The 137,052-nt window shown below is 35.8% G+C and overlaps 1 protein-coding gene across 2 annotated transcripts; it reads left to right on the top strand.

Annotated features, from left to right (window-relative positions):
* Window positions 1-33,045: 33,045 nt before the first annotated feature.
* IntS10 (integrator complex subunit 10) lies at window positions 33,046-92,394 on the top strand. Of its 2 annotated transcripts, none has more exons than XM_081729936.1 (13): window positions 33,046-33,329; window positions 37,149-37,216; window positions 40,883-41,010; window positions 47,250-47,365; window positions 49,093-49,174; window positions 59,693-59,820; window positions 60,283-60,398; window positions 65,447-65,610; window positions 66,398-66,631; window positions 76,922-77,109; window positions 79,581-79,748; window positions 87,740-87,999; window positions 92,002-92,394. In XM_081729936.1, exons 1-13 carry the CDS (start codon window positions 33,183-33,185, stop codon window positions 92,159-92,161), a joined length of 1,959 nt encoding a protein of 652 aa, XP_081586062.1. In that variant the 5' UTR covers window positions 33,046-33,182; the 3' UTR covers window positions 92,162-92,394. The 2 variants fall into 2 exon arrangements, with proteins under 2 accessions (XP_081586062.1, XP_081586061.1); XM_081729935.1 differs by having other exon boundaries at window positions 33,050-33,329; window positions 87,737-87,999.
* Window positions 92,395-137,052: the final 44,658 nt, after the last annotated feature.

The raw sequence follows: 137,052 nt of genomic DNA, 5'->3' as shown, positions 1-137,052 counted from the left end.
AGTATCAGTACACAATTTTAACTTGCGGCTTGAATCAAGTGACGTTATGTGCAGCTAAACTTTTAGTAGCGGGGCCCCCAACCCATCCACACTGTCCATGAAGCAAGGCAAAAATTAAGCTTTCTATCCGTCTGTTTTATCTAGTTATATCAGTGCAGTTATTTACTATGGAAGGACCAGAAGCGTATAGTAAACTCACCAGTGACAACATAACTTTCTGTGAATGGAGTCCAGAAAGCAGCCACCGCAGCAAGCTAGGTGAACAGCACGCATGGCTGCAGGACTACCGTATTTTCATAATAATCTTGTATGAATTGCTCAGACACGCAACCTTATGTAACCCTTTAGTCAATGTGAGCAATCATCGTTGTTGGCTACTCAAGAGGTTGAAAATGCAGCATCAAGTCAAGCAGTTAAAGTGGAATTTTGTATATATTAGTATGTAGAGTTTTAGCCAATGAGAGTTACTTTCATATACTTTTATTAATCATCTCTTTGAAAAGTCAACAAGGCGTCCAGTCTCCAGTTCATCGTTATAACCCTATGTTCGTGCTATTTAACAGTTGGATTCAGGTTTATAATCTTAAATAGATGTATCATCATCATCATCTAGACTGCCTAGTGATCTCCAGGAAGTGGATGCACACCAGCTCCTCCCTGCCTGGGCTGGATCGTGTAAAATAAAGATGTCTCTTTTTACGCTTAATCTCCTATGCCAAATAATTTAGAGGACCAACCCAACAGCAGTGATTGTTTAATTTATCCAAGCCTCAGTGTCTTGTGTGGGATTAAAGCAGTAGTTTGCGTGCATATCGTGTAATTTGTTTCCTGTTGGAAATGTGTTTCGTTTGTGTCGAAAGTGCATTTGTGAAAATTATAGTAATTTCAGTTTAGCCTATACCTGCCATAAGGGTAAGTACCTTGTGTTATAAGAGCCCGCCTTCGTAGCCGGCTAATAATTCTGCCTCGTACAGAATTTTTGTCCTCACTATTGGTGATTTGTTGAATTACGTGTACATATTGCACCCTCATGTGGATTTGCTGGTGCACGTTTAAAGAATGTTGGTTTGCAGGTATTTATTTGCACTTATCAAAGTTTCAGCTATGTTGGAAGCAATCTACAAGTAATATAAAGTGCATAGTTCATTACTATCCTTCGAGATTATCTCCGTTTAAGCCACGAGCACGTCTCTCCCGTTTAAAAGTTGCTTGGCTATCTAGCACGAGTTGGTCAAGAATGTTGTCCCTTTAGTTATTATGTTCATGTTACCATTGAGTTAACTTTAACAAGTTCATGTTGGTCTCTCTCTAGTTCTTTCCTCTTAATCTCTGCCGAAGTGTGTCTAAGCCACAGCAGTGTTCTACTGTGAATTGATTACATGGGTTTTATTAAGCATGTCTCTATGTCTATATTACTATGGCAATCCACTATGTCTAGCATCAGGATCGGAGTGTTGTTTTTAGCAACCTATTGTCGGAACTGGTTATAAAGTCTTATGGCTATATCTGTCCAATTTGTCTACATCTTGTCCACTTTAACAGCCTTATTCAATTAGGGTAGTTCATTCGTTTTATGACGACGTATAATTAAAGATCGATCTAGCATGATGTTTCCTTGGGGTTTATTAGTATTCTAATAATTACTTACTGTTATATAATGGTTAAATTTAAGCATCACTTAGTTTTGTGTACACCCGACTAGTCGTGGTCAGTAAAGATTACCTCGCTCGAGCTATTTGTCCTAATACTTGTCAAGACCATGGTGAACTCCTTAGCATAACTGTTTTCTTATAAACTATATTGTTTGTGTGTATGTTTAATCGCTTATCGTATGTTTATTTTACCACCAGCATATGGTTGTATCTAGTATGATTCTATTTAGTCATGTATCTGTATAGGTTATAAAGGAAAATATTGCAGAAAATTCTCAGAACTGGTTTCAGTCTTGTGAGCGTGTGGCCCCCCTCACTCCCATTCCATTTTAAATTCTCCCAGTTTTCCTTGGCTGAATTGGAATGAGGCTGCATGGATTATACGTCGACGCAAACTTTGTGTTAGTTTTATCCTTTTTTATGAGTTGGCAGTGCTGTGAGCAGTAACTTGTATTTCCGGTTGACCGAACAAAAAGGATGTGATATGGTGATGTTCCAAAAAATAGTGCCGCAGTTTCAAAAGCCATCCTAAGTTGTTTTTATTGATTTCAGAATTTTAAGTATAATATGTTAATGGCAAGATTATTTAACATCCGTGATCCATATTTTTGTTAACAATACTGCTTATGGATATTTTTTTTTAAAATAATCCTTTGGTGTGATTGGAGTAAGCTAACCGACGCTAGAGGAAGAAGGCGGGAACCGTGTGCGCGAAAATGGATGCAGTAATGAATAGAAGAGGTACATGGCACGGCATCAAAATCCTAAGTCAATTTACTAATCCTTAGTGAAATAGCACCAATATAAGTCGGAGTGAACTGCAGAAATTGTGTTATTTTATAATTCACGTAAGTGACAGTGAAGTTCGACGAAAATAATACAAAATGCCTCAAATCAGCTCAAACTAAGTACGAGCACGCCTTTTCGATTTTGTGACAGCGTTGTTGTTCAGACCTACATAACAAGTCTAACGTTGAGTTTCACTCGTGTTATGATAAAGGAACATGGGTAAAACGAGAGATCAATATATTTTGTAAATTGTCGATCAGTGGAAACATAAGCAAGTACATTGCCAACTACGAAGCTGAATAATGAAAATAGAAACTAACTTGGAAAACAGGACATCCCTTCGAATAAAAATGGGAAGAAGATTCTAGAAAACAGCCTCTCAATACATCTATTGGCCTCCCCCTCCTTTTTTTCAAAATCTCCAAAACCCCAGTGCGTGTGTGAATTGGTGATTTGTTAAGTAATTTGCCGGCTTCGTCGATATAGTTTAAAATTCAAATTCAAGTGTTCTAAATACCCTTTTTATTTTTTTTTAATTTGCCAATAAAATTCATGGGCTTGCATTCAATATGGTAAATGACAAATGAAAATCCTAAAATATAAAAATTATAGAGGTATCAAACTAAAACGTTGAAGTAAGTATGTATGTTGTATGTATAATACTTGTGTTTAAGTAAATCAATATCATACATGCATTATGTTTCAGTTGCTCCATACCAGTTTCTCACACAAATCACTACTGGAACGGTAAGAATATTTGGTTGGTGTAGAAATTGTACGGATGTGTATTGGGCGTGTCACTGAGCGTGGGTACGCGCATAAACTGATTTGGATCGAACCCATCTTAGTTAATAACTACATGCAATATATCCCACAATCTCTAACCACTACTGCACAAAAGAGAATCTTATACTCCGTTCCATCATTCACATTCATTACAAATGGAAATTCTCAGTGTCTAAATAAAATAATTATACTTAGTGAAATCATAATTCAGGCACACCGATCAAGACACGAGCCCCACAGGTCGTAAGTATACCTGCCCCGAACTGGAACCGAACCCAACACAATCCAATTGTGTTACAGTCTTAATTTCAGAATAACTACGTTGTTCTACTTACTAGTGTATAATGAATAATCCTAATTGTGAGAATACTCTTAGCCAAATAAATATCACAATACTTTAATTACAAGTGTTATATTCCATGAAACCAAACATTACAGGTTTATCTTTTAGCGGCTGAGTTTTCTTGGAGTACTTATAGGTAAGGAAATCACTACGCGAGGAAAGGGCTGTTTTCTGTGCACTCGTAGAGCGTACAGGGTGCAGTCTCGCACATGTTGGATTCGTTTACCGTTGTATAGTTGTTTTTTTTCTTTTTTCTTTCTTTTAGATAATTAAAAATGCAGGTTTATTCTGTTTTTGGAGTTTGTCTACTCCTTTCCTGTGTTCCGAGCAGATCACAGGTGGCGACCCCTTTTCTTATATCTATCAACTCAGTGCTCCGGCACTGAACATCAAACTTAGCCGTAGCCTGCCAGGGATTAGGGCCCTCTGGGGCGCTACAGCGGGTTTGTTTATTTTTGGCGACCTGATCGCCAGGATATCAGCTGGTACCTTTTGATTTTTCTTGTGTTTTAGTGATTCCTATTTTATCTCTCTATGTAGGATCTTGTCGGTATCGTATTACAATTCTTGTTTATCAGTATCTTGTATATCTAGCATGTTTCTTAACTTCCGAAGACGGATACCGTCATCTTTGAATGCTTCCTAAAAAAAAAAAACTGTATTCTTAAGTCAACTTTCATTCTAGGTGAGGTGCATTGCTCTTTGTTGACAATGTCGGATTGGGTTGGGGACCCGCATCATATGTCAGTGAAGTAAAAGTTAATTGAGTGTTTAACGTCAGATAAACTATTTTTTCAGTGTATTCTTTTAATCTTAGTGCATGTGTTAAACTGTTAGTGCCAGAATGAACAAGTCTAAGAGGAAAGCTCGTCATTGTGGCCATTCAGGCACTTTATTAGAGTGTACATCCTGTAATACTTGGTACTGTAAACAGTGTTCAGGATTAAGTGAGGAAGCTTTTGCCGAGAAAGGCAAGCCCAATGTTTCGTGGGATTGTAATTCATGTTTGGTACAATCTCCTGATTTGGCAGATAATACTATTGAATTAGAAGACGTAAACACTGGACCTCTGGTAGAGAAGAGTCAAAGTGGAAGTAGTAGTAGTGAAGTTGGTGTTGCTTCTAATTTTTCTGAACTCTTAGCGCAGCTTACCACCCAAATAAACTCTATAAAAGTGGTTGTGACAGAGGAAGCCGTGCAGCTGAAGTCAAAGGTGATTGAAGAAACCACGCAGTTAAGATCAGACGTAGTTAATGAAACTTCCCAGTTGAAAGGAGAGGTTTCGCAAGTCCAGTCCACTGTAATTAGTGTGGGAAAAGAAATGTCGGAGCTGAAGGACACTGTAGACCGTCACATCAAAGAGCAGGATGCTCGTATTGCAGCCTTGAGCAACCAATTGGAGAATAATACGGCGGAATTGAATCATCAGTTGGAAGTGGTGAACGAGAATTTAGCCTCTCAGGAAGAAACCCTGCTTAATTGTTTAGGAGACAATAGTATGTGTAAGCGTCAATTGGAAGCGTTGTCTACCCAAGTGAAAGAAATCCATCAGACCAGTAACTCTTGTCTAGGACTACGGGACGAACTTGAAGTCTTGAAGGAGAAGGTTGGTAGCCTTTTTGATCAAGATTACGACGAAGAAGTGGAAGAACAAAGTAACCAGTTCAATTCCGATGTTGTTAATGTGGAGCGTAGACACTTCACAGACTTTGAAAGATTTTTAGGTCTTGTTAATCCTAGTACTTGTGAGGGCAGTAGTCAGTCTGAAATCCCAGTGGTTGTTTCTAGTCCCTTGCTTGGAACTACTTCAGTAACCACTACCTCTTGTCTTCGCCCTGCCAAAGTCAATCTGTCCCAGGTACAGCATTTCTTTAACAATGCTAGTTGTGTTTCCACTGCTTCTGCTCATGGTATGCCGCATAGTCATTGTACTCATTCTCAGCCTGCCCATGACAAAGGTTTGGATGGTCGGAAAGCTGATGGTTTTCCTAGTTATGAACGAAATAATTTATTCAACCCTTTTCTTTCTCAGTATGTTAAAGATAGGAATGACTTGCCATGTGTTTCGTCTGTCAATGTTGGTCGAGGCGACTCTGCCTACCCAAGAACTTCCACCTTGGAGCCAGATGTCCCCTCTTTCCTGTCCAATGGTTGTCCACTGTCCAACATTAACGGTAATAATAATAATGTTCACGGTTTAAAGTCGTTACGTTTGTCAGACTTGAGTCATTTCCCTGAGTTTACAGGTAATGTGTTGGAGATTTCCCCACTTGATTTCTTGCAACAATTACAACAGAATTTTAAGTTGTTGAATCTTGATCCCGAATACCAAGTATTAGTTGCTATGAGAGCTATGAAAGATTCTGCTGCTTGTTGGATCTCGCAGGTCTCAGATTAAATTCATTCATATCATGACTTTAAACGTCTTTTCTTGTCGCAGTATCTCAATCCAAAGGTTTGTAGGGCTCAGTGGAGATATTTGCTGTCTACTAAGTATAACCCCAGCATTCACGGAAAAGCTTCTGAGTTTGTATGGAAACTTTCTAAAGGTTTAAGAATGCTTAAGAATAATATGTCACAAATAGAGTTAGTGGATTATCTAATTGATACATTACCTCCAGAATATCAATTTACTTTAAGTCAAGTAGAAATCACTTCTGTTTCTGAGCTCGCTGAGCGCTTAATGAGACTAGAAGTACCTGACAAAACTAAGTTACTAAACAGTCCTCTAGTGTCTTTAGAGTCATTTAGTTTTAAACGTAAAGCAGGTAATGATAATGACACTCCCAGTAAGAGTAAGAAACGCAATGTGCATTTTGATGTTAACCTTGCCACTACCATGATCAATGAAAACAATAATGAACAAGGTAGCTCTAGCGTTAATTCTAATTCTCAAAATAAGGTAACTACTAAAGAAAAATTGGCTCAAGTAGGATATGCCAATGTAAAGGATTATTTAGGCAATAATCCACCTGGTAATAACAATAGCAATAGTAATAACAATAATGTCAATTTTAGGCGCAACAACCGAAGAAGGTTTGGTTTTGGTAATCGTAATAATAACAATAGTAGTAATAATTTCAGTAATAGACAAGGTAATAATGGTTTTCAAGCTAGGCAAAATAATCGCAATGTCAGAAGGGTTAACGTTAGAAATCGTAACATTAATAATGGCTTTACTAGAAACACTAATAATCAGTCAGGAAATTCTTGTGAACAGGCTGAACCTATTTCATCTTGTTGTAATTGTAACCATTGTCCCAACTTTAGAAACAACCATGAGAGCATGGGTGTAAATTCACAAACTGTTTCTGAGCCTTATGCTCAATGTAATACAGCTTTAAATGAACAGGGCAGACTCCTGATCGGTCGCCTGGAGCCCGCCAAGATTGTAGTCAGCGACCAGAAGTGATATTATCTAACAGAACTAATGGTACCTGGTTTACTCAATCTCCTCTCCAAGTTTTCTTTATCTTAAATGAAAATTCACATGACAGTGTTAGTGAAAATAGTGCTTTCATAAAGTCACCTTATTTGTCAGGCCAGATAGCCGGTTTATCACTATCTTGCATAATCGATAGTGGGTGTGAAGCTAACCTTTTGAGTTATGATAAGTGGAAAAGAATTGTGGAAGTGTTGCCTACCGCTAAGCTAGTTCCAGCTAAGCATGTAACTTTGCAAGCTTTTGTGGGTGATAATAAGCACCGAGTTAAAGGCCAAAAAACTTTATATCTGGAATTCTCCGGTCATGTTCTTGAAGTTTCTTTCTTTATTGTGGAAGGCATGAAGTCAGATGTCCTTCTAGGAACTCCTTTCTTGAATAAATACAGTTGTGTTGTAGATTTTTTTAACCGCATCCTTACATTCAAAGATCTCGATGGTAAGCCAGCGAAATTGAATCTGAATTCCTTATGGATAAGTTCAGTGGAACCAGAACCTTTAATACAAGAAGTGAACCAAGAAGACGATTATCTGGTACCAGTGAGCGAAATTCGAGATACCATTTTGTCCAGAACTGATTTAGCAGAGGATGTTAAGTCCAGATTAGTAGATTTACTAATTCGTTACAGGGAGTTATTCTTCGAGCGGCCTAGACCAGTGAAGATAAAGCCTCTGAAGATTGAGCTCACTGATAACCAGCCAGTGGTGTGCAAGCCGTACCCGATAGCCTACTCAATGCGACAGCCATTTCGAAAACTCTTGCAGAAATGGCTGGAGTGGGGAGTAATTGAAGAAAGATTGTCACCGTACTTAAACCCTGTGCACTGCGTCTACAAGGCAGATAAGCAGTCTATTAGGCCCACATTGGATTTAAGACATCTAAATAGGAAGGTGATATCTGCTAATGTGCGTGTGGAGCCTATACAAGATATTTTAGCTCGCCTCAAAGGTTCTATGGTGTTTTCCTCATTTGATTGTAAAGATGGATATTATTGTCTACCCTTAGAAGAGGAGTCCTACGAGAAGACAGCTTTCTTGTTTGAAGGAAGGCAATATTGTTTTCGTTATCTAGTGATGGGACTGAAATCCGCTACAAGTTTGTTTCAGTTCGTTATGAACAGTATCTTTGACCTGTCCACAAAACATTTCGTCTCCTGTTATTTGGACGACCTTCTTTGTTTTTCCCCCTCTATAGATCAGCACTTCGAGCACCTGGAGTTTATTCTGTACACGTTAAACAAATTGAACTTTTCGCTGAACTTTCGCAAATGTAAATTTTTGTTCCCGGAGCTGTTATTCTTAGGACATATTATATCTGGTCGAGAAGTTAAAGTTAACTCCAAGCTGAATGAAACTATCAGAAATTTTCCGGTGCCGAGAACTCGTAAACAGCTACGTCAATTTCTGGGCATAGCCAATTGGCGCCGCAAATTCATCAACAATTACGCCGAGTTAACCGAAGATTTGGTGCATCTTCTGCGCAAGGAAGTGAAATTTCAATTTGGTCCAAAGCAACTCGAAGCTTTTGAATCATTAAAGCGAGATTTAATTTCTCCTCCCGCCTTAGCACTGCCTGACATGGGTAAAACTTTTCATATTTTCTCAGATTCCTCTGCCATAGCCATTGGCGGATATATTGGTCAGTACGAAGGTGACGAGTTTAGAGTAATTTCTTATGCTAGTAGGCGTATCAAGCCCACTGAAATGTCATTGTCTATTTTTCAGGCACAGTTATTAGCGGTAGTATTTCTCTGTGAGAGGTTTGCAGATTATATTCTTGGTAGAGAAACTGTTGTCCATACGGATAACAAGGCTATAACCCATCTTAAGACTATTCGCAATCTAGACTCCAGAACCACTAGATTATTGTTAAAACTTCAGGATTTTAATCTACAATTCGAACATCTGTCCTCTGGTGAAAATTATATTGCTGATGTCATTTCACGTAATCCTCCTGATGAGGATGAGTCTGTTAATACTATGTACATGATAAATGTTGTGTTTAGAAATTTAACTCAATCTTCTTTCTTACAGCTTATATTTAAGGAACAGCAGAATGATGCTTTTGTCAGTAAATGTTTAACTAAATTGGAAGAAGGTAATCCAAATTATTGTAAACATTTAAATCTAATATATGTGAAGCAATCTAATGTCTGGAAATTAATTATTCCCAAAAGTCTAGTGCATGTAGTAATTGACGAAATTCATAAAGAAGCACATTTTGGTTCCAGGAAATGTTACTTGCATTGTAAAAAACTTTTTTATTGGCCGAATATGAAGCGTGACATTGCTAAATTTATAAATGATTGTGAGATTTGTGCAACAACTAAACCATGTTCTCAGGCCAAGGTACATCAAATTTGTCATGTAGAGGCAGATCGCCCACATTGTAAATTGAGTGTAGATCTTATAGGGCGTTTACCAAAAAGTAACTCTTATTCGTACATATTGTCTATCTTAGATGTTTACAGTAAATTTCTTGTATCATATCCAGTAAGGAATGCTAATGCTAAAGAGATTATCTCTATCTTTACTAAAAGATACTTCTATCATTATCCTATTCCCCAGGAACTCATTACTGATAGGGGAGCACAGTTTGTTTGTAGTTTGTGGCGTCGTTTTTGTCGCAGGAATGGCATCCAGCATTTGTTATTGAGTCCGTATAATCCTAAATCTAACCCTGTGGAAAGATATCATTCAGAAGTCTCTCGTTTGTTAAGAGTATTTATTAATAAGGATCATACTCAATGGAGTCAAAATTGTCAGAGGTGCAGTCATTGTTAAATAACTCAGTGTCTCTTACTACTGGTTATGCTCCTTCAGAGCTTTTTCTCAATTTTTCAGCGCTAGATAATTTCAAGAAAGAATTAGATTGGCCTTCAGAGTTTGGTGAAGTAGACCATAAGTTTAAACATCAGTCAGTATTGTTAAATACAAGGAAAAGTCTTAGGAAAAATAATTCCAAAGTTAAAACCAAAGGTATCGAAATTAAAATTGGTGATCTTGTTTTTGTAAAAAATCAGAAACATAGCTCTATGATAGATAAGACTATTAGCAAATTTTTCTTGAAATATTTAGGTCCATTTTTAGTCATAGGTGTGGAAAATAATGCAGTGAGTCTGATAAATTTAAATAATGAATGGATTGGTACTCATAATTTGGACAACGTCAAACTGTTCAACTGTTCCCTGGAAAAGCGCCAGGAACTTTTAACGAATACTTAATTATTAAAAAAAAACATTTAGGCAAAGTTTTTTTTCTTCAACCTGGGCGAGGTTGTAACGCCCCTATACAACTTGTCTACAATTGTATTACTAGTACAATTTACAATGTACTTCTTGTAAATATATGCATTTGGCAACCCTGTTGAAACATCATGTTCGCGGGTTGGCGCAAAGGCTTCTGGGCACTCAATCAGGGACATGAAGACGCAATGGTGATAGTAATCTTTGCCTACTAACATAATTTTGTTAAATCTCACTCGTTAGTGATCATCGTAGTATTCAAGAATGGTTTTAGTTTACCCTGCAACCTGGTGAACAATTTCTCACATATTTCTCGTGTGCAATTAGTTTGGATAGCATCAAATTTCAAATGGTGTTGGGAAACGGCCATCCGCCTTAGCTCACCACGTGAGCCGTTCTTGTGTGTGTGCATATTTCAAGCTTGCTTTCATAGTGTTGTACTATCATATTCGCATATCCAGTGTGCATTCTTTTGGAGTGGTTTAGTCATCATGTTAGTATCAGTACACAATTTTAACTTGCGGCTTGAATCAAGTGACGTTATGTGCAGCTAAACTTTTAGTAGCAGGGCCCCCAACCCATCCACACTGTCCATGAAGCAAGGCAAAAATTAAGCTTTCTATCCGTCTGTTTTATCTAGTTATATCAGTGCAGTTATTTACTATGGAAGGACCAGAAGCGTATAGTAAACTCACCAGTGACAACATAACTTTCTGTGAATGGAGTCCAGAAAGCAGCCACCGCAGCAAGCTAGGTGAACAGCACGCATGGCTGCAGGACTACCGTATTTTCATAATAATCTTGTATGAACTGCTCAGCCACGCAACCTTATGTAACCCTTTAGTCAATGTGAGCAATCATCGTTGTTGGCTACTCAAGAGGTTGAAAATGCAGCATCAAGTCAAGCAGTTAAAGTGGAATTTTGTATATATTAGTATGTAGAGTTTTAGCCAATGAGAGTTACTTTCATATACTTTTATTAATCATCTCTTTGAAAAGTCAACAAGGCGTCCAGTCTCCAGTTCATCGTTATAACCCTATGTTCGTGCTATTTAACAGTTGGATTCAGGTTTATAATCTTAAATAGATGTATCATCATCATCATCTAGACTGCCTAGTGATCTCCAGGAAGTGGATGCACACCAGCTCCTCCCTGCCTGGGCTGGATCGTGTAAAATAAAGATGTCTCTTTTTACGCTTAATCTCCTATGCCAAATAATTTAGAGGACCAACCCAACAGCAGTGATTGTTTAATTTATCCAAGCCTCAGTGTCTTGTGTGGGATTAAAGCAGTAGTTTGCGTGCATATCGTGTAATTTGTTTCCTGTTGGAAATGTGTTTCGTTTGTGTCGAAAGTGCATTTGTGAAAATTATAGTAATTTCAGTTTAGCCTATACCTGCCATAAGGGTAAGTACCTTGTGTTATAAGAGCCCGCCTTCGTAGCCGGCTAATAATTCTGCCTCGTACAGAATTTTTGTCCTCACTATTGGTGATTTGTTGAATTACGTGTACATATTGCACCCTCATGTGGATTTGCTGGTGCACGTTTAAAGAATGTTGGTTTGCAGGTATTTATTTGCACTTATCAAAGTTTCAGCTATGTTGGAAGCAATCTACAAGTAATATAAAGTGCATAGTTCATTACTATCCTTCGAGATTATCTCCGTTTAAGCCACGAGCACGTCTCTCCCGTTTAAAAGTTGCTTGGCTATCTAGCACAAGTTGGTCAAGAATGTTGTCCCTTTAGTTATTATGTTCATGTTACCATTGAGTTAACTTTAACAAGTTCATGTTGGTCTCTCTCTAGTTCTTTCCTCTTAATCTCTGCCGAAGTGTGTCTAAGCCACAGCAGTGTTCTACTGTGAATTGATTACATGGGTTTTATTAAGCATGTCTCTATGTCTATATTACTATGGAAATCCACTATGTCTAGCATCAGGATCGGAGTGTTGTTTTTAGCAACCTATTGTCGGAACTGGTTATAAAGTCTTATGGCTATATCTGTCCAATTTGTCTACATCTTGTCCACTTTAACAGCCTTATTCAATTAGGGTAGTTCATTCGTTTTATGACGACGTATAATTAAAGATCGATCTAGCATGATGTTTCCTTGGGGTTTATTAGTATTCTAATAATTACTTACTGTTATATAATGGTTAAATTTAAGCATCACTTAGTTTTGTGTACACCCGACTAGTCGTGGTCAGTAAAGATTACCTCGCTCGAGCTATTTGTCCTAATACTTGTCAAGACCATGGTGAACTCCTTAGCATAACTGTTTTCTTATAAACTATATTGTTTGTGTGTATGTTTAATCGCTTATCGTATGTTTATTTTACCACCAGCATATGGTTGTATCTAGTATGATTCTATTTAGTCATGTATCTGTATAGGTTATAAAGGGAAATATTGCAGAAAATTCTCAAAACTGGTTTAAGTCTTAATTTCAGAATAACTACGTTGTTCTACTTACTAGTGTATAATGAATAATCCTAATTGTGAGAATACTCTTAGCCAAATAAATATCACAATACTTTAATTACAAGTGTTATATTCCATGAAACCAAACATTACAGGTTTATCTTTTAGCGGCTGAGTTTTCTTGGAGTACTTATAGGTAAGGAAATCGCTACACGAGGAAAGGGCTGTTTTCTGTGCACTCGTAGAGCGTACAGGGTGCAGTCTCGCACATGTTGGATTCGTTTACCGTTGTATAGTTGTTTTTTTTTCTTTTTTTCTTTCTTTTAGATAATTAAAAATGCAGGTTTATTCTGTTTTTGGAGTTTGTCTACTCCTTTCCTGTGTTCCGAGCAGATCACAGGTGGCGACCCCTTTTCTTATATCTATCAACTCAGTGCTCCGGCACTGAACATCAAACTTAGCCGTAGCCTGCCAGGGATTAGGGCCCTCTGGAGCGCTACATCCTCATGCGTTTAACATTACGTCATGTAAACGTTAGTCAGTATTAAGAGCGGACGAAGGCAAAATTTTCACCCGGCGAAAGTGTCTTTTTGGTGACCTCCCTCCAAATAGCGTAGCCTATATTTTGCATTTTATTAAAGTGATATTAGAAAATACGTTCGAAAATTTAATATGGGGTGCTAGTTTGAGCGCCCCCAGACGTTGGCAATCTAGACAGTTACACTGTTTCGGTTTGCCCGATCCTTGGTGCTTGTACTTGGTTCTGTGTAGCCGCGGTACATAGCAATTGTGCTGAGCCTCATAATCATGGCAGTAGGAATAATGTACTTGGGTCGGGCGTGGGAAAATTTTCAAAAATTTTCCCATGGGAACGTTCCCTGGACGCGGTTGCTAAGCTGGAATACGTATGGTCATAGTCTTGGATGCCTACCAGATGTAGAAACAAGATGAAACATGCCTTTTCGTGTTCTTGTCGTGTATTGGCTAATAATTTGAATCCCCAAACCCCCACCCCTCCTACAAAGAGCGTAAGCGGTACGTATGTGCTTGTGTAGGTCATTCTGTTAGCAGCTGTTGCAAAGGAAGAAACGTCAAAATTTAAAGATGTCATCGTCAATGAGTTTATTAGATAAGCTTAATAAGCCATCAATGGTACCCTTTACAAAAATGCGAGATTTGGGGATTGGAGTACCATTTCGTATTGTAAACTGTGAGATAGTTACAACGGTATATGGTAGGAAGGCATGTGTGACATTTGAAGGAGGCGAAAAACTGATTTTACTAGGACGTTGTACTGAAAAATTGGAAGCAGATAATAGTGCATTATTAACGTATTTACAAAGTGGGAATGTCTGTTTAATATATAAAGGAATGAAGATTAATGTATCTGGACGTAACATGCACGATCTTGAATTTACTGAACTGGTTTACTCATCGTAAGTGTATGGTAGCATGTACAAACAAGATAAAACATGAATTTTCCTCTTCGTCCCCTTCCTCTTCATGCATGCGCAGTCATCTGTATGCATAGTGTCGTTATTCTGTGCTGGGCAGCGACTGGAGTAACATGTCTTTGAGTGCTTGTGCATCAACTATGGACACCAAGAAAGAGTACTTGTTAAATGTTGAATATGGACTTAATTCAATGAAAACGAAATTAATTTGTATTGGACTGGATAGTGATACATTTGAACCAGTGATTCGTGTTGGCAAAGGACTTGTGTTTGGAGTGGAGTTAAATTTGTCAGAGTGGGAGAAACTTGTACATTTGACTCCATTTGTTACGGACTATTTAAATTCTCAAGTGGAAATTACATTTATAAAATCTCTTGGTCGAAAAAACGAACTGGTGGTGCGAAAACTAATAGGTGAAAAATTAGTGATGTTAGAGAAGAAAGGAACACGTCATGCTCCTCGAAACACTGTGTACTTAACTTCAAGTGATTGGCTTTATTTCTTGGAAATATTACCATGTATTGAACATGCTGTGGAAAACAGTAAAGTTTGTAGTGTTGTGCTACGTGAATATTTTGACTTGTGTACAGATACTATTCGTAATCATGTACAATTGCAGTGTCTTACATGCAGAGGACTTGCCGGAATCCATACCTGTGTAGACGAACAGAGTATTATTAATGGTATGAACATCAGTTTTCCAAGTGTCTCTCTTGATAAGAACAGTGATGTGAACATTGATGGTGAACGATTAAAATTGGAAATGAAAGTATTTTGCAAACAAAAACTCATAGATTCAATTATGGCTGATTTATTTGATAGTGTATCGACACAGCCATGGTGGGGGGAAACCGATACTCAACCTTCGGAGGGTATCAATGAAGTGAACGTCTCTTCATAAAGAAGAAGAAGAAAATTGATATGTTTTTACATGTATACTAAACAACGTAATATCAAATGTAATAAAAATATATATAGTGAAAAGTGAAATGTTTTATTTGTGTGTGTGTTTTGTGTTCGTTTCATACACCTCAATATGACAGATTTTTAATTTTTTTATAAGAAAAAAATCCTAACATATTTTTTCCTCGTATATTATAAGTGATACGTATAATAATAATAATAATAATAATAATCATAATGAATTCAAATTCTTGAAATGAATGTTAAAATAAAAATTAGTATATGAAATTATTATTATTATTATTATTATACAACTTTGTCTTAAGTATGACAGGACTTTTTTATTTTTTTAAAAAAGGAACTAAAATAATTAATAATAAAATTTTAAAAACAAAAGTCCTATCATCATAATATTGAATTCACATACTTGATTTAATTTACGAAAGAATAACTGATTAAGTATTTGAATTCATTATTATTATGTAGTTATGTGATTACATCATTGAATTAAAAATCAGCTTTAGAATCTTTTTTTTTAAAAAAAACTATGAAATTCTTGAATTCAATGACTTAAAAATATTTTTTATGATATGTGTATTTAATTACATAATTGATCATAAAACATATTTATTTATAAGGAAACTAAGAAAATAAGAAGTAAAACATTTGTTTTCAAAGAGAAAAAAATACAAAGTGTTTATTGCTGATGAAACTATTTACACAATTAAAACGACGGTAAGTATAGTACATTTTTGAAAGAACGTTAGATTTTTTTCATTGTTCATGTGATGATAACTTCACAACTGCCATATACTGTTCACTGACGATGACTATACACAGTTCAATTAATGATACTACTGCTGTTGATGATGGTGATGAAACGTAGATAGAAGTCAATCTGTACAATGATGATGTCCATACACACGATAACGATCTTTTACTCTCTGAAATGAAAAAAAATGAAAAACAAACTTAAAATTTATTTTATCTATAATCATGAACAAATAAAACAACAAATAATAATACATACAAACCCATTATAGTAAAGAAGAAGAAGAAGAAGAAATGACTACCTGCAATAATATGAAAAAAGTAATCAAAACAAACGAAGAAGAAGAAGAATGAAGACATGATTACCTGTAAAAGTAAATACAGCAAGCGACGATCATTTTTTCTGGAGTTGATGAGAAAGTGTAATGAAATTCATTTAGGGACTTTCCTTTAGCTTCGAAGCATAGGAAAAGATATGAATAATGTCCACATAAGGACGATTTCACACTTTGAATTTGTTTATTATTAAATGTATAAGAAGTGGAATTTCTACGTAGAAATTGAATATGTTGCATTACATATGGAGGAAATCCAAATGTATCGAAGTAGTGGGCACGTCCGTCAGTATGAATATATAAGGAAATCCAGTGTGTGCCAAGTTTGTTCGAGGGACCTGTATTTATGATGATAGCTGCAGGTAGTGGAACATGTGTTGGTAATTCATTAGCTGCATATACGCCAAAGAAATGATTGTGAAATAAAGAATTTGTTAGCAAAGCATTCAATAAATCTAGTGTAGAGGACATCATGTATAAAAATGCAGACATGTACATATATGATATTATATTTAAATAAGGTACCTTGAAAAATCCATGATGATGTTTCTCTGATGATCCACTTCTAAGAGAGATTGGAATTCTCCATACACAATGCAGGAGATAGGTGCTGGTAGAGGCTTCGTAAAATGAACTTCCAGACGAACACAGCCGTGACGTATAAGGTTCCAATGCTGCACAGCGCTGGCTTCTCCATCTTGAGTAATGTTGAAAACAAAGAGAGTGTATCCTTGAGGAAAGTCAAGGCGAGGAATATTGTTGCCATGATTGGAAAAGTGAATACCTGATCCACAGAATAAGGTATGATATGAGGAAACATAGAGGTTGTTTTCGAAATTTGGTTGTAATGGTCTTGAAGGTACAGGTTCTCCATCAATGTATAGAGAGAAGAAATTGATGTCAAAATGTTTGAAATGAGATGGATTTGAAGTTATTGTTCCTGTATAGGCAACATTTTGTGTAAACGCCACAATCACTCGAGTTGGTAATACTCCCATAAATAAATTATCAATTGTTATTGATTGAACATCCTTTGGAATGACGAATGACTTCATTTGCACTCTTGTAAGAGGATATTTGGCTGTTGTTGATTGTAGAAGCTTGTTATGTGCTAGTTTTATTGTAGGACTAACATTAATCTTTTTAATATGTAAAGCAGCGTCTAAAATATTCACTTTAGCCTCAACAGACGAATCACTAGCGATGAGACAAAAGTTTGGCTTTGCAGGAATTAACTTGAGACGTAATTCTACTCCTTGGATTAAAAATTTATCTTGATTAAAAATATCACAATGAAGATGTCCAAGCATGTCAAATTTTGCACTTTGTTTTGTTAATTCATAACGTTGTTGAAATCCTCTATTACCACTAGATGTTGCGTCCATATGTCCAGCAGTATCTTGAAACCAGAATGCACATTGAAGCTGAGTATTTTTAGCAGAATCATCATAATTTAACAGTTTTTCAATATATGATCGATATGGATGATTATGAGATGGAAATGAAATCAGTTTGTTATTTAAATACACTTCCACTTCACTGAACATAGAATTTAAAAAGTCATTAATAGGAGCCACAGCTTTATCACTTTCACCAAATGCTGATCCATCAGGCTTAACGATTTGAGCTTCCATGTAAAGAAGAGTATGTGGTAGATCTATGTATTCATCACTTGTTCCTGGGATGACAAATTCTATAGGAGCATTATCAGCTAGTGAACTGATTGGTTTGTATGTAACAACATGATTATCCAATATACTGGTTTGCGTTGGTTTGTAGGAAAAAATATCTAGTTCACTTTTTACACACTCGCAGGATTGATGATGTAAGAAAGCCATAATGGTGATGATTTAATCAAAGATATCGTGTGATAACTTCCTCTTCTTATAAGACTGATTTTTCTTTGTTTTCTGTGTACGTTTCCTCTTGCCCTTCTTCTTCTGGCGCTTGATGAGGTATAATGATGAAGGGTTAAAGATGGAATGATGTGTAAATCTTCTTTTCCTTCGTTGATATCCAGATTCTAGCATAGGTTTCAGTTTATTTTTTGCTTTGTCTTGCAAGACGAATCTCGCTTCACCCATTCGTTGATGAAAGGATTCGTTAATAGGTTGATTATCGATGATGACATCAGTAATAACGTTTGCTCCAGATTTTAATAATTCCTTTCCTACTGTTTTAGCTCCTTGTTTTACTAGTGGCATGACAGAACGAAATAATCCTCCAAGGAAACTTCCAATACCATGTCCAACTTGATAAGGGGATCCAACATAAACTTTTCCAGTTCCAGAAAGAGCTGGTTTTTGATAATATTGTAAATATGGATTATTCATATTTGTCGATGTTGACGCACTGGTCGAAAATGTAGTTTAACGCACACAGTTCCGAAAGTGAATGCCAGTGGAGAGTCTGTACTATCTCTTATATCTATTTTGATGTGTTCAAAATGCATCTTCTCTATAGGCACATAATGTGGAGGATTAAAAATTTCTATAACACTACTTCCAAATGTATGATTCACAGGATTCATATTTATGATACGTAATAATGGTGCTACTGTATCTACAACAAATACAGATTGAATTATATCACAATACACATACATTGTAGATGGAACTCCTAAACGTAAATTTGGAATGCTTTGGCCTTGTTGCATATCCTTTAAATCAACGTTTGGATCAAACCCCAACATCGCACTAACACTTAGTGATAATGCAACGTCTACATCTATGTCTTTATGAAGACGTCGTATAAAACAGGTATTACTCTCACGAGTATAAGGAATATATAAATTTGTGAATCTGTTGTATGTGTTTATTATCTTTATCAATTCTGATATGTCAGTGTAATAACGTACAGGAATAGTTATAAATTTCCATTCATCACTTTTTGCAGGTTTGTAAAAAAATTTATTATTTTCTTCATTAATATTTAATATTGAATGAGGATAATGAATTTCAACAATAGCCACTTCCCACTTTTCATGGAATTCCATTCTTTGATGAAGTTTCGTAGTGTATGATGTTAAGGTGTTGTCAGGAAAATATTCCATAGAACTATTACTGGGAAGCGTAACGTAAAAATCTCCATCAGGTTCCATTGTACTTCTCGATCTTCTTTACGGATGAGGCAGGTATCCAGGAATCGAAAGAAGAAGGATATCCTTTCCAATGAGCAAGATATTCTTTTCTGCTGCCTTTTCTTCTTGTACGTATGATTTTATCTATGTAAAATGTCTTTGATAACGTCACAGGTTTTAATTCCTCTTTGTAAAATAATCCATCCAGTGGTTCCTTGTTTAAATCTTCAATTTCATAAACAGGTGGATCTCTTGGTATTATCTTCTTCACTTTAAATATTTCCCAAGTCCAATTTTGCATATATCCTTTATCAAATGTACGTTTAGTTTTACTAATTCGTACTGTATCACCAATCTTAAGATGATTTGAGAAATTTGGATTCTTCTTCTTCTTTATTTTATTATCATATTGATTATGCCATACTTGTAATAGGTTATTTTGAGAAACATTTGCAGGTGACATCTTTATGCTTGAATGATAACCTTCATTGTATGATTTCACAAGAAGAGGTAATACATTTAAATAATTATACGTTTGATACTTTGTAAAATACTTCCACATTTTTTCTTTTAGAGTTCTGTTAAAACGTTCTACAATACTAGCTTTTATATCAGGATTTTTAGTTGTAATATGTTTTATTTTGTTGTCCTCTAAATATTTCTGTATAGTTTTATTAGTAAACTCACTTCCTTTATCTGTTCGGAATGTAATTGGTTTTCTGTCTTTGAACACAAGTTTCAATGCTTTTAAGACATCATTTGTACTTTTAGATTTTAATGGAACAGCCCATGCATATCGACTGAACACATCTATCACTGTAAGAATATAACGATATCCATCATTAAATTTATGAAGAGATTGAAGATCATTAATATCACTTTCCCACTTATCATCAATGTTATTCACGACATAGAAATCTCTTTTAAAACGACGACGCACAGGTTTGTGTAACGTATATGTTGTTTGTTGCAGTAACCATCTTCTTATACAATGTATAGGAATTTTCTTCTTTGTAGCTATCCACAATTTTTTAACAGTTGAAAACGATGCAGGATGTGAAGGGTTGTAGTATATCTTGCATAACTGTTTGTTTACGGTTTCCACCTTGACCATACTGGACGTTTACAGGCACGTTTCCTTTTCCTTATAGGAGATACTACTTTTTCCTTTTCTTCTGCTTCTTCTTCGTCGTCTTCTGGAAACGATTTCAGAGGTATTTTTTCCCTTGACGATGATGCTGTTGGTGATGCTTTAGTTCGTCGTAAAATATATGACAAACGTTTTGGATTTCCAATAAGTTCTTGAGGTGTTATTAGAACATAAATAATTACAAAATTTCTCCCATCCCGGTGGATTTGTGTGTTTCCGGGTTCGCGACACATCAGAAATTAAATCTACAATGTGAGATCCTTCTAGTTTATCACCTCTGATGTAAACAGTTCCTTTATTATCCCACGTGATATTATCATCATGTTTCATTTTATGTAGTAGTAATTCAGCTCTTTTACGAAACATTTTGGGTATAGATAATAATATTTCTTCTTCTACTTCAGGCTTCTCTGATTTAGTTGACGTAATTGAAAGTGTCACAGGTTCTTCTTGTTTTCGTATTAAATGTAAATATTTTTGAAGAATATTGTTATACTGATTCCACTTTTCTTCATCACTAAGCGATGATAACTGTAAAATCTCTTGCATTTCTTAATCCAAATTAGATTCACGTTTCTCCAGGGATGATGATGATGATGATGGTGTTTGTATACGATTCAGAACTTCACGTGGAACTAAAATCATCTTCTTTGCGTGTTCCATTGTACTAACGGAATAGTAAACTTGATTATGCACCAGTTAAAATAGGAGCTAATAATGCCGGTAGGAATCCACCCTGCTGCTGCACTAATAAATGCTTCTTCTTCTTTTGGATGGAGTTTCCTTTCTTCACAAGATATCGAAGCGTCCTCTTGTATCGCTTTAATCTTGCTTTCTGTGTCTTTGTAAGAGGTACATTCCCTTTTAATACATTATAACAACATTCGCAAATACTTCGAATCACTGAAGAGTCTGCATTGGCCAGTATAGCTTTACGTAATTTAGGATTTGCTTTGCTCAGCGTACGAAGAAGATCTCCGTGTTTTACTCTTGGAGACATATTGTCAGAATGAAGAAACACAGTTTAAAACAAACATTATAAGCACATCTTCTATTTCGTTGGAACATAAACGTAATGATAAATATCATCAGGAAAGATATTTGTTTGAAAACGAAGTTCATCTGACGTATCCTGTTTTAAATCAATAAACAAATAGCCATATGGTAACTTTGTTGCGTCGTTAAAACTTTCTTGAAGAAATTTTGGATTCTCAGGAGTTAGTTGATAACTCAAATGTTTAATTTGTGACTTATCTCTTGGATTTTTAAATAATACGAGATAAGAACAATGCAAGCTCATATCTCTGCTTCCTTTTCCCTGATGAAATATGTTTTGTGTAATAAATAGTACACTAAGATTTCTATGATGAGAACCCTTTGTAAAGAAATCAACTATATTGCGGTTCACTTCACACATTTGATCACCAATAATAATAAGATGTGGTCCAGTTTCAGGTAAAAAGTCTTTTGTTCGAGGTAATCCTTCAATAAATTGTACTTTTGTCTAAATTTCTCTGTATGCATTTTGCCATTCTGCATAGTACCAATAAATATGACGAAACGATGTATTAACCATGCGTGATAAATTGGCCAGGAATCGTATTAAAAAGGAAGTTTTTCCACATCCACTTGGTCCGGCAACAATACATGAAAAAGGGATGTTTCCACGTCGTGTTCATGTTAAAGAGTATGATCATTCTTTCTTCATACGTATATTTATAAAGGGCCTTATTACACATCTCTTCTTCTTTTGTTGGAAGTAGTGTAGCCATATGGAAGAGTATCATATGAATTTGGTATTCTACGTCGTTTTATATAATTTATCTTATAAATTTTTCTTTCGGGCATGCTGACGATAGTATGGTCTTTCTTGCGGCAAATTTTTTTCTCATTGGTAATTTTGACTTCAGTGGGACGAGATTCTTGTCTTCTTCGGCGTCCTCTTCACTATCTACTATCCTTTTCTTCATTACATCAAAATGTAGGTGTTTTGAAGAATCACAGTTTAATGAAAAGCCCCGTATCTTGCATACTTGAAACTCCTTCTTCGTACTGGGATCGAAAAAACGTAACCCATAGTTCTTGGGTCCAGCCGAAACGTATTCTGAAATATAGGCCTCTTTACCATACTCGAGTACTTCATTTGTTAAATCGCCTAAAAAGTCACCAGTTGGGATTGTAGTTTCACCAGGTTTTTGCGTATAAATGACTGAATCTGTATCGAAATACAATACTCTTTCTTGCAGTTGATCTAAATACTTGTACAATTCTAATCTTGCTTGTGCTGTTGTGTACGCGGCTATGACGACATTTACTGTTGGTAGTGAAACAGGAACTTCATCTGTGTATTGCCAATATACATATATCATGTCATCATTTACTGGAAATATTTGATGAAGGTCTATATCATGAGATGTTAATTTCTCATATAATTCCTTTGGATCATTAATAATGCTTACATGACCCATGTTCTCACGTTGTCCAAATTTTCCCCAAAATGAATTTAACATTAATTTAGCTAAACTTCTAAGTGCTGGATTATGTTGAATTTTATTTTCATCGAGACGTATTCCTTCCTTTTCATAAACTTGCTGAATGTACTTCTGCTTTAGCTCATCTGTTTCACACCATGCTGGCCATCCACTAGCTTCCGTTTTTGCTTTCAGGAAGGTGTTTATGTACTCTGCAAATAAGCCGCCACTTTTTGTTTCTTCATCATATTGAACAACATCATATGCCCAAATTTCATGAATATCTATTATTTTGTATCCTTTTTCTAATGCTTTTCTTACTTCATCTGCTACCCATGTACCATGTAGAACTCGGTCATTATCGCTGTGATTACAAGATGACTGGTTTAATTCATCACAACATGTACGACAAAGTGGAAACATCAATCTATCATTTGACTTGTAAGGAAGAACTGGGTGTAAGAGATTTTTTTGAGGCAGAATACTTAGTTTAACTAATCCTTCAACTTCTTCAATGGTGGGAGTATTTGAATCTCCAGGCAGATAGATAGTAGGATGACGAATTGGAAACTTCTTAGTCTTACAAATATGGGGATAAAGCGAAATAACATCTTTGTATTAGATGGTTTCTCCTTCAGATTCTTGTGCTTTATGATACAAACGTATGGCAATCACACGTCCTCCATAAAAAGCATTACGAGGATTTAATGGTGTTTTCTTTATATACGGATGCTTTATAACATACTTCTTCATCTCTTCATTTCCTGCCAATTGTTTTTTAAATTCACAGCCCCATATTTCATTCACTTCACAGCCAAAATCTTTTAATTTTTGAATTTTCTTCTTTGTTGCTTCATATCGATATTCCATGGTATCTGTAGCATTGTTGGGTTTATGGGTTTATCTCTGTCGTTAGGGAAAAAGTAGATACATCCATGTGTAAAGTAGCCTTCATACTCCCACACGTGTATTCTTCCTGTATTGGGATCTGTTCATACACCATCTACTTTCATTGATGCAATTCGTTTTTCCTTACTACGTGCAACATTGGTAATTTGAATGTTTCTTGTTTTTTTCTTCCCAAGCTATCCATTGTACTGCTTCAATTGACTGGACATCTCTCCATCGATACCCGTTCTTTGGTATGATACCAATCGTATTTTCCTTTAAGAAATTTCGACGATACACCAAATTACATGCACTGGCGATTGTAATGCATTCAAGTAAGGGATTTACATTTGTTTCAGATTCAAATGTATTCATAAAGGAAATACATGCTTGACGTAATACTTCAACATCCTGTACACAATATTTAATGAGTTCTTCTTTCATTTTAAAGGTATCATTTCGATGTTCAGTATACCATTGGAGAAACTTACGTCTTTCGTCTACTTTCATGGTATCTGCTCCATAATATTTAATGTCTGGAAGTGTACATTCATATGTTTGGTTCTCACGTCTATTGAAAAAGTGTGGGAAATATCCTTTGCACGATTGAAGACCAAATGCACCACTTAATTTACTTAAGCGCATAAGAAGAAAGCTTAGTGAATCAATGAATGTTACGTTCCCTATTTTAAGAGATAGAATTTTTGCCCCATTCATGATTACTTCTGGAGTCCAATTCATCTTCTCAACCATGGTCTTAATGATGAAATGTGCATCATAGCCCTTAGAATTATGGGCTACACATGTTATTGATTTAATGTTTGGACGTCGCTGTTGAAGATGTTTTAGAAAGTCTTCTATTACATTTTCTCCGTCAAATATATTTTCTCGTTTTTCACAAACGATACAATTATTTTTGATGTCATTGTCTTCATAACATCTGTAACATGTATGCTGACTAACCAAGACATTAGGTATATGTTCATATATGGTTGCGTCCTCATCTTCTATTTTCGTGTCTTGTGTGCACTCAATATCATAAAACACAATCATAGATTTCTTCTCCATGATAATTTTTTCATTGGCTTTTTTTTATTTTCTTCTTTCATTCACTTTCATGTAACATTCATGATTGGGTGGTACTATAGCATAACAAATGTTGCAATAAGTTTCTCCACATACGTGAGAACCTTTTTCTTTTACTACATAAATTTTCAAACACTGGACACAACATTTCACAGTTGAACATAAAGTCTTTCCATTTTGATACGGCGCTGACTTGTGATAGTCATAGCATGACTGGCCATAAAATTCTCGATTGCATTCATTGCAAGTAATATGGGTTTCTTTAAAGTCACATGGTGGCTTCTGATGACAACGATAACATACAGCTGTACAATGTTTCAAATGTTCATGTTTGTTTTCATATTTCTTATGACAGCTTTCGCAATAATATCCACAGCTAAAACATGCTGTCAAGCTTTCTATGACGTAGTGATTATCTATGAACAGTAAATTTAAAGCAGTTCTCTCGTTATCACCTGGTGGTGCTTCAAACATAACATCACTTCCTGAAAATCCCCTATACACTGTAATTTTATAATCCTTTAAATATTCCTGAAATTTACGAATTTCAGGAATTCCACCACCATGACTAAGATCTACACCGGCAGCTTCACACAGGTCTTCTGCTTCTTGCTGAATTAAATATTTATTTTGATGTTTAACATATCTATTATATTGAGTTTGATTTCTTCCCTTGTATTTTTTCAGTCCTATGGCAACGACGATCGCATGTGCTAAACATTTTGTATCTGTATTCTTAACTGTGATAATATTACGTTTTGCCTTTACGTATTCCTCGGTATTCATAATATGTTGTTTCAAACGACCTTGTCCTCTCGGCATACGTACATGATGAAAATTCACGATGCAATCTTCATTTATAAAAAAAGCCGCATTACTTTGCAGTACTTTTTCATAACTTGTCCATAGAACTTCTGCTGAGAGATTTCTTGCTTCTCTGAACGATAACCAAAAAGGGCGATGTCCTTCTCTTTCATTTGCGATTGTTATTCCTACGTAATCATGCTGGTCCACATTACGTAGCAAATAATCTATTAAATCTCGTAGACTTGTTTCAATTGCAGTAAAAGGATTTTCACCGGCACGCACGGGGGCTAGGCGGAATCTTAACATTGTACCCTCCATATTGTATCTTCTGTATTGTCTTCTGCGTTCTTCTATTATATGAAATCTATTGTTTTCATCATTACGTCTGTTATTTCCAAATCTTACTTGCACATTTGAGTTTCGTTCTGCTGCAAATACGGATAGCAACTCGTCCATTCTTTTTTCTATTTCGTCTAATTCAATTTCTATTTCTGTATGTTCTGTATTAGCCTCAGCTAATATTTCCATAATTGATGGATATATTACTTCTTGCTAATCATCATCTTCTTTTCCAGTATTGGGAAATAAATTGGTAATCCATTTTTCTAGCTCAGTTTCGTTGAACTCATCTTCTTCTGTCTTCTCTTCCTCATTGTAAGTCTCTCCTATTATTTGGGAGAACGTTAAATTTAGCAATTCTTCTTCTTCTTCTTCTTTTGTTCTTTCTTCGACGTTTTCTTCTTCTTCTTCTTCTTTTGATCCTTCTTGTAACCATTTTTTAATTTGGGCAATACGTTCGGATACTTCCTTTTCTTCTTCTTCTGTTATCATTCTATTACCTGCACTTTCCAATATTTCTAATAGTTCTTCTTCTTCTTCTGTTTCTTCTGCAAATTGAATTTCACTAGCTGCATCTATTTCTTCTTCGTTTTCTTCGGTATTGATGATCTTCTCTTCTTCTTTTTCTTCTTATTCTTTTTATTCTTCTTCTTCTTCTATGAGTTCTTCCTCCTTTTGTGTACCTTTCTTCATTGCATCATCTTCTTCCTTCCTTCCCTGATGATCTACATCTTCTTCTTCTATTCTAATTACGGCATCTATTTCTCTTAGAAGAACTTGCGTCTCTAAATTTACTTCGATTACCTCTTCTTCTTCTTCTTCTATGTCATTAATAAATGCGGTAATCTCTTTTAATAACTCTTGCGTACACTTCTTTTCCATTTTTACTCCCCCGGATGTATATACGTAATGCAAAACAAAAATTTACCGATATGTATATGTAAATAGTGGATATAAGTATTATTTCAAATAGAATATTAAAAAAGCGCTTTAAAAGAATATATGAATAAATAAAAAAGGCTATATATATAAGTTATTAACAATGGGATAATAATGTCGATAAGGATAAGGAAAGTCTGATACACTTATCTTTATTTGTATTCAACCTAAAATAAAAAGAAATGAACTGGTTACTGATAAGCATATTCCAAATAAATATAAACAGTATATATACACATAAATTTCAAATCGTTATACGGAAAAAGCAGAAGTTTCAAGGGAAAAAATAGCATACCTTTTAAGTAGTTAAAATGAATTGTAACTTTTTTCATATTCTCTGGGAGTGAAACAAATGTATGTTCACAGTTTGCTTCAAGTGTATTATCTAATGTATAAACAATCTGTACGTGAATTTTATACTTATTCCCCTGGAGACCCACCAACTTTAACCCCCTTAGATGATGTGTTATTAAGTTCAGAGTATCATCATTGAACACAGCGACTCCGAAAACTATGTATTTGACACTAATATCGTTCATTTTAAATTAGTTTTACGTGTCTCGATATCATCCCTGGAGACCCCTCCCCTCCACAACTTTAACCCCTTAGATGATGTGTTATTGAGTTCAGAGTATCATCATCATTGAACTCAGCGACCCCGAGAACTATGTATTTGACACTACTATTGTTCATTTTAAATTATTTTTACGTGTCTCGATATCAACCCTGAAGACCCCCAACATCAACCCCCTTAGATGATGTGTTATTAAGTTCAGAGTATCATCATTGAACACTGCGACCCCGAAAACTATGGGGACAAACATCGTGTACGTGAATTTAATTCAACTATCTCCTTTCCAACATTTCATTCATTTCTCATTATCACCGTCTCCATTAGCATAGCCGACATAACTGTGGGACGTAAAACTTAAAGATTTTCCATTAGCCTAATCGTCATAAGAGTGGGACGTAAAACTCAGATTTCATTTCATTGTTTCTCTCGTTAGATCTTAGCTCGGGGGATTTGGGGGTGACGGTGGTTCACTGGTAGAGCGTTCACCGCTGGTGTATGGGGTCACAGGTTCAATATCCTGTTCCCATCAAGTGAACTTTGTGGTGGACAAATACCGTATACATGAAAGGTCGTAGGTTCATAATCCTGTTCCAATCAAAATGAACTTTGTGGTGGACAAACACCATGTACGTGAATTTAATCCAATTATCTCCTTTCCAACATTTCATTCATTTCTCATCACCACCGTCCCGGCGGAAGCTCATGTGGTTCGGATTCCACGTTAATCAGTAGGTCCACGTCTCATATAGCCTCGCTGCTGAAAGGGACGCTACACTAAAATCAACTCAACTCATCACCACCGTCTCCATTAGCATAGCCGACATATCTGTGAGACGTAAAACTTAAATATTTCCCATTAGCCTAATCGTCATAAGAGTGGGACGGAAAACTCAGATTTCATTTCATTTTTTCTCTCGTTAGATCTTAGCTCGGGGGGGGGGGTTGGAGGTGACGGTGGTTCACTGGTAGAGCGTTCACCTCTGGTGTATGGGGTCACAGGTTCAATATCCTGTTCCCATCAAGTGAACTTTGTGGTGGACAAACACCGTATACATGAAAGGTCGTAGGTTCAAAATCCTATTCCAATCAGAATGAACTTTGTGGTGGACAAACACCGTGTGCGTGAATTTAATCCAACTATCTCCTTTCGAACATTTCATTCATTTCTCATCACAACCGTCCCGGCGGAAGCTCATGTGGTTCGGATTGCATGTTAATCAGTAGGTCCATGTCTCATATAGCCTCGCTGCTGAAAGGGACGCTAAACCAAAATCAACTCAACTCAACAATTCATCACCATCGTCTCCATTAGCATAGCCGACATAATTGTGGGACGTAAACTTAAAGATTTCCAACCGTGGAACGTAAAACTCAAAGATTTCCCATTAACCTTGTTGGCATAATAGTAGGACGTAAAACTCAAAGATTTCATTTCAATGTTCAAAGATTTCATTTACAGACAGAAAGGCAGACAGACCTTTTTGGCTTTATTGTGGGACGTAAAACTCTTCATTGTTCAAAGATTTCATTTACAGACAGAAAGACAGACAGGTATGCATCATATTATCAAAATTAAAACACCAAGTCTACAGACACTTCTTGCGTCAGCTGATATGTAATTGCAATGCGAGCCAGAAAACATTCAAGAATTCCATCTTATCATTTTCTTAGAAATCAACGTGCAGCGAACAGAAGCATCATACATTATACAAATTCGCTTATATGTATGTGTTTTTAACGTTAGAATTACATCTCTATCGAACACGGAAACGCGAAGTAAATACATTGTCTGAAGTACATTTATAGTTAAATGAAAACCTAACATATTGTTTTATTCTTTCAGAAATAATCATAGACCGTAATATATTTTTAATAATATATTTTTTTACTTACCTATTTTAATAAAATCGTCTGATGATAACACTTATTCTCAGCTTTAGGCATCCAACGGATCAACCATGCACAAAGACACACACACACACACTCACTATTACAAATATGAAGTGAAAGTTTTTACGCGGAAGAGGATCGACACACACTTTAGTCTTCTAACTCTGAATCACAAATGTTCTCTGTATACACACACACACACACATACACACACACACACACGTGTTTGCCTTAGAGAAACATGTTTCAACAAGTTCGTTCATGTCGACCATAATCGAAAACATATCTCGTTACGATTTCAATACATAAGATAATATCTTTCACATCAAGACTTGGGAAAAGTCATGTTTCATTTTGTTTACACAGGTATCTATATGGGACTGTATTTCAATTCTTAATTTCATTGACGTAGTTTTTTGTGTTATGGGAATATGTTATATTGCAATATCTCACCACGGCTTAGCAGCAAATTCATTTGGCATAATCTGATCTTTAATTTCTCTACATAAGTGATTTTAATTACTTGTCATAACAGACATCATCATGTGAATATCCATATAACACATTTCACATCCTACGTTTTTAAACAATATGATATGCTATGAGAAGCTTCCGCTATTAGAATATGCTCAATCATTGGAATCCATTCGCAGGAGGTCTGGGGGGAGGAGTGTATAGGTATGTGTTTCGTTATGAGACTCATATATTGTTTCTTGTCCCACGTCTTAAAAAAATCGTGAAATACAATATTTACCTTAGCAACTACAGGCGTGTGCAAATTATTAGACTAAATGTCGATTCTTTAGGATTTTCGATAAATTTTTGTTTTTTCTCCGTTTGTATTGTGTACAGTTGATATCTTTTAAACCTAAAGTATGTTCTGGACTTTATATATACCTTGTCAATAGAAAATAATAACCCTTTTTATTCCTTACTGTCAACAGTGGTAAGAAACTAGTAACAATGGTAAACAACTGCATCATTGTATACTTATATTAGCACATGTTGGCTCTTTCTTTATACGTCGTATTAAATTTGCTTTCAATGTTATTATGCTTTTAATATTCCAAATAATATTTTAATGTCTATTAGGTGTAAAACACATGCATTTTTGCTTTCTCAAGTGTTATTTTTAGCTGAAGACCTGTGAGGGAAAAAGTATTGAAATTTCTTTCGTTCTGTATTTTGAGCTTTAGAGAAAGTGACAATTATGGGCAAAACCAAAGACGTATCACCACGTAAAATTGCATTAAATGAATGTCTTGTGCAAGAAAAACGTTAAATAAACACGAAATAGCTAGGAAACTGTCTATTTCTCTTAACACAGTCAGTCGAATAAGTCGGGCATTGAAGCTCGGTGCACCATATACACAAAACCGTTCAGGTAAATGTTGACATAAACCGAAAATCAGTCCTCGTGTTCAAAGGGAACTACTACAGATGGCCAAATCGAATAGAAGAGCTACTAGCAAGAATTTGTCAAATCAGTAAAAGGCGTAGGGATGTGACATATCTTCATCTACAGCGAGAAGACAATTATGTGCAGCGGGCTTACCAGCGCGAAGGCCCTGCACAAAGGTGAAGTTAACCCCAGCAATGGCAAGAAGAGGTTGGAATGGGCAAAGGAAATGAAAAATAGATTCAAGGATGACTGGAGCAAGGTAAAGTACCAAACTTTACATATTTATCCTGTATATTTTGTCAATTGGAGCATCTTCGAGAGGTTGTAGTACACTTGAATATTTTTAAACTTTATTGTGCAAGGATTTATGAGAGGAGTTGCTCCTCCGAAAATGATGTTTGGTTTATAATATTGTAATAAAATTTAAAATCAATATACTGATATACATTACTATTTCCAGGCATGTTTCTCTGATGAATAAATATTTTCCATAAGTGAGGAAAGTACCCAATATGTACGCAGGACGTCAAATGAAACATTTTCACCAAACTCTGTTTCCCAAATAGTAAAGCACCCAACGTCAATCATAGTCTGGAGCTGTATGTCAGTGTATGCTGCTGGTAGACTGTATCTCGTGAAAGTAATGATGAATCAAAATCAATATCTAAAGGTGCTAGAACCACAAATAATGGAATGGTTTCCGGATGGGAACCTTATTTATATGCATGATGGAGCCCCATACCATAAAGGAATGACTGTAAATAATTTTATGAGGGAAAATAGTGTTGAGGTTCTCCCATGGCCAGGAAATTGTCCCGACTTAAACCCTATCGAAAACTTGTGGGCCATTGTTAAGAAAAAAGTGAAGAGAGAAAGTGTAACTACCAAGATTGGTCTCATCGCAGCACTTATCAGTATATGGCATCGCGATGAGGAAGTGAAATATACTTGTGTAAAGTTAATGAAAAGTATGCCAAAGTTTATAGAAATGGTAATAAAATCGAAAGGAATGCGTACAAAATACTAACAGGTTGTAACAAAGTGAAAGAACGCAGCAATTCAGGATTTATTTAAAATTATGTTTAAGATTCTTCATATTTTCAACTTTAGTCTAATAACTTGCACACGTCTGTAAGTCAATTTCGTGAGAAGCTTTGATCATTTGAATATCACGTCTTCTACAGACACTTTGTGGGAATAGGGCCAAGGGGCTAAGCAACACGATTTTGCATGGGTATGTTTCGTTATGAGCAGTGGCGTATTTAGGGGGGTGGCTTCCGGGCTTAAGCCCCCCCGAAATCTTACTTAGTATAGTAAAGTAAATGAAATATCTTGCAGAATTTTCACATTTCCAGGCAAAGCCCCCCCCCCCGAAAGTTAGCAAAGCCCCTCACGAAACAAAATCGTAAATACGCCACTGGTTATGAGACTCATATATTGTGTCTAATCCCACATTTAAAAAAAAATCATGAAATATAATATTTACTTTAGCAACTAAGACCAATTTCATACAATCTGCTAAGAAGCTTCGATCAATTGAATATCATGCTTTCAGTTCATAATCTACAGACATTTTCGTGGGAATAGGACCAAGGGGCTAAATCGCTTATGCTCTTTGGCTTTCCTGGAGGAGTAGGGGGTGACGGGGGTTCAAATAACTAGACAATATAAGATGAGGAGACGAAAAAAGTCATGTTTCATCTTGTTTCTACATCTGGTAGGCATCCAAGACTATGCCCATACGTATATCAGCTTAGCAACAGCGTCCAGGGACCGTTCCCATGGTAAAATTTTGAAAATTTTCCCACGCCCGATCCAAGTACATTATTCCTACTATGGCAACACTTCTTAACTCGTTTTTATCGAGATCTTATAGGCCATACAATTTGTCATTATTGTTGAAAGGCTGTTACGCCCGGGAATTTTATTTAAAGTTTGTAAGCTCAGTAGGCCTACACGTAATATGGGACTGATATCATATTTATACAGGAGGATTAATTTCTTAATCATACAGTGTTATAACCTCGATGAGTTTACAGTAATGCCAATAATTTGATACGCAAATGTAATAAACTGCGAGCGAAGTGAATAGGAATTTTTATTCTTACTGTGTTTCGTAATGAAGACCGCGAAAACTTGGGACTCCATTTATATAATTTACCTCTTTTTTTTAATTAAAAACCTGGGGCGCTCTCTAATATACCGAAACGCCCTGCGCCCGTAGGCAATGTCTACCCTATTGCTACGTCACTGCCAAATTCATTTCAGTTACCTATAAATATAAAATTCAGTAATGATGTAAAACTGAGGCCAATCATAGAAATCTCTCTGTATATTAGAGAATTTCGCCTGTCTTTTATTGGCTGTATAACAAGTGATAACAAAAGACATAAGGATTCCGTAATGTAAACAAACATGGCAATTGTTAAGGTGGAGCACAACTTGTCTGATGAAGAGTATTTAGTTATTCGTGCTAAAGAAGCCCTGAAAACTGATGCATATGCAGCCAAAGCGTGGATGATAACAGCGAAAACGTTGTTCCCAAATAATTTTGGAATACAGGTATTTTAAAATATGTTTACACGGTCTATCACTGGATAAGGACGCATGTCTTGTTTATCATTCTATTTTGATAATGTTTTAGTTTCAAACTTAGTGGAGATTAGTGCCGGCACTACTTCGGAAACTTTACACTTAATTTACTATTCGAACATAAGATAATTATAATTTTATAGTTTAAACATTTTCAACTGCTTATGGCATGTTCAAGGAAGTCTTTCAGAAAACAAGTTACGATTTCGCGTATTTCTCTTAATATTAGCTTACATTAGCGCTAACTACTTGTATCAATGTATTCATAGTGCAGATTTTTGGGTTTAGAGTTGACCCTCCGTTTTTTAAAATAGAAATTAAGAAAATTTACAGGAGAAATGAGGTAGGAAATGATGTTCTTGGGTTTCTTATGTGATGTTTAGGTGTGGAAGTTTGTCAATCGAGTTATGTCTAATACAAGAAACGATATGTAGAAGTGGGTACTATTTGCAAGACGCGAAACGTTTCGATGATTCAGCAGCATGGTAGTCGCATAGGATGGCGAATTAGTGCATTGAATGTGATATTTCTGCATTGAGTTTTACAGAATTATATAAAAAGAATGAAGAGAATGTCTTAAACTTTTATTCGAACCACGGATTACTGGACTAAAGTGATAATTGGAGCTTTTGTGAGAACCGATTCCAGTCACTATTTTAGTCTAACTAAAGATTTCCGGGTAACCTAATTTAGCCTAACGTAACAATTTTAATGTTTTAACAGTTTTTTTTTTGGGGGGGATAAGTTTAGAGTTACCCCTCCGCTTTTTATAAAAATCAGGAAAATTTACAGGAGAAATGAGGTAAGAAATGATAATTTGAAGTTTTTATTTGATATTTAGTAATGTAAGTTTGGCAGGAGAGTTATGTTTAATACGAGAAAAGATATGTAGAAGTTAGTACTATTTGCCGGATGCGGAAGGTTTCCGCAGCATAGTAGTTGTAAAATATGGCGAACAGGTGTAACGGATGCGCAAAAATAATGAAGAAAACCTTTTAAATTTTTGTGAAGCACACGGAGTACTGAAGTTAAGTGAAATGTAACAATTTTTATATATTAAGCACTGTTTTTGTATGTTGCAAAGTCCAAGGGCGCCTTCAGACTGGAGGGGCAACTCTAAACTTAAGCCAGATTTTTTTCTAGGCATCCATACATAAATTCATTACATATAATCGTCTTTTTCGGTTAATCAACTCTGTATCGTGCATATACGTGTAAGATAACAACTACTATGCAAAAGACGCTAAGCAACTTGTTGTAGATGCCCCTAAAAAGCACGAACTCTACCTAACCAAGTCAGAGCAGGAGCGCAACAGAGGGGCTGAGTAATAGTGAAAGGGTGCGTCCGTAGGGAATAGGGGCGTCAGCGACGGTGGGTACATACATAAACGAGGCTTGAGCAAAATTGTAGTCCTATATGGCATAAAAGCATGCACATTAAGTGTTGAATTATGTATTTATACGTTACTAAGGACTTTATAGGTAATATTCTGGTATGTTTTTACTGCCTGCACATTTGTGTTCCAAAATAACAGAACACATCACTATCGTAAATTTCACAAATATATGACTCTCCTAACTCTCGGACGCTTCTATGGTTGTGCGTTATAATTTGCATACTGACTTCAGGTAATTCACTTCACTGCGTAGTGTGATTAATGGCTTCCTTTCGGGTGAATTAATTGTTAATAGGTTAACTTCCATCAGGCACGTAGCCAAGGGGGGTCCGGACCCACTTCAAAACTAGAAATTTAAAAAAAAAAAAAAATCAGGAAGGATGATACAAAATGAAACAAGGGAAAAAAAGAATGAGCGTTAAAAATAAAAAGCTACAGCAAGCTTATCATTAATCTTTCTTGCGAGGGTTTGTATTACTTGCAATACATGGTGGCGAATGAGCGGCATATACCTATCCTGGAAAAGTCAGGGAATTTGAAATTTCTAGAAAAGTTACGGAATTCTCAGAATTTCTGCTACTATTCAGGGAAATTTTAAGCTTTCGAAAGCATACTGTTCCTTTGTCACAGTGTAGGCATTTTTTATCATAATGTTTCCTCATTGCTTCTTTGCAGTATCGAACATGCAATTTCAGAAACAGTTTTCTATTTCTCCTTTAACCTGTCATTTGGAACAGACAGTAGTTTTCGGAATAATAAAAACAAAACGAAAAATAAAATAAAAATTATAATAAAAAATAAATAATAAAGCTATGTGGAAGGAAGGCTCTCTTGACATTTGATTCATCAAAGAAAGGAACGGAGATATTTTAAAATATTTTACAAGACATTATTGGATAAGTACTTTTTATAACGGTGAATATGTGTTTTTTATAATAGTTGAGGTCATAATGAAAGGAAAATTGTTGTATTTGAATGAACAGAGGAAGGGACGTAAATATTGTAAAATCTTTTCCAATACTTTTTATATTCTTTTACTCGAGATTTCTTCATAGCTTGTTATAAAAATACTTGCTAACATATACTCATTTTATTGTTCCAACAAACCAATATCTATTGCCAGTAAAGTAGTTTAGATTGATCCAGCATCTGGGCCTTCATTATTTTATGTCACCCCCTTTCCCTTCCATTACGAAACGCTGGCTAAACGAACTAATATATGTTGCCAGTAAAATAGTTTAGAATGATCGAGCCCCTGGTGTGATGACCACAGTGTTTTATGTCACGGAACCTCCCTTCCCCTCATTACGAAATCGTAGCTACGTGCCTGCTTCCATTATTGCATTTTTATGTAGAAACGGACGTACAGGTTTACTTTTGGAGCATCACTAGAAAAAATTGTTTAAAAAATGTTAATTAATTGTTTCTCTAATTTCCTTCTTATTGTCCCCTAAAAGATTTTCTCAAGGCGACATAAAAATATCTCATGTGTATAGATAAAATTCAAGATGGGCCACCAGATGTAATTGTTGAAAAATTAAAATTCTTTTAAGATTTGCGTATAACTATGGCTTCCGGATGTGTAGCATAATAACTACAGTACAGAAAAAACCTGTGCTAGGTGGCGACTAAACAGCACGGATGCTATATAACCAAGTCCGGGCAGGCGCGTTAGTGACGGTGGGTGTATGTAAAAACGAGGATAGTGGAAAAACACTTTATATGGGACAAAAACAAATGCTTTGCGATACTTCTGTGATTCGTAATCTTGGCTTGTGGCAACAGACGGGAGCACAACACTAGTTTCCAAAATAGCGTCAATACAACACAGAACATTCTTTGTTTTGGAATATATATATATATAAAAAATCTGTTGTTACCGTACAGCGTGGATTCCGTAGACAGTTGACAACTGCGTGTGGGGGAATCTGGAAGATAGTTTATGTGCCTCCACTAGCAACAACTCCAGGATCGTATTATGACCTTTAGTAGGGGTAAATAGGCTAGAGCGCGTGTAGGCGAACTAACTATAGCATAGATGTGTCAAATGATGAAAGGAAGCTACACAGAACACTTGTAACAGTCTGCCTGAAACTTCTGTGTCATTCGTTATTTTATAAACAACCCTTTTAAACCCGATGAATCATTTATAGTTTGTGATATTAAAGAGTCACACTTAATTATTCCTCTATGTTGAAAGACTTCACCTCTCAACATAATGAACACACCTCTGAGAATATGTTTGTAATTCATAAGATAAGAATTCTTTGTGTAAGTTCCAAACTAAAGGACTTTCCTTTGAGACATAGATTTCCGAAATTTCAGTCTTCCTACTCACACAGACTGAGTTATTTTCGAGACATTCAAATTAATCTTTTCTTTTCTTTTGCAGTTTGAAGCGTACAACATAGAGAAGGCTGCTAGACATGTTAAGGAATCGGCGAAATGTTTTAGTGCCATGTAAGTATCATCGTAGAATAAAAACTAGTCTTATTCATTTAAATAAAGTTAAAATAAACTGCGTTTCTAATTTGAAACTGCTATTCAGAAACATAAAATTAATTTAAGTGAAAAGAGAAACACAAAAGGTTCTATTGCAGTATTTCACATATTTACATTGTGACTACCTGTGTAACGCAACACACTTGGAGGGTCAGTGATCGTAAAGGTGGCTGGTGAGCTCTGCAGACAAAACATCCCAATATGATCTATTAGTCCTCCTGTCTTAACAGCGTCAGCTACAGTACTGTTTACCTGTGATAAACCAACATTTATTGCTTGACACAGAAAATTGTAATGCGCCGCTATTATATAGCTGACCGATGCATTACAAAATATTCCTGAGGATGTTTTAAAGGGACATCGGTCCGTATCGGATGATTTAGAAATTGCCAGATTTAAAAGCAGTTGCAATTTTTTTCGAATCGAAATTGAAAATCAAATTGGTATATTTATAGTGAAAAAACCATTTTGTGAATTAATTGGGAATATGTATTTTAGAAATATGTGTCTTTAGAAATAGTGAGCCTCAGATCGATACCAACTGTAGTTTGTATTTTATATTTTGAGTTAAAGTAATCGGTCTGTGCATTTTCATGAAACAGACTAACCGATAAATTTTTGGATGATGCCTCCATGTATATGTATTAAAGAGATGATTCTGGTGTCTCTTTTTAAAACAGCCCTTTACGGAAATATAATGGAATAAATATTATTTTAATAATATAGAAAGTGAATACAGGTATAAGTAATATAAGGATATGTTAATTATAATGAAGAGGCTGTTAAGAGAATTGATCTTCAATTAAACTATATATATTAATACGTTGTTTTATTGAGAATGCATCATCAAGCTGACATTACAAGGAATCGCAGGCTGCCATGGTTAGAAGAGGGGATAGTATTCTTTACTGTGGGAGTCTCCATCCACACAACGAACCTAATATACGAAAATTCCACTCTTACTATACTATGGTGAAAGTGGGATTTTACAAAATATGGATGCCAATTATCACATCTGTACTGATTTCTTCTCTATTCTAATATCATTTGTCGCTGTCGAATTTGTGATATATTTTTAAAAAAATGTATTTTTACATTTTTACTCAAATGACTTTGACACAGATCACTCGCCACAAGTTTAGGAACAGTCCTGTGCTCCTTTCTTTCCGTGCGAGCTATTCTGATCAAAGGAAGGATAATTTTGTGTTTTCCTCATACAGGAGTGGATTCTTTTATATGCATGTAGCTATTCATACTGTTCTGAAAATTAGTACAAAAGTATTGGCACGTCAGTCGTAGAAAAGTTGGGGATAACTGAAAACAGACGAATAGCAATTGTAATTAACAATACCTTTCGAACTACTGGATTAGTAAATAGGTCTCAGTTACCCCAAAGTTATGAACTACGAATACAATCTTACTCAATTACATTACCTGTCACGCGGTAATAATATATGGCATCATGTGTTGAAATGATGGTAGCAAGAATAACGTTGTTTTATTTTATTTTTTAAAGAGGGGCTGCCAGGATTTTACAGCAAAAAGGTAGAACTTCCTCTGATGTAATATTTTATGATTACAAAGTTTATAGTTGTTTTATGTAATAGTATATACAGAACTGAACTGTCAGAGTTTCGTGTTAAAGATATTTATAATATGTAGAAGAGACGACTTTCACATTGATCAACGTAGAAGCAAAATGTGTCAACAAAACAGTGTGTAACATATACGGACATGTAATAAAAAGCGAGAGAAATATTGTTAAACTTAAGACACGCCTTCTAAAGAACTAGCCACTTTGATAACTTTTGTAATGATGACTGTACTAACTTTAATTATGCCTACAACTTGACAAGTCCAAGGATACAATAAATTGAATAAAATATCATGTCTAGCAGCTTTCATTTAAATACTGCAGTTTAGCCTTTTCTGTTTTATGCTGCGAGGCCAAGGCAGACAACGATGATGATATGGATAAAAATGGTAGAACGGTGAAAGCCTGCTTGGCGAGAGATGGGATCGAACCAGTATTCCCACACTTCAGAGGTGAGCTACTGCGGCCCCTATTTTTATCCATGTAATTACTGCAGAAGATTATACCCTTGTTCTTTGTTATGAAAACGAAGACAATTCTTGATGACTGGCATCAGTTCTCTCGCTGTGAGGAAAACCACTGTAACGTTCTCTTCTCACACGAACGTTAGCAGAATCGGCAGATGCGAGTATTTCCTGCCTGGATTGAGGTTGATGGACTCTACTTAGAAAGCCTTTTATGCAATTGTACGAGGTATGTTTTTAAGTGGTTTTGAAATTTTTCAAAAAAAAGTTTTCGTAATAATTTTATTGCTACATGAAAGCCTGTATCTTAATCTTTCTACATAGTTTCCACAAATATTAAGAAACTTATCGTATCGTACAACAAGCTTTTGAATACCTTGTTCATAGACATTTCTCGCCTGATTTGACAGCCACTGCAAGATAGCCGTTCTGACCTCATCATCGTCGTCGTTTTCATTTCATAGAGAACACTTGAAACTTAAGGAAACTTATCAGACAACGACGAAATCATAAAGCGTCTGTTCTCTTTCACGTTTTCATAAACTTTCTGCACCAAGTCTCCAGTGATGACAGAAGGTCGCCCCTTCGTTCCTCATCATGAATATTCTGCAACCATCTTTAAAAAGATCTAACCCATTTTCGTACCATTCCATCGATCATAATGTTTTCTTCATACACTTCACTAATCTGGCGATGCACATCTTTAGCATTAAGAAAACTTATGACAGCGCGTATTTCACAGCCATTTTAACTACTCACACACAAGCGTAAATACGGTCGAATGTTCCCATAATGACATCTATAGTTTGTCAACAGGTGTAGGTACACACCGCGCATGCGCGAGATGCCGATCGTAGTGACCGAATTTCAAAATGGTACAAACTTTAAAAACACGTCTCATATTACATTATTATGCCATTCCTTCTCCCTGAAGAGTTGTGTTTGTTACTACCATTCGTTTCACGAATAATAATAATAATAATAATAATGGAAAAGAGAAGCGCTGCCTAGTTTTCCTTTTTTTCATTGCTAATTTAACAGACTCACCTTTAAAGTTTTACTAAGTATTATTTCTCCCTGATTACCTCGATTGTAAGTTGATTGTTTTGAATGTAAGTCTATTACTTTGTCCCTGATACAATTTATTATCCTGTTAGCTGTGAAGATAATTAGTAAATAACGGTCTCAACATTTTTTTTTTTTTTTTTTTTTTTTTTTTTTTTTTTTTTTTTTTTTTGTATTTTATTGTAAGATTCAGGAACGTGTTTCAGAGTCTGTAAATATCATCCCACCACAATCGCGTGAAACAGCCTTTGGTGACAACCTCACGTATCATTTCCTTTGAGTACCGGTTTGTTTGATCATGACAGATTTTCTGGACTTACAGTTCAGCGTACCAGTACACATTTATAATATTTAAGAAGTTGTATCATTTGACAATTAGAGTTGAGAGTCTGGAGTCTTCTGTAATACATGTAAACGTCTTTTTCTTTTTTATTGTTATGGTCACCTTTTGTTGTATGCGCATTTAAATATCTAGAAATGATAATTTTTTTCTTTTTTCAGCTTCAAGAAATTCCAGAATGAGTCTGAGCTATGGAAAGAAGTTCAGAATGTGACAGTTGCCCTTCGAACCGAAGGCGGAGACTCAGACGCTGCATTCCTTCGCGAGATGTTCCTTAATTTACCCTTAGGTAAGTTGAAGTTATTTAGACAAGAAATAACCTTGTTATAAGCTCAGCTCTAGATAATTAATTAAAGCGAAAGAAAGTAGAAAATAGAAACGAAATTTTTTAGCTTTTGTCTCACATCGAGGACTTTGAAGAGGTTTTTTTTTTTTTTTTTTTTTTTTTTTTTTTTTTTTTTTTTTTTTTTACCGTCCTATAGTAACCCTGCAATTTCGTGAGACTTCCCTTTATCCAGAAAATAAGCCGAGAACAAATGTAAGTTTAGCCGCTGATAAGGTTGTAATGGATTATTTTGCCATCTGTGTACTGGAGAACTTTAAATGCAACGAGTTCAAAAATCCAACGAACTTTAAGAATATATATATATATATATATATATATATATATATATATATATATATATATATATATATATATATATATATATATATATATGTGTGTGTGTGTGTGTTGTAACGTTGCATGCATACACATACAACCGTGGTCCCGTGATTAACTTGTCTACAGGTAAAAGCCAAACCTTGCCTAACCACTAGACACAATTCCTCTACCTTTACCCGCATACAAATCAAGCACACTTTGATGGATAATAGTTTCCCCGATTCTTGTTTTGGCATGCAGAGTAAATTCACTGAAATTAAACCTCCTTTATTTTCTGGTAGCAATCAAGCTTAATTTTGTATTCAGGAAATACAGGTAAAACTCAAATTTCAACTGGAACAATTTATTATAAACTAAATATATATTCAACGATAACAGTAAATGCTCAAAACTCGAAGTAAATCGTTTCAAATTTCCAACTTCTTCAAAACACATGAACAAGAAATTCTAAAAAGGTTAACATTAATTCTTCCAGTATTTAATAAATTTCCAAAATAGTAAAGCATTTAATTCCCCGAAAAGTATTTTAACTTCCAAAGGTCCAAATTTATACGGTACACATTGACTTGCTGTTCCCAAATACTGAAAGTAACTTTTTTCTTTCCAAAATTTACAATATTTCTTTCCGGTAGGTTAGGAATTACTAGTAATACATCTACTCTAGCGTATACTCGTACGCTCATTCCTGTGAAATCCCAACATTAATAAGGCGCTCAAAAACAATAAAACTCTACCATATTCATAATTATTGGGATCCGAACCTGTATGGGAATCCGAACCAATATTGGGATCCAAACCAAGAGAATTGGGATGCTCATGCACTACGAAGGAAAATAATGAGAGGGCGAATAAATTTCAAATCTCCTTCCACACCCAAAAGAGGTTAAATAATTCGACCTCCCTTCATTCCCCAACACAGTACTAAGTTCAAGCCCAATTCTTCCAATAGATAGAAAATGCACTCTACTTACCAAAACGAGTATTGAAAAACACACATAAAAATATTCATTAAATATTCAGTCAACACAATATTCAAAACCACTGAATTCTCATAACATCATGCTAATCTGCAAGTAATTCCCAAACGCGTCTCCAAACGTAATTTTTAAGGTTTATCCTACCAAACATAATTTCGCATAATTTCCATATTACTCTCCTACAACTATCCCTTACCAATTCGGGTCTTCAAGTGGCCGAGCTTCCGATCGCTCCCACCTAGCAAGCTACCGCTTGCAACCCATCTCTTGACATTCGAGGGAACTCCTCGTAACTAGCACTTATAACTGAATTGGAAGGGCATCTAGCGAGTAGAAGTCGTATTACGTAACCCCTACCTTTACATCTTATATATAAAAGAGAACGCACAAATCCTTTGTTCCCTCATCACGCTAATACGGCTGAACCAATTTCTTTCATTTTTGGGGGGTTATTAGGATTTGGACCCTAGATGGTTTTTATCATATCACTTTAATTTTCAATTACCAGTGTCTTGAGATAATTGACCATTCAAGTGTCCATAACGTACAAATCCTTTGTTAGTTCATCATAGGTAAAAATAAACGTATTTATATGCAACCCGCATGACCGTGTCACTCGGCGGGTTAACATAAATGACAGGCGATATAATGTTAACATTTACTGCAATCTACTATGGTTTTTATCATATCACTTGAAAGCGAAAAAGTAAAAATTATCTAATTAACAAGGTTTATTGCGTTCCGGGGTGACCCCAGCGAAGCGGGGTGAACGCTGCTAGTATAATATACAACATTCAAATCCATCACAAATCATTTTTTTTTCTTCGACGAAAACGCTAATATACGTTACAGTGTTTGTTTAAGGACCTACTAGTAGCACTATTTTAAATTTTTATTATTATTATTATTATTATTATTATTATTATTATTATTATTATTATTATTATTATTATTATTATTATTATTATTATTATTATTGGTCCCTTTCATTTCAATTCAGGCAGAGCATGTACCATCACCATCTCAGATATTGTTGAAACTATTTTTATAGCAACTAGACATGTTTTTAAGAGACCTATATTTTTTTGTTTTGTCGAAAAAAATTTTCCCTCCAAGTAATGGGCCATCAAAGACGAGGAGTACAATTTATGAATTGTAGAAGACATGGAAAATGGTCAACTTCGGAGCCCCTTCATTCAGCTATGGAGACAGATAGAGTTATAATTCTTGTTGTGATATGTACATAGGTATATAAATAAACTATATTTTATTATAGTTTGGTTTGCGCATGCGCATCTTTTTATACATAAATTAACAAATGAACGTCAGTTTATCTGAAAAGTCGAAGTTTGCGATTTTTTTTCGAGCACTTCCGATTCGAATTTTAAAATTCTGTTTTCACGGTTGGTAAGACCTAGTTACCCACTTTCCGAAAAAAACATCGCAAAAAATCCGAGAAAGATGCATTTTCTCGAAAACACCATCTTTTAAAATTCTGAAATTTTGTCAGATGGTTCAACCTTACATGAATAATAAACACACCAAATACCATTCTCGACCAGTGTTTCATGAATTAACTACAGCCTTTTGAACTTAGCGAAGTTTCGTTAACTTTGATGTCACAGTTAGCAACACTGGAAACAATAAAAGTGCAATGATTTGATGATATTTGTGGTTCGCATTCATTAAATGAAGAATAAAAGGTTTTCTTGACTGGTTTTTATTATTTTGATCAAAAAGGCTCTCTGAAATAGTAAAACGATCCTCCCCCTACTCCGCTGTTTTCTTAAACCGAAGTAATCTGAGATGGAAATTACGATTACGAAACACACAAATTTTAAGTTAACTTGAAATGGCCATCCAATAAATTCTGATCGTTAAAAAGCGTGAACTATTACTTCAGTGATGGTTTGGAATGCTCCAGACAAAGTCTCAATTAAGTGCGATGTCATTACAGTGATCGAAAAAGGGAAAAAAGTTTAAAAAGTCGAAACGTTTTTTAACACGTTCCATCAAAGAAATTTACGGACTTCTTAAACTCAACAATCCCAGCATAAGAATGGGTCACTCGGAATTTTATAGTATTCGACTGAAGTGGGTCAGTCCGCAACCTGCGAGGGAAGTGTGTGTGTGTGTGTATTGTGCAAATTTTAAGTTAGCTGCTACTGCTTTGCAACAAATCAAAGGTGCAGCCTGTCATGAGTGACCTATTTCCTTTAGTAGTATGATCCGTAGAAAATGACAGTTGTCTTCTTCGATATGTGGTGCAGGCCTGCAACCAGAGGGGGGCTAGGGGGCCTGGCCTCCCCTAAACTTTTCGTGTCCCCTCCAGACCTTAATACAAAATGCTATTATTAATACAAAAAAACACAATTTAGCTATTTGTAAGAGAATTTTTAATCATTTGCCCCCCTAACATATTCATGCCCCCCCCCCCCCCCAAAAAAAAGACCTCTGTGGCGGGTTGCGGGCCTGATGTAGTGAATGTTCTGGAGTGGAAGGAATAAGTGTGGAGTCTAATTATTGATCCTGATGAAAATGAAAGTGTTACGTATGCCATATGGGAAAACAATGATCTTGTTAAAAAACTGTGCCACTTTCTGTTTTCGTATCGTACATTGCTGGTTCAACTGTAAGAATTGTAATTCATGACTACATCAAGAAAATCCAAAGAGAATTAATTCCTACCGAAAGCATCGTATAAAATTTCAAGATACAAATTCTAGTTTACTTCATGTGGACTTCGTTGAAAACTGGACGGTTATTCCGCAAAGTGAAATTCAGTTATCACCGGAATATGAAACAACTGACAGTTTTGTTGTAATAAGCGACGACAAAACACACGATTTGGCTCATGTACTCATAGCCATAGACAAGATTCTAAAAATACTCGGAAGAAAAGCGAAAATATAGGTTATAGAAAAAGGTTCGAATACGTGAAAATAAGTGTACAATTTCCCAAACCGTGTTAAGTGATTTCTAATGGTGTTGCATCCCATTTTAAAAATCGCTTTCAGATGATCAAGATGCAGACAGGTCCGATAAAGCAGGGTTTTTCCAGTGAAACTGGCCTTGAAAGGGTCTTTGCGGCGGTATTGGGGGCGGGGGTGTAAAGAATGAGGCAACGCGGCATAACCGTAGGCGAAAATAGATACACAGTATTAAAACCGCAGAAGAATTCGTGAGTATAGTGCAAGTACAAACTCCGGGTACCACTCGTTTTGTTGCTTGGAACTGAATTCGACAACTTCCGGAAGAAGAAAAAAAAAAAAGCAGGAATGGGAAAAGTGTGCGACCGGTAACTGGTATTCATCGAAGTCACCTTTGGCTTTTGGAAAATGGCGAAGTTTTTATGGCAGAAACGGGTCACTATGAACTAACTTCATGCTTCCCCGAAAATCGAGCTTCTGCAATTCAAAGTGTAAATTTAAGAAGTTTGGAAAAAGGAACTTTTGTTACATACATATACGTATGATAACCAGTGATACGTAGCAGAAATATTATGAATAAATCATGAATTACGTGAAGTTGAAGTGCTGTTTAGCCTTCCACATAGACCTTCAGCAGGGTACATGTTTCCAGAAGAGCATAAGAAAAGTGAAAACAAGTGTTTTGTGACTATCGACAATGTGCTACGCAGTGGCGAATCCAGGACGGACTTCTGAAGGCGGGGTTGTAATACTGCTACTTAGAGCTACTTTTAAGAGCTCCAAACTCTGGGATGGGTTTTATTTATATATAAAATAAAAAAGTTTCTTCTTCTGGGTGAAAGGGGGGAAACGTCCCCCTGGATACAACCCTGGACGAGTTGTCAGTGCACCAACACCTATTGGGCATCTGCACGGTTACATGCTATAAGCGAAGAAGACACCAAGCAAGCAAATTATTAGTCCATGTGAAAAAATATCAGTGAAATTTTGTTTCCGAAGACCATTTTTACGTTCCTCATGCAGGTGTACAGTGTAGCTTCAATCATTAAATAAATGAGAATTATTTGTCACATTATTGTTACTTGAGTCGAGTAATACTGAGTTTTACATAGTTTTACAGTAGACATGCAAATTAATTGTATCCATGGGGGGCGCGGTGGCTCAGTGTAGAGCGTTCACCTCCGGTGCTTGGGGTCCCTGGTTCGATCCCAGTTCGCGCCGTGTGGACTTTGTGATGGACAAACACCGTGCTCGTGGGTTTTCTCGGGGTACTCCCGTTTCCTCCCACTTTCTTCATTCCACCATTTCATTCATTTCTCATTATCACCGTCTGCTTTAGCCTAACCGGCATACACGTGGGACGTAAAACTCAAAGATTTCATTTCATTTTTTAATTGTATCCAAGTATTAAAGTTCATAGATGATAAGAAAGAGAAATCCAACATTTTCTTATATAAAGACGTATTTTTTATTTCGAAATTTACGTAGAAATTTAAGCTGTGATGTGAGGCAAACACTGGTATTTCATCAATGCTCATGCATAAGAAGTGATAGTTCTAGTAATTGCTATTTTTCAAGGCCATTTTTAGTCAAACAAGGTGATTCAAGGTATTGCCCACACTCAGGCAGTGACAGTTGTGCAATATATCGGTCAATCGAAATACTAGTATCAAAACAATTTTACTAATCAATATTTTGTGATTTAGATATTCAATATTTCAACGTATTTTGATATTTCAGTATTTGGATGTTCGATATTTTTCATATTTTGATATTTCGATGTATCGAACACGTTGTGATGTTCTATCAATATCGCAGATCCCTAACTGAGGGCCCAGAAGCAGAAAAGCTTAAATTGCAAATTAAATCAACTGATCACCAATATTTATGTGCATTTCTGAAGATTGTGTTTATATTGTGGAACTCTTTTATTTGATTGCATTCCTTGTATTTACAGAGATTCAGCACCAGATATTGCTAGTGACAGCGGACCGTAGCGAAGACACAATGGAGCATTGTCGTTTGCTGTTGCTATTGCTACAGAGGTTTCCTCAAACTGTTTCCCAGCATGGGGTATGTATTTTGTTTAAGCTTTATATTTTGTTCAATTAGACACAGAACTTTTCTATCAAATTTCTTTTATAAGCTTTTAATGGGACATACATGATAATCGTATTTGTGAGTCATGAGAATTTTTTTTTCCTGTCTCAAAAGAAGATTGTATTGGAAGGAATTTACATTATCGTGTTAACAAAGCAGGCAAGAGGAGATTATGAGAAGTGAGATGAGTGGCTCTGCTGAGGAGCACCGAAAGTCTACAGGTAATACTATATTGAATATTAGACACAGTCTATAAAAGAATACGTTCGTCTGATATTGAGATTGCGTTTAACAGGGAAAAATTTCCAATCGATAACTAGATCTCATTCAGTAGAAGAAAAAGGTTTTTGAAAAAATTAGAGAAACGATTCGTTTGGTAATCCTAAAAATGGATGCAGTACAACAACCACACAACCTATCAAGGTAAAACTAATGCTGAAGAGTATTCCTTCATCAAGGTTTTCATGATGAGGGGTTGCAATATGGTTGACAGACGAAAGATATGATCAACTTTTAAACGTTATTTTCCATTTAACCAAAATATGTCTTATCTAAAGATAAAACATAAATCAGTTGATAGATCGTATCGGGCTTAACAAAATGACATGCCTAAGGATAAACTCTGATGCGTAGTTTCCGAAAAAATAAACAGGCGCTAAAACTATGTCTTTATTACCAGTAATAATTGATAGTTCTTCTGGAAGAGATAGTTTATATAGTTTATAGCTATATTTACAGTATGTAAAAATACTCTGTTAACTATCAGATCATGTTTTCTTTTAATTGTTACAGACACGGTTACAGCTATACCACATCAGAATCTTGCAACTTCGGTTATAATAATTTCAGTTTTCACCAATTTTTATCTTTTCCAATACTAGAAAGCATGGATAAAAATTTACAGAGTAATCAGAATTCCGTAATGTACGTAGTTGGAATTCTATAATATCCACCATTTTGATTAGTTCAAAAGCACATAGTTTAAGATGCAATAGATATATGTATAACAGTATGCCCAAAGCAACAAATTATTAGATTCATCTGCAGAATAACACAATTGAACGGAAATAAATATATAACATGAAATATGTAAACTTTAAATGACATTAACAAAAAAGAATAATACATCACCTGGGAGGTAGCATCTAATGGAGAAAGCTTTTAGAACGGAACGGGCCGTTACATACAGAATTTTTAGATTTAATCTCGTTTAATAACCGACCATAAAAATTACTACCTTTTGTTTAAAAGTATGAAATAAGATGACTTTAGTGTATTGTCTGAGTTGTACTATAGAAATATAATTTTAAATTTTTAACTCTCGTTCATGTGGTAAGTTAATGATGAGGTAGGTTCTACGAAGCAAGTGTACTCTCTGGATAATAACAAAATGGTACTTAAGGCCAGTATTTATAATCTCCCCTAAATCACTTCCCTAGGTCTTACCCAACCAGGAACACCCGCGAGCTCTCCCCAAAATGGTCACTAACCAACCTTACCTAACACTCCCCTACCTGGCAACGACCTACGAGATTAATGAGCTGAGATGTGGCAACGTTATTTTGACGTATAAGCTGAGGCCAGCTCAATAATTGTGTCTTTTTAGTATTACGTAAATAATAAATGAAATAGACTATCATTCACTGTAAGGCCAGCTTTTAAAATACATTAGAGTATGAAATGTCCTTTCTCTTTTTCAGGCACGTCTTATGGATACCTTAATGACTGCAGAGAAACACTGCCACTATCAAAATGCTGTAAATTGCTACAGGAAACTTCTAGGTACATTCATGTGTATACTAAAATTTAGTATAAACCAAACCTGACGAAATATAAACCGAATGGAAAGTTAATCTTTTGCAATACATATTGATTTTGTCTCGTGCCAAATCAGCCTTCCGTTTTCATTAAAGAGTAGACACAAGAGAGATAGAAATAGTCTGTCTTAGAAGTGGCTGAATCTTTTCATAATTGAACGTGTGTCGTATTAAAACAACCAATGTAATGCTCCGTTTTCTTTTCAGGTCATCTCACCATTATACTTTGAGGCTAAGGGTAGGATAATAGTGGAATGAACGAAATAAGAGGAAACGGAAGGACCCCGATGAAATCCACGCACACGGTGTTTGAACACCGCAAAGCTCACTTGGCGGAAGCTGGGATCGAACAAGAGACCCGACGCCCCAGAAGTAAGGGCTCTACCACTGAGTCGCCGTAGCCTCATGATGTGGGGTCATTGGATTCCGTAGTTGTATGGTTTACCTTTGTTAGCCCTACCCACATGAGTTGATCAATGTTCTTGCTCTTAGTGCTAAGTCTAGAAAATAAGGCTTCTTCCAACTGTTGTAGATTGGCTGTTGCGTCGTTACGTATCCTTCATTTGTCGTTATTTACTCTTCCCTTTTAGCAGAATGCTTGTGAATTACTCACAGCTGCTACAGTACTTTGAGAGTTATTTCGCAACTACGCTCAAATACATTGATGCTAACACAAAAAGTATTTCAAAAATTCACTTAAGAAATTCAGTATTTCTCTGTTGTTTTTCTTCTGTGACAAAGTTACTCGTTATCATTTATAACAGTGAACTGTTTATTCTATTGGACCACAAGGAATCCATCTAGTTTTGGTAGATGCAACAGTCAAATGACGTCACATACCTCTCTCTGCGACGTGCTGTGGTGCATCGGAAGCCTAACAGAACATGTAGTGGCCACAAATATGTGAATAACTTATTCGACACAGAGAGGCATAGAGAAGAAGATGCTTGTGATAACAAAAGGCAAATCGATAAATGAAATATTATTAAAATTCATTTTTTTCTTCATTCAATGCATAATTTCATTTAGAAAGGTAACGAAACTGTTTATAGGACACGGTTACAGCTGAAGATTTTGGCGTACTCTTAAATAAATAAAAGAGCCTACTTACTACCATTTAATCTTAGAAGGCTTAGTCAAGAGCTTTAGAATTGTAAGCAAAAGAAATTATAAGTGTTGAAATAAATAAGAGTTCAGATGATAGGACAAAGCTTTAAAGAAAAACTACAACTTTAAAAGAAATGTTCTAAGAGGATTCAACTGAGTAGGCTTAATCAGTAGTCTTCCTTTTAAAAAGAAGAATTGAATCGTTAAAAAGAATCTTATAATCAAGTGGAAAAAAAAAAAGTGATCGTTCGCAAAGAATCATATTTAAATTTAACAATGTCTGAGTGTTCAATATGTCCCAATGTGAAAATGCCAAACGGTTTCGTAAAGGTCTCGTGCTTTCCTCTGTGGCTTTGAAAGTCCTCCTGTAACTTACTTCGCATCTCGTGACTGCAATATACCACTTTACACTATCATCCTTACTGCGCAGATAAAGAATGTAGTTTCACACTTTGAATTGTGTGTTTTAAAATTATCCATTGTTAATTCCTCAAAGTTAATGATTGAAGTCAGAGAATACATATCACATCTTCCAGGTCAGTATTATCCTTGAAATTACGTTAACTTCTTAACAAAACGAAATGTGTACTTTCTTAAGGAATTAGAGAGGTAGAATTTTACATAAAATTTTAAATGTGAAACTACATTCTTCGTCTGTGCAGTACGGATGATACTGTAAAATGGTATAATGGAAGTATGACATGAGAACTAAGTTTACAGTAGGAGTTTCAAACCCAGTGAGGCGTTGAAGCCTTTGGCATTTTAAAATTGAGGCATATTTAATAAGAAGTCGTTGTTGATCATTAAATATTAATATGCATCAATTCATTTTATTAAGTAATCAACACGTATTGTATGTTAAGTTGTTTTTGTGTTAAATTTTTCTCATAAGAAGTTTGAGGAACAAATGGTCTGCGTGTAATGTAATGTTCAGCTAACTGTGGTTACGCTTCCTAAATTTATCTGCTGCAGCATCAAACCCACTAAATGCACTGACACAATCAAATTTCTTGTTGCAAAACTATTAACACTAAAAGAGGGTCTCACAATTTCGTCATTATAATATGGCGTTTCAGTGTTGGTAAATCGTGAAACTAAATATTATGTCACTAGATAAACACATTGTATCCATTAGTTCTTTAAATTCCGTAACCCTTCGGTATTCTTTGCTCCATTGCGGGTTGTAGCATGAACAAACGAAATCGAAATTGAAACAGTAAAGGAAGAAGCTATATCGAAAGCAATTTATTTTTCATTTCGGAGAAACTAATGTTCTAAGTGCAATTCAATGCGACAGCAATTTTCTGTTTTAGCAAATAATGTTTCAATACAAATCAAATATGCCCTTCGTAGCCGTATGTACATTAAATGTTTACATAGGAGCCAGCTTTATAGAATATCGTTAATAGTACTAGTGAATTAGTGGAAAGCACTGAATCATTATTAGAACGTAGTAAATGCTTCTGGTTTCTTTGCTTATTTTTAATTGGGAAGCGTGATTTAAAATAGTAATACCACAATACAACTTAACAGAAAGTCCCCAAAACGCTATCACATATTGTAAGTCCACTCCACAGCCGACTCTGTATATAAAGAGGACAGATATTATTATTTCAAAAATCACCAAAGGGCACACCAAATGGGCACTAAATGCAGGTATATCATCTACCAATCGTTGAAATTCCTTTGAGGATTTAATCCCAAGAAACATGAGTCCACTTACTATTAGAGCTGAATACGTTGTATTTGGATACCTGTTGATACCATATCCCAGAAGCCACCCAGTACTGAGGCCTGTTGAGCAGCAGACTTCCATCAGACACAACGATTCGGAGAAGGAAGATGAAAAAAGGGATCCGGTCGATATCAGAGAAGTCGCGGCGTCCACATAAAGAGTTGATTTCATCTGTATGGAACGGTAATACAAGTAAGAGGCAGTCATGGAGCAATAGAAGATGATGCAATGGAAGCAATTCTGAAGTTGGGCTTCATTACTAGTTAGCATTTTACTAAGGTAGTTGTGTAGAAATTGTTTACTATACTTTGCCAATTTATTTCGGTTTTCTAAACTTCCAATTTAGCAGTTGTTATGGATATACCAATGGTGGTAGTAATGCCTTTGTTGCTTTGATTAACAATCAGAGTGATCTTTTCTGAAGAAACAGTACACTACATCCCAACGGTTACTTGGGGTTGAAGTTTGTTAGAAGGGAGGCGATCAATTCACTCCATTTTTTTGAACGATAATTCCAAATTTTACCCGATTTTCATGATCTTTTTTCAGTGAGGCTTACGGCTTGAGGTGGAAATCAACCAGAGACAAAGGATTCTTCGAAACAAAATAAATAAAATTAAATTAAAATAAATAATAGTAATAATAAAAAAGATAACGAGACTTAATGAGGGTCTCCAAAGTTTCATAAAGCTCTAAGAACACGTATCACTTTTTCTTTCGACTTTTCAAGCTTAAGAGCCGGTGGGAGTCAAGTGACCTTGACAAATCGAAGATATCGCAGAGCAAAGTGTTTCCTTATTTTGGCAACAGATGGGGTTGTCGCTGAAATGCCGTCAAAGCAAATGCACCCGTCCTTTTCCTTCATTTTCCCCTGCATGTGGTCAAAGTTGGACAGCGTAGGAGGGGGATGGTTACGGCTGTAAATGGGACAGAAGAGTGAAATTCTTTTCTTTTGGCTAAAAGAGAAACAGAACTGAAGAAACAAATAAATAAGAGGGACCAACATGATATCAGCCGTCAGCCCCCTGTCAGAGAGCCACTCAAATATCTACAACGGTCACAAACATACCATAGAGAACTAAAGCACTTGTCGCCTGTCTCTTTCTCAAAGGATTCTACCTATGGTAAATAACAGAATAGTGCGGGAAGAATCTGATATAAAATGAAGAACCATGCCAATATTAAAACACACACACACACACACACACACGGGAGAGTCGATATTCTAATTTATTTAGAGCCTTCGTGGTTTAAAAAAAAAAAAACTTGGAATTGAAAGGCAGAAAACCCAGACAAAGATTTGAAATGTATTGACAATGTGAATCATTTTTTTAGTGGAATCCATTTCCTTATTTTCTTTTCAAAATATGACCACCAGATTTACCCTCTCTCTCGCCTTCACATTCGAATGGTCCTGGGTTCGATACCAGTTGCTGACCATCCTGAGTTTTTCCTATTATAACAGGAAAAAGCCGCAATGTTACATTCAGCCTTGGGGGCCGGCTTAGAAGGTCAGGAGGGAGCACATGCCCTGCTTGATGTTGGTTTTTATTGGGGGAAATAGACCACTTCATTAACAATAGAATTAAAAGATGTGTCACTCATGTCCAAAATTATTGTCGCATGTCTATAAATATGTTATTGTAGGAATATAATTTGATAACGAATTCACCCGGTATTTCTTATAATGTTAGTATGCGTACAACCGGCAAAGACATGTATGTGGCAAATTTCATGTCAAAAGAGCAGTAAATAAGAACAATAAAACGAAAACAAAACTTTCGTGTCCATTTAGCAACATTTTATTTTACTCATTCTAATCTTCGTATTTATAATTACTGTATTTTCCTATGAAATTTACCACATATATTTCCCGATTGTACACATAGTATCAGTATTAAAAGTCACCTGCAAAATCATTATTACATGATATTTTTACAAGAAGACAGTTATAGAAATGCGACAATCATTTTTGACATGAGTGTACAAGGATGTAACAGGTGTTTGTTTCAAACATTAAATAAGTGTTCGTATAAATTGAACTTATTTCCTGACGTCATAGAACTAAGAACTGTTGCAGAGCGATGAAAGTCCGGTGACAATACAATATTCCGTTCTTACTTTCATACTTTGCAATATATCTATTTATTTTAAAAAGCAAATTTTAATATGTTTTTATTTTCAACTTCCTTATCCTAAAATAAATACTAGCCTTTAACCAGCCCTGGTATCCCTGGTTGCATATCACTTTAGGATTTGGAAAAGGTGTCCAACGAATTAAAAAAAATGATAAGACACCTTTTAAAGACATTCTTTTGTTAATAAATTCCCACTAAAAAGTTAAAAATAATTTTGTTTATGCAAGACTAAATAAAAAGAATGGAGTGCGTCATTTTAAGAATTTATAAAGTAACTGTAAGCCTATATGAGAGCGCATCCCTTTATTTTAGTCACGCATAAACATTTTTTTAAAACTTTTAAGTGCGACTTGATTAATGAAAGAATATCTTTAAAATGTTTATTATTATCTTTTTTTATTATTGTTAATGTTTGCGTCCTTGGCATAGGGTGTTTATTTTGGTAAGGTACCGTATGGTACGTTTCTATACTACTAGGGTATATTAAAATTTAGTTTCCTATGCGTTACTACATACATTAAAAAACATTTTTTTAAAAGAATTACTACCGAATATTACTACCGCTCCGCTAATAAGAGGGAGACAGATTGAGGATACCAAACACCCCTACCGTTGATTGAGAAATATTTAGGTGTCGACACTGATGAGCAACATCTACATATGAATTTGAATGTTTTATGGGCTTTAGACAATTGATTCAGACCGGGAAACATGGGTTACAGAATGTTGGAAGCAAGTAGTCCAGTCCCTAGTTTGAATGCCTGGAATGAGTAAGGACTCTTCCCCCCTTGGTAAAACCTGCCGAAATTGGAAGCAATATCAAAGAAGCACTGCTTCGAAAAAAGAGGGAGCAAACATGCATAAATAGTCAGAGTCGGATTTAGGTTTAGTGGGGCCCCAAGCTGTTGAAGGTAATGGGGTCCTTTATGTGTCCAGATGAACATACGCACCCTACATACAGCAATGAAGAAACTAGAGATAATTTAGGAAGCAGACTGGTAGAAGGAGCCCTATTAATTACACGAACGTAGGCTACACAGCAGGAAGCACTGTTGCTACGTATATATAAATTTTACTTTATTTTTTAAATTTTCTTATATTTTAGAAATCCAATTTTTCTTTAGATTTTGGGGCCCCCAAGAGAGCGGGGCCCTAAGCTATAGCTCGTTTCGCTTACACGTAACTCCGGCACTGTAAATAGTATACATATACAGGCGCGGATCCAAGGGTGGCTATAGAGGCTATAGCCCCCCCCCCCCCTTGACGCTCAGGTATGCACTGGATAAAATGGGCTTCAATCCTGTTTACTCTGGATAAAGAGGCAAACTATGGTTTACCTCCTCCCTTGATCATATCCTGGATCCGCCACTATATATATATGTGTGTGTGTGTGTGTGTACATGTATGTATGTATATAAATGTGTGTGTCTAGTATGTTGTACGATGGAAGCTGATGAAAGAGCTTTATACCATATTATCTTGATTTTTTGACAGGTAAACAAAGAATATTTCGGGAATTAATCTATCCTAAAGATTATAATAATGTATCTTATTTTTTCTCTTGCATGTATATTCTTAGCCTGAAGGAAGTTTTCATTTCTTTCTTGGAATAGATAAACGAAGACTTTGGTTCGGCTTCTCCTTCACAAATTTTTGTCGAAAGGTTGACTTTATCGCTACAAACACAAATTACTTCTTCTCACAGAAACCATCTACAAACACACTGTACTGCTGAAACAGAAACCATCAACCAAAGAGGTCATAAATTTTGCCATTCCTCGTGTTTGAAGTTTCCGTTCTTCACAATGATTTCCTTCCTCCCGCCCCTGTTAAGAAGTTCAAAGTAGATTTTCAAAAGGACTGGCTCCCGCTGAGAAGGAAAGGGGGATGAGGAATGACTATAGTGCCATCTAGCAGTTATACGGCCAAGTACGTGAACACGAAAAAATCTGATTTCTGATTTCTGTAGATTCAATTATGAAGGATATAATTTCTCATCGATTGTGAAATGGATGTCTTTGGAAACAGCGAAAAAATAGTACAGTAGCGCACAAATACAAAGATTGTACTACATTCTCTAAAAAGTCCGGAGTTTTTAGCTCTTTTCCTTACTGGAAAAAAACAGAAGACTTTTCCGTCTGATTTTGATCATTTTCTTATGGGAATTTGGATTATACTTATCTGTATTTATAAGAAGAAAATATCACGCACAGCGTTCAAATTGCACCTTTAAAATGAGATGCATCATATTTAGTGCGCTATTAAGACATTTTTGCGAAAGAACGAAATGAAACCGTGATTTGCCTAAAAAATGGTTGAGATCCCATGTTAAATTGAACACCAATATTCCGGCCGCTGTGGCGCACTCCTTCTCCCTCTTAAGAGATATTCCTATTGGTTCGATTTGATCGATAGAAACCAATAATAGTAATAATAAAAGGGAAACACCTCAGTCTGTGAGTAACGCTCATTCCTAATACTTAACACTCGCCGCCTGCCTCATGCCAATAGATGTCGCTAGGGCAGTCTGCAGAGTTTAAAATTGTTGTGACGATTTAATTGCAACGTAAAAACTATTGTGTGAATTTAATTATTTAAAAATGTATAGTAATGATGCTGAACGTAAACGTGCTCCGCGACCATTTCTAGATTTAACATTTGTGTAAGTTATTGCTTATCCAGACTTAAGAGTGAACTGTTGCTCTTATGAGAACAGCGATGCCAAGTTGAGCATTAAAAACAAATGCAAAACAGATCGCGGTTGTATTTTACTGCCGACTGATGTTGCCAACTCACGCATTAAAAAAAATAACATCCACCACCACGACGATTAATAAATAATAATAATAATAGCAACTTACCACTTTCAATCAATCTCTCTATATATAAGCATGGCCTTACGTTGTCTTTTCTCATAAATTCAAGCTCTTTTAGAAGTACGTAGAACGTGGATCTTTTAAAGTTCGACAAATCGGGATCTGAATTTACCTGTTTGAGAACAGAATTGAGTGTTGATGGCAAATTTCTAAAGAAGAACTCATAGACCTTGTCTGATCGTACCCCTAACAAATTCATTGTATTTTATAAATCTGTTGTTCTTTGTATTTTTCTTTCTTAATCGCTTCTTGTTCCGTGTCACTAAAGATCCATGTGATAACTTGCTTAGAATTTTGAAAATAATTGTTCTGGAAGCTTTCGTGGCTTTCGCGACCCAACTTATACTTTTACCCGGGTTTTTCTGCTTTAAGTAATTAAACACGTTCATGATAATAGTCCTTGCTCTTCAACACTCGATCACTCTTACGCTTCAAAGAGGTGTTGCCTGTAACTTCTTTCATTTTGATATATTAAAACACACTCACGCACTTACACACACACAGATACACGCGGTTTTGTTCCCACAACAGCACAGTACGTAAATAAACACAATCAACAAAATGCCGAATGCTCAGAGACCACACTCCGCCGCACTCTGTACAATAGCCAAGACACAACAGAGAAGAATTTTGTCTGGACTCTGACATGAGTCATCTAGCGCGACAATAGATTATACAGTACGTAAGCAATTGGTCCCACCCACCGCACCAGACCGTCTCCCTATTTCCTGGTGTAGTTTCTGAAACCAATGCGATTATGAAGCCCAACAAAATTCAGTCAGTTATGAACTCCCAAAGAAATTTCAACACACGAAAGATAAAAGAAGAAATATGAAATGTGTCCTACAGCAGTTCTCGCTGAAATTTCCTTCCCCGACGAGGGATATATCTTATTAATAATCGAACTCAAATGTACCGAAAAAAAAAAAAAAATTCATGAATCAGTGTTAGGCCTAGAAGAAGCGATTTCTTGAGAATGTATTACACACAATAGGAACTTTCGTTGCTTTTTGCAAATGCATTCTTAAGTTAGGATAGCCAAGACAAAAGACATATATATAGAAACCTTTTCACTTCTGTCGCAGTAAATTTTAATGGAAACGATGACAGTGATAGATGAGTTTGTTCTGTTTTTTCAACGATAAGATGAAATATTTCATCGTCGATGAACCTTGAGAAGTAAGTAATAGGATCATGTACTACTATCATCATCAGAGACGCATGTATCCGAGAGTTTTGTCTCAAACTTCATCTTCTTCCAAATCCGTCGCCTTCCGGTTGAGATATTCTGTGTATCTTCAGTTGCTGAAATATCTTCATCTTCTGTTGAACTAGAATATTCATCCGCAGCATCTTCACAAATCCAGTCCTCGTCATCAGATGTGTCTTCATCAAATACATCGGATCTATCCAGAGCATCTAAAATCTACTCCGGTGTCATACGTTTCCTTCCTGGCGGACTACCTACAAGAAATAGAAAATATTCAAATTAATTAAAATACTGTATGACAGTATGAAAAATCAACAGTAATACATGTTAAAAGACACGCAAGAAAACAAACAAAAAAAAAGTGTGCTCTAAGAATCTAGTAAGCAGTTCAGTGACCCGGATTGGAGTCGAACCATGGGGCTCTTGAACAAGTAACGGTGACGTTAACCAGTGCACCACTAGCTCCCCGATTATCAGTTTTCATTCTCTTCGTTATTTGAACCTATTTCAAAGCTATGAAACAAACTCTTATTATTCATTCACTTACAAACAATTCGGAAGCTGAAACAGGTGTCTTTATTAAAACCGTATCATAACCATACTGCGAATCAATAATGAATATATAACCACAATTCTGCATTACAATCACTCACATATCGTAACGGTACTGCATGTGATTACAGCAAAATCATTTTCCATACCGGAATGAAAAATGAATCATTTTTCGTCTTCAAAAATGAAATGAAATCTCAAGTTTTACGTCCCACAGTTATGCCGGTTAGGCTAAAGGAGACGGTGATGATAAGAAATGAATAAAATTGTGAAATGAAGAAAGTGGGAGGAAACGGGAGAACCCCGAGGAAACGCACGAGCACGTTGTTAGTCCACCACAACGTCCACACGGCGCGAGCTGGAATCGAACCAGGGACCCCAAGCACCGGAGGTGAACGCTCTACCACTGAGCCAGCGCGCCACCAAAAGTCTTCAATTTCACACTTAATTTGAAAATTATGACAGACAACTCTGATAGATTTCAGGAAGATAAAAAAAACTCGTGAGATTGGTATTGAGTTCCAAGGTTCCCCGCATTCATGTATAAACACTGTTTACCTTCTGAATGGATGATAATAATCCATAAGTAGCTGATGTAATTTTATTGACTCACATCAAAGATACAGCTCCTATATAAGTGTATACAGCAACAGGATCTTGTTTATACCTAAGTAGTTTATGCAATTATGACTTAATCATTTTAGTTTAATTTTTAAAAAAAAGACTTTTTTATTACACAACAAAAAAATCTGTTGTGTATTGAATTTTCAGATTGTTTAACCCGACGTCATATTCTTTTGATTGGTTAATATTGTAAGTAATTTCTTGGCCATTCTTTCTATTTCAAATTTGTTCTTAATTTCAGTTTGCGATCTTCTTCCTCTGATTGGTTCAAGTTCTTTGGAGCTGCCTGCAAAAACTCTGTTCCGACTCCTTCAGAAGTCCATTGAATTTTACCTCTGTTATCTTATGTCTCCAAACAAATCAATCCAGGTAACATTTTACAAAGAATAACTATCAGTTACAAGTACAACAGTAGATCGCTGGATTTCTATTTATTATTATTATTATTTTATGTAGTGATGATTTTGTGGATGAAACCAGATGTAATACATACGACATTTGATTAGTATGAACCAGAGTTTATACATACATATATATATATAAAGAAAGGGAAGTTTAATATTGTGTCCTCTTTTTGATGTTTTATATCTTCGCCTTTTATAAGTATTGTTAATTTTTCGTATATATATATTGTTGATGCTAGAGAAGCTGTTTCTGATATATTTTATATGAAACTGAAATTATATAGTAGTTGGAAGAAAGTACTATGAAGTTTTTAGAAAATAGTTCCTCCATATATTTGATGATGACGTGGTTTTTTGAAATATCTATCAATAACTTTGATATCTTCTAATCATAAAATAATAGTATTTGAATATTAACATTCCGCAGGACCTGCCAGAAGCTGAAAGTAAGATTGAAGATCCGTGGAAAAATCTATTCCAAATTCAGGAAGTAACTGGAAGTAAACTTGGGTGGGATCTCAGTGGCATCTACTCGATTAGTTGGTGAGTGTTGTTTAATGTTAGAAAAAAAAATCCTAGAACTGTTCTTCATGTTAAAGAATATTTCCTATTATCCTTTCTGAATTCACTATTAGCTAGAATGTTTTAGCACTTCATCACTTGATCTTGAACTATTTTAAGTCGCTCTCGTAGTTCCGCAACTGAAATTGGTTTCCATAACGTACTAAACTTGGTTTTTGTACACATAAATAAACACTAGAAACTAACGTAACGGACATGGGTTTACAAGTAAACGCAAAGAAAACTAAATAAATGGAAGGTCATCGTGATCGTAATGTGCAAATTATGCCTGCGTCAAAGAATCAAATAATACTTTCGATAAAGCGGATACTTTCAAATATCTAAGATCAATACTAGCAGACAAGAATCATATTTCACGAAGAAATTAATTGTCGACTGAAAGCAGGGAATTCGTGTTATCATTCAGTTCAAAACCTTTTGTCGTCGCGAATTCTGTCGAGGAATTTGAAACTTGAGATATATAAAACGATAATCATGCCTGTTGTTCTGTATGGTTGCGAAACATGGTCGCTTACTCTGAAGGAAGAATATAGACTGAAAGTATTTGAGAACAAGATCCTGAGACGAATATTCGGACAAAGAGGAACGGGAATGTGGAATGGCGGAAACTTCATAATGAGGAACTACATAATTTATACGGTTTCGCAACATTGTTATGGTCATCAAGTCTAGGAGGTTCAGGTGGGCAGCTCATATAGCTAGAATGGAAGAAAGTAGAAACGCTTTCAAAGTCTTGACTGGAAGATCAATTGGAAAATGGCCATTAGGAAGACCTAGGCGCAGATGGGAGGACAATATTAAGATGGATCTCGCAGAAATAGGAATGCAACGTAGAAACTGGATCCAGTTGGCTAAGGATAGAAGTCAGTGGAAAGCTTTTGCGAGCGCGGCATTGAGCCTCCGGGTTCATAGGCCATAGAGTTAGTTAGTCAGCTAGTTACTATTTTTAAAGAAGTATTCTTTTCTTCGTAAATTTAATGAGAATCTAACAGTAGTCTTCGAAGATAGACCATTATACTTTTCAATGGCTGACAGTGTTCATACCATAAGTGTGTGTATGATTGTAACCTCACTTCCACTTACAATTTACTGTTTAAACTGTATATGTGTTGATAGTAGTAAGAAAGGGTAATCATTATGTAAATGTTGTTGGCATTTTAGCAGCTGTTAGGAATCTCCTACAAATGCTAAAAACGAAATTTTACTGAAAGTGAAAAATTAACATTTATGATTGTTTGGCAACGGCAATCTGATTTATCATAAACCTGCCAAATTATAATTCAGAAGATATATTCCAAGTTGGTGTTTGAATACTTGAGAACCCTATTGATATTGCTAATTAAAAAGAAAAAAAAATATCATAATTGGAAATACACTGATGAAATGCAAAGAAATTATCTAGCTAACTACTGAAATGAAATTGTGTATTGATTATCTTAATCTTTATTCACAGCAAATTGTATAGGAATATTTTTAAAAGGAAAAAATCTCGTAACAGCTCATCTAAATTAATTCACAATTTTCTTAATAGCCGTCGCTGTAATACCTATGAAATCCTCAAATTTTAAATAAAAATGCATTTCACAGTTTCTTACATATTTGTGTTTACCTGCATTGTTTATGAAATACTAAATCGTTATTTTCCATACATGCAATATCAAGATACATATCAAATCCAAATTATAATAATAACCTTGCATGCTTTCTACACATTTTATAGCGCATATCACTAACTTATTCTAATATTGGCCCACACATAAACAAAAGCTACGAACCATTTGTATTCTATAATTCACATTTTATTACTTATGATTAAACTCAAATATTATCGGAACACAATTTAATCATCTTTTGTGAGCCAGTGAGCATACATCTGTACTACAATCAAAATAGTAAGTTAATCAGCGCTAAATATTTGTGATAATTAATTTTGTGAACACCAGCAAAGAATCATTTTAAATAAAAGTAGCCATTAAACTGTTCCATTGATATTAATATGCTGTGACTATATGTGCAATAATACGTAACATTCTAGGGAACAAATCTGGTTTGAAGAATTTTATCTATACTATAATTTTAAAGTCATTGAATTGGGAAAATCAAGGTACATTTTTATTCCTAAAAACTCTTTGATTCTGCTGAAATAATAATAATTTAAATACGTACTAAAATATTGTGTGGTGCTCAGAAATACAGTTATTTTGCTCTGTGGAAGAAGAGACTAAAACTAGTCATGTTAGTTGGCTTCAAAATTTCAACATTCTTTGCCGAACTCTAATGTTAAAACTTCCAAATCGTTATATTTAGTTCTAACTTAATTTTGAAAAAAGAAAACCTCTAAGCCAAAATAAGGGTTCAGCTTATGTTAATGCTCAAGATTTACAAATCCACAAGCAGATTAAACAAGTTGAATCACTGATGGAATAAAAGGTACTTTTTTCACTTCAGATATTTTCCCAAATTGTTTTATTTAATAGATTTTGCGTTATTAATTGCACTTCAGTTGTCAAACATACTTTATTTCTGATAAAATGAGCAAAATCGCGAATATGTTCCGGAACAAACATTAAGCACTCCCGGCTTCCATTTCCAGTCACATTCAACTACTTAGTTTCAACTCCAAACGTTCTCAAACGCCTATTTCCATGGCAACGTGTACATTAAACCATATGAGAATATAAATATATACAAGATGGTGAATATAATCCGCCTGTTTTCAGTAATCACCAGCAGTTGTGTGTCTGTCTGCTCTACTATAGCTTTCATAAAATACATCCGATTTTGATGAGCCTTGGCATGTGCCTTGCCCCAGCCTTAGGAAGTAAGCTTATTTGACGTTCAAATCTATCAATAATAGCAGTTATATATGTACCGTGTTATGCAAAAGTGAACTAAGCGCCAAATTTTGAAAATCCACGTAAATGCGACGATTGGTTCCTGATAAGCATTAGAACGTTTTGCACAATCGAAAAGAGAGGGAAACCAACACCTTTCCAAAAAAGAAACATAATTTCACTTTTGATTACGGCTACACTAATGCTGGACATCAACCTTTAAACCTAATTTTCTCAAAAGTACGAAAGTGGCGCTTAGTTCGTTTTCGCATGACACGGTACATATAATGTGATAACAATTTACCGCTTTAATTTTGCTAAAAATTATTGGATTTTGAAACACCACGACGTGTATTTTCTTTCATGCTTCGTCATCATCATCATTGCTTGGTGTTGAAATTAGTAGATTGACTCCTGTCCTTGCATAAATAATAATAATAATAATAATAATAATAAACTTTTCCACGTTAACGTGCGTGAAAGTATTTCAGTTTGATGCAATATTGGTTCCTTTTAGACTTGCCAATTACGCCTATCGCTTCGGGTTTTGAATTTGTTCAAAGATGAGGGGTGAGTTTACAATTTCATAGAAATCCTTATTTTTATGGTACATAGTGTGTGCATTGCTTGAAAACTAAGGGTTGTCTCTATTGCCTGAGCTTGAATTAATCACTGAGAAGGGATAAGAGTCCATTCTGTCTTTAAAGAAGAAATGTTTACTATATCTTTCCCAGGAATCATCAAATTTTCATGACGCATACAGCATGTACTTTATTCGAGAGGCCTCCCTTACTTGATTTTGGCATCAACAAGGGCAAGGAGTTGAATTGGTCTATTTGTTGGAGCTGAAATCGTTCAAATGTGAGGAAGTGAGTTCATTTTCCTTCCCAATTTTAAAGAATTATGTCCCACGATAAGTTTCCTTCAATTTTTATAGAGCAGCGTGTTTTTAGTTTAAGATTAGAGGCAAGCGGGTTACGTTAAATAAACTTCCCTAGAAATTGTCAGATTTGTATGTAACATAAAGTATATTTTCTTTTGAGGTTTCTGAGAAAATTCTATTTCTTATAGATTACATTAATCAAGGATAGGAGAATCAATCCACTTCCAAGTTTAAAAACGTGACTCACATCTTGTTTGCTTCTTTTTCGCTTGTTATTACGTAACGAAAAGAAGTAAAAAAAAAAAAAAAAAAAAAAAAAGGTTTATATCCTTTATATAGATATTGTGGATATCTTGACGCTTAACTTCGACATAGACATTTTTTTTTTTTTTCGTAAATAAGAGTATACTTGCCTGGTACTACCATATAAATTTCATACAGATAGAGGCATAGTTCTCAGTGCTAGACTATGAAAGTACTCATCGGGAGCAGTGTGAAATAGCATAATTGTGTGTGTGTTTGATCATATGTATGTTCGACGTTTGTGGAGCAATGTTATTGACTTGAAGTCGGTTATTTATTTATTTTTTTTTTCTTTAAATTCTTATTTCACTTCCTAAGTAACAAAATTCATTCATCACGTAATCTATTTTGATCTTCTTTCCGTGCGCATTTCATAATTTCTATTTTGTTCTTGTTGCTAAGCACCTATTGCATTCCATTTAGATCTGCTTCTAATTATTTGCTCATTTTCTGCCAACAGCTTCATATCGTCCGCAAATCTAAGCGTGTGTATGTTCTGTCTACGAACCCTTGTTCCTAGGCTATGGGTGCCCTTGATTTCTTCAACGTAGAGATCAAACAAAATTGGTTATAATGACTTTTGCCTGACCCCTTCCTGAATTGTTCCTTCTCTATAAAAACTAAATACAATCCACTTGTTTGCAGAATGTCTTTAGAGCACTTTTCAAACCAGAAGTATCCACTACGATATTTAACACAGTATTGCTGGATTGCGGAGTTGTCTTTCTCTTCCCACTTTTTCTGCATCTTACATTATGACAGACCAATTACAAAATAGTGGCGTATGCATGGCTTTCTGTACATACAATGAATACAAAAAGGAACATTAATACTACAATAAAAGGGCTTATTACAGATAATAGAAATGATTTCCATATTTCGTAGCTTTCCTATTGAAACATCATGTAGAAGATTTAGCTAATTTCAATGATGAATTCGAAAGTTTTTATTTCGACTATTAATGCCTTGTATTGTTGATTCTGTTGTAGGAACAAAGACGGTTATTGGCAGAAGATCCTCAACTTCTGTCGCTCCAAGCCACTTGGCAACGAAGAGCATCCAAATCACAAGCAACTGCTGTACTGTACAACCACCTTCTTTTTGCATTGTTTATATGAATACGTAGCGATGATTGATCAGACGCTTCTGCAAGGTAAAGAGTTATTTTTCAAAGGACTTAATTTTTCTAACCTTAATAAAAAGTTAGAGAAATTGATGAATATCTAGGAACGAGTCATTAAAGCACCATTTTCAATGTAAATATACAATACTTTACATGGGCTTATCTGTAGTTTCAGATTGGCGCGCTTTCTTTCAGTGCTCGTTGTCGCAAGTTCTAACCTTGCTAGTAGTAGACCGCCTCATAACCTCGGTGTTTCAACAGGTAAAACAGAAATAAAGAGTGTATTTTGCTCTACAACTAAAACACGCAACAGGCAACACAGCGTGTAACTTTTTGGTTGGCTTTCTATGTATCTTTATATTAAATTTATTATTTTCTATGTAAATATTTATACATATATACAAAGTGTTCTTTTTTTTTTGGGGGGGGGGTTCATTTAGCAGTTTTAATTTTCTTCATGTCCCATCTTTCGTTAAAGAGTCATGGTTAGATCTGAAATATAGTAACAACTTTGTTTTGAAGTTGTGTAGTGATGAGTATATCTAATATATTTGAGTACTTAAATAATTTAAAACATGAGATGTACAAAATACGATTCTGTAATGCACTGAAGAGAAAATGAGAAATTTAAATCTGAATTTAGTATTCATTAAAAACTGCTGTGAAACATCACGTAAATCGTTTTTATGGTATCATTGCCTCAGATTTCAATTTGGAGAGGAATAGCAAAAGATTTCATATTTCTTAGCTTGTCCAGAGCCATAGGTAAGAAAAAATGAATGAGATATCAGCTACTACTTTATTTTTGTGTTTGCAGGTCATACGAGTAATACGGACACTTCATTGGTGCTTGTAGAAGCTTTCTGTGGTCCCGAGGAATCTCCAATGGGAGAGCCAAAGTTAAAACGGAGGAAGACTGAAGATGAACAAACTGGACCATTGATCACAGCTAGCAAACACAGTCAGACATCCAGTTCTGCTCTTTGTCAAAATTTTCTCCTGGCCATTAGATGCTGGGACCTGCTTCATAGCACTGAAAGCCTAGAGCGCGGTGAGTAATCTAAACATTTCTATCTTCTCCGCAAATCATAGAATAGTTAGTAATAATACTGCATATCAAATATTTATTATTATTATTATTATTATTATTATTATTATTATTATTATTATTATTATTATTATTATTATTATTATTATTATTAACAACTGTTTGATGTGGAGTATTAGGACGTAGACAAGAAGCTACGCAAAAACGAGAAAAAGAACTATTTTTTAATGAGGGTGTGGAGAAGAATAGATAAAATTAATGGAAAGGAAAAGAAATTGACTAATGTATTCTTAGGAAAGAAATTGTATATAAGAGAATATGATGGAAAACATTGACTGTAATTTTTTTTTCTTTCTTTAACAATCCTTTTATACATGTACGGAAGAGGAGAAAATTGGCAGAAGCAATGGCGGCTCTTGCTAAACTCCAAACCCAGACACTTAAAATAACGGAACGAAACCTGCTAGAATATATAGTGCTGCCCAAAAATCCCGTCTCGGGGTTTTGTGCTATGATATCATCAACAAAGCGAACTCTTAAAATCCATACAACTTTTTACATACTAAAACCAGGGAGTTTATTTTAATGACAAAATGAAGGAAATAGATTGGAAATTTTGTGGAATACACTATAACATTTAAATTGAACGTTTGCTCTGAAATATTTCACATAAACTGCAAAAATTTACTTTTATATATATATGTTCTAAAGCTCAAACGTAAATATTTCCCTGATTATTGTGGCATATGTGTTTGTGCATTAATCTTCTACACCATTCTAGTCATTTAAAATAAAATGACATTATGCTCTATTTCTCTGTCAGAAACGATAAGAAAGCTTTATAATTTTATGTTGTGCATAATGCTGTTCGTAATGTATGCTTAATGAGACATCATTGTCGCCTACTTTTGATTTTGAGATAAAATCATGTGGAATTTATTACAATTGTTTCGGATTACAATGATTCAAAAATAATAAGAAAAACACTTAAACTGATAATAATATAAATTAGCGCAGATAAGGAAGCATCGAATACATATATCAGGTCTATTAAAAGCCATACACCAACTTTGTTACGTATAAAGACAGGAAAAAATGAAATGAAAAAGCAAGGTTCAAACGGAACGGAAGGGCATATTGTTATGTGAGAGAACCTAGAATGTCAGAAGGGGGGGGGGGCACTCAGTGGTGAGTGTGGTAGACAATATCGTGTCTGTGTGTTTTCTCGAGGTACTCCCGTTTCCTCCCACATTCTCATTCCACTAAATTTTCCATCATCATTCAGTCGTCTAAATCATCCGTCTCAGCCTAAAGGGCATAATCGTGGGACGTGAAACTAAAAGATTTCATTCCCAACAATGGATAATATCGTGAGGGCCCAAGGGAACAACCAATTATTGCTTTTTCATTTTCATTTAATATCGGCCGTGTGGAATCCGAACGGCTGGTGCAATTTGAAAAATGCCACCATTGTAAACCATCTATTTCCAACAGTTTTACTCTATTTTCGGATCTTTTTCATAGGGTTGGCCTCTATGACTCTCAATTTTTGATACATCCGACACACATACAAATATATGATCGTTGTACAATAAATTCTGTTGTTTCACACTTAGTTCAGACGCTTCCGTTGTGCAAGTGGTGAGCTTAGTTCACTGCTTTTGACAATACTTTTTTCATTAGCATGTATTGAGCGAATGTTGTGTCATGCTCGCATTCTTCAATTCGTCATTGGCCTATTACTACTGTGAAGTATCTGTCTATTGGAAATGAAGTGACTATGTATTGGATATAAAGCAACATGAACTTTTAAAAAACTTTGAAAGAAAACTTTGACTAGAAGTGTACATTCTCAGACACTTGTTGTAAATGCATATTTGTTAAATAAACTCGACTAGCTTCCTTCTTTCCTTTCCGCACACCTTCAAGCACAGCCTGATACTTCCCGATTAGGTCATCATTCTTGAATTGATCAAAACCACGAGGGACAGAACAACAAGGGGTATTCGACACGCGATCAAGAGAGGTGCAGGATCATCGGAGAGAAGCGGATCCCACCATTGGAGGACCACCGACTCCACAAGTCAAAGAGTACTATTCTGACGGTTCATCGCCGCAGACACCTTTAAGTTTGTCATTAGTCTAGTAGAATGAAGATGTAGAAGGACATTATCGTAAAGAAGCATCATCGACGCCCCTTGCAGTTCAACAGGATTAAGATCCAGATGTTGACTGTCTCCAGCTAATCCAGACTTCTCCAGAGAAAGATATTCATCATTCCAGATGACCAGGACGACGCCAGCCCTGTTGGATCTATCAGGCTAGTGCTCATCCTTTATCTTTTAGTCATAACCTTTCTCTTTCTCTCACCCTTTCCCCCAACTAGTCATTTTCTAAATTAGAAGCATTTGAATTTTATTTAAATTCAACCACAATTTTACAGCTAAGTACCGTGTTGTGCATCAGTTCCATCCCCATTTGATTGCATTTATTTATTACGTATTCTGAGCTATAACTGATGACACAGCACCGGCACATGGTGGAGATGTTGTGAGGCTTACGCCTTTGTTACGATCCTAAAATTTCGATAAATTACGATTCTAAATTTTCGGTAGATGCTTTAAGATCCCAAATTTTGAGTAATTTGTACTGTGTAATTTTAGTTTGTCGAGAGAAATTGAGTAGAGTTACTTTACGTATTCTGAGCTATAACTGATGACACAGCACCGGCACACTACTCCCACAGACTAAATGGTGATGAAACTATGACTAGGTATGTCATAGAGGTATACGTAACTTCTATATGACATTTTACAATTGCACATCACTATATTCAGATGGCTTTCAGAGCTGCTTTCAGTGTTCTAACTGGTATAAGTTTGTTGTTTCGAAGGCTGTAACCCTGTTTTGTGGGTGGTAGTTCACCGTGTCTTTCAAACTTGTCATCGCTGTGCCAAGTCACAGTGAGGAGTATGAGGCAGTCCTAGGGATCAAGGTTTCATAGATAGTGTGCCTCGTATTGAGCAGACAGATGTGAACAGTATCCGGCTGAAAAAAAAAAAAAGAAAGAAAAAGAAAGAAAGAAAGAAAAAAAAAAGAGAGAGAATTGCATTATGACGATTATGTGTCCCCTTCTTGTATAACTGCCTGTGGTGGAATTTGTCAAGCATTTTCAGAAAGAGAACTATATACCATCATAAAACACTATTTGAATTGCAAACTGACTTACAGTGACAGAGGAAACTAAAGAAACATGCAGAAAATCGTATTGTGACAAGTGGTTAGAAACTGCTGGAAAATTTCGTCTCGAAAATAACAATTGCTCGGAATTTGCAGAAAACGGGTGTGAAATATTTGAAGCGTCATAAACCGCCGAAGTATACAGAGAAGCAACTCTTTACAATAGCAGGCAAATATAGAAAACTTCGTTGTGACATTTTGTATCCTGACACAATGACGATTATCATGGGCGTTGAAAGTCATTTTTGATGTTCCGGAAATAAATTGTCAGGAAGCGGCAGACATTATACTTAAGATATTATGGGGATTCCAGCTACTGTACGCTACAAAAGCACGGACAAATTTCAGAACAAAGTACTGATATGAGTGGCCATTTCGCCAAAGGGTGTCACCCCCCCCCTTCCCCATTTATCAATACAGTTAATGGTCCAGCAATCACAGCCGACATATACACCCAAATGATGTCAACCTAAGTTGCTCCAATTCATTAGCATATATAATGATAGTGATAACTATGTATTTTGGCTAGACCTCGCAACCAGTCATTATGCCAGGAAAACAACTGTCTGGTTGGCGACCACTCAGTACCATTCGTGCCACGGGACGCCAGTTCATCAAATGTCCCACAGGCATTTCTGATCTCTGCTGGCTGCGGACGTCTACGATGGGAGATGAAAACAAAACTGCACCACAGCCCCTCCGTCGCATCACGACCAAGCTACGGAACTTGTACTTCAGGCCCGTCCAAGGTACGCTGAAGAGGGTACGCCACAAATTACGGCGAAATTGAAGACCACGGACCTTATGCATCATTGTAATAAGTAAAATGATTTGTCAGCAGTGTCTCTATCATTGCGTTGGTATTTTCAAAGAATGAACAAATTTGCCTGGTAGTAATGTCTTTTTTTTTTTTCTGTGTTAACTTTCGCCCATACCTTTAGTTCTTATCGCGTGCATCTTTGATGCATGTGATTACGGTCTGTATTTCCGGTGAGAGAGCATTACGTTGGTTTGGACACTACCTTAAACTGTAAGTCCATGTCTCATATAGCCTCGATGCTGAAGAGGGACATGAACTTCAACAAACAAATAATATGCATGCAATGAACGCTGACATACTTCAACTGAGTTTGGAGAAATTACTGCAAGGTTGAAGTTTCCACTGATTGTCTTCTTGGTAACAGTCTTCAAATAAATATATATCTTGCTAGTTTTTCTTTCGTGCAATACATAGTCAGGAATAATTTTTAACCGTAGCATCAATCACATCGGGGAAAATGAAAGCAGAATTGACATCCACTTGATGACGAAGCTTTATCTGTTGAAAGTATAAAGGTAACCAAGAAAGTTCTGTCGCTTTTTGTGGAAGTCTCTGTTCAATTGGCCCTCACACCGTGAGTTGAATGAGAATGGAGACAAGACGAAGGTCAGTTGTTGGTGTGGGTATATCCAACATACTACCTGGTTATGGCAGGTCAGTTACAACCTGAACTTGCGTTAAGGATAAATTGAACATGGGAATTCAGGCAGCAATTGAGGCGAACAGTGGCCAGACATGTGAGGAACTGGGTGGAATGGAATTCAGTGTGAGTGGAGAAACCATTCGGCAGTACCTCCATCAACTTGGGAAGCACTACAAGTTGGGTTGATTCGTCCCACATGATTTGACTCCGGGGCAGAAGGCAACGCGAGCAGACACCTGTGTTTCTTTGCTGTCTCGTCTGAGGAAGGAGCCTTTTCTGGACAGGGTGTTGACATGTGATGAGAAGTGGATCCTGTACGAAGCTCCACGACACCGTCATCATTGGTTAGCATCCCATGAGCCGGTTCCAAAACAGCAGCCGAAACCAGCAGTGCACCAGAAGAAGGTCCTCCTGTAAGTTTGATGGAGTGCTCGCGGCATCGTGCATCGGGAACTGCTACCAGTTGGTCAGAGCATCAATACAACTGTGTACTGCCAGCAGTTGAGCCATGTTCAAGAAAAACTCAAAACTCTGGAGCCAGCACTTCTGAATCGCAAAGGGGTCCTCCTGTTACACACAACCTAAGCCCCATGTGGCTAGGATGACCCGGAACATTATTCTTCGCCTTGAATGGGAAACATTATTGCATCCGCCATACCACCCGGACATTACACCGTCCGATTATAGCCTGTTCCATTCCTTGGACAATCACCTTTGAGGACGCCAGTTCAAATCTAGTAGAGGTGCAGAATGCATTTGATACACTGTTCGCTTCGCGACCCTGCAAGTACTACGGCGATGGAATCCATGGCCTTCCAGAACATTGGCAGAAGGTCGTCGATGCTGATGGGGACAATTTTTGATGTTCCAGATACGTCTTAGGTGACATGTTGATGTTCAAAGTTGGTGGGCGAAAAAGCGACAGAACTTTCTTGGTTACCTTTATAGTTCGTTATATTTTTTTCATTTCTGAAGCAAGGAGAAGGAGAATGAAAAGAGTTGGATACAATGCTAGTAAGATCTGGAGTATTGAGCGTCATTGAGAAGATCACCGGAAAATTAAAACACATAATCAGATAAATACGTCGATCTAAGATCGTCCAAACAGGAGCGAAACATATCAGGTGCACACAAGTTGTTAGAGTTTGTTTGTGTTCATCAGCCTCTCTAAGAAATCTTCAATTGGCCTTTTATTTCTTTCCAGTGGCGTTATTAGTGACAGGGGCCGCGGTGGCTCAGTGGTAGAGCGTTCACCTCTGATGCATGAGGTCCCTGGTTCGATCCCAGCTTGCGCCAAGTGAGCTTTTACGTGAGCTTTCTCGGGGTTCTTCCGTTTCCACCCATTTTCTCTATTCCACCATTTCATTCATTTCTCATCATCACCGTCTCTTTTAGACTAACTGGCATAACAGTGGACGTAAAACAAAGATTTTTTTATTTATTAATAACAACTCTGTAAATTGTAATCCAGCGTTAGAAATCGGACTTGCTTGTCTCAAAAACACTGTCGATAAACTTTTCAGTTAAGTTCATTTTCGGTGGAAGAACGTGATCAGATCTTTGACGACTGTTCAACTGACATCTCCATTATTACGTTTGACAGCATGTCATTAGAAAAGGCAGTACATAACTTTACTGTTGATATATTATGAAATTATTTTGCTTTTGTTGTTTCTTTTCCGCAATATATACAGTAAAGTTATTGGTAGTCATTTGTTGCGTAGTTATTTAACAACGTCCAGAAACCCCTACAGAAATATATTAACGCAATATGTGAAACATTACGGAAGATGCCACATAGTAGTTGATGAGTAAGAAGGAGAATCCAGCATAAAATGTATGGCTCACCCACAAACAATAAAGTTCCTTACTTTTATTAAAGTGAATGTGGAGGAGGATGTTGAAGACTATTTCCTTTCAAACTACATGAACAAAGCAAGCTTCATAAATCTTGTAAAGCGCCTCCTGGAAAAAGTTGTGGATGCATTTACTGACACGAACTCCTCTGTTGCAGCAAAAGCCATTGAAGTAACAGCAATAGAATCACAGGTACTGGTACTTGCTGAGAAAGATACAGATCTCCTGTTATTGTTGATCATTTATGCGACAGATCAAATATTCATGTTAATGGCCTGTTTGACTGGTGAAGAAGATCACATACAAAACATTCGACAGATATATGAATATATGAAAGTGTATGTGCTTTTTTCCATGCATTCGTCGGATGTAATTCAATTTTTGCTCCTTTCAGGAAAGCAAAAATAAAGCTTACAAACTACTTACTTCGTCATCAAATAGATATCTTCAGTTCTCTTTTATCTTCCCTGACATGATTGATAAAACGGATTAAAAATGCTTCGTAGTTGTGTATTGGACGAGAGAAGGAACAAATATTAACATAGCGTATCATGTTTATTTGAAGATTAATTCCAAGAAAATAATGGATGGAAACTTCAACCTTGTAATAATTGACGAAAGCAGTTTACTAAGTTCTCCACCTACATAACGTAAACGTTGGAACTAAATGTGAAACAACCGTAGTTATTGTGCAAGTATCGTATTTATTTGATATTTAATGTATTATTTTATTTGCGCTAATTTACATTATTATTTTTGTATTATTTTTGATTAACTATAATTCGAAACAGTTATAACAGTTTCTAAAGGATTTGATCTTAAATTAAAAGCAGGCGAGAATGATGCCTTTTTAAGCACACATAAAACCTTATTAAGAACCGGATTCTCAATAATATAAAATCAAATAGTTCTCTTATTTTTGTGATAAAGAAATAAAACATGTCGTTTTAAAGTGACAAAAATGGCCTACAATATGAATGCACAAATGGTTATTAGTCTTCTGTAATCAGGAAGATATTTACGTTTGACCTTTACAACATGTATTCAAAAAGGAAAATTTTTCAGTTTATGTAAATTTTTCAAAGGAGACGTTCGATTTAAGTTCCAGTTTATAGTTTATTCCACAAATTTTCCAATTCATTTCTTTCATTCCGTCATGAAAATAAACATTCTTGCTTCTGCATGTGAAAAGTTATATGTATTTAAAGATTTCAGTATGATTTCTTTTCGCTAGCTATGCTGATGACGTCATAGCTTTTTTTTTTTTTTTAAATTAAGAGTGCGACATATTCCAGCAGGTTTCATTTTGTTGTTTTAAATAACTGGGTTAATGTGTAATTTGGTTGGACTATAAAATTTTCCTTCATTAAAGTATTTGGCGTTCTTCCTAAAGTTAAAGTTTAAAGGTTTTATGGATTAAACTTTGAATGGGACGAAGACTAAAAGATAAAGAGTTTATGGATCGCTTTTAGTTTTAGTTCCATTTTTCAGTTTACTCGAACAAAAATATTTTCTCCCTTTTTATGCATACTATAAAATCAATGCTTTTAAATAATTATAATAATAAGTAGGGTGGATTGATTTAAATGTCTGATTTAAATCACGATTTTAATCAAGATTTAAATCACTTGATTTTTTAAATAAAAATCGTTGATTTAAATCAAAATCCGAAATAAATTAATTTAAAGTGAAAATAAGTAAAATCCCGTTTCTGTTCTGTTATTTCGATTATGGAAGATAATCATAATACAATGAGACTCAAATGTATGTAAGCACAGTATGAAAACGAGTATCATATAGAGAACAATCAGGGAAAATCCCGTTTTGAACGGATAACGGGTGAATCCTGCTTTCTTCTCTTCGTAACATACGGTTTTTAAATCGTTAACTATTCCAACGGGAAAATCACCATGGACATTTAAGGCGAAAATTCTCTTGTGTCCACGTCTATTTGTTTGTCTCCAGATAATAGGAGCGCATTTAGAAATTTATGTACTAAATACATAGAAGTTCCTCGGGATCATAATACGGCAAATTTTGGATGCGTTAAAATATCAAATAATACTTTTGATAAAGTGGATACTTTCAAATATCTAGGATCAATATTAACAGACTTAAACCATATTCACGAAGAACTTAAATGTCGACTAAAAGCAGGGAATTCTTGTTATTAATCAGTTCAAAATCTTTTGTCGAGAAATTTGAAGCTTAAAATATATAAAACGATAATCATGCCTGTTGCTCTGTATGGTTGCGAAATATGCTCGCTTACTATGAGGGAAGAGCATATACTGAAAGTATTTGAGAACAAGATCCTGATACGAATATTCGGACCCAAGAGGAACGGGAATGGGGAAGGGCGGGAACTTCATAACGAGGAACTACATAATTTATACGGTTTACCAAACATTGTTAAGGTCATCAAGTCTAGGAGATTCAGGTCAAGTAGCCAGGATGGAAGGAAGTAGGAACGCTTTCAAAGTCTTAATTGGAAAACCAATCGCAAAAAGATCATTAGGAAGACCTAGGCTCAGGTGGGAGGGAGGACAATATTAAGATGCATCTCTCAGAAATAGGAATACAAAGTAGAAACTGGATCCAATTGGCTAAGGATAGAAGTCAATGAAAAGCTTTTGCAAACGTGGCATTGGAGCTCCGGGTTCCATAGGCCATAGAGTTAGTTAATTTTAGGCAAAATTTATGTACTTTATATGCATTTCGTGCCGCTCTAGTTCCGATTTTTTTTAATATGCCCCTGCGAAATATCAATAACTTTCGTGAAAAGAAAAGTGTCATGTTGATAAATGTTACTGTACTTTTTCCTTAATGCTGAAGAAACATTGTTTGGGATTGAAATTGGTTAACGATTGGGGATTAATTCAAAATTCAACCCCAATACTTTCACTTAAATGGCATAATTAACATTTAATACTAATTTCTAATGTTTTTTCTTCAGTTCGCGACTTGTATTATACGAGGATAAAGATTTGATTTAAATAAAAAAAATCGATTTAAATAAAAAAAAAATCAACAAAAATAATTTTTTTAAAAAAATATGATTTTTTCCACCCTGATAATAAGTTTTATATATATATATATATATATATATATATATATATATATCATCTTTTTTGCTAAAAATAAAGGTGCCGTACCGTTGCGTAACACCAGAAATACATACATATATAAATAAATACCTTTCAAATTTTATTCAATATCATGAAATTAATTCTTCAGTTCAGAATTCTTAACTTAAAATGCTATTTACTTTGAATGAGTAAGCGTACATACTTTATTTTCTAAGAAGTATTTACAAGACTTCTTTTAATATGTTTGCAAAAGGACGTAGAAATATATATATATATATATTTACTCATCACTATATTATTCAGCTATAGCACAATTGTATGTTGGCTTCGAATAGTTAAAAGAGCACTTGTGGAAGCGTAAATTTTCCGAACCCGCATCCATTGAAGTAATGCTTAAATAAGTGACGTTTCCTACAGTTGAAATTCATTTGTTATGTCCTAATTAATTTTACAGTAAAACGACAACCTAGAACCCCTGAAAAATTCAGAGACCCTGACAAACAAACAAACAGAAGACAAAAGAGGAGGAGCCAAGAATGAAAGATAATTGATTGACTCCATTTCATTTATTTATTTATTTAGAAAGTGAAGATATGTTAATATAGTTAATAAATACTATTAATGTTATTACTTTGTTTATGCAGAGTTCGTGAAGTTGAGTCAGCATCTGAAGGTGGACACGTGGCCGTGGCTACAGGGCTTCCTCATAGACATGATGCTTTATACAGGGAAGTTCCAAGAGGCGCTCATCAAAATACACCAGGGCTTTGATTCACCATGCAAGAAGAATCTACGATTAACCACCGTTTATTTTTGTATGGGAAAATATTCAGTGAGTATTCAGAGCAGAGTACGTGATGTAGAGTCTACCTCAGGTATTGGGGGTCTTGGTTAGATCTCTGGTCTGCTGAGTTAGTGGTGGATAACATCAGGAATGACTTTCCTCCCAGATTGTCATTCCACCAATTATCTCATGATCATTCACTTCCATTAAGCATGTGGTTCCTTCAGCTAAAGGGATGTTATATAAAATATTTCATTTAATATTTTTGGACACTTCTCAGTGTGGCAGTTTTGTACTGGAGTCCATTAAAACCTCTGAATAACTCATGCTGATGGGACATGATTATTTTTCTGTAAATGAGAGGTGTTCGCACTTATAAAGATTACTCAAGTTCATGCGCTAATTGTGTATGTGAAATACATCGCATATAAATGTGAATATTGAAATCTGTACAATGTCGCAGAAACAGGAGGTAGATATGTTCAGGTAGGCTACAAAATATACTGCGTACGTGATCATTTTTATCTAAAGTACATGTCATCTCCTGTGAAAATCCCTTAATTGATCTATTGATTTTGCTAAAAGTAAAAATGACGTAATAATAACATGGGAAATGTATTATTATTAATTGTGGACAGCGAAAAGAATAATTTCATGATCAGGGTGCAACTATTCTCTGTAATCTTCTATCAGACCATTGACTTATGAAAAAGAAATTTTCTCTTTCCTGCTACATCACAGATTTATTTTCAAAATGCGGAATAATTATGAACTAAGAATATTTCCTGTCCATTATGAAGAGGTTACTAAAACGTTGAAAAAAAAAAAAACTGTCCGTTTCTGAGAATACTCGTAAAAGGGAGGGTACTATCGCGTAATATTACGTATTTTTCGAAACAAAAGAAAAAAGAAAAACAAAAGGTATCCATTATTAAAGGAGATTTCACTGTGGTAAGAGCCAGGAATAAGTTTGAGAGGAGCCCAATTTATTGCTTACTGTTAATTAATCCATCAATTTATATTCTATTCGTGCCATTTTGCAAGAAGTTTTGTCAAAGGGCGTGTCGAAAGGTGCAAAGCGCACACTTCGAGGATGCACGCTCGAAGTCTACAAATGGAGTGCATACTAAATAATGTGCACTTCGTCAAATTATCTTTGATTTGCACTTCGTTCTAGCGCCTCATCGTGGTGGAATATAGAACATTGATAACAAAAGAAGAGAAAATTGCGTTTTTTTTTTTTTTTTTTTTTTTTATCATCAATAACTTTCCGGTTATATTAAAGATAAATATATTGTACAGATTGACAATATGAGACAACCATAAAATGACTTAAATGTTTGTTTCATATATTCCAACAGTTTTACCGTACCTGCAAGTATTTGTCATCTCGGATCTCTCACGCACAGATTAACAAGAGCGGAGCGTAAAGGCAATAACTATATACATATTGTGTTATGTGCATAATAAAATCATAACAACATAAAAACTGCTAAACTATTGGCGATGTTGTATTTTATTAGACATGCTTGCGCGAGGGAATATTTAATCCACCAAGAGGAGAGTAGCATTGGTAATTAGGGCGCTGATGACACTGTTACAGGTGCTATTTACAAGTCCTTAAAAGTAACTTAAGAAATTCATTGCAGGCGATTCTGAAAATAGTCCATCACAAATAGCACTTAACATCACTTACACTCGAGGACAATTGAACTCACGTACACAGAACGAACATTTCGAATGTTATATCTCTGGATATTGAAATAGATGCTTTGTGATTTTATATTCATCCCGAAGGAGAGAGTTTTTTGTGAAAGAATCGGTATTATCAACCACATACACATATCAAATACCCGGCGGGAGATGATGTGGTTCGAATACGCTAAAACTGTAGGTTCATGTCTCATATAGCTTCAGTGCTGAAAGGGACGCTAAATTTCAATCCAATCCAAAACATATATGAGATCGTGCGTCTCTTCGCAACCAATGCCTAACGTGCACATAGCCTCAAGTGCAGTTCCCAGCGGAAATGCTTGCCGTGGCTACAAACGCGAGTATTTTTCTTGGATCGCACTTTAAGCTGTAGGCTTCATCTTATATAATATCGGTCCTCAAAAAGTACGTTAAGCTCCAATTAGCAGCAGTAAAAAGAATGATTACGTATTAAATTGATTTCTTAAAGCCCTTTTCGGTGTTGTGGTTGTACGAGAAGTGGACTATAGTTTAATATGGAGTCTGAAGCATTTCTAACTGCACTGGGAATCGAACCGAGTATTTCACACTGAAGATCGAAATGCTTACGAGGAAGCTAGAACGTCAGATATTTCTAGTAACTACCTCGTGGAAGGAACCTATTTACTATAGATCGTGTATGGCACAATATGCTTTTACTTTTACAAATCTTAGCGTCTCATATTAGATAGCAGTGTAGTAAATATTATTTAATGTATTGTTATTTTCGAGTTTAAGTAACATAAGATAAGAGAAGAGAGTAAGACATGTTTGTCTCCTTTCCCCAGGCTGCCTGTGAGCATGTGTTGGAAGTTGTATCTGCGTTACCTTCAGGATCTGGACAGCTTTCAACGTTATTAAAACAACCAACGAGAAACAGACATCTTCACTTTTTAGCCATGAATAAGACTGAAGTTCTGCAGTATTGCGTTAAGCTTCTTGTTACAGCATTTAAGGTAGGCAAATATTCAACTCAGTTAATACAATTTTCGTTTTCATAAGAACTCGAGAGTAGAGATTTAGGCAATCTTGTTTAGTTTAGTTGCGATACTAGGCAGTCCTCTTTATTGGTAAGTTTAGATTATCATTTTATGTAGACTTAGAATTTCAATAAAGCTGAAGGCTCACAATTGAAGAAGTGTTGAAGGTGAAGACGCTTTTCAACAGGAATAGGGCCAAATGGAGTAATTGTGAAACAAAAACCCATCCTTTTGAGTGTACAGCAAAAGCTGCTTGGATTAGAACATGAAAGAATACCATTATGTACGTTACACAAACATCTTTTAAAACAGCTCAGGTGCTTTTCGTTATTACGTTTAGTTTTGCTGGAAAAATTGAAAATATGTGTTTCAAAATAGCCTCAAATGCAGGGGCTATTTTGAAGCAGCAATGGGGCTATTGTGAAACACCCACATAACTTACAAGATTGAAGACTCTAAGACTGAAGGCTATAATAAAATGCTTTTGGTGTAATGTTTCACACGACAACATTTGGTTTAATTATGTCTGATAGTTACCCATTCATTTCCTGTCAAAAATTAAATGAATAATAACTCGAGTTTTTGGTACTTACTTTATCAGTAATAACTTTGCAAATGATGATGGAGTAAGAAAAATTACTTTCATATTCTGTCTTCACCATAAATCTCTCTGTTTCCATGAAAAGCTGCGTATCATGCAGAAAATATCAGTTATAAAATATCATGCCGTTGTCGTGATTAAACGCGGAAAAATAGAAAATAAGATGAACATTTCACAGCTTGTACTGAACAATAAACGTAGACACACACACCTGTTGCATAGCATGAAAAGTTCCAAGATTATGTTCTCATTGGAATACCTACAAACAGTCTTAGCTTCTACACTTTAAACACATCAACAATCTCTTCAAAACAGTATTTAATATCTATCAGCAGACATTACCATTGCGGGAGTAGGCAAAATGCCAATGATAGCCGACTCCTTAATGAATGAAATGTCAGTTTCGACTGGTTTAAATGATTTCTTGTTCACATTTAAGGCCCATAACATCAAATTCATCATGAGGTAGGACTCTTAAAACTGTCATAATATAACGATATGTGGTACTATTTCGGCGACATCCTTTAAAAGTTGCAAGAACAAAGTGTTCTGGTCTAATGCACTCTATTTTAGAGTCCTCTCTTTCGACAAAATCGTCAGGTCGTGGGTCATCCAAATTATTTATCATCAGAAGATGCTGTGAGACAAGCAATCATTCTTCAGCAAGCTTCAACAAGACATTCTTCGTCGCTGCTTGAAGAGTCACGAGCCTTCTATTGTTTTTCCTTGGATGTTCTACAACTTAGTGGCACTGAAACATCATAGTTAACACGCAGTCCTTCATATATTTCAATGTTATCATGTTTCATAATAGTCCCTTGACTTTTGACCCATGTGGCCCCTCCACCATGCATCATTTCACTCATTACTTACATGTTCTGTAAAGTCTAAAACATCCTCTACAAGAATATCTATTTAGTTAGTTAGAGAGGCATTTAAAAGTTTTGCGAGAAAAAATAAGTTTATTCGTTGAAATATGGATGCTTTCAAATTATATTTTTTCTCTCAAAAACTGTCATACTTCAGATATTTGACATATATGCAATAGATATAATAATACATTTTTATATTATATTTTTTGAGACTTCAAAGTCACAAAGTTCTGAAAAAAAAGGGGTCTTTCACAATAGCTCCACTTTTTGTTTCACAATTACCCCACTTACCTTACTTCAAGACTAAGAGTCATGAATTGTTTTAAAACGTCTCATATTATGGCGAAAGGGATATTAAATAAAGGTTTCCTGTGGTTTTAGATGACAGTTGTAAAACTCAAATGGTGGCTCAGATCTCGTTTTAAATAGTAAATCCCTTCTGAACATTCCAATAATATTGGCCCGTTGCCTTTTTTTATGTAAAGGAAGAGAGAAAACTTGTAATGGTGCTTTAACACGTATAGTCCAATGAACACTTTACTTGAAAGAATAGATGGAAAACATATATTAATTAATTTCTTTTTTAGACTATGTAGACTAGTTTCTACGACCGAAGATTTAAATCGTCAAATAGATTTAATTTTATTCTTTAGGTCAGAAAAGTAGTTATAATGTGCATATTTAAAAACAAATCACACTCAATAGTGCAGAGAATAAAACAAAACGTTCAAAATTGTCCCAAGACTAACCCTAAGATTACAACCAGATTTTATTTCTGCTAATGTCAGGCGTACAGCAGACTATATATTTAAGTTATAAATATACAAAGGTTGATTTGTTTCTATCTGAGAAGTTACATGCAGCAGCACCTGTCAAACCCAGTTTTACAGAACAACAAAACTGTAGCCACACGTATATCAGCCTCTCAGCTTTGGTGTAGCAGAGTCAAAGTGGTGTAGTGAATAAAATGCCACCGAAAAAATCAGTTTTGGAAAGGATATGTGATGACTCTTTTCCATGCAAACTCTAGCATTTCCCGCACATTAGAACAGTGTCAAAACAATTGTTTTGTGGCAGGACGGCCTAGTGTTAGTGTTATAGCTAAACATTGTGTACAGCAGCCTACTTCACCAACGAAATCGCATCCAAAGAGGACGTCACTGAAACTCACAAGCCTTGTGCTAAACAAGATCAGGAACATGGTGACCTATGAGAATCCCTTACACAACATATTATGGCCAAATTATTCGATGTGTCCCAATCAACAGTGACTCGTCCATTCCATTACTAATTGAGGCTAGTATATATGTGTTAACACCACAGCCTATCGTGGACCAAACAGAGTAATGGCATAAGGTTGTACGAGCACCATCTAGCTGGTGACTTCTGGAAATTTGTTTGTGATACTGGATGAGGCATGGATCTACCTAAATGAAGGTCATCACCTACGAAGGTGTTCATGAGAAAAACCGAGTAACTTTTTACATGACTGTAAAGGAAGTTTTTTGAAAGGTTGTTACTGGGTTTTGTTACAGAGGTAAGCTCAAGATTAATATCGGAAAAAGTCAAAATTAGTGCGTCTTGTTACCAATAATTAGGTATGTAATGGGGAGTATACCTATCTAATCTTCAACATATACTCACCTTAAATTCAGTGTATGCGAAGGGGGGGGGGGGGGATACAATATTGTTTCACGACACTCATCGTGTGGAACTGCACAGGACAAAGCTTCAAGTCAGTGGGCTTCTACCGACATATACAAGCTACAGCTGGTACCTATGCGATATTCTGGAGGCTTTACTATGCTCCTTGGATTACTGTGCTTTTGGACTTCTTAAAGGATGCCTTTCATCTCGTGAGTTTCGCTTCTAAAAAGCCTGCAAGCAAGAGTGGGACAATATACTCCGGTACAGCCACCGAGGTCTGCTACGGTGAAAGCTATGATTCGTGCAATAGTCCGTGCCGGTGGTCTTCACATCAAGTATAATCGATGATGGTGGGTTGGAATATTTTAGGTAATCAACATCTTAAATTTATTTTGAGGAAAGTTGATCAGCCTTCATAAAATAAATTCAGTTAAATGCAAGAGTTACTCTGTTAATAGTATTGTCGTACTCTCATTCTGGAGTCTGAGGCCAAATGTTCTTCTGAATTCCTATATAGGTATGAAGCTAAGCTTGGCATAAGAATTAAAGAACACTTTTGGAATTCTATTTAAAAAATGGTTTTATTAGATTTTTTGAAGCATTTGTACTGAATACAACAATACAGCTGTTAAAATTTTACACAGAATTTCTTTTCATATTGAAAGAAGTTTATCTGAAGTTTATCGTAGAACTAGAAATCCGCCGTTAATTAGCAGTCTATTCGCTAGGTAAATACAAGCATTGAAGGTTTTATGAGTTTTACGTTATATTTGTGTGAATTATGAATTCATAAACTAGAAGAAAACAGATTAAAACAACAACACCTGGCAGTGAACAGACAAAAGGAAATGTCATCAATACAAGAAATAAAATGTTAAAATAGCAACAGCTTTCAGTGCTTTAACTCCAAACAGAAAGTTAAGCACTATACGTTATTCTGTGACATATTTTGCTGTCAAATCCTTTTTACAGTCCGTTCCAAGCGTCTTTCAGTTCTTAAGGAAGTTCCTGAAAGACAATCATTACAATAGTGATGTTACATCATTACAGTAGAAGTTTGCGTTTCTCGATACAATGAAACGTTGATTCTTGATAAAATAATAGTAAATATAAAACTGAAGAATTATAAGAATGAAGATTAATTCATTTTTTTGTCCTTTGTTTCATTTTCCCCAGAGAAATAAAGGAAACTATGTATTATAGGAAGTGAACCAATCGGGTTTAAACTTGACCTGCTGTAGAAGCGTCTGAAATATTACGATGTTCAAGGTTTTGGTTACTAAGTCATAAACAATCAAAGTTCTTAAGCAGCTCATTGGGTAGAATAAAAACGTCAGTGTCAGATATAAATAAATTAAATAAATAAATAAAATAAAAACAAATGAATGAAGAGGATATTATCACCGAGAGAATTTCACTTGTTTTATTACTAAATAATACTATGGTATGCATATCTGTTAACAGGAAATAATAATTTCTCATACGTTAAAACATTCAAAAGACAGAAAACCTGGGAACGATTTCGAAGCACTTCTCTCCTTCTCCTTAGCGCATCTTAAAAAACAATGTTACTACATAAAACATATGACGCATTGTTCATTCTGTAGAGTGGAATAAGTTTGTAGTTCGTAGTAAGATTCCCTTCTTTTCCAAATTTATGGATAATGAAAAGTCCCTGATATGTACTTGTGCAAAAGATAAATAGAAAGTCAATTGACGATCTTGAACCGCGAGTCACTCAACAAACTGTTAAGTGACATAGTAATTGTCAATAGAGATTTTTTTCCACTTGAAACATTTAAATACATACTGAAGAAATACTTGCTGTGTAATAGCATTTGAGAAACCAACTTGGTGCTGTTTTGTGGAATGGAACATTTTCGTATTCTCTATTTTAGAATCCACTGCTGTATGCCAAGAAGATGAATTACCGCCGTAGATTACGCCGTCCTGACATTTTGAACTTGAAAATACTAAAAACATCTTCATGTTTTATTGAATTTGAAAATACGTAATTTATGCCGACTCGGGCTTAAAGTAAATCTTAAAAAATACCTATTATGGGATGGAATTATATTTCTTATAAAAACTTCTTTTAAAAAATATGAATCGAGTTTTAAAAAGGTACTAAAAGCCAAAAATAAATAAATAAGAATAATAAAAACACTAAAAAGCAGACGGTAATAATAATAATAATAATAATAATAATAATAATAATAATAATAATAATAATAATAATAATAGTAATAATAATAATAAAGTACTTCAAAATGGAAATTATTCCCTAATGTAGTATTATTTCGATGGCAATTTTATGAGTCCTTAATATGTTTCGCTTGGCATGATTAAAAAAAAAAAAAAAAACAGATAATGCTAATAAATTATTTTATGCTTTCACGCACTGTATTATTATCATCTGCTTTTTAGTGCTTGAATTATTTTTTTTACCTTTTAATGCCTTTTTTAAAGTCGATTCATTTTTTTAAAAAAGTTATTATTATTATTATTATTATTATTATTATTATTATTATTATTATTATTATTATTTTTTTTTTTTTTTTTTTTTTTTTCCGTTATCCAGTAATTTAGTTAGATACGTAGACTAAGGTTAGGAGAAACTCCCTATGAAATGGATCTTCCTACGAAACATACGTGAAGAAATGCGTAATAATCAGTTATCAAATTATTGAAATATTTTTTTTATTATTATTATAGGTAACTGCCTTCCTCGCGAATAGTGTATTACACTAGTAAAAACCGCAACAGAATGCCACGTAGTTTTAAATGTAGTTAGCCTTTTACACATGAGATGGCGTTAGTGTATCAGTTGCAGTGGGTTCGCCCTAACATCATTTAACAGCTGATAGTTGAGGGTGATGATGTTGAAATTCTTCGAATCAGACGAAAGGTATTGGGCCGTAAGGATGTATGAACTTTCCACAAAACAATTTTATTTCAGAAAAGATGCAAATTGTCTAAAGCAGCCACTGCTGCTGTGACGTAATATACTCCTTCCATTCAGAGATAAGTTCGCTGGACTCATTTACTTACAAATTACTGAAGGAAATAAATGTTCTTTAATGATTAATTTCCTTATATGCTAAAAAAGACGGATGTTTAATAAAAGTGAGTAATCGTGAAATTAAAATTTTATTCTCCCATGGGGAAACGAACCCGGGACCGTGTGAAACCAAAGATACACACGCTAACCACAAGACCAGCAAGGAGAGCTTGTAAAAGATTGAGACGAATGTGCAAATAAGATTCTTCATAGATTACAATGTTTCCTTTAGACCCTTTTATCAGATTTCGTGTTTTTACTAATGTAGAATGGTACTTTACCAATATATATATAATGTGTAGATCCCCGATTGTTTATTTGTGAGAGCTTGTAGTACATCTTAAACATCACCTGTTTGAACATTTGCCTTCGAAAGTGTTGATGTTCTTGAGATAAGCGAAAAACCGTGAATCGTCAAGTAGTATTCTCAATGGTTCAGTGGTCATTGCCGAAAGGTTCGAAACTTACCTCCTAAAACTCTGACTTTTTAATTTCTCATTCTCCCATTGTTAAGAGTTTTCTCTCCCTGCGCAGTCCTCTGATGCTTTAAAAAGAGTTCTTCACGTAAATTCGCAGGTTTTACTCAGAAGCTATGGTTCTTATTATGATTAAGAAAATCACAACTTTCCTCAGAATAAATGCTGTCCGATAATTTGTTTCTCCAATCCTAAGCTTGCATATGTAAATGTCCCCACATTTGAGTCTATTTTTGTCCCCTCTCTGTTTCAGTGTCGTCAATCACTAACTCACATGGCCTGGGATCAAACTCCGACTCTTGAAACCAGATGTAAGCCTTTAGCAATGGCCATCGTGACTTCCTATAGGCTCAAGATATCTTAGAAGGCTCAAGATATGTAGACAATTTAAACAGGAAACATAGACAGAAAAGTCAGTAAAACAGCCGCTGTCATTCTGGAAATTTCGACCTCCAAGATGCTTTCTCATTGGGCTACCAATCACAGAAGAAGTGCATAATAGTCTAGCAAAAGTTGAGCAAGACCGACATGTAAACAGTCATGACAATACCAATTATCTAAACATTCATTATTAGTGTTAAATCATCCGGAGAAAGCTGGCTGAAAAAGTTCTTAACTGTATGCAGTCCGAATTTATTGTTGAATTTCTGGTTGCAGCATGCTGTAGGATATGTTTTCTCATTAGGCGTTGCAGGAATAATTTTGTTTTTTACAAGTTAATTAATTAATTATTGCATTTTTCAATTTCTAAAATGTATAAACTTTCCTTGGGAGTAGCTAGCTTATTCGATTAGTTAAAACCGCATCGAATTATGACAACGATTCTCGAGATAATCGACTGCACACATACAAACATACAAATACACACAAAGTCAAACTGAGAATCTCCTTTTTTTCTTTTATTTTTTTTTTACAGGGCGGTTAAAAGAACACGGTAGCGTCGATGTGTATCTCATCGGATGTTTGAACAAGGGATGGCTAAAACCAGTTTTTATAACAAACCGAAACTGGTTTGTAGAAAAAAAGAGAAACATTTCACTTTTCTTCGATTTTTCACCAAAACCGTTTTCCGTTTTCTCGTAAAGAGTTCTGGGTTTTTACTGAAACCAATGTGATTTTCGCCGAAGCCGGTATTTTTTCTTCTTCTTGTAGTACTCACACCCAAATTAACACGGAAGCAAAAGGGCTTTTACAGAAAACCGAAACAGTTTCGAAAACACTTCCGTAATTTTCAAAATCCCGTTTCATTTTTCCAAAAACCTATTTTTTGTGCTCACAACTAATTGTTGTTTTTGTTTGTTGTACAGCAGCTGTGCATGAAACGTAGCCTGGAGACGGATATCGCGCTGGGCCACATGCTCGTTCTCCTGCAGTTTGACTGGCCTCTGGAGGAGGAGCTGTTTCTTCAGGTGATCGAGAAGATTCGACAGAAGGGGAGCTTCTCCTATCCATTGTTTTCCAGTTACATCATTAATGTGGACATGTTGGAGGAATTCATGTATTTGTCGACAGAGCTAGGTGGCAGCATTGCTCTCGATATTATGCCTCTTTCTGCAGCTCAACTCACCAGGTAAAGTATTTTCTAATCTATTTATAAGATTGATTTAGAAATTAGGGTTCCTGAAATCAGATTCACTGATAGGGAATCCCCAACATTAGAATAAGCTCATTTCAGTGTGTTTTACTATATCAAGTATGGCTGATATTTCATAAGTTGCAGGAATATCCTTGCACTTATTAATTTATTTTTTTTTTCTTATACAGATTACTGCGTTTCGATCAGTCAGTCAATGGACTATGTTTCGAACTTACTTAGTGCTTATCTTTAAGTTTTTTAATTAATTAAATTGAGAAATGAAATACAATTAAAAAGTGTACGTGAATCTATGCCCCGTCCTCAGATTAACATTACATAACTAGAGATACCAAGTCTTTGTGTAAGTTGACTTTTCATTTAAGAGTACTCATACATCGGGTGGATTCATGAAGGCTTCTTTTTTAATATTGATTCCCGGCGGGAGCACATGTGGTTCGGTTTCCACGCTAAGCAGTAGGTCGCATCTCATACAGTCTCGCTGCTGAAAAGGGTGTTAAACTCCAAATCAACAATCAATATTACAGTAATTCCAGGACTTATGCGTTTCATAAACCTTTACGTAACTTGCAGGTCGAATTTATAAATTGCTTAAGTGTAACTTCGTAACAAAGAACAATATTATATAAAGTAATATTATACAAATGAAACATCATGCAGAAGTATTTAGTAAGGAAATATATTATTATATTAACGAAATGTTTGACATAAAGCTGTATTTTAATTTGTGATATTTATAACGTAACTGCAAATTGACGTAAATCATAGGTTTACTGTATTTCGTTTTCCCCTTTTATTAAAAATCTTGAAGATGAACGCTGTGTAACTTCTAAACGTAGTTGTTTCTAAAAGAAGAGAAGAATGATAAGTGAAAGGATATTCCTATAATAGATTTCAACCTGTCTGAAGGTTTGCCATAAACTCATGGCAAGTGTGTAAGCTTGTTCGGAGCTTAGTATGACAAATCTTATACGTTCAACAAAATCAAGCAAGCAAGCGTTCAACTATTTTAACATACCAAGAGAATCACGTGAAAGTGTCTTATTATTACCATAATACTTTTGCCTCTGCGGTATAGACGTCATTAATAATGTAGTATTTAAAAAGAAATTATAAAGAAATTGGTAAATGAAAAAAATATATAACTCACATGTAAAAGACAGGCATAAGCAAATAAGTCAGTATTCCTTTTTTTCCTTCAATAAAACGGTATAAGGAAATGGCAATAGTACTTGTATTGATTGTTCTATTCTTTACAAGATGAACCAGATAGATAAGACTACGAACACACAAAAAGACTTTTAAACTTTTAACAGATGCATCTCGGATTTGATTTTTATCATTCCAATGTATGATTGCCTTAATAATTAAAAGACTTCATATTGCATTTCCAGCATTACTTGGTTATTCACAGAGCAGAAGGGTAGAGGAAAAATATATATATATATATGTACCAAATACTGTATGCACCAACTATAAATGTATACAGTTTTTTTTTTAATTTTATTTAAGATACGGTTTTGTAGTACGCAACATCAAACGGAAGTGTGTGCCATTTCGAAGATTTCCCAAATTGTGTACGAATTATAAAACATTATTGTTTGAGGTATTGTTAAAACTAATCATAACATGAAGAGATTTCTAAAGTTTCATGTTTTTCGTTTACAACAAGATAAGTTTCATGATAGAAACACACGAAGCAAAAGACGTACTAATTATGGATGGGACTAAATTTCGCGCACAAGGTTGAAATTTTGTGCTCTGTAGACCTGCTGTGTCAGATGCTGAATAACGATGTGACGCCGAATTTTTATAACGATCGCAAGAATGGAGACAGTGACAGTTGAAAGATGGCCTGCTGCACTTCTTTCCTCATCTACTTTATTTTTATTTACAACAATAGAAGTGCCCGTTTTTCGCACGGAAAGAATAGGTTTCTGAAATCAATAAAAATGTAATGATAAAAATACAGAAGATATTCTACTTTTGGCATAAATATGAAAACACCCTACCCCCCACAGAATACGCCTTTAATCAAACCGGTATAATTAAGAAACCCAGGTTAAAGTGGGTAGGTACTATCTTCCAAAAGTCATTTAAAATTGATCACATGTTTCCCGACCCTGAAAACTATGAATTCGACACAAATGTTAGTCATTTCTGACATTTTATTTTTCATTTCCCCCACCTCATTACCGACAGATAAAGATGAACTTGAACTTAAATGTCGTCTGGGGTACTGCTCTTTATCTAAGCGACGTGAAGAACTATGGATTTCACACTAATAACGGTTAGTTCTTATTTTTTATATCTGCCCCTCCCACTTCCCCCTAGGAGTGCTCAGAGGGACTTGCTCTCCTGTAGGCTAAACTTAAACGTTTTATAGACTGCCACCAATTAACTTAGCGACGCTGAAAACTAATGATTCGACACTAATATCGGTCGTTTTCGACATTTTTACATATCACCATTTCACCCCCAACCCCACCCCTCGAGTGCTAATGAGATCTTAAATCGGCCTTAAACGGCACCGGAAGTGTCACTATTTATCTAAGTGACCCCGAAAACTGTATTCAACACTAATATCGGTCGTTTCTTTCATTTTATATGCACCTCTTGCCCTCCCCTAGGAGTGCTAGGGTGGTCTTACCCCAACTGGGAGCCGACCTTGGACGTAAAGGGACCAAAACTATCACCAATCAACGTAGGATCCCTGAAATGTGTGCATTTTTTACACCACCATACTCCCCTTTAGGAGTACTAATGGGGACTGAATTTTGGATTCTTTGACGTGAGAGATCTGGGTTCGATTCCCTGAGGGAGCTAATGTGGTTCGGATTCCACATTAAACTGTAGGTTCACGTCTCATATAGTCTTGCTGCTGAAAGGAACGCTAAACTAAACAATCATCAATTATCATCTGAATTTTGGATTAGAACAGCATCGGAAGTGTCACTGTTCATCTCAGCTATCCCTAAAACTATGGATTCCACATTGATATCTGTCGTTTTCAATCATTTTTACATGTCACCCCTCCTACTTCTCGTAGGTGTGCTAGGGGCCTTACCTTAACTGAGGCTGGACTTAAAGGCACCAAAACTGTCACCAATCAGCTCATGGACCCTGAAAACTATGGATTCGACAATAACATGGACAATTTTCTATCATTTGTGTATGTGTTCCCTCTTCATCTGCTCCTAGGTTTGCTAAGGGAATCTTACCCCGACAATGCTCTTTTTTCCAGAGTGTAGGTAATATGTGTACCAAATTGGTTAAAATTGCTTCGGGCGTTTCAGAGTTATGGTGTAGCATACACACTCCATTTGTATATATAAAGATTAATATAGATATATATTTTTGTTCTTTATTAGATTATATCATGAATTTGTTGATGATTTCAGTGGAAATATACACCGTATTTGCTGCCGCATAAGACGCACGTTTTTCTTTGAGAATAAGGGCAAGAAAAATGGGATGCGTCTTATACACCGATTATTTCATTGTCAATAAGATTCCGAGTTGTTGTGTGTAGCAATTGCTTCTTTACGGTGTACAATAGCATTCTAGTTACGTAGAGTCAGTGACTCAGTGAATGCAGTTTTGATACAATCGCTTTTCCCTGGAGGCGCATGTGCTATAGACATTCTCATATGTACGTTAGATTCTGCATTTATTTAAGCATTGTAACTCCACGTATATTGCTTAGTAAAATATCATTTTATGTTTTGAAAAATCGAGAAAGTATTTTTTTGTTGAAAATTTACACATATTTAGTGGATCTTTAAGATGGATTCGGATCGAACTTTACTTAAGTTTATCTTACTGTAATTCCTTTGTGTAACAAAGTTGAGAATAGAAACGGATATTAATTTCAACCCCTTGAATAGGAGGCAAGAACACTATAGTTTTGAAAAATAAATAAATAAATAAACTAATAATCAAAATTATAATTGTTAATTGTGTTTTTATGTTTTGTAGTCAACGGAGAATTTCCACTCGTGGCACTGACAAAGGCGTAAAGGAAGATTTTAAGATGGCGATGCGGAGGCAAGTGGCTCGATGTAATGAGCCCTTGGATGCATTGATAGTGAAATTTCTTTCAGCCGAGAAGGATAACCTATTGCAAAATTTGATATGAAACTCGACAGAATATGCTTGAATCAAAGTAATAGTTTGTGTTAAAAGAACTTATTTTAAACATAAGGCGACTAGTACAAGATGAAAAACAATGCAAATACATTGAAGAATATGTTATTTCATCTGTCTGTGTTTATCAAGAGAGAGAGTCCAGAAATGTGAGTTCGCATCATGTAATATTTTTTGTACAGAAACGATATATATATTGTAAAATAAACTACGCTAAGCTTTTAATTAGCTTTTTCTTGTATACATATATTGAATTGTACTGTATTAGTTGTAATTAGTACGTAAAGAAAACAGAAATATGGTCATCGCCGTTCGCTTTGATTTAAAATTCGCAAGCTTCAAATTAGTCTCGAAATATTAATTTCTGCAGCATCTACAACTGCATGTTACTTCATTAGTTAATGTGGGGCAATAGGAATATAAGTTTCACTTTGTAATAGAGGTAATATTCTTTTGCAATATTTGAGATGCTGTTTTCTTAAGGATTTGCCTTTTTAATACTCTAACAAAGCAGTGCCGTTATATTGCAGGGGTATTAATTTATGTGTATGATAAACCAATAACTATGTAGTCGTTGTATACGGGTTGTCCCTAACGTACCTCTCCATTCCAGGTCTTCTCATATTCCTTTCTGAACCTCAGGGGAAGAAACTGGTCGTTCTATCCATGTTCCAATACATGTACGTTAGATAAGTGAACTAACTAGTGTTTGGGTAGAGGACTTGACAAGATAATGTGTGCTGTTTCAGTGGGTGATAGAAGCTTAATATGCTTTCTGCTGCGGTAGTAGCTATTCATTCTTTAATGGTCTTTAATCGAATCAGAATGTGTAGCCCTTTCAAAGAAGAAGCTTCAGTAGCTTTTTATTACGTTTTAGATTCTCTTTTGTGCGCTACACTGTTACACTAACTTCATGTGTAAAATATGTAAGTGCACAATTCCAGTCTGCTTATATCAGGAATAATTCGCTTCAAAAAATATAAATGAAGTCAAATGAAATCACGGCTAAAGGAGACTGATAATGAAAAAATAAATGATTATGGAAAAAATGGAATGAGAATGTGAAAGGAAACAGAAGACCCCAGACACTGTAAACTCGTGAAGGCGTGGAATCTAATGAGGGAACCCTTGCATCGTACCTCTCTCAGAAACTCTACGAATGCGTAGTTCACTAAAGAGTAAATTAGACGGAAGGAAGGAGTCAACCGGTTTCCCTTGAACCAAATTTCGTAAAACTCAAAGAGTCAGGAATGCATGGCTACCCACTGTGCTTCGAGTGGGTAGCGTAGTGGTTAACGCTCGACTCAATCAACGCTTTTTCACTTCTTTAATTTTCATAAATTAGCATATTTGCGTACTAATTCTGCTTAGAAGCACAGAAGACAAATACAAGTAAATAGAAGCATATTTCTTTCGTCAGACCTTTATGTCTAAACATCCTTTTCTTTCATTCGGGGGAAGCTAATGAGGCCATGCATGGTGTAAAAGTAAGACTTCACACTCATTCGACTTTTAGCGCCGGGAAGAACTCCTCAGCTGGAGTGGAACAAAAATAAATCTTGGCTCCAACAGGGTAAGAACCGGTCCGTCTAGTTAGTAGGTAGTCTCCGATTATTCTAGCGCAGCTATAATTTTAAGGACTTCGTACAGTTTCTCCAAAACAGACCATCATACCAGGCTTTTAGGAAAGGGCAGTATCTTTAAATAGTTCGAAATTGGAAACATCTTTTCTTTCTCGTGAACCAAGATTTCAGAAGGACGTAGTATCTCCTCTATAGCATTCGATTGCCGGAGATTATCGGGTAGATCGCGAAGCTTTTTAGGAAAAGAAAAATAATATATATTGAGGTAATATGATTTCGAATAAAAGGATGAAGACGTTTCGTTTCGATGAAAAATAGGAACACTATTTCTCGTCATCAAATGATCAGTGATTGTGTTTGTTGTTGTTGCTCTGATAAGGAGTCATGACTCCACTTTGCAAAAGAAGAAATGTGGACCTGGTGAACTAGTGGTCTAACCGACATCCACATCTCTAGGTCCATAACAAAAATAAAAGACAAACGGCAAAATAAATCTCAACTTGTAGTAGAAATCTACAGTGCAGCATACAAGTCGAGAGTTCCGTACTAGCTGCCAAATATAGGCTTTGAGAGGAAAATAATTTTCAGAAGAGAATGGACAACTTTAATCCTGTGCTCCTTATTTTTAAACTATTGCTTGTTAAACCTCTGTTGCCCCGAGGTCCACAAATCTAACTCCGACTTCCCTCGTAAAAATGAATTAAGGGAAATGACATTCCAGTAGCAATTCCTCACAGGTAGATCGCCAAAGATATTCTTAGTGTCAGGTGTATCACTGAATCAAAAAGTTTGGTTACCCCTGCTCTACATCTGAATCCCATAAATCTAAAAACATGGTGTATATAAGCTTCTGTGCTCGATTTGTTGGTTCATTGGTTGCAGGATTTGGCGGAGCCTAATCACCAACTCCTCGCGACAAATATTTCATCATCATCCATGGACCGCGCGTGCAGGATAACTGCGTGGATTATTGTCTACGGAAATTTTCATTTCGCCAATTTTCGAAGATACAAGAGTGTGATGCGTGCATATTGAGGATACAATCTGTTGAAACAGCCACTTCACCATAAAGCAAAATGACATATACAAAGGAAAGGAAGTCTCAGGTTTTAACTCCCCCTCCCCCGCTTCAAATATATATTATGGAAAAGTAAACATTATCATATTAAGATATGTATACCAAAATCCTGAAATGAAATTAACTGTGTGACTTGAACCCCCTCCTTCATGAAATCCTGTGTACGCCATAGCGTGGATACGTTTATTGTTGCTAAAACTCATAGTTATGTGCTACAAAATCCAAAAGAATCCCGTTCAGTTCAAATGTGTGTTCCAAAGAAATCTTAAATTTTACAAAATTTAATGTCTGCAAAATATATCTATAAAATCCAATACTACAGAAATATATATATATATATATATATATATATTATAAAGTAAAATGGATCTGATTTTATATACTACAATCTGCATCACGACAGAAAATATTCTGAAATAGATTTCCATTAGATAATTGAGAAATATTATTTTGATATTATCTCCGGAACAGATTTATTTTAATGATTCCAGAATTACGTAAATATTTTGGCGTTCTGTATATGTCATCATTTAGTATTTAATGGAGTAACATGATCTTCATATTCAATGAACCTACAAATAAAAAATAATAATTTTCATAAATGTAGAAGTAAAAAAGAGAATAAAGACGAAAGGAAGAAAGGAATACAGAATGAAGAAAGAATAATAACATATATAATGAATGTATAATGTATTAATTAATATGAAGAAATAATAATAATAATATATATATAATGAATAAATAATGTAATAATTAATGGCTGCAGGGAAGTTGAATAATTATAATACTTACTTTATTAATAAGGATACGACTCTAGGAAGGACGCGATGTACAGAATCCTGTAGCAGTCAGAAGATAAAAGGATCATTAATATATATATATATATAATATGTGTGTGTGTGTGATGAAAGTCAAATATATTTGAAATTGTTTTTACTTACTTGTATTTGTAACGTTCCATGTGATATGTAATGAAGTTTTGTGAAGTATTTTTAAACCGTTACCATAATTGTAGTGCAAGTTTCATTTGAAATATGAAGAAAATTTAGTGTAACATATCTCTCTATATATAACCAATAGAAGTTTCCTTAAGATCTCTTCATTTTCGTCAAGGTACGCTGTATATACTTCCGAGATGTTAGACAAGAGCTTGTTCAATGTTCTGTATATTGATGTTTCCCACGCCATTACGCGTGAGGGTGACGACTCCGATTGTGCAGGACTCAGTTCGTGCTAGGACATGTTCAACTTGTTCCGTCGCATAACCGAGCCCACAAATGAATTAACTTAATCCAATTGTGAAAACTATAAAACCTAACAACTGTGTTATGTGTTGTTGTACTGCAAAGAAACGATCCAACATAACATCCCTAGACGTCTATTTGTAAAATGCATACGACAGCAGAATAGTTCGAGAAAGGTTTGTATAATAATATCTTTACATAAATTACAACACTGTGTAGTTCGGTACATCAAAGGGCATTACAAGCGGTTGTGTTCTTTCCATCGTCATTCTATGGTACGTCCAGTCTTCCATACGATATACTCCAGGAATGCAAAGGTAAAGGTTGTGTTTCACTGGTTTTAATAACGATCTGATTTTGGTTGGAGGTTTGTGAATCTCTTGTAGCATATCTGAAAAGTGTTCTGCTGAGTTTGTTAGAGGTATGGCCGACGGCAGTGGCGAGAGAATCTTTACTCTTGATTTCTTTGATCACTTTCTGTTGGGAAGAATGGCCATGTTGATATGTGTAAAACTCTAGCTATTCTCTTGTAGCATCGAACGAAGATGACTGAATTCCATTGTAAACTTTCCTGGTCACTTATGGAGACGTCTGTGGACTAAAGTGTTTAGCTGCTTGTATTGAGATAATGATCTGTATGTGTCGGCTTCCTGTATACGCATGTTCCATCAGGCTTACGGTAAACAAGAATATCAAGGAAAAGGCGCCATCCATTCCTTTCCGATTTCATGATGATTTGAGGATGACGAGTATACAATGGAAAATACGTAAAATCCTGTAGTGTTTCAGGTCTATATGGCTAGATACCAAAAGTATCATCAACATATGCAAAGAAACAGGACGGCTTAAGAAAGAGTTTCATGTTCATAGCTCTTCATGTAGAAGTCGGCAATGGCTATCCCACTCTTGTTCGTAGTAATATCCATCATACAGGAAGTACTGGAGGCCAGTGTATGGTGAAAAAGGTCAGTTATTTCGTGGCTGAAGTGATTTCGTATGAGCTGCATCGTATCCTTGACAGGAACTCTTGTAGAGAAACTGACCAGGAAGTCATTTGGATTCACTTTCAGGTTCTTCAGGATCTTAACAAGATAAGAGGAATTTTTGATATGATGTTCATAGTTTCCAACCAACGGATTTAATGTTGAGGCTCCTTATGGCGCTGACAATAGGTCTCACAAGGTTCACCATTCTTAATTAACTTCTGCTAAACAATAGAGACCAGGTAGTTGGCTTCCGTATGTGAACAGGCTGTTGCGCAGAATCGTGTCATCTGTCATTACTTACAGTTGCGTAACTTGTCACAATAGGTCATTGCTGTAATTGGTATTTCGTCATTCTGCCAATAGTAGCCCTGTACTTCTGGTAGAATAACAGATTAGTCGTCTGCGAAATCACAATGGTTGGCTAAATGTTGATGAGATGTTGTTGCTTCACCTCTAGAACAGGAGATGTGTTTGTACAGTAGAAACTCGATTAACCGTCACTCTCTGTTATCCGTCACTGCTCCGGACAGTACTGTACTTTAAATGTGCCGTAATTGACGCCGTGCGCCATTACTCAGTTCGCCGTTCTGTGTTACTCTTGTATGTAAGTACAGTACAGTAATTTAAATACAGTATAAACATGTATTATTCACTTGTATAAGGTTATTTATTTCCTCCAGTACCTTTTAAATGTACTTACTGTAGAGGTTTATAACGATATTTCTGTTATCCGTCTATTCGCTTAACCGTCATGGTCCCGGTCCCAAGGGTGACGGTTAATCGAGTTTCTACTGTACTTTGAAAATTGGTTGAACGAATAGAACATGTCGTAGTTTACATATTTTTAAAACTTGAAAAGAAAATCCAGAGGCAAAGTGTTTTCAGGATAAGTAGTACTCGTAGTTCTACAACTCTTGTAATAGTTTAGGAATTCCCCAGTGATTACATAAATTTCTTCTACAAATAAAAAAGTAGCAGTGTTGCATGTACACTACGTGAGGGATTTTGGTTTATATGGCATGATATTTTCTCAACATTGAAACCGGAAGTGGCAATATATTTATATGACTTCTGGTATTATTAGCAGGATTAGTGTCGAGATCGAATATATTGTTGAGATGCTTAATTGATTGGAAAAGATCGCTTTTCTATTTCTATAGCTGGTTCTACTCTACACTGATCAACGTTAAAATCGGAAGAGGTTTCTTTTCTGGCTTTAGTAGAGAGATTAGAATGAAGATGTAATATATTCTGGGGATGCTTAGTTAATTAGAGAAAAACCTCTTCTCGTTATCTATTACGATTGTATTCTATATGAACCAATGTTAAACTAGAAATGATTGATTTTTGTCGGTTTGGTTTGAATAAGAGTTAAGAGAGATTATTATTTTTAGAACGTTAAATCAATTCTCGCTATCTATTATGTTTTTTGCCTTCTGTGGAGCCATATTGAAACCGGAAGTTGTAGTGGATTTTTACCACTTCCGTTTTTAGTACAGAACTAATATCAGAGTTGGAACACTTAATCGATTGCAGAGAACCACTTTTACACTACGACCATCAACGTTAAAAGTGGAAGTGGTTTGTTTCTGCCATTGGGCATTGGTTTGAATTCGGAGCTAAAAGAGAACTTGATATTCTTAAAATGCTAAATCGATTCCAAGCAGGCCCGTATCCAGGGGGGGTTTAGGGGGAACGGGCCGCTCCCCTAAAATTTTCACGGCAGGGTTGCAAATCAACTATAATATGGTTTGATCGCCCCCCAAATTTTTGACCTAGCTACCGGTCTGATTCCAAGTAGTCTCTTGTCAATAGAGAGAAAGGATGAAGATGCTCTCTGACTATTATGGTTAGTGATCAACGCAGAATCTAAAAATGGAAATTTCAATATTGACTCTAAAAAATAAACTCCGTTCCTAATTTTTGACCAAATTTGGTGGTGATCCATTAAGTAGTTTTTGACATCTTGTCTTCTGGACGGACAAGTAAATATATAAACCAAACTCGTTAAAACAATGTACCTAACCAGTTACTTTTTTAAAAGTATTGTGAAATGTCCCCTGACAAATTTGACGAGTTACTTTTCCTTTTGGGACATTGATTGCAAAATCCCATGTAACAAGAGAAACGATTGGTAGTTACATTAAGGTCAGGGCCATATGCATAGTCGACCACGTAGGGGTCCCCTAGACGAACCGTACCTGTGGGCTTCCTCAACCTTCCCCTTGACTGTGCAATGCATAAAGCTTCCAAAGTGATCCCTCAGGTACGGTTAACACTGAGAGCTGATTGGTCTAGTACACCTCGAGCGAGGCTAAAATTTTGTCCAAAAAAAGTTGAAGGTAGAACTCCGAAACTCAATTCTACTATGATAAAGAATTAACATCGAAGCAGCAACTGCATGGATACAACGTATGCTATATAAAAAAAATGAAATAAATGTTCTGAACTTTGTTCTTGCCAAGGCGGAAAAATAATGGTGTAGATTAGGAATACAGTGCTTTTGTTTTTAATTTTCAGATAAAGTCTGTTAACTTGAAAATTGTTATAAAGTGATATAAAGCGGAAAAATATCGGTGTAGATTAGGAATACATTTCTTTTTTAATTTTCAGGTAAAGTCTGTTAACTCGCAAAAAGAAATATGGATATGTAGCTAGAAAACGTGTGAGGCTGTAGCTTTACAATAGAGATCCCACTAGAAATAAATTACATATACACTAATTTTTAGGACAAAATCAGCCCATAGTATTTTTGTGAATGTATTTTCTAAACAATTTGCCAGTAAAAGTTAACCTTAGGAGGGCATAAAAGTTATGTCTATAAATACAGTATTTTTGGGGGGATATTCCATGCAAATAGCGTAAAACTTCTTATTTACTTATTCCTAGAGTGTTATCATCTAATTGCGTACAATTGTATAAGACATACAAACATACAGTGAAAGCCAGACGTCTCAAAACCACGCACCAAACTTTGCAAGCTGCTTATTACAAGCAATTTTTGCATCTACTACGGTTTAATGCCAAGGTGAAGCTGGAGGGCTACAGTCGAGATCCGTCTGTAGGGAACGGGCGAGTTTGCGATGGTGTGTAAACGAATTAGGGGTTCACTCGAGCAGACACTTTTACGAAATAGAAAATTTATAGGTAAAATACGATGTGAAGCCCTACATTTTTCGTGAAGGAACGAAAGAGTAAATATAAGTAATTACCATCAATGGCAGCATATTGAAATGATTTAAGTGATAATGAAAGTATTGTATGTGTAAGTATGCTCTTCCACTATCCTCGTATATACGTATACCCCCATCGCTGACGCGCCTGCTCCCTATGGACGCACCCGCTCACTATCACTCGGAGCCTCCTGATGCGCTCCTACCATAACTCAATTAGGTAGCTTTCGTGCTTTTAGCCACATAGCACAAATTGATTCGTATCTTATGTACTGTAGTTTTTATGTTATACGCCCACACTGTATACTGAGCCCTCCTGAAGTTAATCTGCAAGTAGTAATGGAGCTCTTCATATAGACATGCTTTGCTAAAAGAAATACAAAGCTCTAACCTAACCTGAAAATGTAAGAAATGTGTCAAAATTTGATAGAACTGTTTACTCGAATAATGATCAAATTAGTATAAAAAATATGCATCTATCTGTAGTAGGTGGTCACTAGAACCTAGTTTTCCATTATAATTGCATAATTATGAGCCATACTTCTTAACACTGTTTCCATAATCACGTGAACCGATGCATAATTTGAGCAATTACAGCGCGTCGATAAACAGGAGTTCGATGATTTCCACTTGTCTTTCCTTATACGCATATCACCAACACTAATGTGCCTGCTTCCGCGGACAAAATCATGCGTGATCCCTCAAATTGTGCCCAGCTCGGAATCGGAATAAATGCAAACTTATCCTGTGTTGGGCATGGTTTTTCGCACTTATTTATTTATAATATATAAGTTTGCAAGCATATTATACATGTGTACGCAGCTGGTGGTCAGGTAAGAAACCAAGAATGCAGAAGACGTTAGATCATTAGTGAAAAAAAAGGATGTTAGCGCTCCTCAACTTTACCTATGCAGAGAAATGTAGGAAAAGGAAACAGGGAGAAGGATGTAAAACACATTAGAATAACATTTTCACGATTAAATATGTGTAACTATTGAGTCAATTTTTCCCATCAGTGATGATTCCTGTTTTTTGGCGATTTCAATATGTTGCGGTTGAAATGTATTAGTACCGAAAATACTGAGAATTCACATTGAGCACGATAGGCTATGTGATCCTGAGGGAATGTTATGGTTCTCGGGGACCCCCCTTCCCGGCCGATCCTTGAAATCACCACTGGACCCCTAGAATCAATTCTGAAGCTATTCTACAATCTAATCTAAAATCTACTTCAGTTCCAATACTGTAACAACAAGTATCTCTCGCTTATTTTATTTAAAGTAAAAGTTGTTAGTCCATTCTTTGACCTTGTATTCAATATTTGTACGAGCGGAAGCAAAATATCCTGCAATCTTCTTTCAGGAATTGGTATATATTTTTAAATTGGTTGCCATCAATATGTCATTTATTATCGCTTAATCAGCTCAACGAATTCGGTAAACTCATTAACATACTCAAATCTTTTGTCAGCACGGAGCATATGCATTTTATACAACAACAGAAACTGCTACGGGCTAGCAAAGGGTGCGTTGAAGCACCCCTAGCCATCCCCTTGACTTAGGGGAAGGTTGCGGGCTTGTTTGACCCTGCGGGAGAACTCTGCAACGCAAATTATCACGTGTCCCGTACGTAGCCCCTAAGTAACCCGCAGAATAACTATGCATATGGCCCTCAATCTAGTTACTCGGCGCAGGTTAAGAACACGGAGGTCGCTTCGTGGGAAATTTATACGTATAGTATGTTAATTCATAAAGTATGAGTAGCGTAATATTTAAGGATTCTTGTGTGCGTATTGTCCAAACTCTAAGTCATGTAACGTAGGAACACAAGTAGGAAGTATGCTTCATTACAATGCAATTATACGTAAGGTAATCATGAACTGAATATTTCTATACTTGATCCTCAGTGTTACTACCATGCTTCCACTTATTGGCTTTCTCCAGTCGCTGTTTCATGGAAAAAATCCTCTCATCTAAATTATAAGTTATCTAGTGAAAGTGAGCAGAAGGCATTGGAGTAATGACCTTCATAGCATTGCCTTGTTTTAATGTTCTAGGTTTTCAGTGGCCAGGTGCCACGAAAATAAAGTGTAGAATACAGTAGGAAGATATTTATACCAAGAAATTAATGTCGAAATGTTTGTCTATTGTCCCCATATTCTTAATCTGCACCAATAATAAAATAGTTCAAAACTTGACATCAGTCATTTTTATTAATAACAGTATCAACTCTCTACTTAACAAGAACGCTTTCATTCATTCGGTCTACTTCAGTAGGCCGGTAACACTGAGATTCTTAAGTAGCTAATAATACTGGACTTGTTCGTTAGCTTCACAATATTACGAGGGGAGTCCGAAAATTAGCTTTCCCCAGGAAAGCAAACAGCAATGGAGAAACAAAACAGTCGTTGCACGTATAACACACCCAGACAAAAGTTGGTATCGTTCGCCCGTGATTCTGCAGATGCCGTCACAGCGCCTGCGCAAAATGTTACAGTGTTTTGGAACGCCCGAGGGGTGTTGTTGCTGGACTTTTTGGAAGTTGGAACCATCACTGCTCCGCTGTACTGTCACATCCTGTCGAAATTGAAGGAGGCGATTCGGAACAAGCGAACTGGTGTTCTTACATTTGCTATGACAATGCGAGACCACATTCAGCGACGGTAACGCAAAACCATATTGCAACTCTTGGGTGGGAGCACCTTGCCAATCCGCCATACAGTCCTGATATCGCACCCAGTGACTTCTATCTGTTTTCCGTTTTGAAGAAGACTCTCGGCGGCAGGCGCTTTGGAAGCAATGCTGAGATTTTTCTTACAAAAAATCTTCCGAAAAATACTTCCGTATCGAACAGGTCTTAGATTCACTAGTATTGAGAAAATATTTTAGAAACACCTAACACTACACACCTATCAAGGAGGGTATGCGAGAGTATATGGAGTATACCCACCTTAATATCTTTATAATTCAACAAGAATGCGAGGATAGAACTCAATACTGCACACACCAAATCTTTAACTAAACTGGTGGAGTCGTTGCCAGACTCAAGGCCAACATACACTAGCGTATTTTCAGCGCGCATTTTCGGTCCGTAAAATGATGTCGTAAATTTCGGTCCGTAAGTTGGCCCATACACCTAGCGTAAAAATAGGCGCGTAAAAGAAGAAGAAAAAGAAGCGGTCAGTTTTCGCTCTTCCATTTGCCTGTTGTTTCAGCATGCGGTCGTTTTCCAGTTTGCTCAAGTTGTTTGAACAGGAAAGTTCTATGTTTTAAATGCAGGTCCTATAAACATTATGCTATTAAGGAAACGAATAAAAAGAAAGAACAAAACAATAGAAACATTTGGACTAGCAAGTGATATTCAATGTAGGAGTACTTTTTATTTCTTTTCATAGTAACGGAATGTGAAAATTGCCATAGAATGTTTTAACAAATCAGACAGATTTTAAAAAAAAAGAAAGAAAGAAAGAAAGAAAGAAAAACAAAAGCTTAATCCATGATTTTGCGAAAGCAGTAATTCAATTTAATAAATTTTCTCACTAAATTTGTTAGATTTCTCGAATAAATAAATAAATAAATCTACCCTCTGTGGCGTAACATATCTCATGGAACCAGGGCCTACCATCCAGCTTGTGCCACTCATGCCTTTAGGGCAGGGTGCGAATCCCAGGGCGGAATTTCCTGCTATTTTGTTTTAATCCCTTCCAAAAGCAACAAATTGAAACATGGGTCCCTCACAAAGCAATCAACTATCTCCTGTTATGAACTATTTTATCCCCCTTCAAATATACACAACCTAATTCGCGCACTGCTATTGGGTAATATATGCTCAGCACATCTGCGGCTCTTGTAGAATCTAGTCCTTAATGAAAGGGTCAACAAAAAGAAGGAAAGTCAACCGTCTCCAAGTACAAACAAACCAAGTTTTAATTTCGAAGTGTGACTTGACAAGCTATTTAAAAGTTACAAAGAATATCTAGAATAATTAAAATTTTATATTTAGAAAACGAATTAACACTTAATCTGGGATATAACATAATCAAATGAAAACAATATCAATTGTATTGTTGTACTTTACTAATATGAAATGCGGCAACTAATTCACTCTCCTGTTTTCTTTCACAATCTTTGAAGCATAGCATTTGTTCTAACAGTGACGATATTAACGCACCATGCTACATTACATTGGATAGTACGTTTGCTCATAATAAGAAGTTTTTGGAAGTTAAAATATCTTTTTTAAGATAAAAAATACTTTACCTTAAATACAACTAATTTTTAAATATATAAGTGCTTGTGTTATCCCTTATCCATTTAGCATCTGTAGAATAGATTGCTTTATATTTAGAAGAGTTCTCATCAGAGTCGTAGCTAAGTTGGGGGGCCAGCTGGAAATGAAAATAGATTTGTTAAAAATTTTCTTGCTCGCTACGCCCGCAATCCAAATGTTTCAATAAGAGTTAGAACAAGTTTTTACTTATTACTTTTTTAAAAAGCTATTATATATGATTTCTTAATGACGATGTGACATACATGCTGCCAAGTAATGACTTACAGTGTAAACAAGAGCGTTTTCAAAATCAGAAACGGGCACAGTCTTAAATACGTACCTATTTGGCATTTTGATGATGATGAGTTTGGTTAGTTAATCATGTTTTTCTACCCAATCGTTTTAATCATGACGGTGAGAATAAAGGTATGAAAAATGAAAGGAGTGAAGAGACACACAAGTTGTTGTTTGCGCGGGAATATTAAAAATGAAGGTAAACAAGGAGAATAGTAACGTTATTGAATTTGAAACAGTTGTAGAATAGGGGCTTAATGGGTCTGAACTTTACTACCAGTGTTTTATTTATTTATTTATTTATTTCATTGACATATGAAATGCTTCCAATTTAAAGAAATTTATAGAGATCATTTTTTCATTAACTACTTGTATCGCCAGGATTCTTTTTTGTGCTTACGTATCTAGTTGTGTGATATTTTTTATTTATCTACATACATACAAAATACACACATTATGATGTGCGATTTGATTTTTTTGTTTAGCGTCCCGTTCAGCAGCGAGGCTATATGAGACGTGGACCTACTGATTAACGTGGAATCCGAACCACATGAGCTCCCGCCGGGAACACACACATTATATATATATATATATATATATATATATATATATATATATATATATATATATGTGTGTGTGTGTGTGTATTTTAATATTTTTATTAATAAAAGTAACCTTAAATTCAGAATTTTCAGTCATTAAGAAATTAAGTAAGTACTATAATTTTAAACATACACTATGTGATCAAAAGTATCCGAACACCCGGCTGAAAATGACTAAGAAGTTCGTGGCGTCCTCGATCGGTACTGCTGGAATTCAATATGGTGTTGGCCCACCCTTAGCCTTGATAACAGCTTACACCAGCGTTTCCCAACCTTTTTCAACTTGCGGCATACTACAGGTGTAACTTGAATTCTCGCGGCACACCCATATTATATATATACCGTATTTACTCGCGTAATTTTCGCACTTTTTTAGACGAAAAAAGTTGTTTTGAAACAAGGGTGCGTAAATTATGCGGAAAAAAATAGCCACATCAGTAAACATCATCTAATTTTTTCCCCAGTCAAAATAACACGAAAATACCGGTACACATTTTCTTTGTAGCAAGAATTGACAACAAACAACTAATTCTAAATTTGTAGAAAAATAACATTAAAAAATTGATTAAGAAGTCGTGTGGTTTCTTACCTTACAACAATGGCTTTGCTGCGTTGCTAATTGTTCATTAGCTACCGTAATTGATTCCTGGAGAAATGCTGTTTCACAAAAAGTTTCCGCGTGCGCAAATTACGGTACCTAATGAACAATTGACAACGCAGCAAAGCCATTCTTGGCAGGAAAATAAAATATACAGAAGATGCCCTTCAAAATTGGGATGCGAAAATTATGCGAGGGCGAAAATTACGCGCGTATTTACGGTATATATATATATATACTATTATTATTTGTAAATATAAAATACCGTGGTATTTTTATGTGATTACTGATCTCCTTCTTACATAGAAGAAAGCTCGATTATTGATTTTCCCCCGTGGTAAATCATTATGCTTATTTTTCATTCTAATTTTAAAATAGAAAACAATGAAATATAGGATTCAGGTTTTTAAAAATCCACTTTCTCTTTCGAAAACTGTAGCTAACCTTTAACTAAAAGGAAAGATCACTAAATAACGAACAAATAAACAAATCTCCTATACTTTTAAAATACAAATATAGGTAATTTGTATACATGTTTGCTTTGTTGAATTTATTGAATGATATGTTAAAATTTCAAGTTACGAAATAGTCTGCAACAATAAAGAAGCAATAATGGTCATGACAATGATAAATACGTTTTTCAGCATTAAAAATGTACAGAAAAGTAACATAGTATAAAACTTAAAGTTGAAGATTTATAGTAGAAGTTCCTAGTAATGTGAAATACAAATATACATTTTCCATTATGTCTTGCAATTTGGTTCCTACAGAATTAATAATTTGTTTCAATTTCCTCGCGGCACACCAGCGGCCCATTCGCGGCACACCAGTGTGCCGCGGCACACTGGTTGGGAAACGCTGGCTTACACCCTTGCAAGCATACTTTCAATCAGTGCTGGAAGGTTTGTTGGGGAATGGCAGCCCATTCTTCACGGAGTACTGAACTGAGGAGAGGTATCGATGTAGGTTGGTGGGGCCTGGCACAGTCGGCGTTCCAAAACATCCCAAAGATGTTCTATAGGATTCAAGTCAGGACTCTGTGCAGGCCAGTCCATCACAGGGATGTTGTGCTCGTATAACCACTCCGCCACAGGCCATGTAGTATGAACAGGTGTTCGATCGTGTTGAAAGATGCAATCGCCATCCCCGAATTGCTCTTCAACAGTGGGATGAAAGAAGGTGCTTAAAACATCAATGTAAGTCTGCGCTGTGAGAGTGCCACGCAAAACAACAAGGGGTGCAAGCCCCCTCCAAGAAAAACACGACCACACAATAACATCATCACCTCCGAATTTACTGTTGGCACTACACGTGCTGACAGATGACGTTTACCGGGCATTCGCCATACCCACACCCTGCCATCGGATGGCCACATTGTGTACCGCGATTCGTCACTCCACACAACGTTTTTCCACTGTTCAATCGTCCAATGTTTACGCTTTTTACACCAAGCGAGGTATTTACCTGCGTGATGTGTGGCTTATGAGCAGCCACTCGACCATGAAATCCAAGTTTTCTCACCTCACGCCTAACTGTCATAGTACTTGGAGTGGATCCTGATGCAGTTTGGAATTCCTGTGTGATGGTCTGGATAGATGTCTGTCTATTACACTTTACGATTCTCTTCAACAGTCGACGGTCTCTGCCAGTCAACAGACGAGGTCGGCCTGTACGCTTTTGTGCTGTACGTGTCCCTTCATGTTTCTACTTCACTATCACATCAGACACAGTGGACCTAGGGATGTTTAGGAGTGTGGAAATCTCGCGTACAGACTTCTGACACAAGTGACACCCAATCACCTGACCACGTTCGAAGTCCGTGAGTTCCGCGGAGCACTCCATTCTCCTTTCTCACGATGTCTAATGACTACTGAGGTTGCTGATAATGAGTACCTGGCAGTAGGTGGCAGCACAATGTACCTAATATGAAAAACGTATGTTTTTTGGGTGTCCGGATACTTTTGATCACATAGTGTATGTAGTAGCCAAACTACATTTTGGATTTCAAGTACGAACATTAAACATATTCTTTACCTCCATCGATCAATATTAAGAAATTCGCAAATAGTGTCTCTTCAGAGTTTCCGTTACATTTCACAAAATATTTTTGACCGTAAACCGATCAAAATTAAAATCTTCTTTATGTGGTCACATACAGAATAAAATTACAAGAGTTTACAATTATCACTGGAAATTGATGCTGTTACCCATTTCGAACATTTTTAAATCACACAGTTTCTAACGTATTAAAATTTCATTTCTTATATATATTATGAAACGTAAAAAGTTGTAAATTTTTATCTTTTCTCAAAGTGGATTTGTGTACAGCAAAGGCAGTTTTGTAAGTTTAACAAAAAGTCCAAAATAAGCCTCTTGAAAACAGCTTTTATTTGTAAAAGAATAGAGAATGATCACTTTCGATTGTTGCAATAGTCTGTGCAAGCAGCATGATAAAAATTCAACGTAGCATAATAAGAACAGCTGTTTCTCTTATTTGTAAATAAATAAATAAATAAATAAATAAAGGAAGGAAGCTTGATAAGGTGAGTGTAGGGGCGCCGAATTTTACTTCGCCCCTGGCGCCGAAATCTCTAGCTACGGCTCTGTTTTTCATCCACCTTCTAAACATTTGTATTGTTACTAACACTTATCGATTCGACTGTGATATTCCTCATTATTGTAATATATATACATACATACATATATCTATATCTATATCTATCTATCTATCTATCTATCTATCTATATATATATATATATATATATATATATATATATATATATATATATATATATATATATATATATATATATATATAATTTTTCAAACCTTTAATATTCTCCTTCACTGGACGCAAATTCTTATTAATTAATACACTGAGAAAAGTCCGTTATCCGGACAGCGGTATATTGTACAATTATACGGAATCATTATGTTTACTACAGAAACCTGCACGGAGTATACGTTATCCATATGCTACAAACTTTCCCCGCTTAGATGTTACATCATGCCGTTGCAGGATGTATGACATCTAACAGTCTTCCATATATCACATATGTATACGTATGTTACATACGCCAGTTGTATGTTACATGCGTATATCTGTATGTGAGATCCTGACCACCTATATACAGTTCTTTCGTTCGTACAGAAAGTACGTTTATTCGAAACATGTATGCGGAAAGTATGTATAAAATGTATTTTTTCCAGTTATACATTTGCTGTACGTTAAGTCCTAAAACTACATGATTTACACATGTAACCTACGTTTTTAAGTACGCCACATATTTTTTTCTGAGTATATAATTTCACAATACGCCCTATGTCCGCCTCTCATGTTAGTGTATAAGATATAAGAAATTTACAGCATTCAATGTAAGGTCTACTGAAAAGCTTTTGACACAGTAAGCAGACACTTATGATCGATGTAAACCAACTTTTAAATTAAAAAATGATTGATTCAAATGACTGGACCAAACCACATGTTCAAATTAAATATAACAAATTTGGTGTTTTTTAAAAATAATTTAGTTAATTGTAAACAAATTAATTTAAGTTGTTGGCCAATGTAATGACTATTAGTGAATATTCTACGTTTGAACGCATCGTTGGATGATTAACAGTTAATGAAAATATAATGAAACTAATTGTAAATCTGAAGTGAAGTGATTCAAATAAAAGCGTATAGATCTAATTAAATACTACTAAAATTATTCCTCAATAAAGTCTTAAAATTCACTTAAATTAGGAATATTATTAACAAATGTGCTGTCCATCGGCGATTAGGGGCATGAAGGTAATTGCTGCCCCCACTTTTTTGGCTTTAAACTATAACCTAATTACCATGCCCCCTTACTATTAGTAGTGTTTTGTCCCCCTTTCTAGTGTTCAGACCCAATTGCCGTCACTAGTACTTTCCATTGCAAGCGAATAGATCTGTGTTTTTGCGCAACTACAATTGATTACGGAAAGTAAAATAAATTTAACGCTTGATTAAAATTATTATAGTTATTTAGTATACTAAATATTAAATTTGTCTTTAAAAAAAAAGGTTTGCACGTGTATGTTATATGGGAACATAAGAAACTGCAAATAATAAAATGTGGAGTTGTTACAAATTATTATAGCTGTTTCATGAATTTGGCGTAGCTATGATATTTGGCATATTATCACGAAGCTTTACCACAATATAGACCTTAATTTATTTAATTTCGAACTTAGTCAAATTCGGTCCAAACATTAGCTATTCACAACACTCTATTCTAAAATTCAACTCAGATTAGGTTATTTTCAAACAAAGTTAAACTATTCTGAACGACTGGTTTGTTTAAATTTCACTACATGTTGGTACAAACATCCAACTGCTTATTAAAATTAACTGAGCTACCCAATCTTAGTTCAGATTTATTTTTCAAATGAAGTTTAAACTGTTAACTCATTAAAGACACTTTGAACCAAATCCATTTGTTCGTTTAACTTTATTATTATTATTATTATTATTATTATTATTATTATTATTATTATTATTATTATTATTATTATTATTATTATTATTATTAATTACATTTGTTTCACAACTTATGAACCAATGATTTGAAGCAATCTATGTCGGAAGAGTTTCCATTTACTGGTTCAGAAAATAAACAGATTTGTTTAATTTTAAATTTTCATTTTTCTCAGTGTAAAGATTCGTCGAATTGTATGTTTTTAATACTCATAGTTCTTGTATTCATTACATAAGGCATATTTCACTGTATGAAAGCGTAGTTATAAGGAATTAAGCAGAAAGTAAAAAGAAAAATGTAAACAAACTTGTATGTTATATGAAACTGAAAGCAATTAAATATCAATTAATTTCGAAGCTCTAGTAGTAAAAATGACACTAAAATAACACTATTAAGTAAGAAGTTGTGTCAATTATTATATAAATTCTCCTGACACTGATGGACATGCTACTTATAAACATAATAAAACGATTAAGTTGAGTTAATTTTGAATTTAACGTCCCTTTCAGCAGCGAGGCTATATGAGACGAGACCTACTGATTAACGTGGAATCCGAACCACATGAGCTCCCACCGGGAAGCGAACCTGGATCTCCCACGCCAAAGACACGCACGCTTACCGTTTAGCCACAGAGGAGCTCCGAAAAATGATTGAGTTGTTCGTGAAAGAAATTATTTAAGTGTCAGATATTCATTGTTATTTAATATTTTGTGGTAATAGACCTTAAGTTAACATTTATCTGGGAAGAATTGATAGTAACCACACCACAAAAGTTGAGAAATGCTTTAATGGCATACTACAAGTTAACATAAACTATTATGAGTGTAATCCTGTTTCCTGCAAATGGGTATCATTTCAATTTTGGTGTTAGGTATGTTCTGCTTTGAGTCTACTTAAGCTTTTCAAATAAGTATTGATACAGTCCCCATCATGACAAGATATAATAAAATGTTGAAAAATATTCAACATAGCTGGTACCCTGGATTGAACTAGAACTTTTAGGCTGAAAAGCAAGCACACTAAAGCGAGCAGTACAATGATTGTGCTATTTAGACTTAGTATGTGAGCATTAATGGTGAAATAGGATTATTAGGTCTATTAAATGTAAATATATGTACAATCTGAGGTTTGAAATAATTCACAGAGAAAGAGACATTAGGCCATGTATTGCGGTTTCTCACATTTTCTTTTTCACGAGTAATGTTAAGATCACGGGAAAAAAATAGTGACTTTCTGAACCTATTTTGTTACAAGTTCTTGTAAAATTGAGAAGGTACTTAAAATAACAAGCAGCAGGTGGTCGAAATAGCAAAAAATTTTCACCGAATTTCGATAGTCAAACGCAATTTTTTGCTGTTTTATCAGGCAGATATCGAGATAATATCTTGTTGAAGGTCAGGATTATTACTTTTTATTCTTAAATATGCCTGGTAGGTACCTGTAGCCTCTATGCTGGTAATGATTTCTTCACCATGCTGATTTGCATCCGATTCCTTGTACTGTACCGGTAGCATGGGACAAAACAAAATATCAGAAAGCTGAATTTGAACATTATTTGGTGAAGGAGTGTTCTTCATAAGAGTGAAATGTAATTTATCTTTGCTACAGGGGACATTTTTATTCATATTCGACCGGAGAGAACCAAGTGAACGAAAGTATGTCTGGAAGTAACATTTTATGTTGGTTGCCAGGGACGTACGCAGGGGGAGGATCCCCCCGAAATTTCGACTTTTGTGTAAATTTAACCTAATTTTAGGGACAATTTTAGGAATTTTAGGAATTTAGGAATTAAAATACCCTCATATTGAGTTAGGACCGCTCCCGAAATAAATTCCTGCGTACTCTACTGTTGGTTGCCCTAATCTTCTTTCCCTTCTCTTGCTTTCTCTCTCTTTTCTAAATAGCATGACATTTTTAGTTTAGCGGGAATTGGTCACATGCTATTAAAAGTCATGTTATACTTCTTTTTTTAATGTCAGAATATGAGCAACTCTAAAGGTGTGACTTCATTTTTATAACCATCTTGACCTCTGTGTGTGTGGGGGGGGGGGGACTAATTGTCAAATATTAAAGTTAATGTTAAATTCGTAGTCGAAAGACATCATGTTCGATTGGATTGGGTTTGAATTTAGCGACCTCTCAGACAGCGAGGCTGTATGAGAAGGGAGATCCAAACTGCGTGAGCTTCTGCCGAGAATCGAACAGGATGTCCTGCGCCGGAGAAGCTTACGCTGACCATATAACCACGGAGGAGCTCTCATCATTTGCGAATTCTAATTAGAAAATATTGGATTTAAATACGTACCTTTTCCTCTATGTACTGAAAATTAATTATGAATTTTAATTAGGAAATAATGTCTCGTTTTGTGCAATAGAAAATATTAATTTAACCGAAATCATGTATTGTATAGAAAGACTGAAACTAGATTGGAATGAAGATTTCTGGTGAGTCTACCAGCAAACCTCAGCAACGATTCGCGAGGACAACTCAAGAACAGGTTTTCTCTTCTGAAAACAATAAGACCAGACCAGGGAGAAGGCCGTGGAAAGGGCAAGAGACCACCTGCTGCTCGAAAACCCTTTCATCTGAGCCGTTTTTACGCGCCGTATTTACGCTCGAAGTTAAAAGCACCCAGACTTTTCAAGCGTATAAAAATTCGGTACGTAAACGTACGCCAGGTCCCATACACTAACGTATTGACAGCTGCTAACAAGACTAGCGCATGAAATTTTATGACTACGACTGAAAAATACGTCAGTGTATGGCTGGTGTCACAGCTTGGAATTATTCTGAATAATCTTTCATTTTAAGAGCAAGAAAAGCTTGACTTCTAAGAAGAAAAAAAGAAAAAATGTCGTATAAATGAATGCAAAGTGTTTGTTTACATATTTTGAAAGGAAATGACCTCGCAGTCAAAGCAATAATAATAATAATAAATAAAGCAATATGCATCTCTGGGGTGGACTGGGTCAAACATGATTAAAGGCCTTTGAGTCACCTGCATTTGTCTGCTTTATCTTTCATCTTAACGTCAAGAAGCTACCGTCTCCAATAAAACTCGTTTTGTAACTCATTTTCAGAAACACTAAATTGTCTTCACTTCCACGCCCCTTCTCTAAAGGCATCGGTAAAGGGATGACCTCCCCCCGTTTCAAACTTGCTTCGAACAATAAGACTGCCTCTATGGTTTACCGACTACATGAATCAATGGGAGAGGATACATTTCTGCCGTTCTTTTTCTTACCACGACCAGCTTCTTTCTCATCTCCATGTTTTGTGGCTTTTTGATAAACTTGCTGAAATTATGCTAGATTTGGGCAGGATGCTAAAAGCAAGATGATAGATGCTAAAGACATGCAAATTATGCTAGATCTAGCATCATTATACTAGATCTGGCACCGCTGTCCAGAAGTTCATTCTTTGATTCTGTTTAAAGAGTCACGTTGCGGGAAATAAATCAACAATAAGTCTCAACGCTGCTCGTGCAAATCTTGATTTCAACTTCAGGAGATCTCAATTCCTTCCTTCAGCTACATGCATTTCCCTACTATGGGTGGCAAGCACCAAACTACAGTGAAACCTGTCTATGTTGGCCACCATCGGTTCCATTGAAGAGTGGCCAACTTAGATAGGTGGCCAACTTACAGAAAATAAGTGATTGGTGTATTTTTAGAATAGGATTTCTAGTATTACATGGTTATAAAATTTTAATAAGCAATATCATGACAGCTACTTTTAAATAATGTATATAGAGTAATCATAACAATACACAGTACTAGAAAAAATACTACAGTATATTAATATATGTGCCTTTTTCTTCCTGAAAACTAGTCTGGTACACTGAATTATTCGGACGGAAAACACAATCTCACAACCATAAAAAAATGAAAATGAAATGAAATCTTTGAGTTTTACGTCCTACGGTTATGCCGGTTAGGCTAAAGGAAACGGTGATGATGAGTAATGGATGAAGTGGTGGAATGAAGAAAGTGGGAGGAAACGGGAGAGCCCCGAGAAAACCCACGCACACGGTGTTTATCCACCACAAGGTTCGCTTGGCGGGGGCTGGGATCGAACCCGGAACCCCAAGCACCAGAGATGAACGCTCTACCACTGAGCCACCGCCCCCCCCCCCACACACACACAACCATAAAATCGAAACATATGTACGCAGTTTATTGAAATTGATATTGTAGCACACTAAGTTATTCAGATTGAAAACAAGAAAAGCAAAATTATAAATTCAATAATTTATATGCAGTTTATATGCTTTTTTTCGGCAGTGACAAATATTTTCTGTAGATACCTTTCGAAAAGTAGGAAAGCAGTTACTAATAACAAATTTATTCATGGTGGTTCATTCTAGACGTATGTCTTTTATTCTTTTTTTGCTCATATGCACATTCTAATTTTGTAGTAACTACCTCTTGTTAGGGGGGCGCGGTGGCTCAGTGGTAGAGCGTTCACCTCTGGTGCTTGGGGTCCCGGGTTCGATCCCAGCCCCCGCCAAGTGAACTTTGTTGTGGACAAACACCGTGCTCGTGTGTTTTCTCGGGGTTCTCCCGTTTCCTCCCACTTTCTTCATTCCACCATTTCATTCATCTCTCATCATCACCGTCTCCTTTAGCCTAACCGGCATAACCGTGGGACGTAAAACTTAAAGATTTCATTGTTTACCTCTTGTTAATGTTTCCCTTGGATGTTTCGAGAAAAAGATGTTTCGAGAAAATCTTAGAGGCCGTTTAGACGTTATGATAAATCATCAAGGGTAGAGATTAGTGATGAGCGCAAGAGTCTTGGTCTTGCAGTTTTTGCAAGAGTCTTGCATGCAAGACCAAGACCAAGACCAAGACCAAGACCAGAAATCTCGATGCAAGACCAAGACCAAGACCAAGGGGTGCAAGACCAAGACCAAGACCAAGACCATACCTGCAAGACCAAGACCAAGACCAAGACTCTTGCGCAAGAGTCTTGCACAAGTACGGTACTACTTGATTTTTTATAGAATGTAAAAAGGAAGGGGAAAAATCATTACATCTTTCACGTGAACTTATTGGCTCCAGTAAAAATACCACCGGAGTGAATGTGTCCCCAGTAGTTTATGCAATCCATGTGAGTCGATCTGCTCCTGTAACATATAGCTACAGTATGTCGTTTTTGAATCGGTTGTTCACGAGACGACCGACACCATAATTCTATGAATTGTTACAAGCTATAATAACTTCAGTGTCTGATTTACTTTGGTCATCATTTGATCATTCACGACGGCCCATGATTGGATTTTGGGTAATCATACGAAGAATAGTTGTGTCCATAAGAAGTGGATAAGCAAAAATAAACTAGAGCATGTTATGGACGCGGTAGCTAAGTGGAAGAGCGTTCACCTCTGGTACATGGGGCCCTGGTTCGATCGCAGCTTGTGCTATGCGAGCTTCTTTGGGGAACAAACACCTTGTGCGTGGGTTTTCCTGTTTCCTCGTACTTTCTTCATTCCACCATTTCTTATCATCACTGTTCCCCTTAGCCTCAGAGTAATAATCATGGGACGTTAAAGTAGATATTTCATTTCAAGACATATTCTATTAATGGTGTTCTTCTTCAAAAACTAAAGAAATGTAGTATTGAACATTGGCAATTCCGTACACCATAGGTGCCGACTACATGGGTATGGCCTTGGCTCTGAGGTTTAAGCATCCGTTGGAAATTTTTAATGTGTACTTATAAAATTAATATTGAAATAACATTTTCATGACATTGACAAAAAGTTAGCGCATGTGACCGCAAGTTTGATTTCATAGGTGGATGCTTATACGTTGAATAATTGTTTATCAATATAACTTATAGCTCCCTTAGGTATACGGCATATCTAGGATTCAACGATATAACATTATACAACAATAAATAATCTATATTCACAACTGAGAGTGAATTTGTACTTATTTCAAATAACTTGAAGTTTGATGCCGTTATTATGTATTTCTAATGTAGGTCAAAAGTATTTATATAAATTGAGTTTACACAAAAGACATCGACAGTTGAGTCGTTTTCAGTTTTCACTCAAATTATTCCAAAATATTGGGGCCGCGGTGGCTCAGTGGTAGAGCGTTCAGCTCTGGTGTTTGGGGTCCCGCGTTCGATCCCAGCCCCCGCTAAGTCAACTTTGTGGTGGACAAACACCGTGTGTGTGGGTTTCCTCGGGGTTCTCTCGTTTCCTCCCACTTTTTTCTTTCCACCATTTTCATTCATTTTTCATCATCACCGTCTCCTTTAGCCTAGCCGGCATAATCGTGGGACGTAAAACTCACAAATTTAATTTCATTTCGTATTCTAAAATATGAAGAGGTTTAATTATTATTATTTTAATTTTTTCTCTCTTTTTTGGTCAATATTGCAAAACATATCATCATCGTCATAATAATAGCTATTCTGCCATTATTAGCAGGTCACTTGCTGCAGCAGAGAAGCTTCGATGACTGTGGTCTTCAGCTAGTCTCTTCGTCTTAACGTAGCAATTTTCTGTCTTAATATCTTTCTTCAACTACAATCTCCTTCTCTCCCTCCCTCTAGCATGTCCCTCATAATACAGTTCCTCCTCAGCCAATGTCCTCCTCTTAATTACATCTAAAATTCTTCTTTTCTCCCCTACTGCTACTATTTCTAAAACCTTCGCATTCGTTTTCCGTTCAACCCAGCTGATTCTCTCCTTTTTTCTCCATGCCCACATTTCGAAAGTCTAATTGTTTCATCGTTTTTGCGTAATGTCCTTGTTTCTGCCCCATACAGTACGTATTAGAACCAGTAAAACAAAATTTCAATATTTAATTGGGAGTTTGTTCAATACAAAGATGAGCTAATCGTGGTTGGAAAGAAGAAAATCTGACGCCTTTAGAGTGTAAAAATAATTTTGCAATTTATGGTATTTCAGTAATCTGTGCCGTCTTGATTTTCTTTCATGCGTCTCACTGTCAGGGGTAGCCTTCCCAGTTTGAGAACCAGTGGAGTATTGGATCTGTTAAAACATATAAAAATATTACGAAATGTTGTGATTTATCTGATATATGTAGTGAATCGTGATCACCCATTGAAAAAAAAAGTAAAGGTCATCCATCGCCTATGTTGTACAGCAGCCCTGCCCACGGCGAGCAGATAGTGGAAACTCTCCTCGTGAACGCTCACGAGCATTCTACGGGCAAATACCATTGTTCGTGCTTCGTGGATCTTCGGGTTTCGTCCTTAGAGGAGCGGAAGTGTTGTCAACCTTGGCGGTAATCACTAGCTTACCAAAAAAAAAAAAAAAAAGTATGTATGGTAACTGATTGCCATTTAGTGTAAAGTGTTTTTTTACAATGTGGTCACCGTTAACTATAGAAAATACAAACTTGTAACAGCAATCAAATGATAAACTATGTACGTTCCTTTTCTTCTTTTTTCTTTCCTTTTGTTAAAGAAGGATGTGGGTTTGTTATATCCGAGTGTGGGTTTGTATATATTATGTTGTTTCGCTTTTTAGGAAAAGAGATAATCTGTTGATACGAAAAAAAAAAAACTGTAGCACTTGTTTGTAATTATCTAAGTATTATCTCCAGAAAATTAGCTTATGCATGTATGTGTGTACGAATAGGCTTAGCAAGGGGTTGGTTGTGGAGATTAGAAGCCACTATTACACTATCAATAGGAAGAATAGTATTTCTTACTCCACTTTTAAAGTTACTTTGATCGCAAAGAATCAAACAAAATATTAAGAGAGCCAAAGAGATTTTTCATTTTTAAGAGTGACCGTTAGTGACTGCAATTAGTTTTTTTTTTTTTTTTTTAACAAGGAGTGTCTTTTTAATAAGGAAAAATGTATTGACCCTGGCTGGTTGCTTGCCGGTAGCTTGTTAAAAGTGAAAAAGAATGTTAAATCATTTTAACGACTGAAGCTACACGCTTGTCTTTCTTCGATAGTTACTGACTGATTTTGAAAGTCACAATGTTGTAGGCCTACTGTAATAGCGTAGGCCTACTGTAATAGCGTAGGTCTACTGTAATAGCGTAAACTAGGAAGGAAACGTTCCCACTGAATGATATGAACAATTATTCCCAATGTCTTGAACATGAAACGTGGGTTGCACAGATAACGCTTAAAGTAGGCTGGACTGCACTGGAATTTCCTTCCGGCAAATTAGTGTTTGGTCGGAACTCAGTTCTTCTGTGTAATTGTCTCTTAACAACATTTGAACATTTCTTTTAGATAATAATAACTAACTAACTCTATGGCCTATGGAACCCGAAGGTTCAATGCCGCGTTTACAAAATATTTCCACTAACTTCTGTCCTTAGCCAACTGGATCCAGTTTCTACTCTGTACTCTTATTTCTGCAAGATCCATCTTAATATTGTCTTCCCATCTACGTCTAGGTCTTCCTAGTGGTCTTCTTCCAATTGGGTTTTCAGTTAAAATTATGAAAGCGTTTCTAATTTCTTCCCTTCTGGCTACATGGCCTGCCCACCTGAGCCTTCTACACCTAATAACCCTAATAATGTTAGGTGAGCGGTATAAACTATGCAATTCCTAGTTATGAATTTCCTCCAATCCCCATTTTCATCCCTCTTTGGTCCGAATAATAATAATAATAATAATAATAATAATACGCATTATTATTATTATTATTATTATTATTATTATTATTATTATTATTATTATTATTATTATTATTATTATTATTATTATTATTATTATTATTATTATTATTATTATTATTATTTTCAACCTCCCGTCGTTTTCCTATCAATCTAGCAACGGAAGGCGTTTACAACTTAGCAAACGTGAAGCGAGTGACAAGTTACAGACCGAGTGCTAATGTAATACAACGTCACGAATTGTGTAAGCAAGCTAAAAAGGTCTGAAAAAGGTCTATTAAACGACATGTTTAATATTAGTTTCTTTCTTGTTCATTTGTTAGTTACTTCAACCATGGGCAGCGATTAGGGGGGGCAAGAGGGGGCAGTTGCCCCCCCCCCACTTTTTTGAAGTGACCACTTAACTCTTTTAAATTATGTCATCTAGGCTAGGCTTTTTCTGTGATAGGCTAGAATCTTCATTATTCGATTTAAAAAGTACCAAAAAAAGCTTTTTATTTCTGTTTTTTCTCAAGCCTTGAGGCATTGTAGAACACGTTAATACCCTTTCACGCCTTTCTGCGTCGAGATGTAGTGTGATGACGTCATAACTTTAAAAATATTTTCTGTTTTATTACTTTTTGCAGAGCTTACTTTTCCACCTAGAAGATTGAAATTTTGCACACACATTCAATGCACCCCTTAATATTTCCCACATTCTTTTCAGATTTCTGCGGTAAAACAGTGGGGTCCAGAGGGGCAAAAAAGATCCCTTTTTTCGCTATTTTCCCTCCTCAGATACATGATGGGGACCTGTGAGTGGTACCGTTTGAAAGGCTGTTCTGTTCTAAAGAGAATGATGTACGAACCATGATCCTAGTATAAATAGGGATATCTGAGGGTTTTTTTTTACCTGAGATCCTTTTTTATACGATAATCTGGAGTATTGTAGAGATATTATTTTTGGCGGGCTTACTTTTGCAACTCGAAGATTTAAATTTTGCACACACATTTAGTACACCCTTTAGTATTTTTCAGATTTGTTTCAGATCTCTGCGTTAAAACAAGGGAGTACAGAGGGGCAAAAAAAAGTACAATGAAGGAATATTTTTTAAACAAATAATCCATTTTTTCATGATTTTCCCACCTCAGGTACAAGATGGAGACATGTGAGTGGTACCGTTTGAAATTATGCTCTATTCTGAAGGGAATGATGTACGAACAATGATCCTAGGATAAATAGGGATATCTCAGGAAAATTTTATATTACATCTGGGTCATCTGGGGCATTGTGGGAATGTTCTTAGCTCATTGGTAAACATTTTCCCGCACTTAGTTTTCAAGATAGAAGCTTGAAATTTTTTATACATATTTAGTTCCCTCAAAATTTCCTGCCTTAGGGACATGATAGGAAAACGTAAATGGAACCGTTTGAAAGGTTGTTCTATTCTAAAGAGAATGAGGTACTGACCATGATCCTAGGATAAATAGGAATGATGCTGTAGCTGATTGACTGAAATTCAATAATTTACCTTTAAAAAGCCATAATTTAAAATGGTTAATGTATATAGTTTAATTTGAAAATGTAAAGTTTTTGCATATATTACTGGTTTATAAAAAAATGGTACCATATAATATTTATCGTTGCGTAAGTGGGTATTGGTTATTTGTCTTCCCGTGAAGTTAAGACAGCTACAGGAATTGCGTTTTAATTGCAATTCAAAGGAATTAATATTACAATTGCGTCGTAGCATATGCTTCTAGTATTTACTGTCTTTCATTTTCTAAAAGTAATGACATACATTTAATGGCAAGTGTGGAATTAAAAATGTAAGTTGTTTATTAATCCCCAGTTTCAATATAACTTCTACAAAACAAGGCTCATTATTCATTAGTATGATTAATATTATCATTTCTATTTATTTGTTTTGCAAATATGTTATTAAATAATCTGATCACACAATTTTCCAGACAGAATTTTATGATGTTCATGAGCAAGGAATCAAGGGTTAGTACCTAATGTGCCTTGCTCTTGTCAATTTACTTAATTAAATATGAAACACGATATACGGTATTTTAACTGAAAAAGATAGTATCCTATTAGTTATACAACCTTTCATTAAACAAAGTGTCAGAAACAACCAGGAAAACTAACATTGATATACAAATATTCAGATCATATCTTGCCCCCCCACTTTTAACGTCCAATCGCCGCCACTGACTTCAACGCTAACTGTAACCTCTACCATGCGTCTTCCTCGACCAAAAAACGTACCAATTTTATTTCCTGCAGTGTTTTCGCGTCACTGCTTTCGAAATGGGAAGGGGGAGAGCACACCTGCACATTTCACGCTTGCGTCTGCTCAATGCTTATCATCGTGCGAATTTCTGGCCAGGCTTGGCCATAGGTTTTTTGCCATCATGTGTGGTTGGCAACACTTATCGGATGCAGTGGAAGAAGCGAAGCTAGCAGCACCTGTGCTCACCTGTTTTTATCTTCGCTCGTGCTCGCTCACGCTTTGGCTCCGGGAGCCAATTCATGGACAGGCCTGTTGTACAGTATCATCACACTTACACGAAGGTAAAATATATTACATTTAGAAACATACATTGTGTTTCCCTCACTATTGACGCAATGTAGGATTTATTATCCCTTATATCCAGAGTAAAATTTACTTATGAAAATCATAGATTTCTTTAAAACAAAACTTGCAAGACTCTTGCAAGCAAGACCAAGACTGGGTGTGCAAGACCAAGACCAAGACCAAGACTAGGTGTGCAAGACCAAGACCAAGACCGAGACCGAGGGTTCCAGTGCAAGACCAAGACCAAGACCGCATGTGCAAGACCAAGACCAAGACCAAGAGCACCCGGGTCTTGGTCTTGGTCTTGCATTTGCTCATCACTAGTAGAGATAAATTTCAGAAATCATCACATCTAAATTAGTTTATCTCATGATATCTCTCCTGCATATGATACGATGCGATAAGTTCGACATGTTCAACTTATCGCATGCAAGCCAGGTATAGCCCCCCGTAGAGAAACAAAGGAATGAATAGGTCACCGCTTCCAACCCTTCTTCGCTGCCAGCTTCTTGGAAGGAAAGCGGAAAAAACAGGTTTTGCTAAGAATTTGCTTATACCTGTCGTCCTGTGATCTGTTCTGTTGACAAAAAGGAAAGAAATATCTTTTCCCCATTTTCTGTTCATGAAATGCGAATAGTTTTCCAAACTACGAAAACTACAACAAATTAGCCGTTCGATTTGGTTTGCTTTGATTTATGAAATTTAACCTCGGCTAAAGCAAAGGTAGATCCATAGTTTAAAATGAGATAAAACCGACTAGCACCGAGAATTGAAACCTAGACCGCATACATCAGAAGCGGCACGTCCTTGATTGAAACCTTTGTCCATATCTTCGAAACAAGTCATTATAAACCTAAAATTAAATTCAGTATTTGCAATAATTCTTCCACATAAATTTATTGGGGACCAGAGATGGACACATCAACCATGGTCTACTAGTCTACAAGTAATTGTGAGAGGTAGCCCACGTTGGTCTGTCTTACTGTTTGTATCAATCAAGCATACCAATCTCGATGGACTGATTGCTAGTTTCTGATAACAAATGAACGTTTCTGAGAAAATCAAAATGAATTAATTATTTTTTTAAATATTTATATAATCTTAATTTTATGAATCGTATTTTCTTTTGTTTCTTTTTACTGTCCATTACGTCCTCATGATTAGTCTATATTTTAATCAGTAGATCGCTAGTGATTTCAGAAATGAAAAGTAGCGCTCAAACTTAAGAAAGGTTAGCCACCCTTGTTGTAAAGCTATTCAATATTGTTTTATTTTTCAGTTCTTACTCTGGTTTGTCAATCAAGCGTTTTAGTGCTTACCTCCTGTTATTGCTGAACGGGACGTAAAACCCAAAATCAACTCAACTCAACTCAATTCCGAATTCAGAAATCGTATATAGATACTTCATAACTAGAATTTCGAATTTTCATATATATGCTTCATACTTATTTCACTTCTATATAAATTGTATTTTAATTTACAATGTCAGATTAAATATTTTAACCAAAGGCGAGCTCTTTAACCAATAGTAACCATTAGGCTAGAAAGGTTTATCTTCTTCCAAGAACACTTAAGATTATTATAATATAAACTATGGGTGTTCTAAAAATGGTGCCTACGGACCACAGAGCACTCTTCTGCAGGTCACAATAAAGCGAAAATGTTGTATGATGAAATGCCCACCGGGGCCTCCTTCAGGCTCTATGGGGAATCAAAATTTTACTATGTGGCAACGTCGCAGAGTAACTTGAAGCCATTAGCATTATTCTACGAATACAACAAAGCGTTAAATCCATTGCTTCACTAATAAGAGATGCCAGTATCAATCAATATCGACTTTAGTTGCCATCTGGAAAAGAATCGATATAACTATTTGATAGATTGATACATCTAAATCTATGGTTCTTTATTTGCGACGTTGCTACATAGTGCAATTTATGTCTCCAGACGACGACTCGAAAGGTATACAAATATATATATATATATATATATATATATATACTGGCAGATCCAGGATATGATCAAGGGAGGGGTTAAACCATAGTTTGCCGCTTTATCCTGTGTAAAGCAGGATTGAAGCCCTTTTATCCAGTGTATACCTGAGCGTCAAGAAGGGGGGGGCTATAGCCCCTATAGCCCCCTCCTTGGATCCGCGCCTGTATATATATATATATATATATATATATATATATATATATATATATATATATATATATATATATAAGGTATGGGTCGCGGACATAAGCTCACCAGTAATAATATAATTGTATTATGAAATAATTAATGAAAGGAAAAAATACAATAATGATAACTAATTACACTTATACGTTAACTAATTTATACTAATTGCAAAGGAAAATAAACATGAATAAAATAAATACAAGTAAGCAATGGAAAAATGGTAAACGGAAAATATGACTAAAATCCAAACTAGACTTTGAATATTAATAATCTGGCAAGATAGCCCCGACTTTAGAAAATTGAAACAATAACTAGGTCATTCGTTTGTACTATGTTTGTTTTTGTCGATTACAGCGCCATCTATCACGTACCGAAAAAAATGTTTAATACAGAAGTTACGTATTTTTTCACGGAGAATCAGACTATGCGATAAAAATGGGGGTTCCTATTTAAGATTTCAAAGTTGCCCCTCCCTCCCCCAGGTGGTGGGGGCAGGGGGTCGCGTGTGGTATCTTTGGATGTTCCCCTTCGAGGCGAACAACTTTTGTTGCAACTTTTTTAAAATCCGATTTGCAGTTTTCAAGATATTCCCAAAAACAATTTTAAATGCTTCACCCGATATATATATATAGGCAGGATTGGATAAAAATCTAAAACGTTTACAAAAGTGTGAAAATCATACCTAGTATGGTGTGCGGCCTCTTTTTCCGTCCAAAACAGATTGGATCCGACGTGGAATGGACGTATAGAGCTCCTGAATCGTGGTGTGTAGAATTTTGTACCACCAGGGAACAATATTTGGGCAATGGGTAGAACCTGGTCCCCCAAAATGGCCTCATACTCCTTAGTATTCATCATTCCATGCAGGGCTATGATGGGACCTGCAGAAAACCACGATATCACTGTCCATACTGTAACAGAATCACCCCCATGCTTTACAGTTGGGAGCAGACAGTCTGTATCCTAGGCCTGCGACGGTGTTCTCCATACGTAAACACGACTGGTTGTTGGAAACAAGGTGAAGGTCGATTCATCGGACCACATTACGTGTTTCCACTGCTCATAAGTCCACGCCTTGTGGTCCTTGCACCACTGGATACGCCTCTTCGCATTTACTACTGTGACTAGGGGATTGGCGATAGCGGCCCTGCCATGAATTTTCATTTTATGAAGTTCCCGTCGGGCTCTGTTTTCGATGAAACCAGGTTCTATAGGCCGGAATTGAGTTCAGACGTAATTTTCATTGCAGTGGTATTCTTTTTTAGCTGCTACAATCCTTTTTAATGCTCTCCGGTCCCTATCTGACAGGATTGTCTTTCGACCCCACAATGTTCGCCACTGTTGCCACTGAAGCTCCAACCAGACGGGCACCAACGATCATGCCTCTTTGGAAGTCTGTCAGGTCGCCCATTTTACCGCACCACTTTCACACCACGACACTCACAGGTGAACTTGTTACTGCTAACGGAAGAGGAAGGTCCACATGACACATTGAAAACAAAAGAACGATCGGCAACCGGAACACGTGTTGTACAGTGGAGGGCCAAACTTACGTGTCCTGTATGAAGTGTTTTTAGATTTTTTGTCCACCTCTGGCCCGGATATATATAGGGCCCGATCCAGGAATCTCTGAGGGGGGTACACTAATAACTACCAGTACATTTGAATTAAATTTGAGTTTTTCAAATGCCTTTAGGCATCTGTGATGTGAATGAGGAATTCCTTTGGAAATGCTAAGTGTCTGGTCTTGAATTCTTTTCCTTCAACCTTCAGAAAATTGACTTAAACTATTGATTTTGCAAAACTCTCTGCTAGCTTCTCACTTTAGGTAGTGTATATTTACAACGGAAGGGGGTGCACGTTTACCCTTGCACCCCCTAAATCCGGCCCTGTATATATACTGTATATAGTAGGTGACTTGTGTATCTTATTCCGTAGCTCATTGGGTCCCACTTTTTTTTATTTTTATTTTTTCATTGATCAGACAGGACTCCAGTAAACAGGAAAATATAGTTACAGTTTAAGATGTGATTCGATATTCTGCAAGTATTTATATATTTATTGTCAAGCGAACAAAATGAAGTAGAATTTTACAAGCGTAAAACTGTTCTAGATTTTAGTATTAATAAAAACTACGAATATGTTTACAGCTCAAAAATAAATTGAATGCTATTCAATTGTAGTCCTTAATTAGCTATGGTCAAGAAGATGGATTTAAGTTGTTTTGTGTGTGGTCAGCTCATTGGTTTCCATCATCTTTAATTCTGGAACTAAATATAACTAATTTTATTTTTCGTTTAGAAATAAAATAGTCACCTTTAGCTCGTAACGAAAGAGAGAGCATAGTGCAAAATGTCACTATGGCATTACATTTCGTTATATAAAGAAATGAAAAAAAAAGAACATTTATAGTTGAAAATGTCGGAGGTAATTTGACAAATATTATGAACAATTCTATAATATGTAGAATTAAGTAATGGTTTATAATAAAATAAACTGCAATGGAATGCAGGGTATATGAAGTTAGCAAAAATATTTGCCTCTATGAGCTGAAATACAAGTTTATTGAATAGATGGGGAAACTTCACCTTGAAATATACACCATGAATTTGATATTCGATAGAATTTGAAATATGTTAAGATCATGGGATCATTTATCATAGGATCATGTTTTATATCTCATTTTGTTCAGAATAGAACATCCTTTCCAACTGTACTACTCCTTTGTCCGTATTATACACCAGAAACTGGAAAATCGAGGAAAACTGGGAGATTTTTCGATTTTTCGAAATTTTTGCACCCCTCTAGTTCGATCCTGGGTTCACGTAGGGATATGAATTTTTTTATGAAAATACGTAGTTATGTACACAATACGTGTGCTAAATTTAAATCCTGCAAAATTTACATTATATATATAATTTACTGCATCGTTACTATTTGGCCTAGAGTCATGGTTCAAACGCCATTTTCTTCAGTATAACAAACCCTTTCCAACGATACCACTCACATGTCCGTATCATACACCTGGGCCGGAAAATTCGGGAAAACCCGGTTTTTTAAAAGGATCCCCCCGAAACACTTCACCACTTTGGCCAGTGGCGGCTCTAGCCCGGGGGACCTAGATCTAGGATTCTCTGAGGGGGTGCACCAATAACTACCAGTACATTTGAATTAAATTTGAGTTTTTTAAAATGCTTTATCTGTGATGTGAATGAGAAATTCCTTTGGAAATGCTAAGTGTCTGATTTCGATGAATTCTTTTCCTTCAACCTTCAGAAAATTGACTTAAACTATTTATTTTTCAAAGCTCTCTGCTAGCTTCTTACTTTAGGTAGTGTACATTTACAACGAAATGAAATGAATTTTTTTAGTTTTCAGCCCCACGGTTATAACGGTTAGGCTAAAGGAGACGGTGAGAATGAGAAATGAATGAAATGGTGGAATGAAGAAAGTGGAAGGAAACCCACGTACACGGTGTTTGTCCACCACAAAGTTCACTTGGCGGCAGCAGGGTTTGAACCAGGAACCCATGCACCAGAGGTGAACGCTCTACCACTGAGCCACCGCGGCCGATATATTTACAACAACGCGGGGGTGCACGTGCACTTTTGCATCTCCCTAAATCATGCCCTGCCTAGGACCCCAGTTTTTTGAGTCAAAAAATAATTTATTATTTATATATTTTTGAAAGTTTATAGTAAAGTCATGATATACCTATCATAGTCTGGGGTCTGGCTGGCTCCCCGATTTTTTACCTTCTACATCCGACACTGACTCTGGCCCGGCCCTGGGTTCACGTAGGGATCTGAAAATTTCTTGAAAATACGTATTAAGTACACAATGCGTGTGCTAAATTTCAATCTTGTATCTTGAAAACAAAGGGATGAAAATTTTTTTGAAAGTCTGAATTTAGGCCACACACGCACGTATAACTAACCGGTTAGCGTACGCGCCTTTGGCGTGGGAGACCCGGGTTCGATTTCCAGTGGGAGCTCATGTGGTTTGGATTCCACGTTAATCAGTAGGTCCACGTCTCACATAGCATCACTGCTGAACAGGACATTAAACTCAAAATCAACTCAATCATATTATAAAAATTTACTGCGTCGTTACTATTTGGCCTAGAGTCATGGTTCAAACACTATTTTCTTCAATATAACAAGCCCTTTCCAACGGTATGACTCACATGTGCGTATCGTACACCTAAAGCGGAAAAATTGGTAAAAATAAGAATTTTTTCTGAAAAAATCGCCCCTCGGAATAGTTGCGACCCTCAGCCTCGGGCCCGAGTACACATGGATCTAAAGAATTGAGAAATAGGCCTACTCAAAGGTGCACACAATCCGTGTGCAAAGTTTCAATCTGGTATGTTAGAAACTAAAGGCTTGAAAAAGTTTTGAAATTTCCTCAAGGATAAGTCACTTCCCTCTGTCCCCACTTGGCGCCACCAAGATGACCATCTGATTCCAAAATGCATCCTTTTTTTGACCAATAAAAACAGCCGGCCTAAATATCTGTTATAGAACCTAAATAAGCGGTCAAAGACAACACTTACGCCATGGTATCTAAAGATACCATGAATCCTAAAAGATTTAACGAAAAGTTGCGTAGTTACGGATTAGTATACAAGGTGTATATATATATATATATATATATATATATATATATATATATATATATATATATATATATATATATATATATATATGTTGGGGGGTGTTGTATGTTTAAATACTTGGGACAAGAATGTATGTTTTATCTTTTAATTTAGATATATTCTGTGGACACAAATACAAAAAATGAATTAAAAACCCCAGCAATAAAATGACACTCGTCTTTCAGCTTACTATTAACGATTCTTAAGTGTCTAAATAGGCAACACCGTTCTATATTTCTTTTCTTTTTTAAACATAAACACAATTATATCATTGCTACGGACATGATAATTGCAAAAGCCGCATAATAGTTCTTTTCCATTTCAAGCTCTTTATTTTACTACGGCGGGAACACAAATTACCAAGAAACAGGAATTGTCCTTTCACAAGTGGCAGGTAGAAACGCACACACACACCACAAGCAAACATCGTGGCCCTGTATTTTTCTGAAATAGTTCACATAACCTCCGAAAGATGTCAGACTCTATTGACCTCTGTGAGGAATATCTCCGAGCGATATCGCCGTGTGTGAATAGAAAATATCTCTCTTGCATATGATAAAAAAATCTCCACCCTTGATGATTTATCATAACGTCTAAAAAGGGCCTTAAGGAATTCATATTTGAAAACCTCCGCTACCTTTCGACAAGCCGTCAGGTACCAATAAATCACAATTGAGTTTGAGAATTAGCTTTAACCTTGAGAATTTTCCGGAATTACTGAAGCTCCCCACTGATGAAAGGAGCCGATATAGCTAATGGTTTTACCAAAATAGACAGGGTAAACAAATACGTACGACCATTTCCTGAATTCCTGTACGTGCGTTTTCTTATTCGTCACTTCCTTCACCACCCCTTTCTCAGGGTAGTGTTCTGGCCATTGACCTCCAAGAACAAATCGTGGGAATCTATGCTTCTCTGTGTCTAGTAACAAACACAGAACATTTGGCTCTCATACGGGAATACGAAAGAGTTAAGAAAAATAACAAAACGTATTCGTAGGGTGACCAGATTGTTTTAAATCCAAAAGAGTATATCCAAAAAAAAAAAAAAAAAAAAAAAAATTGACAGTAAGTTTAAAGACAAGATGAATTACAGTATTTTATCCAATGCGCATACAAATCAGTTAAATACTTCAGCATCATTCATACTTCTGCGACGATCTTGCTTTCTTGAGTAAGTTAATGTCATCCTTTATTGCTAGCCTGAACTCTTCACAGGTCATGCTTACATTGAACTTCACTTTCATCACTTGTTCCAGTGTCGACACTGTGAGTTGACTTTTTCCTCGCTCCAGTAAGTGTTAATAGCACTGAAGAGCCTCTCACAATCAACATTAGTGCCCGGTAAAGTAAACAAGAATTGCACGAGTGGCACAATCACTTTTAAATTTGACCCAGCCTGCACTAAATTTTTGTACACTATTTTCCATTGCCCATCATTGTCTCTCTTTTCTCTCCCCATTGTTCAATGTGTTCTTTAACACATCTAGATATTGCACAGTAAGTGTCAAAAATACCATTATCACTGAATTTCAATTAACTGTCTACATGTTTTACCTGCTCAGAGAAATATGCAAACGACTCCTGAAATTCTTCATAGGTAACTGATGTGTCAAGCAGTAAATGTTTCTTTTTTTTTTTACTTCTCCGAAAAAACGTTGTGACCACATCTCTAAGTATGTTATCACTTCAAAGTAAAACCTTCTTGACACCGAGTAGGCATATTCCTCTTTTATATTCCCTTCTTTTACAAGTTTCGTAAGTAAATTTCTATCAGAAAACGGAAAAAGTTTTGTTCAATTCTATCTTTGTATTTCCTCAGAAGTTCAAAATATTCAACAGAAACTTCAGTCGCTGTTATATCCTCCCTTTCAATTTTTGTAATTGTTTCAGTGAACAAGATTAGCTGAGCATGCAGGAAATACAGCCACAACTCACTTGTTTCGTCTCGAAAGAAATTGACTATAGCTATTGGAGCATTTTCATCACTCAAAAAGTATCCCTTAAGTGGTTCATACTGACGTATAATTTTTTCTACACACGGAAGCAGAGACAAGAATCTCGTCTTTGAGTGATACAAAAGACCCTCATAATGACAGCCAATGAACTCACAAATTTTTTTCAAATTTTCTGTCCTTACAGTAAAAATACTGAAATGGTTGTATATTTTAAAAACCAAATTCTCAACATCGATCGGTATTACTCTCGAACACGCCACAGAAATGACATTGTGAAGGATATGAGCCCACACCCGATAGGCAAAACATTTTTCTTCAACCTGCACTCTAGTTCGCTTTGCACGTTTCCTGTTGTTTTATTTTTTATGCTTCCAAAATTTACTGGTGCATTATCAGCTACAAAACCGATGACCTTATTTTCCAAACGAAACTGACGTAATGTACCCATTAATACGTTCGACACAGTTTCCGAGGTTTCATTTGATATGCTATGAATTTTTAGAAGACATGTTTTTGCATTAATATCAGTAGCTACTTCACAGTACCGCACTAAAACAGGCATGAGCTTGGTTGCTTTACGATTGGAAGTATCACAAGCAACAACAGCGAAAGGAGCCTTTTTAACACTATCGCTTAAAATATTTTCTGGCCACATTTCCACCACATTTGTTAACAAAGCCTCCGTTTTCGTTCTCGCACATGCAAATTTTTTATTCACTGTTGATTTCAAAAGTTCGCTAGTGCAGTCCATGCTTCTAAAAGAGTGGTTATGTTTAACATTATGGTATGACCACACAAGTTCTAGTCGAATTAAATCTAGTTCTTCTGAAGATTCTGTGGTGAAAAAACTATCCAACTTACCTGCTTCGGAAGTTGATGAGCATTCAGTGTGCGACTTAGATTTTATATGTTGTTGTATATCATATTTACCTTTATTTTTTATGAAGAACTCCTTCTTACATACCGTGCACCATGCTTTGTAAACATCATTACTGCGGGTCCTTTTAATGCAAGGATAGCTTATTTCAAACGCTTGATTATACTGACATTTTCCTCGCGACATTGTTAATAAAATAAATCATTCCAATCCTCGAATAATATAATTGATTGAGTGTACGTACGCACGTTAATTAGAATAATAATCACTGCGCGATTCCCACTACCAAGAACTGACTCACTTTGAAGAGAAAACAAAACCCCGTGCCATGAACTGTACGAATACCAGATATAAATTCCGAAAATATAAATCATTCCAGGTACTCAATCAATTTAATTAACAATTTGAATTGAATTGAATTTCTCTTTATTTCAGCGGGCGAGGTTCAGCCGGAGGCTGCTCTGCCACCTAACCCTTGTCATCATTACAAAGAAAAGAAAAAAAAATAAAGATACAAGATAGAAATAACAACATAACATGATACATTCAATAATACTAAGGATAAAAAAAAACACAGTAAATATAAATGTAAAAAAAATCCTATACTCATACTGTTAATCCAATTTCATACCAATTTCATACTGTAGTAAACCTTTTATGTGTGCCAATGCTTTGTCTCTGATCTCTAAATAATAATATTTTGAGTGATGATTTGAATGAATTGTATGGTTTGTCAGTGATTGACTTCGGTAGGGAGTTCCAGATTCTTACTGCCGAAATTGAAAATGCCTTCTCTGTTATTTTTAAAGAATGCCGGGGCATATTCAGTTTACTGCTTCCTCGGATATTGTAGCGCTGAATTTCTGAACTACATGTTAATTTATGATGCAAGTAAGGTGGTGTTATTTTGTATAGCAAACAACAGTATCGGAGATATCGTCTGCGGGACATAGTTAGGATATTGTTTTCATTAAGTACCGGCAGAATATGCTAAGACTTTCTGTAATTGAGTGAGAAGCGTATAGAGTAATTCTGTATTTTCTGAATTGGCCTAGTATTTTGAGTGGAGAGAGAACTACCAGATAATGAATCGCAGTAGTCGAACAGAGGAAAAATGAGAGTGTTAACAAGATATAGTCTTGTTTCTTGCGACAAATAGCCTTTTAATTTATAAAGCTGTCGTAAGATGCGCTTACCTTTAATACACTGTTCAGATATGTGTTTATTCCAGCTAAGTCCTTGGTCTATTATTAAGCCTAGATCTTTTACAAAGGGAGAAAATGGAATACTGGAATTCAGTACAGTTACTTTTAGGTCATCAGGGTTGACTTTGCTCAACTGATGTGATGTTCCCAATACAGTGAAAACACATTTTAATGGATTAAGTAAAAGACCATTCTTAAGGCACCAGTTGCTAACAGCTAAATTAAAACGTTGAAAGTTTGGATAAATCTATCACTTTAATTTTGCCGTCTTTACTATAGTTTTAGTACTAACTAATAAAAACAGTTTAGTTATATTATTATTTTTTTCTTTTGCAAAAAGAAAATCTGGCAACCCTACAATGCAACGAGGACGAGAAACGCAGCACAGCGCAGCGGGTACTACTACTACGAAGTACTAAACAGTGCTGTCAACGTCCAAGTTTCTACAGGGGAAAAAAAAAAATGCGATTTTCAATGGAAAAATGCATTAAACGTTAAATGAAATTGAAAATGCCATAAAAGAGTATAATTCGATATTTTTGGGAAGAAAAAAGAGTATAGAGTATATGAACCTCGAAAAGAGTATAATACTCTTAAAAAGAGTATGTCTGGTCACCCTACGTATTCGCGTGGCCAAGATACGCAGGTAAATTTATCATTATCGACATAGGATAAACATTGCTTCAATGCGGCCAACTTCCAAGATAGACAGGTGGCCAACTTACAGAGTAATAAGTAATGAATGTCTTATAGGAAAATGCAGGTTCAAGACGAACCAGGCCAAGATAAGCAGGTGGCCAACTTAGGGAGGTGGCCAAGTTAACAGGTTTCACTGTAGTATAAATTACTCTTGTAGTAACTCTTACTTCTTTAGACTGGACTACTTCCGTAGTAATATACTCTTTTAGTAACTGTTGGAGAGCTCAATTTCTATTTACTTCTTTAGTTCTAACTAAAGTAGTAACGCCTTATTACTAAAGAAGTAAGCCATTTCTGCACACTGCAGGTACATGCATTCCGTTTCCTGTCGAAAAATATTGATTGCATCACCTTTTGATAATAATATCGTGTTACCGTAATTTATGCTAGAAATGATTAATATTTAAAGAAATTAAATGCTGTTGTATTAATGATAAGATCGGTGTATTATGGAAAAGAAAAATGGTAGGTCTATTAACATAGGTATGAATCTATTGTTCAATGCTTAACCCCACCATCTACAGCTACCACTGTTCATTATTGGTGGGTGACACGTGTTAATTTAAGCGGCATCATTTGCAACTTGAGATACGAAGTAACAACAACATGGAGATACGGTAGTCAAGGACAATTTAAGTGTTAAGAAACGTTCAAAAAATATACCAGAAAGTGAAAAAGAGCGGTTTGCTGAAATAATGAAAAAGTACATAACTATTGTTGAATCTAAAAAGCACGATGTCAACATCCTAAAAAGGAAAAAGGATGCCTAGGAAAAATACACGTTGAATATAACGCAGAAGCTGTTACACAAAGATCACAAGAGCAGCTTAAAGTAATTTGGAAGGACATGAAAGCGAAAGCTAAGAAACTGAAAGCTAAATGTCATCGAGAACAATTCCAAACTGGCGGTGGAGTAGCTGAGACGAAGATGGACGACATAAGCCAAATGGTAGTTGGTATGGGGATGCGGCACAGGATCGACACGGCACAGGATCGACACGGCATACGACCGACAATTCAGCTCAGAAACCTGTTTCGGTCCTGTGCCGTGTCGATCCTGTGCCGTTTCGGTCCTATGCCGTGTCGATCCTATGCCGTGTCGATCCTGTGCCGTTTTGCTCTCACGCCGCTGCTCTGAAATAATTTAACTTTTAATCATGTGCCTAAAAAAATAATATTTTTATTATCTGTTTAATCTTTGCTCTTACAAATTATAAACTCCTGTCGATTCTATGCCTGTGCAAGTTATATGCATAGAATACGTACGATCGAAACGGCATAGAGCCGACACGGCATAGGAACGAAACGGCACAGGATCGACACGGCACAGGATCGACACGGCACAGGATCGACACGGCATAGGAACGAAACGGCACAGGATCGACACGGCACAGGATCGACACGGCACAGAATCGACACGGCACAGGATCGACACGGCGCAGGACCGAAACGGCATAGGACCGAAACGACGCACGATCATCCCCACTGCGTAGTATCTATAAAACCAAATATTTATTTCTCATAAAAGCAATCAGAGACCTGTCAATTGATTTTAAAATATAAGAATTATAAGATATTTACTATATGAATATTAATAATTGTGAGTGACAAAAGAATGATAGTGCTAAATGGACAAAATATAATTTCTTGTGTGCTTGGTCAAAAGCATTTCTATATGTATGGAATACTTATATTTATTATTATTATTATTATTATTATTATTATTATTATTATTATTATTATTATTATTATTATTATTATTATTATTATTATTATTATTATTATTACGTTTTAACTCGTTTTGAAATCATGGCCTGATTCCACTAGAAAGCGAAAGCCATGAGAAATGTAAGCTAAGTAGTAATATGGAATACTTTTAATGTTGCTCACTAGAGGAAACATGCTCGCATGTCTTCTCGTCTCGATATCGAGACCACAAGAGACTTTTTTAATAAGAAGCTCAGTTGGGAAGTAATAACTGAGCCGATGGCTCGAGCCGGCTCGCTTGGGGTGAACCATCGGCTCGAGCTGGCTTGGTTGGATGAACCATCTGCTCGGTTCGGCTCATCTGGGCCGAAGGCTCTTGCTGACACGGTTCGGTGAGCTGTTGGCTCGGCTCACTTCTCGGTTCGGGTCCATAGTGAGTGAGCTGTGAGCCCAGCTGCTCAAGTTGTTTACAATTGTAAACCCGGGCCGAACAGTTTTGAAGATATTTGGCCAGTGCCCTATAACTTTTAACAATGTTTGGCTCGAGCCCGAATACTCAACCTAAACCCTCAACCCAAATTCACAAGCTCGTGAACAATATCCTTGACTCCTAGAATTCACGACTACCGAGGTTAGCAATCAACTAGTTTTTTAGTATTCAAACACAGACCGCGTTTCTTTCATGTTTAAACACAGTGTTGTTATAATTATAATTATAATTATTATTTATTATTATTAATAATAATAATAAAAGTTGTACTAGTAGTAGTACTAGTATCATTGATAACCTATATTGTCTATGCAAGATACTTGAAGAGAATACTCGAAACTACAAACCAGATTTGGTTCGACTCGACCCGAATTCGAGTCGAGTTGGAGGAAATTTTTCGAATCGCGTTCAAAGATGTCTGTTTTTAGTCGAATCGAGTTTCAAAGAATACTCGCTCGTACTCACTCGTGCCCATCGTAGGATGACCATATTCTAACAATCGAAAAGTAGGACACAAGTATAACCCTTAAGTACTATGGACGAAAATAATCACATAACTACTATGGAACGGTCTGTCAGACCGCATTGTTGTTTCACATTTTCTGAATAGTAGTTTCATTGCATATTTTTAAAAATGATATCCTACATATCTTAGTTGCTTATAGAAAAGTAAAACATAGTAATTTCACGATGTAAAAAAAGCTTTATATTTTTAAAACAATGAGAAAGAGAACATAGTCAAAATGTGCAACAATGCTTTCATTGTTGTTCTAAAATTGTAATTGTTGAAACATTCAATTCTTTCCTCCGTTTCTATGTAGCCAAAATAACACTAATTTAAAATACACTGTTCTTACAGATGCACTGAGAATAAAAAATACAATAAAAACGGAGAAAAAAGACGGAATTTTAACTTTTTTAAACTTACAGGAAAGTACTGTTAAAGTTGTACTCTTACATTTTTTTTTTTTTTTTTTTTTTTTTTTTGTAGAGAAAAGGTAATGAAGTAAACTTATTTTTAGTTCTTATATGATGGAGAAAGTAAACAAAATACGTTTTGCCGGTAAAGAAAGTACCGCACTAACTTTTCTGACAGCATGCACTTTCTTCAGTTAGGCACTTATATCTTATTTTTCTGCACTGCAAAGAAATCGGTACCCTACACCGCTGACACGAATGAATATCTGTGCTTTCCGCTTACAACTCAGTTGACAGAAGACTATGTTTTCCTTTTCAACTCCTTATGCGCGATGGTGGGAAACTCACTTTCAAGCTGTAGTATGCTCTTCATTGAAAAACTCAACTCTCGTGGCAGATGTCCGATGAACAATCTACGTTCTATGTGAGGCCTAACAAGTCCTTTTGCCAACGTTTACATGAAATCAAGTCTTGTCATCACTTTGGACTTAGCGTAGACTTGATGCAAGACATACGCATTAACACTACACGCAACATCCACCAGCATAAAGAAAATTGTCAATGGCTATCGTCTTGTTCGACGACTTGATGTGTAATCTGTACATTTTTGTCTAGAGTATCCACTCCGCCTTTACTCATGTTATAAAATGTGATTATTTCAGGTTTTCCAGT

Source organism: Thermobia domestica, chromosome 11 (assembly GCF_964235325.1).
Source record: "Thermobia domestica chromosome 11, izTheDome1.hap1.1, whole genome shotgun sequence".
Classification (NCBI taxonomy): domain Eukaryota; kingdom Metazoa; phylum Arthropoda; class Insecta; order Zygentoma; family Lepismatidae; genus Thermobia; species Thermobia domestica.
Note: the sequence above shows the minus strand (reverse complement) of the source record. Positions and strands in the feature narration are given on the sequence as shown.

Bases quoted from the DNA above. Each gene is read 5' to 3' on its own strand.
- IntS10 (XM_081729935.1), top strand. From the start codon at position 33,183: ATGGCAATTGTTAAGGTGGAGCACAACTTGTCTGATGAAGAGTATTTA. The intron at 41,011-47,249 runs GTAAGTTGAAGT...TTGTATTTACAG, and splicing joins GTTCCTTAATTTACCCTTAG to AGATTCAGCACCAGATATTG. The intron at 47,366-49,092 runs GTATGTATTTTG...TCTCTTTTTCAG, and splicing joins AAACTGTTTCCCAGCATGGG to GCACGTCTTATGGATACCTT.